Raw genomic sequence first — 144,179 nt, 5'->3', positions numbered from 1 at the left:
CACTCTCTGCATATACAATTCGGCCACTCAAGCCGGAAAATATTATGTTGCTCATATTATTCAGAACCTGGTAATCCTTTTACGCACATAAAAGTCTGTAGCGCTTTAATGTGACAGACTTGAAGCAGTAGCTCGACAGCAACAATGTTCCAATCTTCCTCGCTTCCTGATGCTACTCGTCAGTTGCACTGCTCAAATTATTCAGCAGTGCTCTTTTTTCTGTGGATCTCGGATACTTACAATTAGCGTGCAACATACTGCGGCTCATATCTCGCAGTGAAACTCGCAATTCTATGAACTCGCTGCTCGTACCCCTTTCGCGCTGTCGGCCTGAGTGGACGAGCGTTTCTAGGCGCTACAATCTGGAACCGCGAGACGGCTACGGTCGCAGATTCGAATCGTGCCTCGGGCATGGAGGTGTGTGATGTCCTTAGGTTAGTTAGGTTTAAGTAGTTCTAAGTTCTAGGGGACTGATGACCTCAGAAGTGAAGTCCCATAGTGCTCAGTGTCATTTGAACCTTTCGCGCCACCACTAACACTATTTCAAGATTTTTATATAATAATAAGACCTAGGCACTGTCATTATATCCACTACATCGTGTGTCTGCTTTATCGTGTATTCACTACATCGTTTTACAAATTACTTATCGTTTCCCATAAAATATTTCAGTTACAACAAAGACACTGTTCAACATTACTAAAAAAATGTTAAACTTTTTCAGTCATAGTTAAAAACAAATCTTATCACATACATGAAATTAAAGGAAAAAATTAGTATTTCAGCAGCTAAAACTGTGTTGCAGTATCACAGAAATATGTGATGTCTAGCTGACGAAGAAATTCCTTCGTATTAATTTACTGCGTACTTTTTGGTAGTTGGTGCATGAGGGTTCTGTATTACCTTATGATCATAGCGTAGCCTCGTATTAGCTGGATGTGGTGGCTGTGGATGGTGAGTGTAAATAAAACTGTCTGAAGTGATATCTTGTCAGTTCAGTAATTGTGACATGCAAGAATACAGCCAAGTGCCAAATTAACTGATTTATAGATAATTAACAAAACTTGTATGACAATTACACAAAAGCAGTATAAAAAACTATACACATTTCATGTCATATAGGTGTTTTTATTCTACACCAATAGGTTTAAGGACAAAATGATACACAATTTGAAGAAAATGAAACGTTATGGAATGATTGTAACGTAAATGATGATACAAGTGCCATCATGGCCATTTTCAGTCATTTAACAAGGTTCTAGTAGAACCACTTACTCTTCTCGTTTACAAACAGAATCATTTTAGCTAAATTCCTTCTCTTTCCTTCAGACAAGCTAGTTTCACAGTTTAGTGTTTTCAGCTGCACCTGTTGAACGTAAGTTCCTCTTCATTACGTAATACTTTTTGAATTCTTCAGCTGGACTGATAGCTGACCAAAATTGTAGTACCCCTAGCCATTCAGCAGTCAGTCTGATCCACTGTGCTTTTGAAACAAGTACTTTAGTGTAATTCATATTTTTTCAGCAGCTGACTTGAAGTCAAATAAATCTCTTTCTCGCATAACAGTCACTATGAATGGAATTGTGTAGATTCAATGATAAGATTAACTAAGTCTTTCGGTACTTCACACTCTGTTAGCCATTTCCATTTCTCAATATGAGCAAGATCACGATCATGAGACAAACAAGAGCGTCCTTTCACCAAAAACTTGTGTTTTGTTTCCGTAAAGTTTCTGTTTTCTGTTAGCTAAGTAAATGATTCCATACATATAGTTAATTACAACACAGTAATCAGGGCAATGATTTTTCTCGATACGAAATTCCTTCCAATAATAAATTAAACGCATTAAAATACTCTAACATCGCTCACGTTGATTCCAAGCCTTATAATACACGTAAATATGATAGTCAACGGCTAACTGGTGCTTACAAGACTCTTTTTCTGGAACGACAGTGTTGTCTTTCCCAGTACGTTGCTTTCTTCTCTTCACCGCCTAGTTTTTTCCTTTCAGACTGAGCACTACCTTCACATCTCGGCCTCTGTTTTGGCAATAATTACTTGAGCGATGCTCTGTTGTTGTAAACAAACGACAGAGCTACTTCAATTGTCAGCACTTCACGCAAGTGCGTGCCCAGGCACTAACAATGTTGGTACATGACAGACATAAGTTCCACCTTTAGGTACCTGTAAAGACTTTTCTCGCGTTCTGACGCTCGTGTCAGAATATAATTATGTTATTCGCCTTGATATTTACAGTGGAATTTCACCAGTAAATCTAATTTCCCTTTTTTGGTGCTTGACCCATTATTTACTTACAGGCCACAGTTATGCCTTAATATTCCTCTATTGTGAAGCATTCAAGGATGCTCAAAATAAGTTCTTCGTTTAATCTGATTCAGTGCAGTGGAGGACTCTATTCAACATAACAGTTAATTTTGTGCCTTTACCTTGTAAGCTTCAGCGAAAGACCATTTGATCACTGTACGAGTTTTAGAAGGATGGCAGTTCAAATCCCCTCCCGAATCGAGATTTATGTTTTGGATGGTTAAGGCAAGCGCCAGGTCTGTTCCCTTGAAAAGGAAACGGACTTTCTTTCCCATATTTTCCCAATCCAAACTTGCGGTCCATATATGAAGACCTCGTCGGTGATGGAATGTTGCATGCTATTCTCCATTGATAAAACGTATATAGTCTCTTACATGAATTTCATATTATGCTGAAAGTAATAGTGAATTTAATTTGCAGTTATTCTCAGGTATTTCACCCAGTGATACTTGATGGGATGTTGTAAGTGAATGCTACTATCAATTCAGTCCAGACACCCACGGTAGGAGAAAAAGAAATTCCTATGACTGTTCCCTACAATGTGGCAGTATATGCATGATAACAAATTTCTAAACATACTCTGCTGTTACACGGTGGCAGTAAAACATAAATGCGCAACAAAGTTTAAAAATATGAAAATTTATTAACACTGAAAATCTACAATTTACCAGGTGGCCCACGCAAGCCGTCCTCTGTAGTTTTATGTATCTCGCATACGTTAGTGCAAGAAGGGTTGCCTCGTCGCTGCTACTCAAAGAGGAAGTGCACGTACGACCCAACGTCATCCGAGCTTGCCGCCATCTACATGTTTTCCTCCTGATTCTGCTCTCGAAAGGTCACGTGGCCGCCTGCAGTTCGAGTCAGGTCTTACAGGCAAACAGATAGCAACTACAATTTACGCCATCGAACACTATACCGATATGATACTAATCTATGGCGAGACGCACCGAAATGCAAAAAATGGTTCAAATGGCTCTGAGCACTACGGGACTCAACATATGAGGTCATCAGTCCCCTAGAACTTAGAACTACTTAAACCTAACCAACCGTAGGACGTCACACACGTCCATGCCCGAGGCAGGATTCGAACTAGCGACCGTAGCGGTCGCGCGGTTCCAGGCTGAAGCGTCTAGAAGTGATCGGCCACAGCGGCCGGCACCGAAATGCAGCTGAGGCCCGAAGGCTGTATTCACAACGTTTTCCATTGCGACGTCTATCTTCTGCGCACGTTTTTAGACGTACAGAGATGCGTTTAAGAACAGAGGGAGCTTTCCAGGTACTACCTGTTGTGAAAAGACCAATCCGCGCTGCACCGGAGGTTGCCCGGCACGTTACTGAGTATTTTGCAACCTATAATAATAATAATAATGTGGCCTTTATTACTAATATTATGAAAGGCATTAGGTCTCGCCCAGTAATACCTATTTCTCATCCTAATTACGACAAAGAAGAGCTGCAGCGGACCTGGGGTGTTAACGTATGGTGCTGCATTCTGGGAGACCATATCATTGAATCCGTTTATTTGCTTCCCAGATTACCTGATCGGCTGTATTTGCAGTTTCTACAGAATGAGCTGATTCTTGGGTGTCCCCGACATCCCACTTGATTTAGCTGTGACGCACTGGATTAAGCACGATGGTGCACGACCGCATTATTGAAGTGGGGTCAGCGAATATCTCAAAAGTGTGTACCCCCAACCGTGAATAGATCGTGGTATTTGCGTTCGATGGCCAACGAGATCACATGATTTAACATCTTTCGATTTTTTCTTAAGGGGTCATATCAAAGCCAGGATTTACGAAACGGAACCATAAAATCCCATGTGTTACAATAACGAATACGTCATGTTTGCGCTTCAGTAGCAGCAGAAATATTAAGAGGTGTCCATGCTAATACCGACAGGCGCTTACATCAATGCATCCAACAAGGCGGATATGCATTTGAAGATTTTGCGGTCTATAACATACGTTTAAAGGAATATCAGTTACGATATTCAAAAATGGTTCAAATGGCTCGGAGCACTATGGGACTCAACTGCTGAGGTCATTAGTCCCCTAGAACTTAGAACTAGTTAAACCTAACTAACCTAAGGACATCACAAACATCCATGCCCGAGGCAGGATTCGAACCTGCGACCGTAGCGGTCTTGCCGTTCCAGACTGCAGCGCCTTTAACCGCACGGCCACTTCGGCCGGCAGTTACGATATTCATTATATTCATTGTTGTTTATTGCATTCAAAGATATGATAGCATTTATGTAATATTGCTTATTTTGAAGCACGAACTGATGCATTGTGTGTCATTAATAAATTAGCTATCATATGTCGATATGCCTTGAAGCAGATGATTATTGTGATTTGGCCCTTGTATGTATTGTTTTGGTCAGGAGAGACAATGATTCTTCTAGACAGACATCTTTCTCGAGCCCAGGAATCGAACACGAGCTGTAAGCTGTAAACTGTTTGTTTTCAAGCGCTGGTCTTACTTTTATCAGGGCCTCCTCTCTGTTGGTGTGGAGGCCCTGAACTGCTGTGCTTAGGCAAAACATTCGGCGTTTGTTGTATCTGGAGTTAAGTAACGTCAATGGAGGACGGCGTGCATGGGACACGTGGTATGTACTTATCATTCTTAATACACTCTTGGAAATTGAAATAAGAACACCGTGAATTCATTGTCCCAGGAAGGGGAAACTTTATTGACACATTCCTGGGGTCAGATACATCACATGATCACACTGACAGAACCACAGGCACATAGACACAGGCAACAGGGCATGCACAATGTCGGCACTAGTACAGTGTATATCCACCTTTCGCAGCAATGCAGGCTGCTATTCTCCCATGGAGACAATCGTAGAGATGCTGGATGTAGTCCTGTGGAACGGCTTGCCATGCCATTTCCACCTGGCGCCTCAGTTGGACCAGCGTTCGTGCTGGACGTGCAGACCGCGTGAGACGACGTTTCATCCAGTCCCAAACATGCTCAATGGGGGACAGATCCGGAGATCTTGCTGGCCAGGGTAGTTGACTTACACCTTCTAGTGCACGTTGGGTGGCACGGGATACATGCGGACGTGCATTGTCCTGTTGGAACAGCAAGTTCCCTTGCCGGTCTAGGAATGGTAGAACGATGGGTTCGATGACGGTTTGGATGTACCGTGCACTATTCAGTGTCCCCTCGACGATCACCAGTGGTGTACGGCCAGTGTAGGAGATCGCTCCCCACACCATGATGCCGGGTGTTGGCCCTGTGTGCCTCGGTCGTATGCAGTCCTGATTGTGGCGCTCACCTGCACGGCGCCAAACACGCATACGACCATCATTGGCACCAAGGCAGAAGCGACTCTCATCGCTGAAGACGACACGTCTCCATTCGTCCCTCCATTTACGCCTGTCGCGACACCACTGGAGGCGGGCTGCACGATGTTGGGGCGTGAGCGGAAGACGGTCTAACGGTGTGCGGGACCGTAGCCCAGCTTCATGGAAACGGTTGCGAATGGTCCTCGCCGATACCCCAGGAGCAACAGTGTCCCTAATTTGCTGGGAAGTGGCGGTGCGGTCCCCTACGGCACTGCGTAGGATCCTACGGTCTTGGCGTGCATCCGTGCGTCGCTGCGGTCCGGTCCCAGGTCGACGGGCACGTGCACCTTCCACCGACCACTGGGGACAACATCGATGTGCTGTGGAGACCTCTCGCCCCACGTGTTGAGCAATTCGGCGGTACGTTCACCCGGCCTCCCGCATGCCCACTATACGCCCTCGCTCAAAGTCCGTCAACTGCACATACGGTTCACGTCCACGCTGTCGCGGCATGCTACCAGTGTTAAAGACTGCGATGGAGCTCCGTATGCCACGGCAAACTGGCTGACACTGACGGCGGCGGTGCACAAATGCTGCGCAGCTAGCGCCATTCGACGGCCAACACCGCGGTTCCTGGTGTGTCCGCTGTGCCGTGCGTGTGATCATTGCTTGTACAGCCCTCTCGCAGTGTCCGGAGCAAGTATGGTGGGTCTGACACACCGGTGTCAATGTGTTCTTTTTTCCATTTCCAGGAGTGTAGTTACCTGCATGGCATTGGAGACTTATATCTAATATAAATGAATCGAAGTAGCTTGGCGGTTGTTGATTTAATCACTATTGGTGAAAGTACTTTGCATACTATTGTAGTTCACTGTTCCTATAGCTACGCAAGAGCAACTGCTGTGTCGCCGATATAGTCACTACTGAACTTCCTAACTGTGTGTAGAAGAGATGGAACTGTAGTAGCCTCAGAACAAAACCGCCGGAGTCGTGCTCCGTAGCGCAACCGTAAAAGTTGTGCTGGAGCTGTGACGGAACTGAGCGAGTGTTGGCGGTGCATTGACTTTTGTCCGTGTTGGTGGAAGGATCTCCATGTGCACCAGTATTTCACGGATATGATAAAAGATAAAAAATTCAAAAATATCCACTTGCGAAAATGTGAATACACAAATTACTCGTCCTACAAAATCAGCTGCTGGTCACTACTCAGCCGGAAGGACCTGCGTCTGGTCGAGTACTCTATCGTTCCAACGAAAATAAGAAACAACACATAAAATATAGCCTTTACAAGAGAGTCTCGAGTTGCCGGCATACACTGATTTGACGATCAGCAGCTCTATGAAATTTTATTCCAAATTATTCGCCGGATGCGAAAATCATGACATGAGCTGCATGGATGTAGATGCATTACTCGGTTGTGACATGAAAATACATGTCGGACCGTGACTCGAATCCGGATTTTCAGCTTATCGTAAGCGTTCTCCTTAACCAATTCGGCTATCTCTTGCAGGTATGACTGCTATATAAGGATGTGGACAGAGACATGTGGAACTTTGGATTGGGCAGGAGACCGTGTACAGGAAGAGGATGCGGTTTAAGGTGAGGACTTGCGCAAAGCGGGGAATCCAGCCTCGATTCCTGGTGCAGCAGGAATATTCACATGTCGCAACTGGGTGGTACATCTATGCTCCTTGAAGCTGACGTCGCGAAATTCTCTTTCACTGAATAATTTGGAATAATACACTGACCAGCCAAAACATAATGACTACCTGCTTCGTAGTGTTGGTCCACCTTCCGAAAGCAGTACGGCATTGATTCTGTGAGTCATTGATTCAATAGATCCTGTGGTAGGTTTCCGGAGGCATAGATCACCATATGTCTATGTACAACTGACGCAATTCCCGTACATTACGAACTGGCTGTTGTGGGGGTATAGCTGACGCCCGATAGCGTCTCAGATGAGTTCCATAGAGTTCAGATATGCCACATTTGGTGAACAAGACGTCAACGTGAATACACGACCATGCTCCTCAAACCACTGTAGCACGATTGTGTCATTTTGACACGGACAGTTATCCTGTTGGAAATTGCTGCCTCAGTTCGCGCAAGACATTAAACATGAAAAATTGCCGAAGGTCCGCAATATACACTCCTGGAAATTGAAATAAGAACACCGTGAATTCATTGTCCCAGGAAGGGGAAACTTTATTGACACGTTCCTGGGGTCAGATACATCACATGATCACACTGACAGAACCACAGGCACATAGACACAGGCAACAGGGCATGCACAATGTCGGCACTAGTACAGTGTATATCCACCTTTCGCAGCAATGCAGGCTGCTATTCTCCCATGGAGACGATCGTAGAGATGCTGGATGTAGTCCTGTGGAACGGCTTGCCATGCCATTTCCACCTGGCGCCTCAGTTGGACCAGCGTTCGTGCTGGACGTGCAGACCGCGTGAGACGACGCTTCATCCACTCCCAAACATGCTCAATGGGGGACAGATCCGGAGATCTTGCTGGCCAGGGTAGTTGACTTACACCTTCTAGTGCACGTTGGGTGGCACGGGATACATGCGGACGTGCATTGTCCTGTTGGAACAGCAAGTTCCCTTGCCGGTCTAGGAATGGTAGAACGATGGGTTCGATGACGGTTTGGATGTACCGTGCACTATTCAGTGTCCCCTCGACGATCACCAGTGGTGTACGGCCAGTGTAGGAGATCGCTCCCCACACCATGATGCCGGGTGTTGGCCCTGTGTGCCTCGGTCGTATGCAGTCCTGATTGTGGCGCTCACCTGCACGGCGCCAAACACGCATACGACCTTCATTGGCACCAAGGCAGAAGCGACTCTCATCGCTGAAGACGACACGTCTCCATTCGTCCCTCCATTCACGCCTGTCGCGACACCACTGGAGGCGGGCTGCACGATGTTGGGGCATGAGCGGAAGACGGCCTAACGGTGTGCGGGACCGTAGCCCAGCTTCATGGAGACGGTTGCGAATGGTCCTCGCCGATACCCCAGGAGCAACAGTGTCCCTAATTTGCTGGGAAGTGGCGGTGCGGTCCCCTACGGCACTGCGTAGGATCCTACGGTCTTGGCGTGCATCCGTGCGTCGCTGCGGTCCGGTCCCAGGTCGACGGGCACGTGCACCTTCCGCCGACCACTGGCGACAACATCGATGTACTGTGGAGACCTCACGCCCCACGTGTTGAGCAATTCTGCGGTACCTCCACCCGGCCTCCCGCATGCCCACTATATGCCCTCGCTCAAAGTCCGTCAACTGCACATATGGTTCACGTCCACGCTGTCGCGGCATGCTACCAGTGTTAAAGACTGCGATGGAGCTCCGTATGCCACGGCAAACTGGCTGACACTGACGGCGGCGGTGCACAAATGCTGCGCAGCTAGCGCCATTCGACGGCCAACAACGCGGTTCCTGGTGTGTCCGCTGTGCCGTGCGTGTGATCATTGCTTGTACAGCCCTCTCGCAGTGTCCGGAGCAAGTATGGTGGGTCTGACACACCGGTGTCAATGTGTTCTTTTTTCCATTTCCAGGAGTGTAGTTCACGTAGTACACAGGTGTCTTGCTACCTTAGATTACTACAGAAAACAGGTGGTTTAATAGCCGCGTTAGACAAGCGCTACGTAAATAAAGAGCACTTCATCTCAGATTCAAGAGAAGTAAAAACCTAGATGACAAACAAAAGCTGTGAAAGTGAAAATGAGCGTGAGGAGAGCAACGAGAGAAGTCTTCAATGATTTCGAAAGTAAGAGGTTGTCAACCGACCTGAGTAAAAACCGTAAGAGATATTGGTTGTATGTAAAATCAGTAAATGGTCAAAATAATCTATCCATTCTCTCAGGGACCACACCGGCACCGAAACGGAGGAGAAGGCCAAAATCCTGAATTCGATCTTCCGAAGTTGTTTCACCACGGAAGATCTAACACTGCCCTCCTTTCAATTGTCGTGCGAACGTCGAAATGGCAGATACTGACATAACCGATCGCGGAACTAAAAAGCAGCTACAATCGCTTAGTAATGGAAAGGCTTCAGGACCAAATGAGATACCTACAAGATTCTATAAAAACTATACGAAAGAACTTGCTCCTCTTCTAGCAGTAATTTACCGTAGATCGTTTGAGCTACGAAAGGTGCCTAACGACTAGAAAAAAGCACAGGTCATCCACGTTTTAAAGAAAGGCTGTAAGACAGATCGACACAATTGTAGACCTATATCGTTGACGTCAATCTGTTGTAGAATTATGAAACATGTTTTATGCTCAAGACTTATGACGTTTTTGGAAGCTGAACATCTCCTCTATAAAAATCAACATTGATTCCGCAAACAGAGATCCTGCGAAACTCAGCTCGCTCTGTTCCTCCTTGAGATCTACAGCGCAGTGGACAACGGTGCTCAGGCTGATGCCGTGTTCCTTGACTTCAGTAAGGCATTTGACACCGTCCCGCACTGCCGTTTAATGAAAAAAATACGAAGTATCGGAGCAGACCTGCGATTGTATTCAAGTCTTTCTTGCAGACAGAACTCAACACGTCGCTCTTAACGGAACTAAACCGACAGTTGTAAAGATAATATCCCTAGTACCACAGGGAAGTGTGATAGTACCTTTGCTGTTCACAATATATATATAAATACTCTAGTAGAAAGTGTCGGATGCTCTGTAAGGCAACTCGCAGATGATGCAGTTGTTTCTACCAAAGTAGCAACGCCAGAAGATAGTAAGAATTTGCAGAACGACCTGCCGTGAATTTATGAATGGTTCAGACTCTGGCAGTTGATCCTGAACGTAAATAAATGTAACCTATTGATCAGACATAGGAAAAGAAATCCACTACTGTGCAGCTACACTATTGATGACAAACAGCTGGAGACAGCGTTTACCGTAAAATATCTAGGCGTAACTACCCAGAACGACCTTAAGTGGAGCCACCATATAAAGCAGATAGTGGGAAAAACAGACACAAGTCTCAGATTTGTCAAAAGAATCTTGAGGAAATGTTACTCATCCACGAAAGAAGTGGCTTATAAGGCACTTGTTCACCAGATTCTTGAGTATTTTTCATCTATCTGAGATCCCTATCAGGTTGAACTGATAGAGGAAATTGAGAAGATCCAACGAAGAGCGGCGCGTTTCGTCACGGCATCGATAAGTACGGGCGAGAGAGCGTTACGGAGACGCTAATCAAACTCCATTGACAGAGGTGTTGAGCATCACGGGGAGATTTACTATTGAAATTTCGGGACAGCACTTTTCAGGAGGATGTTGTTGTTGTTGTGGTCTTCAGTCCTGAGACTGGTTTGATGCAGTTCTCCATGCTACTCTATCCTGTGCAAGCTTCTTCATCTCCCAGTACCTACTGCAACCTACATCCTTCTGAATCTGCTTAGTGTATTGATCTCTTGGTCTCCCTCTACGATTTTTACCCTCCACGCTGCCCTCCAATGCTAAATTTGTGATCTCTTGATGCCTCAAAACATGTCCTACCAACCGATCCCTTCTTCCAGTCAAGTTGTGCCACAAACTTTTCTTCTCCCCAATCCTATTCAGTACCTCTTCATTAGTTACGTGATCTACCCACCTTATCTTCAGCATTCTTCTGTAGCACCACATTTCGAAAGCTTCTATTCTCTTCTTGTCCAAACTGGTTATCGTCCATGTTTCACTTCCATACATGGCTACACTCCATACAAATACTTTCAGGAACGACTTCCTGACACTTAAATCTATACTCGACGTTAACAAATTTCACTTCTTCAGAAACGCTTTCCTTGCCATTGCCAGTCTACAGTTTATATCCTCTCTACTTCGACCATCATAAGTTATTTTGCTCCCCAAATAGCAAAACTCCTTTACTACTTTAAGTGTCTCATTTCCTAATCTAATTCCCTCAGCATCACCCGACTTAATTCGACTACATTCCATTATCCTCGTTTTGCTTTTGTTGATGTTCATCTTATATCCTCCTTTCAAGACACTGTCCATTCCGTTCAACTGCTCTTCCAAGTCCTTTGCTGTCTCTGACAGAATTACAATGTCATCGACGAACCTCAAAATTTTTATTTCTTCTCCATGGATTTTAATACCTACTCCGAATTTTTCTTTTGTTTCCTTTACTGCTTGCTCAATATACAGATTGAATAACATCGGGGAGAGGCTACAACCCTGTCTCACTCCTTTCCCAACTACTGCTTCCCTTTCATGCCCCTCGACTCTCATAACTGCCATCTGGTTTCTGTACAAATTGTAAATAGCCCTTCGCCCCCTGTATTTCACCCCTGCCACCTTCAGAATTTGAAAGAGAGTATTCCAGTTAACGTTGTCAAAAGCTTTCTCTAAGTCTACAAATGCTAGAAACGTAGGTTTGCCTTTTCTTAATCTTTCTTCTAAGATAAGTCGTAAGGTTAGTATTGCCTCACGTGTTCCAACATTTCTACGAAATCCAAACTGATCTTCCCCGAGGTCCGCTTCTACCCGTTTTTCCATTCGTCTGTAAAGAATTCGCGTTAGTATTTTGCAGCTGTGACTTATTAAACTGATAGTTCGGTAATTTTCACATTTGTCAACACCTGCTTTTATTTGGGATTGGAATTATTATATTCTTCTTGAAGTCTGTGGGTATTTCGCCTGTCTCATACATCTTGCTCACCAGATGGTAGAGTTTTGTCATGACTGGCTCTCCCAAGGCCATCAGTAGTTCTAATGGAATGTTGTCTACTCCCGGGGCCTTGTTTCGACTCAGGTCTTTCAGTGCTCTGTCAAACTCTTCACACAGTATCTTATCTCCCATTTCATGTTCATCTACATCCTCTTCCATTTCAGGAGGATCAGACAACATATTACTTCCCCCGACATACGTCTCGAGTACTGACCACGAGGAGAAAATTCGAGAAATTAGTCAATACAGAGGCTTACCGACAGTCATTCTTCCCACGCACTATTTGCAAGTGGAACTGGGTTTGAGGGAACAGATAGTGGTACCGAAAGTACCCTCCGCCATACACCATTAGGTGTCTTGCGGAGTATGATGTAGATGTAGGTGCCAAGGAAGCACCGATGGATCTATTCTGTAACATAATACTGCCCCTAGCGCACTGCGTCCGTGATTCAGTGCTTGTTTCCAGTAGGTGATCGCCTGGATGACGGCATATCTGGACACGGCCGTCGACATTGAGTAACAAGAAACGTGATGCGTCCCACCATGTGACAGTGTTCCATAGCTCCACAGTCAACTCCGGTGATCCAGTGCCCATAACAGTTTTGACTGATGATGTCGTTGGATCCACAAGGAAACAATACGGCTCGTCTACCGTGAAACCCAATTTTCAACAGTGTGCGCTGAATAGCGTGCATACTTGTGTGAGAACCAGCATTGCAGTCTGTCGTTAGATCAGCCACAGGTCGCCGCCTACCGTACCTTACAGAGCAAACACTCCTACGATCTCAAGTTCTATGATGAGGCGTGAATGTCCAACAACACCGTGCGGCAGCCAATTTCCAAACATACTCACGACAGAAACCCGCGAACAGTCGATCAGCTTCGACGTTTTAGAGATCTTAGTTGCCAGGTGCCGGACCACAGCAATCTGCCTTTTCTCAAAGAGGCTTACGTCAGGCGATTGCCACATTTGCGGCTCGTACTGTCACTAGAATGATCCCCCATTCGTCTCCATTCCGCTAGTACAGATTGATTCGAACTGAAGCATCTGGTTGATGAGTACATATGTAACAAGTTTGGAATAGGACATTATGGTCTTGTAAGTAATCCTGTAGCAGTGAGAGGAATGGAATGTCAGGAACAGCAAGAGCAACAACACACTGGCGACGTGAGTTCAACAAGAATAATGTACTCTTCCCGTGTAGCGACAAATGCTTCTCCTTCATGGGCGTCCAGTCCGTCGTTATGCCACTGAGGCCAAGTGCATCAGTTGTGCACATACACCCGCTTTTCGTTCTTGTGATCGCAGGCAAGTAGGTTGTTTGCGTTGCAGTACTGCTGTCTATTAATAGTGTACACTGCAGCGGTACCGAAGGTACACTCCTGGAAACTGAAATAAGAACACCGTGAATTCATTGTCCCAGGAAGGGGAAACTTTATTGACACATTCCTGGGGTCAGATACATCACATGATCACACTGACAGAACCACAGGCACATAGACACAGGCAACAGAGCATGCACAATGTCGGCACTAGTACAGTGTATATCCACCTTTCGCAGCAATGCAGGCTGCTATTCTCCCATGGAGACGATCGTAGAGATGCTGGATGTAGTCTGTGGAACGGCTTGCCATGCCATTTCCACCTGGCGCCTCAACTGGACCAGCGTTCGTGCTGGACGTGCAGACCGCGTGAGACGACGCTTCATCCAGTCCCAAACATGCTCAATGGGGGACAGATCCGGAGATCTTGCTGGCCAGGGTAGTTGACTTACACCTTCTAGAGCACGTTGGGTGGCACGGGATACATGCGGACGTGCATTGTCCTGTTGGAACAGCAAGTTCCCTTGCCGGTCTAGGAATGGTAGAACGATGGGTTCGATGACGGTTTGGATGTACCGTGCACTATTCAGTGTCCCCTCGACGATCACCAGTGGTGTACGGCCAGTGTAGGAGATCGCTCCCCACACCATGATGCCGGGTGTTGGCCCTGTGTGCCTCGGTCGTATGCAGTCCTGATTGTGGCGCTCACCTGCACGGTGCCAAACACGCATACGACCATCATTGGCACCAAGGCAGAAGCGACTCTCATCGCTGAAGACGACACGTCTCCATTCGTCCCTCCATTCACGCCTGTCGCGACACCACTGGAGGCGGGCTGCACGATGTTGGGGCGTGAGCGGAAGACGGCCTAACGGTGTGCGGGACCGTAGCCCAGCTTCATGGAGACGGTTGCGAATGGTCCTCGCCGATACCCCAGGAGCAACAGTGTCCCTAATTTGCTGGGAAGTGGCGGTGCGGTCCCCTACGGCACTGCGTAGGATCCTACGGTCTTGGCGTGCATCCGTGCGTCGCTGCGGTCCGGTCCCAGGTCGACGGGCACGTGCACCTTCCGCCGACCACTGGCGACAACATCGATGTACTGTGGAGACCTCACGCCCCACGTGTTGAGCAATTCGGCGGTACGTCCACCCGGCCTCCCGCATGCCCACTATATGCCCTCGCTCAAAGTCCGTCAACTGCACATACGGTTCACGTCCACGCTGTCGCGGCATGCTACCAGTGTTAAAGACTGCGATGGAGCTCCGTATGCCACGGCAAACTGGCTGACACTGACGGCGGCGGTGCACAAATGCTGCGCAGCTAGCGCCATTTGACGGCCAACACCGCGGTTCCTGGTGTGTCCGCTGTGCCGTGCGTGTGATCATTGCTTGTACAGCCCTCTCACAGTGTCCGGAGCAAGTATGGTGGGTCTGACACACCGGTGTCAATGTGTTCTTTTTTCCATTTCCAGGAGTGTAGTTTGCGATACGTACTTTAATTTGCGAAATGGAATGGTACATGTTTGCAGAGCTGCGACACATGCATTTCGTATATGGAAGAGCAACTGGCAATGTCCACGAAATTCAACGCTTGTAGCTCGCACGGTAGCTGAACAGACGTTAAGCACAATCTTGTACGTTACAAGCCGTTCACCACCGATTCGCAGATAGGTACCTTAACATCCAGCTAGGCTGCCCATACCGGGGGCCCTCTCTAAGGGAAAGGAAAAGAAAAGGAGTCAGGAGTTTTTCTTTCAGGCAAATGATGAAAAATCAGGTTCTGAACAAGTTCGGAATTGGAACATTTTTTTGGCTACTTACAGCTCTCCATTCGTCTTCCAATATATCAGAAATACTCCCTATACCCATGTCTAGACAGCCCCTCCCCCTGTCCCCCTACCGTCCAGTGCATCATGCGCGCGGCCTATGGAATACGCAAACATTCGATACGCAAAAGGAAGTACTTCCACATACAGAAGAATAGCCATCAATGAACATGAGTACCGTCGCTCATAGCAGTGGTATGTCTCAAAGTCGTGTGTGGCGTTTTCTGGATGGCAATCAGTTGCACCCCTGTCACCAACAGCAACTCTTGGGTTTGAACGTACATGGTTACCAACAAAGAATTCGAGGTAAATGAACTCAATTTTTGTAAGCAATGTGTTGTTCACAGGTGAGGGATGGTTCACCAGAAACAGCTTCTTTAATTGTCTTAACGGCCGCATCTAGTCTTGAACGAACACGTTCTTCTAGGGCTGTTAGAGGATATACCGCTTAACACTTGTCGTCAAATGTGGAAGCAACTTTACGGAATACCTTTTCTGTGCAAATATGTGACGTATTCAGTGCAACATATCGCAGGCTTGGGATCGGAAACTGACGTCTGAATGAATGGCCACTTCTTTCCATATATCTAAATATTTGATGCTCTTGGCAATTTTTTCCGTGGGGATATCGAAAGCCTCACGTACGTGACACCACTTCCCTGTGAAGAAGTACAACTTGTCAGGATGCAGTGTCTGATAGATGTGTGCTATGACTGGTGCAACCGGGACAATGCACCAGAATTTTGTACGAAATTGTTACGCCAGTATTGAATATGGAAGTCGCCATTACGAGCTCTCTCCATAATGTATTACGTTGTTGATTAAATAGTACGTTACCTTCGTTGAGATTATGGTGCTTTTAGAATGACTGTCGTTCTTCTTGCTGACATTCCAAAGCTTTCGTTGGCACAGAATTACTTCCTACATCACAAGATTCTGCTCCAGAGTTGTTAATTTTAACTGCTCTATTAGCTCGTTCAGTTGGTGCACAAGTAGATGACGGCGCTTGAGTACCGAAGATGAGTCTCATGGTGTGTCGATGCTCGTGGATGTCTTCCTCCCTTACACTACACGGCCCTGATCCGTTCCAGTTAACGCTCTAAAGTCTGATTTTACAGATCTTAGGAAATTCCGTTTTACAAATTTTGTATCTTCAGTTTATTCTCTGTCTCTTTCTACCTTCTATACATATACAGGGTCTATCAGAGCTTTTGGGTCAAATCTGAGTAGGTGTTCGTGGTCCCTAGTTACTATGTAATGCACTGAAAACAAAATTAGCTCTCTGAGTTAGACTTGTAAGTCCACAGAGGTTTTAGGCTCTGTACATTGGTTGATGCAAATGCCATAAAAACCTGAAATGAACTTCATTCCCCATATGCCACGCTACCCTAGGTGATAATTGCTGGAAGAAATGGCCACAGCTCGCTTCTCAGTGGCAAATGACTTTTTGTCAAAAACATCAGAGCTCCTGTACACCGATGATCTAGTTGCCGTGGTTTTAGACAGATAACAATTTATCGAGCTACAATTCGAGCGTGAAAAATTTCAAGATTGTTAAAGGAGGGAAGATTAAATAGATTCCTTCCGGTGGATAATAATGTTCCTATTACTGCCCCACAAGGGATACCGAATGTAATCATTCCATTATTTCCCTGTGAGATACGACACATGTAAGCTAGCGACCGTCGCTGACCTATCTGGGAACTTGCCACCAAAGTGGTTTCTAATTAACATAGAACCCTCAGGCACATTCTTATGAAGTTGTTGGGTCCATCAGTCTCTTATGACATAAACCTTGGTGTCCATTCCACTGCTCTACTGTATGATAAAAGCAAACACAAGAATAGATGGTTTCGACTGGATTATATTTAATCTACTGTAAAAATGACATGCACTCTGTTTAGAACACTGCGTTTATTCAGTAGTGCATCCAGTGGAACTATGGAGCAAGATTCTGAGTATTCCGAATTACATCCACGAAAGTAGGGGAATAAAAACATGTTCTGATGTCATCCGATACCTTTTATAACTCTTTAAGAACATAACATAAATTACGGGGATAACCATTTCGCATTGCTCATCTTGTTATGATCGAGCAGCGCACAAGTGTGAGCGATATGCTGGTGCGTGAGTAAAGGCTCCCCGTCGGTTCGACAGCCAATTCAGCTCTTTCGATTTTTAACTTACGTTAGTACAGTCTTGTAGAACTTCGTGATACATTATTTGGCAGTGCGATTGCCACATTTTTCTATTAACCTTGATGTTTTGGTATTACTGAACAACAGCGGCACGTTTAATCACCTGAGAACTTACCTGAGCCACTCATTAATTGGTGTAAGCTTATCAGGTTACAATATTAACTGCAAAACATTTGGTTTAGTGACTACAGAGACTGCATTGCATGTCCTAGCACGTGCCAATTGCAGCATTTGCTCTCACGCAAAATAAACTCTGTCCTGACATGGCACGTCAACATTGCCTAACAATCAACCACACTATTACCAGTAGCACATCTTCATATCTCTTGCAAACAAAGCTTGTCTAGTGCGTGGAAGGCGGCTGATGCCAACGCAAAACAAATAAAGATCAGGAAAAAAAACTGTGGGTTTCAGAAAGAAGCGTCACAGCGGCTAATTAAGTGTTTTTCTTTATCTTTGAATCACTTTGTTCTAAACAGAGGCCATTCGTTTGTTATAGAGGCAGAAGAACTCTGGTCTGCAAGGAAATCTACTCCCCTATTTGCATTCATTTCTAATCATCTCGTTGCACTCTTCTCCTTTACCCTATTGTCGTTTAGCTTCAGAACTCCTGTGTTAGCGAACTGGACCGACACGAGGCGCTGTCGCAGCGGCCGTCGAGTGTGTCAAGTCCGCCCTCGGAAGGCACACACCCCGGTTCTCCCAGTGCGTGAATTCTCCATAGCCTCGGGTCCCCGCGACCGTTCACCGCGGGTAAACAAACTTGTTGACGATCGCACAGCCCGATCCGCCCTGTGAAGGAGAGCGCCTCCGCTAGAATTGAACCTACCGCCAGGATATTGCGTTTCTGTTGAATGACACAAAATAAAACCCATTCAAGACGACACGTTTAAATATTATTTGTGAATCATGTATAAAGACGCAGAGTAACGTTTCCAACTCCTGTCGTATGTTGGCTCATACCAAAGCGTTACTGCAGTCAAGTGTGACATCCGAAATATTTCGTTACGTCGCAGTAACGGTCCTTCGTTCTTGGTCATTACAGCTCTACTTGCCGAGTACGCGATAGCAGAAGTGTTCAGGGAAGATCGAATTTGACAATCCAACTATACTGGTTGTCCATATGCCTTTTTTCTTCGTCTGACTAAGTACTATGTTGTTTATAACTTCGTTTTACATGTTGGTATTCCGTGAGACCTGGTACTTAGGGAAAGGCAGAATTCGGTGTGGACGGGGCCATAATCAGTTCCCGTTGGTTGATCAGTATTTTTTAAAAAAAACACGTACATTTTATATGGAAACAATTGCAAATAAGGTTGACAATAGGGAACAATTATTCAGTTTGACTGTTAAGACACAATGTCTAATTAAAAAAATCTTAAGCAAGTTGCACTCACGGCTGAAGGCCTTACTGACAAGAAATTCAAATTGTCAGCTGAAGGCCCCAATAGTAATAACTCGAAAAACAGCTGGACGGCTGAAGGCCTGGATAGGAAATTTTTGAGAAGCAGTTAAACTTCTTGAAGAGAGATTCAAAGAACAATCATCAACATTTCAGTGATAAGATACTTTGTCTAATTAAAATTTCTTAAGACAAGTTAAATTCACGGCTGAAGGCCTTATTAATAAGATATTCAAACGCTTTGTCGACTGAAGGCCCAAACAATAATGATTTAGAATTAAAATATTTAAAAAAACAATCATCACAATCTGACCAAATCAGGAGACAAGTGGGCCTTAGACAGTGCTCCAAGGATCGACCTGGGAAAGTCGCTCAACTTCGTGAATGATGAGACAGGCAGCCAAGAGTTGTATTAACTTAACCGAATGGCAACTCAAACTAGTGACAGTTTAAACGTAGACCAACACTCTTGCAACATCTACCTAACGTCTGGTAACCAACACAACGATGGAATAACCCGCTGCTGCTGCCACTTGCGGACAGACAACGCTAGCAAACGCAGTGGCGCCAGTAAACACAATGCCAACCTACCAACGGCATCAACGCGAGCCGCAACACGGTTCATTCCAGTTAATGTGGGTTTATTTATCAATTATCACTTTTTCTTGTAGTTCACTGTTACTATTTGACTCTACATATTGATATTTTGTGATTTGGAGATAGTTAGTGGAGATGGTGACGCAAGGAATTGGAGTACCAGTTGGAGAAATCGAACATTTCGGACATATTCTTCTGTTTGCGTTGAGCAGAGTGGTGGCAGCAGCGTTTGCAGCCAGAAGCATTTGCGCCATGTATGGGGATACTGCCAACGGACAGAACACGGCAAGAAATAGATTTTGTCGTTTGAAGGAGGATTGTTCTGATGTTAGTGACTCTCAACCTTGAGGAAGACCTTAGTTGTTTGATAAACATCGTTTAAAGGTATTATCCAAGTCAGCGTACTCGAGAAATGGCAAAAGTGATGATCTGTGCTCATTCCACCACCGTGAAACGTTTGCATGCAGTGGGGAAGGTTAAAAATTCGGATGATTGGGTACCGCATGGTCTGAGCCAAAATCATAAAAATCAGCAGGTGGCCATATGTGCATCTCTGTGCTTGTTCGTCATCAATTGGCTCACGAACAACATCGACCATCCTTGTCCTGTATCGTTACTGGTGATGAGAAATGGTATCCTTGTTCTAACGTAAAGAAAAGAATGGAATGAACCAAAACAAAGCAGCAGCTCCCCCTAAAAAGACATGCGCATACCCACAAAAGATAATGTTCAAAAAATGTTCAAATGTGTGTGAAATCTTATGGGACTTAACTCCTAAGGTCATCAGTCCCTAAGCTCACACACTACTTAACCTAAATTATCCTAAGGACAAACACACACACCCATGCCTGAGGGAGGACTCGAACCTCCGCCGGGACCAGCAGCACAGTCCACGACAAAAGATAATGTTATGCATCTGGTGGAACAGCGAAGGTGTGATGTACTACGAATTGCTGTCCAGGGGTGTAATCATCACCGCTGACACGTACTGTCAACAACTGATACATCCCAGGAACAGTGTCAGGAAGACTGTGTGAAGTGACGCTACTTCGGAATAACGGCCGCCCCCTTTCTCCAAGACTGACAAATAACTGTATACCCGAGTTGGGTTGGCAAATCATTCCGCACGCACCTTATTCACATCTTCTTTCACTTTTTCCGCTCTCTATCGAACAACCTTGAAGGAACTTTTTTTCCGAATGGAGGTGCGCTGCGAACATGCATCGACGAGTTCTTCGCCTCAAAACCACGTGACTTCTATAGTCACGGATTCGAAAAGTTACCCCAGCGTTGGCAGACAGTTATAAAAAGTGAAGGAAAATATATTATTGATGACTAAAGTCTCTCTTACATGTATGCGCTGTGTTTATTAAACTTACGAAAAAATGTTACTAACTCATGCACCAACTCAATAACAACGCTAGGGCGGCTTGGAAAAGTATTGCTGGGCGACAGAATTATGCTATATGTCAGGGATAAATCTGGCAAAAATCTTCCTGTTAAATATCCTGGAAAAAATAGCACTCCGCCATGCAGTAATTCGAGTAGGTGGAATAACAGTATCTAGCGGTACTAGCGCGCGCCGGCCGAAGTGGCCGCGCGGTTCTGGCGCTGCAGTCTGGAACCCCGAGACCGCTACGGTCGCAGGTTCGAATCCTGCCTCGGGCATGGATGTGTGTGATGTCCTTAGGTTAGTTAGGTTTAAGTAGTTCTAAGTTCTAGGGGACTGATGACCTCAGCAGTTGAGTCCCATAGTGCTCAGAGCCATTTGAACCATTTTACTAGTGCGCGCGGCGACCTACTCCAGAGCTTGGTTGAGAAGAGATTTGTTACAAACAGTGCAAACTTTTATTTCATGATTTGAAGAATATTACGAGAACTCATGGCAGGTGTTATTTATTATGAAGAACGTATAAATTTTCCATGCGTCTGATAGGTTTACGCAGCGAAGAACATTATACATAATTCAGTCAGATGTGTAATTTTTTGTTGTTGTTGTTGTGGTCTTCAGTCCAGAGACTTGTTTGATGCAGCTGTCAATGCTACTCTATCCTGTGCAACGCTCTTCACCTCCGAGTGACTACTGCGACCTACAGCCTTCTGAAAATGCTTACTGTACTGATCTCCTGGTCTCCCTCTATGATTTTTACTCCCCTACGCTTCCCTTCAGTACTAAATTAGGATCCATTGATGCCGCATAGTGTGTCCTACTTATCTTCTGTAAGAATTCGTAGGGACAATATTGCCTCACGTGGTCCTACATTTCTCCAGAATCCAAACTGATCTTCCCCGAGGTCGGCTCCTAACAGTTTTTCCATTCTTCTGTAAAGGATTTATGTTAGTATTTTGCAGCCGTGACTTATTAAACTGGTAATTTGGTATAGATGTTTAATTAGGGGAACTTATAGATAGTTTTAACCATTATTTTGTGTTTTCGGCTTCAACCGAAGAAAGTTTCACCTATGTCGAAACTAAATTATTCTCTGAGTGCTCAGGAACGGAATGTGGACGCAGAGAGCAGTTATTATTCCAAACTAAAGTAGCACAAGCGCCACCAGAAGGATAAATTTATTAATTGTTAAAAGTACTTTAGTAAGAAGGTGAAAAGTTATGAAGCAGATGTTGTCAGAGTACTTATATATGGAGTAACAAATAACATTTGTAACTACAGGGTGTTTCAAAAATGACCGGTATATTTGAAACGGCAATAAAAACTAAACGAGCAGCGATAGAAATACACCGTTTGTTGCAATATCCTTGGGACAACAGTACATTTTCAGGCAGACAAACTTTCGAAATTACAGTAGCTACAATTTTCAACAACAGATGGCGCTGCGGTCTGGGAAACTCTATAGTACGATATTTTCCACATATCCACCATGCGTAGCAATAATATGGCGTAGTCTCTGAATGAAATTACCCGAAACCTTTGACAACGTGTCTGGCGGAATGGCTTCACATGCAGATGAGATGTACTGCTTCAGCTGTTCAATTGTTTCTGGATTCTGGCGGTACACCTGGTCTTTCAAGTGTCCCCACAGAAAGAAGACACAGGGATTCATGTCTGGCGAATAGGGAGGCCAATCCACGCCGCCTCCTGTATGTTTCGGATAGCCCAAAGCAATCACACGATCATCGAAATATTCATTCAGGAAATTAAAGACGTCGGCCGTGCGATGTGGCCGGGCACCATCTTGCATAAACCACGAGGTGTTCGCAGTGTCGTCTAAGGCAGTTTCTACCGCCACAAATTCACGAAGAATGTCCAGATAGCGTGATGCAGTAATCGTTTCGGATCTGAAAAATGGGCCAATGATTCCTTTGGAAGAAATGGCGGCCCAGACCAGTACTTTTTGAGGTTGCAGGGGCGATGGGACCTCAACATGGGGCTTTTCGGTGCCCCATATGCGCTAGTTCTGTTTATTGATGAAGCCGTCCAGGTAAAAATAAGCTTCGTCAGTAAACCAAATGCTGCCCACATGCATATCATCAATCCTGTGCACTATATCGTTAGCGAATGTCTGTCGTGCAGCAATGGTAGCGGCGCTGAGGGGTTGCCGCGTTTGAATTTTGTATGGATAGAGGTGTAAACTCTGGTGCATGAGCCGATACGTGGACGTTGGCGTCATTTGGACCGCAGCTGCAACACGGCGAACGGAAACCCGAGGCCGCTGTTGGATCACCTGCTGCACTAGCTGCGCGTTGCCCTCTGTGGTTGCCGTACGCGGTCGCCCTACCTTTCCAGCACGTTCATCCGTCACGTTCCCAGTCCGTTGAAATTTTTCAAACAGATCCTTTATTGTATCGCTTTTCGGTCCTTTGGTTACATTAAACCTCCGTTGAAAACTTCGTCTTGTTGCAACAACACTGTGTTCTAGGCGGTGGAATTCCAACACCAGAAAAATCCTCTGTTCTAAGGAATAAACCATGTTGTCCGCAGCACTCTTGCACGTTGTGAACAGCACACGCTTACAGCAGAAAGACGACGTACAGAATGGCGCACCCACAGACTGCGTTGTCTTCTATATCTTTCACATCACTTGCAGCGCCATCTGTTGTTGAAAATTGTAACTACTGTAATTTCGAAAGTTTGTCCGCCAGAAAATGTACTGTTGTCCCAAGCATATTGCAACAAACGGTGTATTTCTATCGCTGCTCGTTTAGTTTTTATTGCCGTTTCAAATATACCGGTCATTTTTGAAACACCCTGTAAATTGGCAATTTCTTCGCGGTGAGGACGTAGTACCTAATCCCGAAAGGAGATTCATATTCAGAAGAAGCAGTAAATTCCGGTGTGTACCAGGGACACGCTTTGAGATCTTTGTTATTCCCGTTCTACATTAATGACCTGACAGACATTATTATTAGTAACTTCAGGATTTTCGCAAGTGATAAACTTAGCTACAGTGAATCACAAAAAGTTTACAAAGTTATTGAACCAGGTCTTTATAATGTTTCAAAGTGGTGCAAAGATAGGTAAATCGCTTTCAAAGTACATAAATGTAAAATTAAGCGTTTCACAAAACTAAAGAACTGAAAAAAGAAAAAAAGAAATCCTATGACAACAATTACAGTCAGTCAACTCATAGAAATACCTACGTGTAACAGTTTGTAGCTGCTAAGGGAACTGTTTACAAATCGTTTGTGCATGCCGTCGTAGAATATTGTTCAAATGTTTGGAACTGTACAAAACAGGACTAACGGGAATCTTGTATGCATATAAGGAAGAGCGGCTCGCATAGTTTCAAATTTTGTATGATCTGCGGAACAGCGTCGTGGAAATGCTAAAAAATCTGAATTGGCAGAATTGAAAATAGATGAAAATCATCTATCGAAAGCCTACCTAGAAATTTCTAAAACCAGTTTTATATGAATAGGCAGAGATAAACTTCAACACCTTGCGTACCGCGACAGTTGAAATTGTGAATACGAGAATAGACGAATTACAACACACACATAGCACTTTAAGCAGTCATTCTTTTCGTGCTCCAAACGCGACTTAAACGAGATAAACCTTAAAATGTCGTAACACGCTAAGTACACTTTGCCACGAATTCCACAGAGTGAGATTACATCATTAAATAAATTGGTTTATTATGTACGTAGTCGCAAACATTTTATGATAGGCAAGCCTGGCGAAGATGTAGACATACATCGCGATGGATCGGGACAGGAAACATCATTAATGCACTGCAGGGGACGAGGTGTGTCCACCGACATCATTAGTTCTAACGTGAAAATCTATGAGAGTACTGTCTGTGTTTACATGCTGAATGGTACAGACGATCAGCCCTAGTGAAACGGCTTTAAGAGCCTGATTCCCATATGTAGACGTGGATGTGGCAACTGTAAGAAGGCTGAAGGGTCGTATAGGGATAAACACCCATATAGGAGACAACGAATGCACAAAACGTTTTAAAGATTGCAAATACAATTGCGGAAAATAGGGCAAGTAGTACTAGAACATAAAAATCCAAGTTGACAAACTGCACGGGCGTCCCCGATTAGAAAGAATCACTTCTGGCTAGCGTGTAAGTGCAGCCTTCAGTCAGAAGTTGAGTGCTTTCACTTCGAACATATATGGAAAACTTGTCAAAGAGTAAAAAATCTTTCTTAAAAAATCTTTTAATTGCCTAGACCGCGCACATATATAAAAGGTAAAATATGATGAGTAGACCAGCTTCAATCGTGCATGCAACCATCCTCAGATCTGTGAAGAAGCACAAATAATGAATGACTAAATAAATACTTAGAACAACAGTACTTTTACAAAGTAAAACTTTAAGCTTAAAAAGTTTGAAGTAACACAAATTCAAAGGTAATAAAATAGTACTCATGGTAAAAAAGACAACATCTAACGTGCGGAAAGAAGATTAATGGTAAACACTATACGAGCATAAATCACTGCCAACTGTACAACCTTACATCGCAAAAAAATTACTTAACTACATTGTCTTGTGTTAGACGCAAGTTGAACAAAAATTAGATGTACCTGTAACAAGCATTTAAAGCACAAACACGGACTGATATAAGAGGCAAGTTGAATAAGAAATAGCGGTAATAGCAACAGCAAACATGAAACTGGTTCTATACCTGCAGGAATACACAACAACATACGAGCGTAATCGACTTCTAGAATTGTTTTTGCAACATAAGAGACCATTTTAAAATGTCTAAAGGGAAAACGAATTACTCGTGGAAAAATGGCACCAAATGTTGTATGGACGATCACCATATGTAAATACTATCCAAAACCGAGCTACATGCTAGTTTAAAGTGTATCAGAGCGGGAAAATCTTTCAACAAACCATGATCGTATGAGACGCAGATTGAACAAAAACTAGATGTCTCAGAAAACCCACATCATGCAGTAACTTGCACCTGTAAAAGAGGTGTAGTTCAGAAAAGAAAGTAAAACAAGAACGCCTCTAACCTATAGGAATACATCAGTCAGAGAAATATATAGTAAATGGTACAACATGAGATATAAAGTTAAAAGCTGTGACAAAATTAAAAGAAAACGTATACCATGGATAATAAAATCTTAGTCAAACGTAAAATATAAATAGGCTATCGTTACACCATTTAACTCTTCGACAGTAAAATGAAATGTTTGCGTGTTCAGTCGGACTAACTAGACTACCAGCCATGCAAACCCACAGAAAAACTTACCTCTGTGTACACTCGCGCAGGCTGGAGAAAATGTTTGCAGAAGAAATGGCAGGTGGCGCGCAAGTGCATATAGTTATGTAGATTCGACAAATAGAAAGTAATAAGAGGTAACATAGTTACGATTGTGTGTAGGAAGGACACAGCTTTATTTAAATTAGCTTGACAACGGAAGCTAACTACAGAAAAAGAAGGCATAAACTCGAGTCAGTATTAAATACAAGCAGAGAGTGAAATAGCCAGTTACAAGTAGTAGGGCGTATTGCCACAGCTTATCAAGGTTTTACAATCGTTACATTGCGAACATATCGAATTACAAAATCAGATTATCACCCACGGAAAGAAGACAGCTGATGAAAAGGGGACGCCACTTCCCGTGGAGTAAATGCGATCCACTCTGCAGACAACACGCAGGCGCCTCTAGATGGCGGAAGATAACGGAAGACGACAGGGTCTTCCCTGGGAGGACCATAAAATCTATAGCACGTCGTAAAAAATACTAAAAAATTAATTCTGGTTAAACTCCTTCTGCTCATTTAACACTCGAAAAAGGGCTCTCCTCATTCAACTGTATATCTCCAGTTCCTGGAGTAAATGTAGATTTCTTCCTTTAGCTTATTGTGCGCTCGAGACCCTGAATCGCGTGTTTCTCCGTAGCTATGTGCAAGCTCATTCGATAGAGCGGGCCAAGATCAGTCAAGTGCGATATTTGTTTTATCGATACTTATTAACAGGGACATTAAAGCAGGCAGAATAGTAGCACTCCACCAGCGACAGCATCGACCTGGCTCTCGCTGACTGCTACCGCCAAATATACAGCACTACTCAGTCGCTGCTGGACAGCAGATATTCTTCGTGTTTTACCGTCCCCGTTAATAAATAAATTTCTGGTCGCTCTATCGAATGGACACGCAAAATTCCTGTTAAAAATAATTTTCTTCCTAACTGGCAACAAACCGAGGCTTTCTTTTGACATTAGTCATCTCGTGAAACGTGTTATGAGCAGTATTTTTTGGGGCCTGATGTGCACACTGCAAAAACAAAATTGCAGGTATCTACCGATACAGTAGAAAAAGTAAGCCTGACACGCTTAGGGGAGACACCCTGTGTAGAACCAGTCTCACGTCGGTTGTTGCCGTTACCACTAAATTTCTTGTTTAACTTGCCTCTTACGGAAGTTGCAAGTTGTTGAATGATATGGTTGTTACTAGTATATCTATTTTTTTTTCAGACTACGTCTAACACCAGATTCTGAGTTCGAAAGAAATTCCAGTGATTTTAACACTGTTAAACAGCCTGTGATCCACGCTCATATAATATTTACTTTTGATGCTCGTTCCGTAAGTTAAATGCTGTCATTTTTACTGTGAGTATCCCGAGAATGTCATTACCCTTGTATTTATGTTTGCTTGAAATATTTTTAGTTTGAGCTTTACTTTATTAAAAGAAAAATGACTTTCCTAACGCATTTTTCTGATTTTTATGTTTGTTCACGGAACTGAGGATGGTTGCACTAACAACTGAAACTAGTCTAGTCATTATGTTTTAACTTTTATGTATGACTATGTATGCGATACAGGCAATAAAATGATTTATGAGAAAAGGTTTTTACATTTTAAAAAATTACGTAACATCGGTTTCTCATTCTCTAACATTGTGAGGCATTAGTAATATGTGCAGTCGATCACATAAATAGCAGCTATAGCTCTGCCATTTACAGAAAGTGATACATTCAGCCCCTACTAGCTCCGAACTTAAGACAGCGGTATTTCACAACTTTATAGTTGATCGTCACTATCCTGCTTACGTGCCTATGTTAGACGTGCCCATGTCACCACAGACAATAGAGACAATATTCATGTACTGGCTTTTGAGAAACCACACACGAGTGTTGCTTAGTCATCAATACAGATTTTCGGTGAACTTCTGGGCGAAATGACGAATAATTATACTGTATTTTTCAGAGTCTTCATACCACCTACGTTATCAGAATATGTCGGACTTCATGACCATCTTTGTATGTGGTTCCAACCTGATGGAACTCCAGCAGCCATTAGACTTTTTGTCGTCATGTTCTTTGTCAATCGTTCCGAGGCAAATCGACAGGAAACGGAGATCCTCTTTCACTGCCAGTACGTTCACCTGGTGTAATTCTAGCCACTTCCTTCTTGTGGATTCATCAGAGAGGTTCTGATTATAAGGCATCTGATTATAAGGCAACCTAGTTTAGAACTTCATTGCTAAATTGTCACATAAAATTTCTTATCCGTTTCTCTTAATTTTTGCTCGGATGCTGTGTACTTACGAAATTCATAAACAACAACAATTGAATCGAAACCACTGCCTGAAAGTATTAATGGTTCGACTGCTATAGTTGAATTTCTCTATGTGTCCTTTGTTAAAATGTATTAACAGGAGAGACTGAGTAAGAGAAATATTTATAACTTTAGGAAAAAAATTGTTTTAGGGCTTGTTTCACACGTAACCGACCTGAGTGCTTTATCTGTATTTTGATCGGTACCCAAGTGGGAGCACATACCATCGCATCAGATGCTGGGCCGATGGGAATAAGACAATCTGTCGAAGTTCTTTCACTTCGGAGTCTCCACACATAAATAGTCCAAGGTGATGCTGTAGACAGAATCGTGACTCGTCTGAAAAGTGGACGTGGTGCCATTCCTGTGCTCCGTGTTGTTGGCAACATCACTGTCGCAGCCTTCTCTGTTGCCACTACATTGGAATCATTTTCAACACATATCGTAACTGTGGCTGAATGGTACAGCACGTATGTTTGAATAAATGGTGCCTGGCATGAAAAACATGCATTTCAGGACGTAGCTTCATTAGACATTTTTATCCGCATCCTCTCATTGATGAATCCCTAGAGTTTGTACAAGGTGGAAAAAATCACCCTGTACATTACTGAGAAGAAGGATCAGCAGTCTATAACAGAAACAAGTGGTCGCTGTAATGATCAGCTTTAATTTCGTGAAACATCAACATCTGAATTACTCACTGAGGTAAATGACTGAACATTTAGCAAACGGGCAAGGGATTCCAACCGGTAAATCTAAGCTTGGCGCAGGTGGGTGAGCATGATAAAAGCATAATCAAGAGAATAATTCGTGGACACGCCAATGACAGCAAGACTGATTAATGAATAAAGAAATAACAAAGAAAAATAAACACGATGACCAGTAAGCTTGCTGAAGTGCATGATGAAAACATCTACCTGGCTGTGAAATGTTAAAACTGTACAACATCACGTCCCAACCGAATCGATGATTGCAATGCTCGGCCATTCTTACCACACTCCTGCGGAAGGCGGCGGTGGTAACGAAGCTAATCCTCTTGATTCAATAGTAGTATGGGGTCATCCCTCTTTACGACAGCAATGCTCGTCTGACAACCAATCTCTATTCTTCCATTCTCTTTCTTGACGCTCCGAAACTTAACTGTTTTTGCCAGAGTAGAAATCACGCGTGCTAATAGTGGCAGACGTTGCGAGCTCTGTCCAGTAGTAATTTTGTGATAAGGTTAAACGGACTCCTCCTCCTGCGGATTTCATTGGTACTAACCAATAGTCCAGTGGCACGAGAAGAAGGCTAGGAACATCTTCCACGCAGTCGTACGATTGTATTGCTGACAAACAGGATGCCTTACACACAGACACACATGAGAAAGCACGCGGTCTGCAGGAAATAACACAATGAACCAATGAGAGAGCCTGTTCCAGAAGTTTAAACCGAACATTCTTCTGTAGAGTGGCTGTTGATACAAATGGCGTTTGTCACGCTGCAGCATCTCTGAAACACTACATATGCCTTAGATTTGTGTCCTTCCAAAAGGATTATTCGGACAATATTGCTTTTTTGGCAGGTTGCAGGCCCTGTCTACCGCAAGGAGTGCGGTGGTGGACGAAGTGAATTTCACTCCCGGCTACCTACGCCGGGAGACAGCCTCTAAGTAAATTTCTATCGTGTCCCATCCGGCTTGCAATATTTCAGCTCTGTAGAAAAATAATAAGCCCCTACCCTAATGAAACCAGGGAAGAAAACAAGCAATTAGCTGAGCTGTCACTGGTAGTGCTGGATATTTTCTGCTTTATGGCACTGCATAACAGAGCGACCACATTGACCGAAGATGATGAGCATGTGATATGAAATGTGTTGTGCGACAGATTTGGCGGGAAACGTGCTAGTAACAACTCCATGCCAATTTGACGCCTGTCACAAGCCGCTTCTGTTGTGGTTCGACTTTAATGAACAGCAGCTGCTCTATACAAAAAAAAACGTAAAAGTAGGTACTTACACTTTTGCGGGCAGGAAGAAAGATTGAGAGCTTAATGTCCCATCCACAAGCGCACGATGGTCGGGGTAGGAAAGTATGGGGACGGAAATCGTGAGTTTTAGAAAGTAAACATGCCGTCGTTTCCTCCGGCGATTAAAGAAAAAACCTCGGGCGTCCTTGATACAGAAAGCCGGACGAAGATATGAACCGTTCGTTATCTTCCAGAATGCAAGTTCTGCGTTCGACGTTTAACCTTAACATTTCGTCACCGACGTCTTAAGAACATTTTCTGCTAAGAATTGTAGTTTTTATGATATTCTAAAAACAATGGTATAGTTTTAAGGCGTACAACACAAATTTAGCGGACGTCAGTTGGAATAAATGTCGTGGAAGTAACAAGCTGTGGAAGTTTTCGTATAAAAAACAATATTACAAAGAAAACATATTTAGTTTGATCTTTACTGCTGTCAGAATACGGTAATACCGAAACGAGCTTTTTAATTTCTTCTTATTAATTTTTGCAATAAGTTGCAATTACGTATTTCATATACGTTCAATAGTTGAAAAGTAACTACGGACATTAATATCTCAAACATGAAGAATTTTCTCTTATGACTTATAGCTGTGGACTCAGCGTTTTCTGTACCAAGTTTACTATTCCTTATCAAGCATTCTCCACCAACCCTGAAGGTTTGCTATATCTTCACGGATATATAAAACTCGCTTTTCACCGGAGAAACAGTTTGCTGCTATAGACGCGGCATGATGTATAATCACTGACAGTGGTAAACAATAGGATAAAAAAGCGTTTTCCGTATCTAGATTTCTTCTATCTTTACGGAAATCTGTAACGTCATCATCGCCTTACACCTGAGAAACAGTTTGCTTTTATAGACATGATGCTTGCCGTCTAATCACTGACAGTAATGAACCATAGGACCGAATCGTCACTGGCGGAAAAGAAAGTTGTAACTCAGTGACAAACTTGTCTTCTTTTTCTAAAATGCACTGTCATATGGTATTCGACAACGATGCAGTTGTCATTCAGACCCACGGATTTTGAATTCAGTAACCTCTTTGGAAGTGGAACTCAAAACTGTAGGTTCTGTGTTGTTAAAGCAGCCACTAAATACTCTGCGAGCACATAGTATGACGTAGCTATATCAACACTTGTAAAATGTTGTCGTCGTTTGAACAGCCATCCACACTGAAGCGCCAAAGAAACTGCTATAGGCATTCATATTCAAATAGAGAGATATGTAAACAGGCAGAATACGGCGCTGTTGTCGCTAACATCTACACAAAACAAGTGTCTCGCGCAGTTGTTAGACCGGTTATTGCTGCTACAAAGGCAGCTTATCAAGATTTAAGTGAGTTTGAACGTAGTGTTATAGACTGCGCACCAGCGATTAGACTCAGCATCTCTGAAGTTGCGATGAAGTGAGGAGTTTCCGTACGACCATTCCACGAATGTATCGTGAATATAAGGAATCCGGTAAAACATCAAATCTCCGACGTTTCTGCGGCCGGAAACAGATCCTGCAAAAACGGGACCAACGACGACTGAAGAGAATCGTTCAATGTCACGGAAGTGCAACCCTTCAGCAAATTGCTGCTGATTTCAATGCTGGGCCATCAACAAGTGTCAGCGTGCGAAGCATTCAACGAACCATCATCGATATAAACATTCGGAGCCGAAGACCCACTCATGTCCCTAGAGGAATGCACGAAACGAAGCGTGACGCCTCGCCTGGGCTCGTCAACACCTACATTGGTCTGTTGATGACTGGAGACATGTTACGTGGTCGGACGAGTCTCGTTTCAAATTGTAACGATCGGATGGACGTGTACGGATATGGAGACAACCTCATGGATCCATGGACACTGCGTGTCGGCAGGGGACTCTTCAAGCTGGTGGAGGTTCTGTAATGGCGTGGGGCGTATGCAGTTGGAGTGGTATGGGACCCCTGATACGTCTAAATACGACTCTAATACGTAACACGTACGTAAGCATCCTGTCTTATCATCTGCATCCATTCATACCCATAGTGTCAGTTCCCTCAAGCACTTCTTCAGACGTCAGTCGAGTCCATATAACGTCGTGTTGCGGCACTTCCGCGTGCCCACGGGAGCCCTACACGATATTAGGCAGGTGTACCAGTTTCTTTGGCTTTTCATGTGTTTCGGAAATGCGCCTGAACGCAAATACTATACAGTTCGTATATTGTCTCTGGTTCCAGGGCCACATCAGGCCTTAAACGCGTTATATGAAACTTAACCTGCCATTTTTTGTCCAAGTAGCTCATGTGAATATGAAGATGGTATTTGTTCCTTCGGACATGCAGCTCTTTAGAAGACCTTACAGGCGTTGATAAATATCAACAATAACAGTTGAAAATGTGTGCCTCGACCTGGACTCGTACTTAGGGTCACCTGCTTATATGGCAGACGGTCTATCCGACTGAGCCACCGAGGACACAGAGGATAGTGCGACTATAAGATCTCTGGCACGCTCACCTTGAGACCCACTCTGTCATGTTTTTTATGTAAATGCTACAGAGCTACGTTCTGATACTTCTGTAAGGATTCTCTGTCCATCTTTGTCTCTCTGTCTCTCTCTAACCCTCACTCCCTCCTTCCCTCCTACTCCTCCTCCTCCTCCTCCTCCTCCTCCTCCTCCACCACCGCCCCAAACGGCTCCTCTACTACTACTACTACCACTACTTTCCCACCTCTTTCTTTCTCACGCGAGTGATGAGGTATTTGACATAAGAAGCTGCTGCCCCTTTGGTGCAACAAAGAACCAAGTCGAGCTACCTAGCTAATGTAAATACCTACTTTCCCATAAGAAGATACTAATTACGTATTTTTTTATTTTCTGATAGTGATTCCACATTGCATATTTCACCCACTTACTTTTCCACCATTAGAGACTTAATTCAGGGGTCCCTAAACAGATTAACACAGTACAGAGTGCGCCAGAATTGTAACAACAAAAACCGAGGGGTTGTTGAGGGTGCGTTGTGGTACAAATCGGGGGTAGGAGCCCGTGTCCAGTCACATCATTCAACGATACTACAAAACTTCAAAGCTAGAGGCGACGTCACCTGCCACTAGACCAACCCTTCGTCAGTAATCGTGACTTTGTTTGCTGCGGGCAGTAGCTGGAGCGTCTCGCAATGTCGTTTGCTTTTGATGGGTCCACTTGCACGTGGAGCCCAGTTTTGTAATACAATTAATGAAAAATGACCTGAAACCGTTGTCATATGTTGAAGAGGTTGTGTCTTTGACACCACTGAACTGAAGATGTTACCTGAGAGGCAGAATCGATTGTAAGTAGGAGCGCATGGAGCACAGTGGCAGTTGCCGTTGCACTCTGTTAAAGGTAGGATGTAAGACTTAAAGCCACTGGCTAGCCGTGAGAATTTAGTTTTTGGTCTATGGACGCAGCATAATACAGTTTTTTATACAATGAAGTGATGAATGATATTGTTTATGCTCACACACAGCCATTAAATGTTAGGTCGTAGTTATTTCTGTAAAAGTGTAAAGAGTGTATTAATATTCTGAGAAGGAAAGTTGCTACTCAGCATTTAGCGGAAACGCTGAGTCGCAGATAGGCACACAAAGAGACTCTCGCAATTAAAGTTTTCGGCCATCAGTATCTTCGTCAACAATAGACACACACGCACACACACACACACACAAACACTCTCTCACTCACTCACGCTAACACAACTCACTCACACGACTGCAGCCTAAGGCAACTGAAACCACAGCGGCAGTGTGGTTTCATTTGCTTGAGACTGCAGTCGTGTCTGTGAGTTGCGTTAGCTTGATTGTGTGTGTGTGTTTGTGTGTGGTCGTGTGTGTGAGTTGCCTTTGTTTGAGTGTGTGTGTGTGTGTGTGTGTGTGTGTGTGTGTATTGTTAACGAAGGCCTTAATGACCGAAAGAGTCTTTTTGTTGTGCCTCTCTGCGACTCATCATCTCTGCTCATAATACTGTTACATTCCATCCTGGATTTTCTAAAGAGTGTATTAATAATTTGTGAGTCTATAAGATCATCAAGAATTGAAGTGATACTGATCGTTAAAAAATATTGACCGTTGTCCATTATAGAAGAGTAATTTTTTATACTATAGCTCAAAGGGAAAGCAGCTGGAACAAATTTATAAGGTAATGAAATTTTGTATATTTACTTTTATATACGCAGCAACGAGATACATGGATTTGGCTGAATTTTACAGTACTGACCCTTGAATGTAGGAACCAAGTATTTTACATCAGATTTAATATATAGGTTGATTAGGTAGGCCTATATCGGATTTGTATCATTTTGTGTGCTTTGTAATCTTGATACAGATAAGTTAAATTTTGGAATCCATTTTATCAAACGATGTCAGACATTTTCTCCTGTAACAATCCAAATGTTTTTAATTACGACAGTAAATGAGCATTGCTGAACAGTTGAGAAGTTCACTAAGATTTTCAAGTTAATGTGAAATGTTTTTGTAAAGTGAGTCTTTCTTTTGAATACAGTTTTCAAACTGAAACATTCGCTTGTAGAATATTGACTCGTCCTCTTCCACGTCGTGTTTATTTAAATCCAATAAATATTTTTCTAAAATAAGTTATTTTTCAACCAGAATCACAAAAATATTACTGTGCCAGAATCGGGAAAATATTAATGTTTGTAACAGTTTCAACGCGGGCAGCGTTGCACAGCGCTCAGAAAATATCCAGTATTTTCATTGAATATTTGCAATTTTACACATTTATCAGCCAATCTACTGATTTTGTTTGTACGGAGGTATTTTACGGCCGGCATTGCACTTCCCTGTGCCAAGATTGAATAGTTTCTGTGCCTACTGTGGAGAGAATAGGACATCAAGATTACATCCGTTGCGACTGTAGACTTAAAGGAAAATTTATTACATTGTTTATTTGCACAGGGAATTCTGTGAACTTATTGTACAGGACCATAGAACTCGGTGTTCACTAGACTTGGTAAATTTCAGAGGAACTGATTTCATCATGGGCATTGCGTATTGGTATTCCAAATTCAGTTGTTTAACTTTTTGTTTGGATTACAGTAAAACTGATTAACACACGATTTTCTCAACAACACATCACACAGTAAATTTGCGTAACACATACATTACGCATTTCATATTCATTTTCAAACAAACACATGTATTTTTTAAAGAACGTTACGCTTTTATGAAGAACGTTACACTTGGCGACAGCTCTGCCAGTCTTTCACTTTGAGAATATTCTTTGATATTAAAATAGTCAGATATATACATTCTGTCCTCTCAAGCACTCTCTCCCGACGCGATTTTTGGCACAACGCAATTTACGAAATAGTACAAAATTTATTCCATGTTACATCGGCGTTCTTATGCTCCGCCTTGTTTGTCATTGATTTGGTTGTTGACTATTGTTTGTCTTTGGTTTGCATTCTGTATGTGATTTGCGATGCCGCTGAAAAGAGTTATGGTTCCGGCGCGCACATTGACCGTTAAAGATACCGAAATGGAATATTCTCCGATTATTGACGACAATGTTGAGAATGATAGTACGCACTCTGTGGTGCAATATTTGCAAAGCACCTTAGAATATGAAGTTGCGTTTCCCAATATACAGTTTACTGACAATAAGATTTCACCTAGTTTACCATGTGCTCAAACTGTCAGTTCCGGCATGGATGAGGCAGAGTTAGATGTTGCTAACACGCAAGTGTCAGAACACGATCTTTTACCGCATCAGAACTTTCAAATTCTTTTGCAGTCAATGAGAATGCTAATAGTGTGTCAGAGGACACAGGAGTGCAAAGTACTAAGTCTGTTTTTAGAAATCCGTCAGATTCCATTAGCCATAATTATGCAGATAATGCAACAAACGAGACGTCCATAGTTGTAGATGATGTCTCCACACTACAAAGCACAACACAGGTGACACCCGACGCATCAATTAAAAAGTATATGGAAGCGATGCTTCGAAATCTCTGCAAATGATGGTTAAACAGAAAAGCAAAACTAATTAACAGTTCGCCAGCATACGAGAAAAATAAGATGTCAGCACTACTCAGTTCAATGATCGGTTTACTCAGTTCAATGAAAAGTATTCCAGCATACGTGAGAGGCTTAAATCGTACTCAGAACTGATAACCGTTTCAAACAGGTGGATACAGATATTAAGGTCAGCGAAAACCGTCTTTGCGATAAAATTGAAGCCATAGTCAGATAATACGCAGACAACACCAAGCCATTGAGAGATCACATTAATGCTAGACGTCAATGTGCTGAAACGTGTAAAAAGCTTACAGATGAAATCAAATTAGTTAACGAAAGAATAGATCATCAAAACACTCGGTTAGATGCACTTCTTGAAGTTCACACTCAGACCTCAATAAATCGATACAAATACTTTGTCCATAAACACGCAGAGCAGACAGAGGAGAACAAACAATTTTTACAGTCAATTATAGTAAAAAGACAGGAAGTAGAACAGCAGATGTTCACTAGTCTTACTCCCCATGTTGACGTTAGTATAAATTCTGTTACAGACGAGGTTAACACAGTAAAACAATCACAGAACCAAATACAGACAGACGTAACTTATTTGAAAACCACTGTTGACACACGATTCCAGAAAACATAAGAAAAGTGCACAGATGGCACTGAGTTGTTAGGCTCCCGTCTTGAACAAATAGAGCTGGTGCAGGACCAATATTTGAAAATGATGAACAAAACTACACGCAAACTACACAAGTAAGTCTACGGTTTAGATTCAAACAATTCCACACACATTCCTACGATCTCGGAAAGATGTGATGAGCTATCAGCAAGGTTAGGAATACTTGGAAATCAAACCGAAAATAAATTAGAGGACACAGCTCCCATTCCATTTACTGAGTCTCAGGAATATCAGTCCTTGCAGAAAATATTAAACCAGCTTGATGCACATAACAGTTCGCTAAATAGGAAGGTTAATAGTTTATATCAGGAAGTGGCCAGTAACAGAAATTTTTCTCTTTGTTATTAGTTTCAAGCTAACATGCCTAACGCGCAACGGCAACAGTCACATAATTTTCAGCCCCACAATAATATGAGCAGACTACAAAGAGCGCGTGACAATGATTCAAACCAGTCGTCAGATATCAGATTTTTCACAACGCCGAACCTTCTCAAAATTTCAAACACGAAGAATTCGACTATAAACATATTCCATTTGTAAAGAAATCCAACGTATTTAGAAGGAACCGTACATACCTGCATCGCCTTGATTGTGTGCAACAGTTTCCAGTTTCGCTACCATCAAACTGGCCAGTGACATATAAGCTTGAATTATCTGTAGCTTCTTACAGGGCGAACCTTCGATGCGTATGAGACCCATAGCAAGGGAGTGTTACTTCGCCGAGGAGTTCCAGAATGCATTTCTTTCGGCGTATTGGTCGGAAACGCCTCAGCGATGCATTAAAGACCAGCTAATCAGTTTACCCAATTTTTAACACTCCTATGTCCCACGATCACCCAGATTTTTGAGTATATGGTTCAACAAAACCAGCACCTGACCGAACCGTATAGCCGATCTGCACTCATACAGTTATACATCTCATATATTCCGCCCTCATTACGAGTTTCCCTTCTCACTGGACAGAAAAAGGAAAGTATTTCATCATTCAGGAACTTATTGTGACTATTAGAAATTCTGTTATCGAACTACTCATTTGTCAACAAGAACTTTGATAGCAGCAATCAAGGTAACAGCTCATTCGGTTACAACGAGCAATCCAGCCCATTCCATAACAAGAGCAATAAAAGATTAGGCTCCGCTAACGATTTTTATGGACATTTTACGAAAAGACAACATTTTGATGAGCAGAATATTCAGCAGCAGAAACAATATCAAAATTTCGACACCAACAGTCACAGTTTCTAGCCGCAGCCACTTTAGTCCGGAAATATTCAACGTCAATACGGTCTACAAGCTCAACCGAAGGTCAATGTGCCACCACCCAGCTTTGCTAGTACAGCCCAGTCTAATAATTTTACGCAACCGCAAGGGAATAATATCTCCCACAAAAGCCAATGGTCTCCGTCACATCGAAACGATCAACAACACAATAGTTTTCACTGCAAACATAAGGGGAATAACCAACAATTCAAGCGCAACTTGAGCAACAGCAACTTTCATCAGGTTCAGCCTCAGCAGTCTCAGTTCATCCTTAATGAACCTGATGTTCGTTTGCATACACCGCAGCATTTTTCAGACCAAAACAACCGTACAGTACGTATAATTGAACCACCACAGCAATCTTCTAACACCAACCGGCCCACTAGTAATGCATGACTAGAAACTACCGACGTTGTTCAATGGGACAACGTACAACGCAGTTCTGCTACTCATCATACCGTTCAGGAACACGTCATAACTTTCGACGAAATTAGGGACACACTATTACAAAAGAACACCAAACTCAAAATAATGTTTCTCTTCCCATAGTTGACATTAAATTTGGCTTGTATTTATTTTCTCCAGAGATCGACTCTGGTCCACTCGTAACGGTGATAAATGAAACAGCGTATAAAGAATGTAACGCCTACAATAACTGTCCTACTTTTCCACTTCGTAAAACGAAAGTTCGAGGTCCAATCTGCAACAAGGGAGTACATGTGAAACTGCAAACCCAACTATCTTTTATACTTGCTGATCACACATTTAATGCTAATTTATGGACCGTTTCCCTCTTTACAACCGACGTCATCCTCTCGATGGATTTTCTCGTTGAACATGACGCTGTTATCAACTTTAAGAAGTCATTGCTTATATTTAAATTTGATACGCAACAACTAGTTGTTACTTTTGAGAATACTTTGTCAGCTCAGAAGCAAAACAGCAGAGGTCGTTTCAGCAGCTAAGAATACCAATTGGCAGACAACAATTTTCACAGGCACGTATTTCCATAGTAACAATATCCCTGATGATTTTATGACTTTGTGCAGACCGTCAGCAGTAACGTAAGTGAATGTAAAGCTTCGACCAACGATGAGCGCCAACAGATGCAGAATATTCCTTTACATAACTCTGAAGTATTTAGCATTGTAACAAGAACCGTGTCCAGTTTTCTTCACGAATTACAAGTAAAACGGCATGATGCGTTTAAGGCAAAACATTATTCCATTCCTTTAATCTACAGCGATCAAATCAAGCGAGAGTTTCAGGCTATGTTAGGCCAAGGTATCATTAAACCAGCCATCAGCCAACATATTAACCCTCCTCACATTGTTAACAAGAAATATGGATCACTTCGTCTTGTGCTTGATTCACGTCAGATCAACGAAAACGTCATTACTGAAACCGATCGACCGCAAACGCTGGAAGAGCACTTGTACAAATTTCATAGAACGTCAATCGGTACTACTTTGGACCTAAAATTTGGCTTCTGGCAAATTCATCTGCATCCGAATTGCAGAAAATACACTGCTTTCCTAGATTTCGGTAATTGCTACCAATTTTGGAAATTGCCTTTTGGTTTAACAATTAGCTCAGCTGCAGTCATCCGTGCGATTAATACAATTCTTGCAAATGAATTATAAGACAGAATCACCACATTCATTGACAACTTTCTAAATGCAGAAACTTCTTGGTCGAAACATAATTCTGTTCTTCTCATGCCATTTCAAACTTTTCTTGCAAAAGTTATCAAGATGAACCTCAGTAAATCTCATTTTGGCAATGATTCCATTAAATTTCTAGGTCACTTAATCTCGGCAGACGTCATTGTGCCCGATCCCGACAAACTACATGCCATCCGTGACACTAAAATTCCGTCTACCAAAAAACTACTTCGCTGCTTCCTCGGTTTGATCAACTTTTTTTGTTGTTTCGTATACCAATCAGCATTAGATACCCCTAGATTGTGTCATCTTACTGGTAAAAGTATTATCTGGTCGTGGGATAACCAAGCATAGCCACAGTTTCTCAATATACAAAATGCTTTACCTAATGCTCCACTTCCATCACACCCTGACGTGACAAAGAATTTTTAGACTGCTATAGATAGCTCCAAGACTGCTCTAGGTTTCCATGTATTTCAGGAAACAAAATAGTACAACTATTAAGAGAAACATCGCCTTTACTAGCCGCATCCTCACATCGGCTGAAAGAAGTTATTCTAACTCGAAATATTAGGTGTTCTTTGGGCTTTCACTAAGTTCCGTCACTTTCTCTGAGGCAGACACAGAACAGTTTACAAGATCACAGAGCTGTTCCATTTCTTTTATCGGCTAAATTCACACATGACAGACTTAGTAACTGGAAACTTTATTTGCGGGACCCTGTGCAGTAACCAGCAGGAAATCGCAGCTAATTTCTGTCAAACCGATTTCAGCTTTCTTTACGTTAAGCAGGTAGATTCTGAAAATTTTGTTTCAGAATCATCAAAAGACATCGGCAGAGAACAGGCCAAAGATGACGTCTGGAAAGCAGTCTAACCTCTGTGGCGTGACACAAACAGATAACAATCAGAACTTATTACAAAGTGCACAAGAAAATTGTGTTTAGCTGAACTCACCGTGACAGCGATAACTAGACTCTCTGCATACCTGAAGAACTTGCTAATAAATTAATCTGGTATACACACTTGAGTTACGCCCATTATGGTGCCTCAAATGCTTTTTGATACTACGACAGAACTGTTATTTCACAAATATGGAAAAGCGTATTCGACGAATCTTGGCGACTTGCAAAATTTGGCAAAAAGCTAAATGTTCTACAGTATATCACTTTGCCCCTTTGTACCCCATTGTACCCCTGAAATTAAGACTTATGGCAGATCCATTTCAAGAACTAATAAAAGTTTCTGTTACATATTCGATGCTGTAGAACCAACTTCAAAATTTTTATCTTACAGTTCATTACGAAAAAACACTGCTAGAACTGTTTCTAACGCTTTTACTAAACATTCTTTGCCTCATATTGGAAATGTTAAGATGATAATCTCCAATAAGTCCGCAGCTCGTGGATTCGCGGTCGCGTTCTCGCTTCCAGAGCACGGGGTCCCGGGTTCGATTCCCGGTGGAGTCAGGGATTTTCACCTATCTCGAGATGACTGGGTGTTTGTGTTGTCCTCATAATTTCATCGTCATTCATGTAAGTGGCGAAATGGGACTGAGCAAAGGTTGGGAATTCGTATGGGCGCTGATATCTGCGCAGTTGAACGCCCTACAAACCAAACATCATCATCATCATCATCAGTCTCCGACAATGGATCGCAATTTCGATCAGTAATATGAAAACACACACTACTAGCTTGAAATATTACACCCATTTTTATCTCCAGCTACCATGCTTCTTCCAACCCATCAGGGCGAATCATGAAAGAGTTTGGAAAACACAGTCACAAAAGACATATTGATTGAGACAAGCTCATTTCAGATTTGCAGTGTGCCTTCAGTTCCATACCAAACAACTTCACCATGCTTTCGCCGTATATCGTGTTGAAAAATATAGATCCACCTAACAAAATTCGGGAGATTGATTCATTTCCGCTACAAGAAGATGACGTCACCATGGAATTATAGACATCGCAGTTAACAATATAAAAAGCGTGCAGCACAGTGCCACAGAAGTCCACAAAAACAGGTGAGTAACATCCAGGAATTTCCCTTAGGACAGAAAGTGTTGGTACGCACTCACTACCTATCCAACAGAGGAAAACGTCGTTGCAGTAAATTTGAACTTTTATATTCTGGACCTTTTAGGATGTGCAATATTGCCTATCCCAATGTGGTTCATATTGAAACTTTACGAACGAGAAAAATTCAAGCAAACCATCACATCAGCAACGTTGAGAACTTTACAGAATAGCTTTTTCTTTAGTTCATTTCACTTCGCTAGACAGGATTTTGATGATCACATATCACAACAATTTACTTTTCCACCTTTCAGCCTGATATATGAAATATTTTGGCACTTTTCAGGAAATGTGATACTTGGCATTTGTCTTGCAGAACTCGTTACTTGCATTACCAGTAAATCTCAACTTATGCTTATTCTGGTTCTGCATGTGAGCCCACAAACCTATAAAACTCACAGACATTTTACGTGACACATTTTCGATGCTCATACATATTCCATTCGAACTATGTTTTGATGCATACTTGATTATTCAGCATTTTATTAGGTGGCGACAGGCGCAGTAAGGGGTATTGTATGTCGGTTCTCTTGCTGTACAATTAAGCCTTGCACATTTTTTTGTTTTCATAAGAATCTGTATGAAAACCCAACTCAGGGAGATGTTTAATTTTCTACATATGCACAGCAGGTCACACACTTTGGGTAGTCTGACAGCTGCACAATGTAAGCCAAACCATTTTTATATCATAACAATTTGTACACAACCTGTATACACCATTTGTTCACTTATCTTTGATGCCATGTTGTATACATCAAGTTCATTGATATATGATTTTATTTTGCCTTTACCGTTGCCATGTATATATGCAAGTTTCCTGATGTTATATTATGTCAATTTACTAGCACTGTACTCTGAGAAAAGGTGCTGTCAATACTGACATTTGTGCTGAAACTTATGCTAACATCTGATATTTTCACTATTCTTTTTCTAGACTTGCTATTATTTGTATTTTATAACGTAGCTGTGTTCCATTTGTGCTCTACTTCGTGCTCTGTTGTGTTATGTAATTATATATTTGATGATGTCACTACTTTACCGTTTTTTCTTTCACCTGTGTTGACTTAGGAGACTATTCTAGCTTGTACATAATTTCATTACACATGTTCATCCAGTTCATATTTTGCAGAACTAAATACACAAAAAAGCTTCCGCTGTATCAAAACTAATCAAAAGGCTCATGAATAGCCACTATAATGACCTTCATTTAGACACATGACAGAATGAATGATGCCGCATTCGAAGGAGTATAGAAAACGCCTCATATAAAAGCATGATATATGCAGACTATGCAGAGGAAACACATCACTTACACTTACATCACTGTTTATGGCAGCGATTTATATTCATATTTTTTCAGCATTAAGAATAGGTAAGGCGGATTGCCTGCAAAGTTTAATATTAACTATTTTCTTTGATATGCGTATTAGTTTCAAGAATCATTTTGATGTGTGTAGAATGTGTCAGACTTTGCTCTGCACGAATTTATGATATAATGAAACGGGGATTAAATTGTGTTCATGCCCCGAGCTGCACAGGGATAAAGTGAATTATTATGACATTATGAATAAATTTTACAATTCTTTGCTATAATGTTATATATATATTATGTATGCCATGTCCTTTCTAGTCTAATTTGCCTTCCCTGCACTTCGCGAATTTCTGTGTTTGTGATGAAACTACCACTGAAGCTTTATATTTAAAACTTCGTATTTTTCCTTGTATTACTGCAGATGTCATTGTCGTGTTATGTGATGTTATATAACTGCATCTCCTTTCAGCCTAATAACATCATTTCCAGGTTTCAGATCTTGCAACACTCTCATTTTCACCCGCCTATCACATGTATTTGCTGTTATATGCTACCTTCTTTAGTCAGTAAGCTATCGTATACTTAGCAATAATTTTTTTTGTGTAGCTATAGTGCGATCACACTCAATATATATTTTAACTGTACCATTATGTGACACTCTATGACTGACGAATGACTGCCAATCGTCTATTTTCAGTGATCAAGTGCGCTTTTCCTACAACTTAGCTCCATTTCGTTTCCTACAGCTATGCGTATTTATAGACTTAGATCATTACTCAACTAGCAATACATACAGCTCTGAGTGTGCTATTCAGCTTACAAATACAAAACCTCTACTTCAACTGCTATTATGGTACACTTTATTCATGAAACTACTTACGTACTTGTTTTTATAATAAGCATTATCTTGTGTTACACATGCAGATGTAGATAAATGAATTTACGCTGTTTCCTAGGCTGTAATTCATTCTATGTCAATGGGCCACTGAGACAATTTCATGACATTTTATGAGGGGTTTGTGTAAACATTTATGTCATATGAGCATTTAGAGCCAGGAACTGTAAATTTACACAACAATTTTAGGTATCTATTTACTCACGCAAACTCTATAATGAACACTTGTAGCCGGCCTATGAACTTCCATTAACATGTATACTTTCTATAATGGCCACATGCAGCCACACCATGAGTATTTCTTATTACTTGTACTATGTAAAATGAACTTGGAGCAATCACACTATTTTTCTAATATGTCTAAGGACTGCTGAGTGCGTTACGATAGGTATATAGGCCATTGTAGTCACTATGTAGGATTATGCGTTACCAATAACCTTGTCTTGCCTTGTTTGCTGAAACCTTAATATCTTGTTTATTTAGCATATATGGTAGTATTGATTTACTCGCAGACAGAATGATGCCATATTTCTTGAGAATTATTATACTTACAGGCAGACTGTTGCCACACTTCTCATTGTATTCTATAGAATTGAGATACAATGATGTACAGCAGTATAACTTAGTCCAGTTTACGTTATTAGGATATTGTATCTTTGCTGTTCATTTGTCATACATATGCTAGAAGTTGTCATGTTGCAACACTCAGTATAGGCTGATTTAGAACTTACATTGACATTTTGGTACGTTTATTAAGATATGTTCCACTACTGTATCTGTCTTACTGCTTCCCACCTTCCATCGTCCAATTTCTTCCCTTTGCTCACGGTAGTGGAGCTATTGGATATCAGCATTCATACTTCAATCAATTTGGCTCTGCACACTATGGATGGACGAAGAATCTTCAATTTCAAATGTAGTGATGAGGATCATCATTACAATACTGATGCACTGAGATTAACCAACTTTTTGTGTTGGTAAATACGATGCCAGGTACCAACTATACCTCTGTACTGGAAAGAGACTATTACGATGTGTTTAGCAGTTCTTCGATGCTGGACCAACATACTATGGCTAATGAATAGATGTGAGACTGCAAAGAAGTGGACTTTATAATGCAACCACTTTTACATGGTTATAAGTTTCAGCCATGCGCCAGCCTTTCCTTAACCATTTTCCCACTATTTTCTTGGGATATACTTTACTCTTACTTTCACTAATGTTATGCATCTTCTAGATACATGAATTTAGAACATTTTCTGTATGACATGACCAGATTTTAAATGTAACACTTATGCATCAAAACACCAGTTCGCTCAAGAGCTCCATAATTTGTACTGTTATAATTGGTCACATGATGGCATATCTCTTTCTATGATCTTTAGGATTATATTTTAATGATTATTTAATACTTGCTATTCATATGATAAATACTGACCTAAAAATTTTCCATACATTTGATGACCAGTGCACATTCAAACTGTATGGCAAATTTAACAAACTCCAGTGACGGGCTTTGTCAGGAGACCACTAGTACGTGGAGCCTGATTTCGTAATATAATTCATGAAAAATAACCTGAAGACGTTGTTATATGTAGAAGAGATTGTATCTTTGATGCCACTGCCTGAGAGGCAGAAACGACTGTAAGTCGGAGCGCACGGAGTGCAGTGGGAGTTGCCATTCCATTCTGTCATAGTTAGGGTGTAAGACTTAAAGCTACTGGCTAGCTATGAGAATTTAGTTGTTGGTCGATGGACGCAGCATAATACAGTTTTTATAAAATTAAGGTATGAATGATATTGTTCACGTTCAGACAGAGCCAGGTAGGTCATAGTTACACTGCTGGCCACCGTAAATGCAACACCAAGAAAGACAAGAGGTAGCACAACAAAATTTATTTTGTAGATAACATGTTGACCAACTATCAAACGATTACGTTTACAGACGTCTGTGACATGTGGTTCCTGCCAGAATCAGTAGCCAGAGTAGCCGCCATTGTTGGAGATCACCGCTGCCACACGTCTCGGCATTGAGTCAAAGAGACGTTGGATGTGTTCCTGGGGTACAGCAGCCCAAGCAGCTTCCACACGTTGCCAAAGATCATCTGGTGTGGCAGCTGGGGATGTAATCTGTGTCACTCGTTGAGCAACCATGGACCACATGTTTTCTATCGGCGAAAGATCCGGAGAGCGAGCCGGCCAGGGAAGCAATTCAATCTGGTTATTGACGAAGAACCTTTGGACAATGCGTGCCACGTGTGGTCGCGCATTATCCTGTTGAAATATGGCTGTGGCCGAGCCCTGAAGGTAAGGAAGGACAACTGGCTCCAGCACCTCGGATATATAGCTCCGGCTATTTAAAGTACCGGCAATGCGTACTAGAGGCGTGCGAGAGTAATATCCAATACCGCCCCATACCATAATACCCGGTGAAAGACCAGTGTGGCGGTGCATAATGCAGCTGTCCAGCATCCTCTCTCCACGGTGTCTCCACTTTCGAATCCAACCATCGTGGTGCTGCAGACAGAAGCGTGCCTCGTCAGTAAAGACAACGTCATTCCACTCTGTCGTCCACATCTGTCTGTCATCACACCATTGGCGACGGAGACGTCTGTGGTTCTGCGTCAATGGTAGACGAAGCAATGGACGTCTTGCGGACAGACCACTCTGCTGTAAACGGCGTCGAATGGTACGCGCAGACACTGTATGATGCGTTACAGACGCAATGTGCTGTGCTATGGTTCGGGATGTCACTGAGCCATCCGTCACTGCCGTGCGCAATTTGCCTATCAGCACGTGCAGTGGTGCACCGAGGTGAATGCGATCGACCACGTCGGTCCGTCGTACCCTCCTGCATCCAACGGTCACATATCCGCATTAGAGTTGTTTGGTTTTGTCCAACACGACTAGCGATTTCTCTATATGATAATCTACAATCTCGGTAAGCCACTATCCTTCCTCTGTCGAACTCGGATGCTTGATCAAAAGATGTTCGCTGTTGTCTACGAGGCATAACTGATCGTCTTGTGAAACAACCACAAGGTAAACACACGTGCCCAACGTACACTCGTCGAAATCGCCAAGCCTTAAATGGCGCTATGAGGTGGTGCCACAGGCGCGCGTGATGTGCGTCTGCGCTGAAATTCTAATCAGTTGCATATCTCATCGCTGCAAACCCATGGTGTAAATTTCACTTGATTCGGATGCTTCCTTCAGGGTGTTGCATTTACGGTGGCCAGCAGTGTATTTCTATGAGAATGTAAAGTGTGTATTATTAATTTGTGAAGCTATAAGACCTTCAAGAATTGAAGTGATACTGATTGGGCTTCGTCGCTAAAGTAAACCATATTCACATCAAAATTCCCATAATACCCGTGGCGAACTGTGCACATTGAACGTCTTAACGCAAACCGTTCAAAAGTTATGACTATTTTATTTCGTATATTTCAATAATTGCGTGAGAAACAGTGTGCTCTGAGTTTCTAATCGCAAAAAACGTGACTCCAATTGAAATCCAGCGAACAATGAAAGCTGTGTACCGAGTCCCGTCATTTGTAGTGCGCAACGTTGGGTTGTTCGTGCCTGTAGTGAAGGAAACCGTGGTGCTAACCTTAACGGATGTGACGTAGATCGGCCTGGTCGACTGCGTACACTGTATTCAGTAATTTTTGACAGGCCACTGCTTAGTTGCATGTGTCCGCAAGCACATACATTGAGTAGCCACCGAGCGAGGTGGCGCAGTGGTTAACACACTGGCCTCGTATTCGCGATGACGACCGTTCAGTCACACATCTGGCCATCCTGATTTGGGGTTTTCCGTGATTTCCCAAAATCGCTCCAGGCAGATGGCGGGATGGCTGCTTTGGAAGGGCATGGCCGACTTCCTTCCCCGTCCTTCCCTAATCCGATGAGACCGATGACTTCACTGCTTGGTCTCCTCCCCCAAACAACCAACCAATGAGTTGCTGTGCAACTTAAGTATCGCAGCGCAGTGAACTGAATATTTGTGTGTCACTAATTTGTTTGCACAGTTATTCCGTCCACCGCGGAACACCTAAACCTAATACGACGTGTACCAGCCGTTCCACCCAGACGATTTGTACACATCAGCCATCTTGGATTTTTACATTTCCTACCGTCAACCAAGTTGATGGTGCCATGCATTCAAGGTCACTCATGCCTTCATTGCCTGTGGGACGTAGACAGCCGGCCGGTGTGGCCGAGCGGTTCTAGGCGCTACAGTCTGGAACCGCGCGACCGCTACGGTCGCAGGTTCGAATCCTGCCTCGGGCATGGATGTGTGTGATGTCCTTCGGTTAGTTAGGTTTACGTAGTTCTAAGTTATAGGAGACTGATGACCTCAGATGTTGTCCCATAGTGCTCCGAGCCATTTGAACCATTTTTGGACGTAGACACCACAATTTGACACTTGCACTGTTCATGGTTATTTAAATGGAAAGTGGATTTACTACTCATTCAACCAAAGTACGTTCCTTGCACGTAGCGGTATTGTTGAGAGAGCAGGCCGTGGCAGGTGGGGACGGGCAGGTGCGTGTGCCGGCAGCTTTTGTCCGCGGTTTCGTTAGCGGGAGCGGCCCTCGTGCGCCGCCATGCCTCGCGGCAGCGCGGCACCGTAATTAGCGAGCCGGACCCTCCCCCGCTCTTAGGGAGCCGAGCGGTGGCTCTCGGCGCCGGCCTGGTGAGGAGCACGCCCGCCGGCCACCCACGCTGAGGACCGACGTCTGTCCCGGGCCGCGACCCTGCGCCTCCTCTCGCACCGCGTCCGCCACAGTAGTTCACTGTCCACAAGCCACGGACGCTCACATCTCACACGATTTGCTCCATACCGAACGAGAGCGGGTCTGAGGTCCCGTAGAGCCCGTAATGTCAGCTACAAAACGTGACAAAAAAGTGACTCACCCAGAAGTGGAGGAAGAGACCAAATGAAACTACAGTTATTATACACTGTGCTGTGACCACTTGTCAAAAGGCTGAATAACCAAACTGTGCAGCGCGGATCACTGTGGTACAGAAATAAGGTACACAAAAGTACTGACAGGGATGCCGAGCAATGCCAACTAGGGCAGCTAGGATTTTCAGATGGGATTCCATGTTGCGTGATGAGCATGATCTAGGTGGTCCCACAGATTCTCGATTGGGTTTAAACCCTTGTAGCTTGGTGTTCAGGGGCTTAAGGTCAGCTTATCCTGGTGTACTTCGAATCATGCACATACACTGTTAGCTTTGCGGTATGTTACATTGTCTTCATGGTAGATGTCATCATGCCAAGGTAAAACAAATAACTACTGGCCATTAAAATTGCTACACCAAGAAGAAATGCAGATGATAAACGGGTATTCAGGGGACAAATATATAATACTAGAACTGACATGTGATTACATTTTCACGCAATCTGGGTGCATAGATCCTGAGAAATCAGTACCCAGAACAACCACCTCTGGCCATAACAACAGCCTTGATACGCCTGGGCATTGAGTCAAACAGAGCTTGGATGGCGTGCACAGGTACAGCTGCCCACGCAGCTTCAACACGATACCACATTTCATCAAAAGTAGTGACTGGGATATTGTGACATGCCAGTTGCTTAGCAAACATTAACCAGACGTTTTCAATTGGTGACAGATCTGGAGAATGTGCTGGCCAGGGCAACAGTCGAACATTTTCTGTATCCAGAAAGGCTCGTACAGGACCTGCAACATGAGGTCGTACATATCCTGCCGAAATGTAGGGTTTCGCAGGGATCGAATGAAGGGTAGAGCCACGGGCCGTAACTCTTCTGACATGTAACGTCCACTGTTCGAAGTACCGTCAGTGCGAATAAGAGGTGACCGAGACGTATAACCAATGGCACCCCATACCATCACGCCGGGTGATACGCCAGTATGGCGATGACACATATACGCTTCCAATGTGCGTTCGCCGCGATGTCGCCAAACAGGGATGAGACCATCATCATGTTGTAAACAGAACCTGGAATCATCCGAAAAAATGACATTTTGCCATTCGTGCACCTAGGATTCTTGTTGAGTACACCATCGCAGGCGCTCCTGTCTGTGATGCAGCGTTAAGGGTAACCGCAGCCATGGTCTCCGATCTGATAGTCCATGCTGCTGCAAACGTCGGCGAACTATTCGTGCTGATGTTTGTTGTCTTGCAAACGTCCCCATCCCCGTCTGTTGACTCAAGGATCGAGACGTGGCTGCACGATCCGTTACAGCCATGCGGATAAGATGCCTGTCGTCTCGACTGCTAGTGATACGAGGCCGTTGGGATCCAACACGGCGTTCCGCATTACCCTCCTGAACCCACCGATCGATATTCTGCCAACAGTCAATGGATCTCGACCAACGCGAGCAGCAATGTCGCGATACTATAGACCGCAGTCGCGATAGGCTACAATCCGACCTTTATCAAAGTCGGAAACGCAATGGTACGCATCTCTCCTCCTTACACGAGGCGTCACAACGTTTCACCAAGCAACGCTGGTCAACTGCTTTTTGTGTATGAGAAATCGGTTGGAAACTTTCCTCATGTCAGCACGTTGTAGGTGGCACCACTGGCGCCAACCTTGTGTGAATGCTCTGAAAAGCTAATCATTTGCATATCACAGGATCTTCTTCTTGTCGGTTAAATTTCGTGGCTGTAGCGCGTCGTCTTTGGGGTTGAGCAATTGTAATGGGCAGTAGTGTAGCATATAGCGGGGATCATCGTTTCCAAGGATAGATCCATACTTGTGTGGATCATTTATGTTATCCAGAATGACGTGATCGCTCAGGGAATGCACCCCGGCGTGGACATTTCCAAAGATGTTTTCAGTGTGTTTTCTTTCAGACGTTTCACACCGTACACACAAACGACCATCTGTCTTATGGAGCATCAAACATGGTTCATCTGGAAAGGGCAACTGTCGCCACTCTCTGGACGCCCAATTGCAGTATTGGTGTGTAAATTTCAGCCTTCATCGCCGATGAACAGCAGTCAGCATGGGTGCATAAACTAGGCACCTGCTGTAGAGGTCATAAGCAGCAACTTTCACTGAACAGTCATTGAGAAGACACTGTTGGTAAGCCGGCCGCGGTGGTCTAGCGGTTCAGGCGCTCAGTTCGGAACCGCGCGACTGCTACGGTCGCAGGTTCGAATCCTGCCTCGGGCATGGATGTGTGTGACGTCCTCAGGTTAGTTGGGTTTAAGTAGTTCTAAGTTCTAGGGGACTGATGACCACAGCTGTTAAGTCCCATAGTGCTCAGAGCCATTTGAACCAACACTGTTGGTAACATCTTGGATCATATGTGTGGTCAGCTGGTCAAGAGTTGCATGTCTGTTCGTCGGTACACATCTCCACAGCTGTTGGTCCCACCTTTCATCTATGGGCTAGAGTGCACACAGTGCAATCAACGCCGCTTTTTGATAGCACCATTTTGCCTTCGACGGTATACTTTAACCTCTGTGGCACGTGAGCATTTAGAAATTTAGCCGTTTCGGAAATGCTACCATCTTTGGTCCAAAAGCCAATGTTGGTGCCCTTCTGAACGTCAGGGAAAGTAAACCGTTTCTGATTAAGCGTATCCATATTTTTAGATCCCGTGACTGTTAATTGAATGTAAATACATAAAACTGCAACCAGTCATTTTTTTAAATAGTTATTTATTATTCCATGGACCAGTTTCCGAACCTTTACTGGTTCATCTTCAGATAGTTTCCGAGAAGTTACATACCCATTTCTAGCATAATGCTAGATGCTGGCTTGCGACAGTATGGGCGGCCTTTTTGTGTTAGTGTCTGCTTCTGTCTGCTTCCATTGTGGTGGCCAGTTCATATCCAACTTCAAACACTGTCACACAATCTGCATGGATTTGCATGGTGGTAGCGAAGCTTTGCCAGCATCCAGCATGTGCTACACAACTGCACCGCTAGTGCTGCCACTTGCTGTCTTTGTGTGGTTACATGTTGCCAGCGAACATAGACCGTGGTCACATTAATGTGACTAGACTGTGTGACACTGAGTCAAAATTGCGAAGTACTTGACAGTATGAGTCCACTAACTAATATGATGTTGCATCCCCTCTGGCCTGGATGCATGAAGTGAGTCGTTTGGGAAGTGTATCATAAAGCCATTGTACTCTCTTCCGAGACATCCGCCGCTCACGGTGCAGTGGCTAAGGTTGCTGCCTATCGATCACGGGGTCCCGAGTTCTATTCCCGGCCGGGTTGGGGATTCTTCCCTGCCCGATGACTGGGTGTTTGTGTTTTCCTCATCATTTCATCATCATCATCATCATTCGTGACAGTGGCAAAAGTGGAACGCGAAATAATTGGGACTCTGTATGGGCGCTGAAGACCATGCACTTGAACCCCCCACAAACCAAACATCATCATCATCTCCCCAGGCAAGCTGATGCACAACTGTTGTAACTGATCTTTGATAATCTTGATACAAACACTGAGATGATGTTCATATATCAGGTGAACCGACAGGTGTTCTATCAGGGAACTTGCTGTCCATGGGGGTACCCAACACCATGCAGACCATTTGCAAACATGTATGTCATGTGTGGACGAGTATAGTTCTACTGAAAAATGGCACTACGACACTTATCACATGAAAGGTAATACATTTGGATGTAGGATGTCTACGATGTACCGTTTTGCCTTCAGAGTTTCCACAGTCATTACCAGCCATGACCTGAAGTCATACCCATGGGACCCGGTCCTTTACAGCTGCTGTGACACTGCTGTGCGCTGTCCAAACACTGGAAGAACGAGGCCTCTTCCCAGGTTTCTGCCAACTGCATGGAATATGGTGGTTTAGAACAGTGATTGACCGCTGAATTCGTCAGTAGTCCTTGCGTCCTAGTCACGGCACAACTGCAAACACAGCCATTTGTGTTGTGGTACTAACGGCAGGCTACATATGGAACAGTAACTTCTTAGTCTATTTACTGCTAGTATCTGACCATTGGTGCGAGATGAGATGACACACAACGTTGGAGGAATGCCATCATATTTCCTCGGAAGGCATATACACATATGAAGGAGATACAACGTGCATGGTGCACAATATGACGATCCTCCTCCCTTGTGGTGATCTGATGTGGTCCAGTAGAACCTTCATGTCGAGTATGCCCGTCCTAATGTTGCCAAAATAGTGCTCTTTCACATCCACATGCCTCACAAAAGTGGATGTCGCACGATTTGGCTAGTCAAATGGATACCCGTAAACAAGCCGCTTTAAAACTCAGATTCAGATAACGCTGTCTCACATCTGTACGCGACATCTCTGCGCCCTTCACTGTGATCGCTCAACATCCAATATTGTTCACACCCCTTACATACCCCACCATGCCTGATAACAACAGTAAACACCAGCAATGCTAACGCAGTCGTGCAGCTGTTTTACCTATCACATATGATCGCTACTTCAATCATTTGCATACCAACCAATAATTGTGTACGTGAATGTAGTGACATTGATATTTAACCAAGTTTTATGAGTGCTTCACTTTTTCTGTGAAGCAATCAATGTGAATAACCCGCCTCTGTGCGTCTACTTCAACTATCAGGTATCTTCTATTGCCACACAGACTATAGTGAGAAACTCAGCTAATGGCAAAAGTTCAGCTAGCCCAAAAATGCTAAGAACCACAGCCCAGGCACTGTGCTTCTCCACAACATGGTATGTTTGCTCGGTGTGGTTGTAAGGAGTGCTGCTAGCTTTCCTGTTATGACAAAGTAATATTATATTTCTTACATATCGATGGCTTCTGGGAATTTCAAAGCTGAATGCGCCTTTTCTCTGGTGGGGGCAATGTCTTGCTATTTTCGTCAACGATGTCCAAATGTTGCTAGTCACGCGCAATTTTGGTGAGGGGAGTAGTCGTTTTTGGGGATATGTATGAATCGGTCTCGTGAAGCCACTCCATCTATAAATGATCTGAAGAAATTACTAAAGAGTTTTGTGATAAACTGAATGTATATCACGTGATCATAGTGTAAAAATATTTTAGTGATTCAGTTTATTCCCGGAAAGGCACGTGAAATTATCTACGCAAATTTTGGTTAAAACATCATCATGGCTGTTAGTCTGTAACTACCGCTGGAGGAACAGTTGAGCATTAAATGAAAACAACTTCTGTGTGTAATGCACAAGTGTTAAATTAACGTGGAAATGCGATGCCACAATGGTTACCTAAGCATAAATGTGAACTGAGCTTAACGGCTGATGCGAAGCTTACTGTTACACAGAAGCTGAAGCAGACTGCCGCAAAACGAAAACAAGACGCATAAGAAAAATGTTAGAGTTTCTTAGATCGTAAGAAGGAACTTGAAGATACGTTGTTTCTGAAACAAGAAAAAGAAAGCTTTTGGTTTGTAGAATTTGAGACGATGTTCCTCATGAAATATTGGAATTAAAGTACGAAAGATGAGAATTTAAATTTTGCTTTGCACCAGTCCCATACATCAAAATACACGGTGAAAGATACTCCGAATTTTTGGAAACAGAACTTAAAAAAAAAGTCAGTACTTGGAGGTACACTTAGAAGCAGGCCACATTGTATGGTGGGTGACACTACAACTTGTGGCGAAACAAGAACTGCATCGCCCGCATCTCGTGGTCGTGCGGTAGCGTTCTCGCTTCCCACGCCCGGGTTCCCGGGTTCGATTCCCGGCGGGGTCAGGGATTTTCTCTGCATCGTGATGGCTGGGTGTTGTGTGCTGTCCTTAGGTTAGTTAGGTTTAAGTAGTTCTAAGTTCTAGGGGACTTATGACCACAGCAGTTGAGTCCCATAGTGCTCAGAGCCATTTGAACCATTTTGAATCAAGAACTGCATCGTTTGAGAGATACACAGGCGAGCGAGTGTGCCGGGGCTTACCTAAGTTCACTGCTACTAGCGCACGTCATCACAACACGTCTGTGCATAGCTCGCAAGTACTGCACCATAATTTAAAGATAAAATTAAAAGTTAAAGTTGCTTTTCCAAACTTTGTCGGCATGAGCTCTAGTATATTGATGTTTAAACTGTCAAGTCTCAGATTGATCAGATGACAATCTTTGCCTAAATAACATGGTTTTAAGAAAAAATAAGTGGCGCTAAATAATAAAGCTAGGAAGCCAAAAATTGGTCATAATGTGTAGATGTGTGTCAAAATTTATTGGTACAAGTCTCAACGTTCTTAAAGCAATATTTTGGACAGAATCAACGTATTTAAGAAAAAATGAAGGTGCTAAATATTATACTCAGAAAGTCAAACAATTTTATGAAGCTTCAGTTCAAGATAAAATAGTAATTACGTGACCCCGCTGAGCTACCTCTAATAGTTTTCGAGTAATTTACTGAAAACTAAATTTGGAAGAAAAAGGTCCTTATTTGTAGTAGATTAAGTAAGTATCTGTTATATCAGTGCTAGAAAGTTCTGATTACAGAACGTGATGAAACATATTAAATAATAGTGCTATAACAACTTTCAAGACCTTGTGTTAATGGTTCAAATGGCTCTGAGCACTATGGGACTTAACAGCTGTGGTCATCAGTCCCCTAGAACTTAGAACTAATTAAACCTAACTAACCTCAGGACATCACACACATCCATGCCCGAGGCAGGATTCGAACCTGCGACCGTAGCAGTCGCGCGGTTCCGGACTGCGCGCCTAGAACCGCGAGACCACCACGGCCGGCCCTTGTGTTAATAACAAAGAAAACAAGGTCTCTTATACTTGTAGTTCAGAGGTGATATTCTACTCTCAGTTCCGTTCTAAAAATTCTATACGGCAAAGTTTAAACGCAGGCGAGCTAAAACTTTTTCTGTGATTTTAGCCAATTTAACTACATTCATACAAAAACCGCGACAATTCAAAATTAACACACGACAGTGTTACAAAAAACTATGTGTCCGGAAAAGCATGTCAGCAGCTCGTTGTCTCGCGGTGGCGTTCTCGTTTCCCAAGCACGGGGTCCCGGGTTCGATTCCCGGCGGGGTCAGGGATTTTCAGCTGCCTCGAGATGACTGGGTGCTTGTGTTGTTCTCATCATTTCATTATAATTCATAAAAAATGGCGAGATTGCGCTGAGCGAAGGTTGGGAATCTGCACGGGCGCTGATAACCGCGCAGTTGAGTGCCCCACAAACCAAACATCAACATCGTCCGAGAAAGCGGCCATTTAGAGGCTACTACCATGGGCATAGAGCGGATAACAGCAGATGTTCCCTTGGCCGTCCGCTGCGCCCGTATATAAATACGGCCTGAGAGGCAGTGACTTCACTTGACTTTGCACCCAGCTACCGTACCGTCCACATCAGTCAAACGCCGGAGTACGCGCTGCCTCGGATGACGTCACAGCCAGAACTCAACTAAATTCAGGTTTTCGGTGCAAATAGGAAGTGGAATCGCGAGGACTGTACGCTGTCGTGGACCGCTTAGATTTCGTGGAAGTAACTGTTATTGTGCCGCCCGTAATTTTAACAAATCCGCGTGGCAAGTGGTGATAATTATTTTTCACTTTTGTGACGAGCAATTATTTTGATTATCAGAAGTTAGGGCGAAGGAGTATTTAATGGGAACTTACCGTAGAGGTCACCTCTGAACTGCTGATGGTGCTGTTTAGCTAAGAGGGATTTACTATTAGTAGTAACATCATGAATATTACGATTTTATGCGTGTGGAAATTTATCAAATATATCTATCAATTAGAATTCAAAATCTTCATTTGTATTCATAGATCTTGACCCCAATGAGTAAATCGAGAATGGAAACATTTCTATCAGTGAGCTGTACAAGAATGTGGATTTGCAGACTGGAAACTATGGTCAGTATGTTCTTCGTCGCTTTCTCGCTGAAAGCAAAACAGTTTCCAGGCTCTTGTAAAAGACGGCGAACAATTTTCCAACATTTCCAATTACTTATGAACTTATCCCGCCGCCCCACAAACTAACGTACGAAGGAAAGTAGAGCGCTCGCCCAAGGTCAGCCACGAAACATTGAGAGGCAGAGTGCTGTCGCATGCAGCCGCGACACGCGTAAATGGATGGAAGAATTTGCAAGAGTTTGATTATGAGTTGAAAGTAATGCGTCGGATCGTAGGGTAAAAGTATTATAGTGACTCGGTTTATGCTTGGGAAGGCCTGTGGAATTATCTGCGAAAATTGTGGCTGACATAGCATCATAGTTGTTAGGCAGTAATCTCCGTTGGAGGAACACATCGACAGTAGAACATGAAAACGGGTTCTGCGGACAGAGATAACCCGTTAAATTATTCTGGAAATGCTGTGCAGTATTGGTTGCTTTAGCATGAATGTGAAATGTGCTTAACTGTAAATTTAAGAATGGATGAGTTATTGAAACAATCAGCAACCAGTTCCACAATAGAAATCTATCCCATTAATTGCGAGTGTGAAGAGTAATATGTTTGCACCAAATTTCTGTCGTCATGTGGTTCATAGTGCCTGTACAAAAATAGTATAAGGAAAGCAAACAACAAAAGCAGGCATCATGCCAGAAATTCAAACTTTTCCGTTCCATCTGTTTGCGGTTAGGTTAATTACTTACAATGGGGATGGAACAAACATGTTTTGGCAGAGTTCTGCTGGAGAATTGAACAAGATCCCTCTGAAGTTGTCCAAAAACGGAGGAACTTGGAACAAATTTGACTCTCTCTCCAGACATGCAGCTGAAGCTTTAGCCTCTAAATTAAAAGAAAAAAAGTGTACTGAATGATATTGTATGAGTGTTACGTTACCGAAAGCGGCAAAAGGTCTTTCTTTTATATTTTACCAAGGCAAATAATTTTTTATTTTCCACAGTATCTCATGTCTTCAGTATTAGGGCTCCCCATGCATATTTCGGGCACTACAGGTAGGCCGCTGCCTCATCAAGGAGGTTACTTGAAAACGGAAGAGGCAAGGCACTGTGTACAGTCAAGCCCCCAGCAGTGGCCACAGCGTCCCAGTACGCCAGTCTCGCCACTACGTGGCGTGCAAATCACAGCACACAGCGCTGCATTTGCGGGCACTAGCTTACGTCTGCACGGTCACGTGTTCATGTGATATCGCGCACATGTAACCTTCCACTGGCGCTCCACCCACAGAGAGCCACTTACGCCCCGAGCTCCAAGCAACGAACAGACTCCTCCCGACTCCGTTACGGACATCGTCCGCTGCTCCTACTTCGCTGGTCGCCGAGGTGCCGTGCCGCCCTCACCCTGAGCCCGTTCAACGCTGTGCTTCCACCAGCCGCTCCGAGGGCACCGCTTTGCAATATTTGTTGAGACTGCCCACGTGCTCATCCCCTTGAAGGACCGTGTCGTTATTATTAGACTGCCTCCGAGCTCTCAGCCTTATAGAACCGTGTCGTCATAGCACCTGCTGGTCATCGGGAGACGCCCACGAGTTACCAGCCTCGTGGGACTGTGTCGTTGTTAATTTTCCCTGCTCCTCAGTACACTGCTGTTCTCAAATTTCGTAGACATTATTCTCAGACGTTGTATTTAGCTCAGTTTTTGTAATCAACAGTAGTTTTGCAAAGTGTATGTCTCACTTCAGCAAGTCTCACTGCTCTAGGAGAAGGTAGAAGACAGTCCAGATGACTGGCGTTTATTTGTAGACAGTTCAAAATGCAGTCTGAAGAGTGTTCTAGTAAGTAAGAGAAATATGGATGCACCGGTTCCAGTTGGTAATTCTGTGTATTTACGACGGGAGTATAACGGCATGAAGACTGATGTTAACGTACTAAAACACCGACACGACAGGTGGATACCATGCGTGGACCTTAAAATGGTCAATTTGCTGCTAGGCCAGCAAAGAGGATTCATAAAGTATCGCTGAATTATTTGCGTGTGTGACATCCGAGCACAAGACATGCACTGGACCCAGATGGTGTGGTCCACATGGGATGACAAGCCAGTATGCCAAATTTTGTCCACAATCCAGTTGTCACTCGACAAAGAAATTATTTTCCCTCCCTTCTGTGTCAACTGGGTTTGATTGAACAGTTTGTTAAAGGGTTGGAAGAGATGTTAAATGCTTCCAACTTACAGAAAGTGCTCTCTCTGATTGGTCCCTTCAGAAGTGTTTAATGGTTTCCAGATTCAGGCACCTGGACGTGATAAAGAATTTAAGACAAAGATGAACATCAAGGACGGGGCTGCATGAGTGTCATTCGTGTCGGTAATGGAAAACTTTCTTAATAATAAAAGAGTTGCTAAGTACGAAAGTCTCATGGCTGATATGTGGTCACTGTTTCATGTCCCTGGACGTAAATTGAGTGTCTAACTCTACTTACTATGCAGTCATCTTGATAAATTCCGAGACAAAAAGACATCGGTAACGAGCAAGGCGAACAGTTCCATCAGAACCTCAAAACTATGGAGCACCGCTATCGAGGGAGATGGGACAAACTTATGACGGTAGACTAAAGCGGAAGTATTAAACGATATCTCCCTGAAGTAACACGGAAGTGGAAGAGCTTGAAAATAAAATTCCTTCCTCAATGGGATGTGTTAGTTCGTCATGTCACTTTTATGTAATTGTAACGTTCTGCATATCGGTATGTTTTTGTTTGTAGCAGTGAATAGGTTTACATAATTTTTATTTAATTTATATTGACCAGATAAGTTCAAGAGACTTAAATCAAATATGCACCGACATCATTATTTAATGATATGATCATGAAATATTGAAATTTGGCGATTGAAGAAAAAACTGGAGCTTTAGAAAAAAGACGACCTCAGATCTGAGATCAGCACTCTTAAATTAGGTAAGAACAACTGCGGGTAGCAAAGCAACAAAAATTTTGTTGACCAGTGTTATCACATTTGTGTGGAGTGATGTTCCTTGCGGGTATTCTCAACTTGGTGTAGCTTGTTGCGTCAAAGTCTAAGGGAATTGACATCGTAGTAGCACCGTGGACGGCATAGCCGAGAGAAACAGAAGCTGGCGTGGCTCCCGGCCCTGGCTCATGAATACGCTAGTAGCCTCACAGAGGAGCCCGTCATGCTGCAGGGGATCCGTCCGTGGAGTTCTTCACCCCCCAGAGGCCGCTGTATCCGTATACTTACTGGTGCTCTGCAACTCATATCCCTGTGGTACAAAAGTGATGTGTGTAACTTTAACATGCACAAGATATTGCTGTGTAGCTCAATTCCAAAATAGTAAATTTGTGCGGGGAATTACTACTCTGAATTACGAAATGTGCGCGTATTCACTTTGGCGCGAAACTGTGTCAACGGTCGCTAATAGGAAGGTGGGCCAGATAAATTGATATAAGGTACAAGTAAATAACTATACGGCGGTGCGATAGTGGAAAATACGACAGAAATAATCTTGTGTGTCAAAATTTTTGTGTTTCTGTTGGCTACCCCAACTTGGCCACGTGTGTGAGCTAGTATCAAGTTCTCGTGCCCTCCATAGCTATTTGATTCGCTTATAATGAAGTGTATTACACAAAACACGCTGGTTAAACTATTTTATCTATGAAAAGTTCCGATTTTAATGTCTTTTGATTAAATGGGGCCTTGCATAATTTTTCCCACCATTTGATAGTCAGTGCTTCTTGTAAGCCCTTAACTACTTTGATTTAAATACAATGAAGTGTGCTACCAAATATTCGGAGTAGACGGTTGTATCGCAGATGATTGCGATTTTATTGACAGTTATGCTGTTGGGATGGAGACTTGCAAAATTTTCTCACCACATGATAATAAATGTTCTTGCGCCCCATTGCAGGGTAGCATGGTGAGGTTTCGGAACGCAGGGTTAAATCAAAACTGCCATTCCGAGTCAAGTGGTCCATTTGCTACCCCCTCTTTGGCGCACGTTTTAATGAAGTTTGGAATAATTAGGCAGATATTCTTCCACCCTGAGCGAGCTCACTTGTAGTGTCTTTTGCCCAACTTGTTCTGCGTGAAGTAAAGCAGTTAAATTTAATATCAGCAGAAGACAAAGGGTTTACGTGCAATTGTGTGCCTGTATAAAATTCCACTGAAGCCAGGACTGCACTCCCCTCTCCCTTTCCACAATTACGTGGTGAAAGTAAATTCTGTTTATTAGAGAGACCATTGGTCATAACGTATAATATGAGAGCCCCTGATGTTGCATTAGAATAGGCATTCACTAGTTCCAATAGATACATGGCTAATGGTTAACATGCTACAGGTAGTCAATAAATATCAATTAATCGAGATCCTTACTGACTTTTTCCTCCATTTATCATTAACATCTTAAACCTCAGTCTCATACTGGGTCAACAAATAAAAGTACAAGGTGTACAACTCTGCTTCCACTGTTTTTTCCCCAACATTTGAGACTTTAATGAAACAAATTAGTTACACATGTATCATTAAAAGTATTTTACATAGCTGCCCGCTACTTTCTCCCATCTTTCGGCCAGTGTACGAATTCCGCGTTAAAGAAATTGTTCATCTTTTGAAGCGATCCACGATCGATCCAATTTGTGACTACTTCATGAGATCGGAAGTGTTGGTCAGCCAGGCCATGCGCCATTGATCTAAACAGGTGATAGTCAGAGGGAGCAATGCCTGAAGAATACGGTGGATGGGGTGGGACTTCCCATTTTAACGTTTCTAAGTACGTTTAAACCTCTTTTGCGAGCGTTGTCGTGCTGCAAAATCAATTGATTGTGCCTCTCGCTGTATTGCGGCCATTTGTCTTTTAATGCTCTGCTCAAACGCATTAATTGCGTACGATAACAAGCACCTGTGATTGGTTCACTTGGTTTTAACACCTCACAGTACACGACGCCGAACTGGTCCCGCCAAATGCAGAGCATGATCTTGGAGCCGTGAATATTCGGTTTGGCTGTCGACGTGGAAGCATGGCCGGGAAATCCCCGTGATTTTTTACGTTTAGGGTTATCGTAATGAACCCATTTTTCGTCCTCGGTCACAATACGATGCAGAAATCCCTTCCGTTTTCGCCTCTGAAGCAACTGTTCACAAACACACAAATGCCATTCAACGTCTCTTGGTTTCAGCTCACACAGGACCCAAGTTCCTTCTTTCTGAATCATGCCCAAGCCTTGAGACGTTTCGAAATAGCTTGCTGTGTCACTCCTACTAATCGTGACAATTCTTCTTGAGTTTGACGCGAGCCTTCACTCAGCAATATCTCCAGTTCTGCGTCTTTGAAAACATTCCCTCTTGCACCTCTATGTAGTTCTTCAAGCGTTGAAACCACTCACGACACGTTCTTTCACTAATAGCGTCCTTACCATACATATTTGAGAGAATTCGATGAGACTCTGCAGCTATTTGCTTCATATTGAAACAAAACAGTAACACCTCCCTCAAATGACGATAATTAGGCTCGTAAACTGACATTTTCAATCAAGAACAACTTTATGATGCAGGCACAAATATTTTAATGTTTGAATGAGGTTATGTTGACCAAGGTCCAAACTAACTACTTGACGTCTGTGATCTGTTTCTTTCGACCGCTACTTACCGTTGTCGCCACCTATCGGCAAACGGCGGAAGCGAAGTTGTACACCTTGTAATTAAAGCTCTGTGCTCCCTATTAAGCCCTGTATAGGTGCCTTATGTAGTAGTTACAAATGTTGCGTTATCAATTGCCTTCAAATTTTTACGGGTAAGTTAAACCCAACCGCTAAAGATTACTAATACCCCAGCAGAAACTCGCAGGGGCCTGTAATTTCGTGGAGCACACGAGTTTTGTAAACCAGTACTACAGAGGGTAACTTGCAGAAGCATTAGGACACGATAAGCGACTGTAAACATCCTACCCGATAGAATTTTATCTGTACCATCGATAGGCGTGTTCCGTTGCAACCTGTGATCGCCAGTAGGCACAGTGAAAGATGATTCAGAATTGGTTATTTATTTCCATGAAAATACTGGTAGCGTCTTGCTTCGTGGTTGGCATCGTCTGTCAATGATCGCTGAGAAATAGCGTAGTAATCATCTTTCAGCCGTCTCAACGCAGCTGACATGGCACACTTCGTTCCAGTCGGATGCTGCACTGGCAGGTCGCTGCTTGCGGTGGCTGTACCGCGATGCCGGGTTAGTGAGTGACGGCAGCGCGTGTACTGAACTGACACACGCCGACTTAGGAGGCACGCTGACTCCTTCCGCTTACCACCGCTCTTCATCATCCGTCACACCGCGTTAACGGTTGTCATGTAACTGTGAAGTTTGACGATAGTGGTCTGCAGCCAAGGTGGTCCGTAATGTGTCCGCCGGAAAAACAGGAACGCTGGTGACCTGATCCTCTTGGGAAGGAATGACATCCAAGTCCTCCCATCTGCGACAGAGACAGACTGTGGTGTTGAACTCTGGGGCTGCTGATTACGGCGAGGTATCTATCTCTCTCAATAACAACTGTTGTTGTCTGTAGCGTGCAGGAGATCTGTAACAGACTTGTACTAGACGTCGCTTCCCCGCAATCACGCAATCGAGTGATGTACGCTATCGATTCGTCTGACAGGCTGCCTTAAGAGCTAAGCTGCTGGGGTGTTTATGGAGCAAAGTAATGGCTGATGTTTACCCGACGTCATTCGCCATGACCGCATAGGGTGTGCTATTACGAAGGAACAGCGGTCTTCCTACTGCCGTGCTTGCTTAACGGGTTTGTTATAGGATAAAACTGGTTCGTAAAAGTTCTTGGTACCATTTGTTGCATTCACCTTAGCCTTTCTTTCGTAACATAACGAAGACGACGTGACCTTGTCTGGCTACTCTGGCCCCCTACATTCTGCTGAAATTTGCTGCCTGGCTTGCCAGAAACGTCGATGTTGTGTTTTGCAGTGACCCTGCCTCGAACGCAAAATGTTTTCATTACGGCAGTCTAGTGTCGACATTGTCGTAATGTAGCGAGAGAGCTTCGTTCTGGGACTTCTAAAATGTTACGTATTTTATTTCCCCATACAAGGATGGTACGCAACACCCACTTACCGTTTCGAGCCAGTAAGTAGTACATGTAGAAAGTTCGGTTGACCGATCCAGGGACTTAGTAGGAGTTTTTACCCATGGCTTTGCCAGTGTACGAACATGCCAATCTCTCTCACCCAAATTTTATGGGTTTCATATTTATTTGTACACATAGTTCACCTGTGTCTCTAGTGAATTACTTCCTGCCATTTCGTTTTCACGCAGCTGAATGTTTGACACCACATCCTCTGAACTGTGTGCCGTATAATGATATAATTTTGTAGCTACATTCAGCGGCATGTATCGACACTGTATGTGAAATGTGTTTCGAACAGACTTAGTAGCAAAAAAGTAATAAATTTAACCGTCATGCACGATGCGGCAGTTCTTCAAACATATCGTATTTATAATGTCATATCTCCTGAGCTACACGACGTAAAATAACATAATTCTGCAGGCACATTCACTGGTGTAAGTGAATACTGACTGAAAAATGTCACTGATAGAGCAATAGTAAAGAAGGAACAGAAGTAACCAATTGAAACAGCATGCCTGATGCGGCTCTTTTTACCGCATAAACAGCGAAAATCTAGTAATCGATAGAGTCTTTCCTTTCATTATGTTGTGATTATTTCAATGTGAAAGAGTTTCCTAAGAGTTTCACATTACGTGTAAAGTTTGTTGTAAGTCACTATGTGGTCTCACTCTCAAATGGTGGCTGAACAGATTGTGGATATTCGCGCATCCTGAGCTACACCCTTTCTTCATCCCTGTTCCCACCACTTTGCTTGGCAGGTCGTTTTCCCCCACAGCGATTCTTTCCATATAGTAAGCGATATGTGTAAAAAGTTTCTTTGAAATCGGACCAGCGGTTTAGCATAAGATGGGAACATACATACATACATATGTACGTATATCCATTTTTATACTACACTGAAGCACCAAAGAAACTGGTATAGGACTGCGTATTCAAATACATAGATATGTAAACAGATAGAATACGGCGCTGCGGTCGGCAACACCTAGTTAAGATAACAAGTGTATGGCGCGGTTGTTACATCGGTTATTGGTGCCGGTTATCAAGAATTAAGTGAGTTTGGACGTGGTGTTATAGTCGTAGCACGAGAGTTGGGACACAGCATCGCCGAGGTAGCAACAAAGTGAGGATTTTCCCGTACGACCATTTCACGACTGTACCATGAATAGTAGGAATCCGATAAAACATCAAATCTCCCACATCGCTGCGGCCGGAAAGTGATCCTGCGAGAAAGGGACCAACGACGACTGAAGAGAATCGTTCAACGTGACAAAGTGCAAACCTCCCGCAGACTGCTACGGATTTCAACGCTGGGCCGCAACGAGTGTCAGCGTGCATTCAATGAAAATTCATCGATGTGGGCTTTCGGAGCCGAAGGTACACAAGAGTACCCTACGACACAAAGCTTTACGCCTCGCCTGGGCCCATCAGCACCGACATTGGACTTTTGATGACTGGAAACACATTGCCTGGTCGGACGAGTGTCGTTTCAAATTGTATCAAATGGTTCAAATGGCTCTGAGCACTATGGGACTTAACAGCTATGGTCATCAGTCCCCTAGAACGTAGAACTACTTAAACCTAACTAACCTAAGGACAGCACACAACACCCAGTCATCACGAGGCAGAGAAAATCCCTGACCCCGCCGGGAATCGAACCCGGGAACCCGGGCGTGGGAAGCGAGAACGCTACCGCACGACCACGAGCTGCGGACTCAAATTGTATCGAGCGAATGGACGGGTACGGGTATAACCTCATGAATCCATAACCCTGCATGACATAAGGAGACTCTTCAACCTGGTGGAGCCTCTGTAATGGTGAGGCGAGTGTTCAGTTGGAATGATATGGGACCCCTTACACGTCTAAATACGATTCTGACAGGTTACACATACGTAAGCATCCAGTCTGATCACCTGCATCTATTCATGTCTACTGTGCATTCCGACGGACTTGGGCAATTCCAGCAAGACAATGCAACACCCCACATGTCCAGAATGATTCCAGGAACACAGTTTAAACACTTCAGCTGGCCACCAAACTCCTCAGACGTGAACATTATTCAGCATATCTGGGATGCCTTGGAACGTGCTGTTCAGAATAAATCTCTCCCCCCTCGTAGTCTTACTGATTTATGGACAGCTCTGCAGTATTCATGTTTCAATTTCCTCCAGCACTACAACAAACATTAGTCGAGTCCATGCCACGTCGTATTGCTGCACTCCTGCGTGCACGCGGGGGTCCTACACGATGTTAGGCAGTTGTACCGGTTTCTTTGGCTCTTCAGTGTATCTATGGCTTTCTGTAGTTTTACAAATGCTGTTTATTTTCGTGTAAGGAATTCCCTATTTTTAAGCCGTTTGTGCAGAGTGATTCAAATACTTCACTAATTTTCTGCCGCTCTTGTGACTTCGTTTTCTAGATTCTGCAAGATCTGCAAACAGTCGATATTCAGTAGAGCTCCAGCTGGAGAGCTGGGCGGACATCAGCCGCAGTTGCTTTTACTTTGCTTGCAGTTTCTGCGCATTGTTTAGTTTAGTAGTATTCATATGTGCTTCTTAGTAGACGTGAACAGCAGCTGTTTATTTCTAATTTTAGTAACCCTATTTATTATGTTGGATGGATTGCGTATTTCTCGATCCTTTGTCTCCTTTGTTTTCCATCGCCGTAGTCGCTAGTTTCAATTTATTTACTTTATTTATACGACCTTCGCCTCAGCTTCTTTATTATCAAGTAGTCCGTGACATTCTTTGTCAGACTTATCCTTTATTTTATATAGTCGTTTACAAATCAGGGAATGGTTGGAGACAGAAGTAGAATATGCTGCTATGCTGAAACAGGTAGGAGCTCCCTTCTCTACTTTTGACGGGCTTCGGGTTGCTGCCCTATGCTGTGGCGATCTTGAGCTACCAGTGGGGAAAGCTGCGACACCGCTGGTAACGTTGGAATCCCCCGGCGACGCCATGCTACGGCGTCTTTCGATGTGCATCAGCTGAACAGTTTAACGTCACTCGATTGTGACTGGCTGACTGTGGTGGGTTCATGTCTCTCTGGGCAGAAAGTGGAAATGGAAACTGGCTGCACGACTGGGGGTAGGGTTTTTTGGTCACTGGCACCTCCAAATGTTAGACGGGTAATGGAGCTTCTCAGGGAAATAACAAGCATTTCAAAAAATGGTTCAAATGGGTCTGAGCACTATGGGACTTAACTTCTGAGGTCATCAGTCCCCTAGAACTTAGATCTACTTAAACCTAACTAAACTAAGGAGAGCACACACATCCATGCCCGAGGCAGGATTCGAACCTGCGACTGTAGCGCCTAGAACCGCTCGGCCACCCCGGCCGGCGCAAGCATTTCAGGCAATAATTCCAGTACGCACTAGATGTACAGGATGTTTCAAAATGGACTTTACAACTTTGAAAATTCATATAAATTAATTCATAGTACCTACAGAGATGATTGTAGTGTCAATTTTTAGGGAAATACATCAAGCTTTGTATCGCGTAGTTCGCTAGTGCCGAATCGCACCGTAAGGAGCGTTAGCGGCATTTGCGTTAAAGATGGCTGCCTTCACTCGACCATAGCGTGCTAACTGTGTTTTTGTTTGAAGAACCGTAAACGGCCGTAACAGTTAAGCGTAATTTCCGTACCAAGTACGCTAAAGATCCTCCTAGTAAGCCTACAATTTATGAGTGGCATAAATGTTTTGTAGAAACAGTGTGCTGGGTAAGACGTGGGAAGTTGTCAGGTCGTCCAAGCACTTATGATGATGTCGTTGAGCGAAAGAGACAACGTTTTGTCAACATCCCTAACAAATTTACGTGGCATGTATCTCGCGAACTGCAAATCCCTCGTACGTCTGTTTAGCGTGTGTTGAGAAGCCGTTCGCATTTAAAACGGTACAGATTGACGATCGTTCAAGCAATAAAAGACACTGATAAAATTGCTCGCAAAATCGTCTGTGCCTATATGTTAAATCGATTACATAAGGATGAACATTTCTTGAACAAAATCATCTTTTCTGACGAGTCGACTGTTTGCTTAAGTGGCAAGATTAACACACATAATTGTAGGATTTGGGACCGTGAAAATCCACATCAAGAATTGTAATATGTTCGTGTCAGCCCTAAACTGGGCGTGTTTTGTGCATTGAGCAAGAACAAAGTATGCAGCTCCTTCTTTCTGTGAGAGAACCATCAAAGGGATAGTGAACCTGGATATGTTACTACAATTTTTGATACCACAGATCGATAAGGACGACCAAGAACTAAATGTGAACTTCATGCAAGATGTTGCACCCTCCCCCCCCCCCCCCCCCCCCTATCTGGCTGATCTTCTCAGTGACCGCTTTCTAGGTCAATAGACTGTCCGTGATGCACCAATTGGACGGCCGCCACTTTCCCAGATCTGACACAACTCAATTTTTTGTGGGAATTCATCAAATGGCTCAAATGGCTCTAAGCACTGTGGGAGTTAACATCTGAGGTCATCAGTCCCCTAGACTTAGAACTACTTAAACCCAACTAACCTAAGGACATCACACAAATCCATGGCCGAGGCAGGATTCGAACCTGCGACCGTACAGCAGCTCGGTTCCGGACTTAAGCGCCTAGAACCGCTCGGCCACACTGGCCGGCGGAATTCATCAAGGATATCGTGTTTGTACCTCCTGTGCCGTCTTCTCTTCCTGAACGTAGAGCTAGAATTTACGCTGCCCCTCAGCAAATTACACCTGCAGTGCTACAGCGAGTTTGGAAAGAAATTGCTACCGATGCGATGTGTGCTGGATAACCAACGGAAACTACGTACAACATCTTTAACATAAATAAACTCGATGTGCTTCCCTACAAAATAACACCAAATCCAGCTCTATATCTTCCTTCAAAAAAATTATATGAATTTTTAAAGTTGCAAAGTCCTTTTTGAAACACCCTGTATTTGCCGCGAGGTCTCGTGTGAGATGTGTAGGTTGAGCCTGCGGCTGTTGAACTTATTGGGCGCTACCGACTGTGAATAGTGGTTCATCTTGGAACAATCGGAACCTCACGCTTAGGTTCTGAGACAATCCTCGGTACCCTTCAGCGTTGGGCTGAATTGATGAAGACAACTAGGGTCATCGTACTCGCAGTATGAGTGCAGCACCTTATTTGTCGAATTTCACAGCCTCCCATACAGACTGAAGAATTGTAGTGCCCCTCTTACAAGGTAAGGCGTGCACTACACGCAGAAAGAGGATCCTGAGGTAGCACGATACATTTAGCTTGTGCGTGGTGTTTTCTAGGTTAGCAAAAAATGGCTCTGAGCACTATGGGACTTAACATCTGAGGTCATCAGTCCCCTAGAACTTAGAACTCCTTAAACCTAACGAACCTAAGGACATCACACACATCCATACCCGAGGCAGGATTCGAACCTGCGACCGTATCGGTCGCGCGGTTCCAGACTGAAGCGCCTAGAACCGCTCGGCCACACTGGCCGGCGATCTAGGTTAGCAGAACACCTTCTTGGGATCAGATGGTTCTCAGATAACGTTATCCTCCAAGATTGTAAATAGAAAAGGTTAATATGATATTAATCAACTTTAGGAACATCGATGCTTAGGTCCCAGAATTAACAGTTACTGAAGGTCATAATAACAAGATTGTAATAGCATCAGAAATTTAGTTTTAACTGGAATCCTAAATTCAGATGGGAATATACATCATAAGGATAGCTTAAAGACGTCAATAATTCCCGTTTCATAAATGTCAAGTGCAGTTTGTGCCTTGACGTGCTTCTAGTGCTTTTGTTTTGTTTTGTTTTGTTTGCATTTACGCAGTGACATCAACACATAGCCCCTGTCGAAAGAAAGTGCGTCTGTATCTATTTTTTTTTCTTACTCAGCATGTTTTCCTTCTAACCTTTTCCATGTCTCTCTCTCTCTCTCTCTCTCTCTCTCTCTCTCTGTGTGTGTGTGTGTGTGTGTGTGTGTGTGTGTGTGTGTGTATGTGTGTGTTTGTGTGTAATTGTGTGTGTGTGTGTGTGTGTGTGTGTGTGTGTGGCTCAAATGGCTCTGAGCACTATGGAACTTAACATCTACGGTCATCAGTCCCCGTGTGTGTGTGTGTAATTTGAAACTCGCTAAAGTGCATTCACGGATTTTGTAGAGGTGTAGCTTCGTTATGCCAACCCAAACTTTAGACAGGTTGCGGTGAAACCACAGATGATGGTCAGTAACACGTGGCGATGGTCCCATTTCGTCAGGTACAGGTGCCCACCACCAGCACTTAGAGACCGCGACTCCGAACACGGAAGTGAGTCCCCTTTCGGTGAGACCTCGAAAGTGAAAAACATGCTTTTGCGAGCACTGTTCTAGCAATACATATAATGAATTTGTGGTTAATTTGATACAGCTATTATGGGAGACAATGCAACGATTTCGTGGTTCTAGTATATTCTACTTCTTTCTGGGCAAGTTCCGGTGTTTTATGTAGTTCCGTGGGCCTTAGAGTAGGTGCATTAAATACGTGAGCTCAGAATGGGGGGTTGACAAAATCGCACCAAATTTCGTTTAAGAGTGCAGAAGGGGGCAACGAAAATCGCACGTCAACTTTTTAACTCACGGAATATTTATTATTACAACGGATTATACTGAAGCGCCCACCAATCTTTATGACTTCTTTAAACTAAAATGATTGCTTTATACTTGAGAATTCACAGATTTCTCCGATATGTAAGAAGTATCGCACAATGTCAGATTTCATTCGGGGAGTTCTCTGCCGCGCCGACCGAAATCATTGCATGTCAGCCATTGAATTAGTTGTGATATTCCGCAACGCATATAAAGCCGATGGTATTGTGTTCAACATGTGTTTTTGCCAAAAATCTTTCAATGCATATGCCAAGCGTCCTGCCGACAAGTCGAAACTCAGGTGCGAGCAAGATGTTAATAACTTGTGGCAAGAAGCTGAGCTACGGTTAACCGTTAAAATTGTTTTCAAATTTAGTCTATCCTCCAATGTAACCACGTGGACATCAAATTTCCCACGCACTGCAGCAGAACAGATGAGTTCACAGACTCCTACGGTCAACAACGGGTACTTCTTTTTCTGGGTATTCGATTTTCAAGACCAAAGTCACAGCCACATGGTAAGAACGAGCGACTGCGGACTAGAAAGCGATAAACAACTTTGTCAAATTTCCTGGTCTCTGAGGGCTAGTAAGAATTTTATCATTCAGTGGCGCGTTTTTCCCGCTACAGGAATCGCTAAAGAGATGAAGTTCTCTGATGTTTGGGTAAGCATATTCAGTCAAATGTACGAAAGGGAACGAACTTCTTTCATTTTTGCCCTATTTGCCTTGGTATCCATAGTACAAAAGGAAATCAGCTATTTCAGTGCCGGGATTATATACTGCAAATGGGAAAACTGCAAATGGGAAAGCTGCTTGTAATGACACATCTCTTTAATAGGAATGCATGGCAGGGAGAAGTTCTGCATGTAATCAGCCGTGAGACCCGTAATGCTGTAATAGTTCTTAGACAGCTGTTTGTTCTTTTGTACATTGCTGTATAGATTTTTTGCGTTTCTTTCATGTACTGCTAATTCGGCAGCTACCTCATGTTTTGCAGTGCCTTTCAAAGTAGTGAATCAACTCTGAGCAGTTCAAGAGTACTACAAGTATCATCGTATGGTTTACCAAAACATACATCAGTGTATTCTTTGAACAGCTTGAGACAAACTGAACACCTGTGAATCCGGAAATTTTACCTGGCACATCATATTACTAGGCGGACATGTCCCACTTCAGCAACCCTGGCCGACAGTGGCTTGTAGGTGGCTGGCTTCCACCACAGCAAAGAAATGCATGTGTGGCTACATTGCATTGTTAACGTTGGGGTGCCTGACGGCCTTGACGTCAGTGGCTTTCTCTACTTCAGCTGAGACGTCATTCCTCTGTGCAATGACCGCACTTGCCGACTCAAGCCCCGTTCACGTCCAATGCAGAGGCGGGAGGGGACTGCTGTGGGAAATGCCCCGCTAACCCCTGGCAAAAGTCTGGCGATAGCAAGTGTGGCTGACGGGTCAGCGGCGCTTTGGCACCAAGTCTCACAAGGAGACACAGGACAGATGTCTTCTAGCTTCAATGGGTCTCGAGCCCATGGCTCCAGCTGGTGGTGCCCAGTCGTCTCGTCATGTTGCGTGGATCTGGCATCGTCATGGTTCTGCTGGACTTCAGATGAAACTGCTTCAGTTCATACTTATATGTATGGTTTTCTTTTGGAGTCATCACTCTTCTGACTCGTTTGATGCGGCCAGCCACAAATGCCTCTCCCGTGCCAACCTCTTCATCTCAGGGTAGTACTTGCAACCTACATCCTTAATTATTTGCTGGATGTATTCCAATCTCTATCTTCCCCTACACCTTTTGCTCTCTACAATTACCTCATGTCTTAACAGATGTCCTATCATTCTGTCCATTCTCCTTATCAATGTTTTCCACATATTCCTTTCCTCTCCGATTCTGTGCAGAACCTCCTCATTCCCTACCTTATCAGTCCACCTAATTTTCAACATTCGTCTGTAGCACCACATCTCAAATGCTTCGATTCTCCTCTGTTCTGGTTTTCCCACAGTCCAAGTTTCATTACCATGTAATGTTGAACTCCAGATGTACATTCTCAGAAATTTCTTCCCCAATTTAAGGCCTATTTTTGACACTAATAAACTTCTATTGGCCACGAACGCCCTTTTTTCCATTCCTAGTTAGCTTTTCATGTCCTCCTTGCTCCGTCTGTCATTGGTTAATTTACTGCGCAGGTAGCGCAATTGCTTAACTTCATTTACTTCGTGAACACCAATCCTGATGTTAAGTTTCTCGCTGTTCTCGTTTCTGCTGCTTCTCATTACTTCCGTCTTTCTTCGTTTACTCTCAATCCATATTTTGCACTCATTAGATTGTTCATTTCATTCAGCAGATCATGTAATTCTTCTTCACTTTCACTCAGGATATATTATCAGTCTCTCCCTATATCTTACCCCCATTTGTTTCAGAATTTCTAACATATTGCACTACATTATCGAACGCTTCTTACAGGTTGACAAATCCTATGAACATTCTATTATAAACCGCAGCTTCAGAATTGCCTCTCTCGTGAATTTTTACCTTTTTTGAAGCCAAACTGATCGTCATCTAGCACATCATCAGTTTTCTTTTCGTTCTTCTGTATATTATTCTTACCAGCATCTGGGTTCCATGAGTTGTTAAGCTGACTGTGCGATACTTCCCGCACCTGTCATCTCTTTCAGTTTTCGGAATTGTGTGGATGACATTTTTCCGGAAGTGGGATGGTTTATTGCCAGACTCACACATTCTACACACCAACGCGAATAGTCGTTTTGTTGCCACTTCCCCCAATGATATTAGAAATTATGATGGAATGTTATCTATCCTTTCTGCCTTATTGAGTCTTAAGTTCTCCAAAGCTCTTTTAAATTCTGATTCTAATACTGGATCCCCTATCTCTTCTGTACCAACTCGTGTTTATTCTTCTATCACGTCATCAGAAATGTCTTTCGCCTCATAGAGGCCTTCACTGTACTTTTTCCGCCTATCGGCTCTCTCCTCCGCATTTAACAGTGGATTTCCCGTTGCACTCTTAATGCTGCCAACTCGCTTTTAATTTCACCGTAGGTGGTTTTGACTTTCCTGTATGCTGAGTCAGTCCTACCAACAATCATTTCTTTTTCGATTTCTTCATGTTTCTAATGCAACCATTTCGTCTTATCTTCCCTGCACTTCCTATTTATTTCATTCCTCAGCGACTTGTATTTCTGTATTCCTGAGTTTCCCAGACCATTTTTGTACTTCCTCCTCCCGTCAATCAACTGAAGTATTTCCTCGGCCACCCACAGTTTCTTGGCAGTTACCTTCTTTGTACCTATGTTTTTCTTTCTAACTTCTGTGATTGCCCTTTTTAGACATGTCCATTACTCTTCAACTGTACTGCCTACTGAGCTATTCCTTATTGCTGTATCTATAGCCTTAGAGAACTTCAAGCCTATCTCGTCGTTCCTTAGTACTTCTGTATTCCCCTCCTTTGCGTACTGATTCTTCCTGGCTAATGTCTTAAACTACAGCCTACTCGTCATCACTACTCTAGTGTGATCTGAGTCTAAATCTGCTACTGGGTACGCCTTACAATCCTGTATCTGATTTCGGAATCTCTGTCTGACGAAGATGTAATCTAACAAATCTTCCCGTTCACCCGGCCTTTTCCAAGTATAACTTCGCGTGATTTTTCAACAGAGTATCCGCTATTACTATCTGAAATCTATTACAGAACCCAAGTAGTCTATCTCCTCTCTCATTCCTTGTCCCAAACCCATACTCTCCTGTAATCTTTTCTTCTACTCCTTCCCATACAACTACATTCCAGTCCCCCATGGCTATTAATTTTTCATTTGTATTACCCATTCAATATCCTCATATACTTTCTCTATCTTTTCATCTTCAACTTGCGACGACGGCATGTACACTTGAGCTGTCGTTGTCGGTGTTGGTTTCCTGTCTATTCTGATAAGAGTAACCCTATCACTGAACTGTTCGTAGTAACACATTTTCTTCTCACTTTCCTATTCATAACGAATCCTACTCCAGTTATACCATTTTATGCTGCTGTTGATATTACCCTATACTCATCTGACCAGAAATTCTTGTCCTCATTCCATTTCACTTCATTAACTCCTACTATATCTAGACTGAGATTTGTATTATCGTTTTCATATTTTCTAGTTTCTGACACTCCACGCCCCGACTCTTAGAACATTATCGTTTCGTTGATTATTCATTCTTTTTCTCATGGTCACCCCCGCCCCCCCCCCCCCTTGGCAGTCCCCTCCCGGAGATCCGAATGTGGGATTATTCTGGAATCTTTCGCCAATGGAGAGATCATCATGACACTTTTTCAGTTACAAGCCACATGTCCTGTGGATATGCGTTATGTATCTTTGATGCAGTGATTTCAGTTGCCTTCTACATCCTCATACCGTTGATCATTGCTGATTCTTCCGCCTTTAAGGGCAGTTTCCCACCCCTAGGACAAGAGAGTGCTCTGAACCTCTATCTACTTCTCCGCCCTCTTTCAAATGGCTCTAAGCACTATGGGACATAACATGTGAGGCCATCAGTCCCCTTGACTTAGAACTACTTAAAGCTAACTAACCTAAGGATATCACACACATCCATGCCCGAGGCAGGATTCGAACCTGCGACCGTAATAGCAGCGCGGCTCCGGACTGAAGCGCCTAGAACCGCTTGGCCACAGCGGCCGGCCTCTCCACCCTCTTTGGAAAAGCCGTTGGCCGAATAAGGTTGGCTTCTCATGCGAAAAGTATTTGGCCGCCAATGCTGACTATTGATCAAAATTTAAGCAGTGGCAGGTTTCGAATCTGGGACCGAGGACGTATTGATTACTAATCAAAGACGCTACTCCCCTAGACCACGGGTACAAACTCATTTGCATGATTATGTGGCGATTCTGTTGCACTGTTATACAGTCGCTGCTTATACAGCTCACAACATGGATCTCTCTCTGATGTAGTGACATAGCTCTGCCTACTTCAGCTATTACTGATGTAATGTGAGAGTTACACCAAACATAGCTGACCTCTTTTGCAAAATATTTGTGTGTGTGTTATTCTGACTCATATGTCACTGCACTGCGTTTATTGGCTAATGGTTGCTATGGCAACACTCTACAGTGGCAACATCCCCGATTTCTCTAAAAACTGGCTAGTAACACTACACCGATATCCTCCAGGCCCTCAGTTCTTGCTCAGGACTGGCTCTGCACTTTGACTACATCCACCCTTGATCCATAAAATAAGTACACACGCTCAAAACTATACTGAACTGGCAATTTTAAACGTAATTTCAAACACTACATTAAATTTTACAACTCCTCCCATTCCCCTAATCTCTACAAATTCATTCTCCATCCCTCACTCAGTGTATCCAATCAACTGGAACCTGGACTGTCCACGAATCGGATTTCTGAATGGCTTGTCATCTCAGATACGTAAAAGCTGTGCAGAGCAAAATTAGAGCGCTAGGAGTCGTGAAACTCCAGGTCACAGTTACTCGGTGTCTCCAGTCTCGATACTGTTCAACGTGCTGCATTGCTTGCTGTGCCGTGATCTGCACCTCCTCTGAGGCTATCGTCTGACTTGATGGCTGAATAACGATTGATTTCCAGGTATCGTTTAGAAAGGAAAGTTTCTGTTTAGGCGGCATCTCTAAGGCTTCTTCATCCCAATACAGCCGTGTTTGTATTACTGTTGAAAGAGTAACTCCTGTTGTTGCAGCTAGTACATTGAAGGTAGTGTTGGTTCCATAATATCACATATTGTTACATTAATTAGCAACCTACTACCTCTTAACTCCAGAAGTCTTTCTCCCATGAGCTTCCCTTATTCATAGCAACTTGCAAACAACTATTATGCTGGCGTTAACAGAGTACACCCAACGTAGACCAATGTATCATGACCGCACTGCTGTAGTTCAATCTCGGCAGTTGCCACATGCTGCTGCTCGTTTTTCATCACAAGTAACGCACCATCCTCTTTTACTTGCACAAACTTCGAAAAGCATGAAGGCAGTAGGATAGTCTCTTTTCATTCCGTGATACGTTATTATTCAAACTAGCCAAATTTGATTTGGAAGTTGGAAGTCTGATATGTAAAAAAGTTACATTTCAATCAGAATCCATTCGAAGTCATGGAAGCTGGCCGTTGTGGCCAAGCAGTTCTAGGCGCTTCAGTCCGGAACCGCGCGACCGCTACTGTCGCAGGTTCAAATCCTGCCTCAGGCATGGATGTGTGTGATGTCCTTAGGTTAGTTAGGTTTAAGTAGATCTAAGTTCTAGGGGACTGATGACCCCAGATCTTAAGTCTCATAGTGCTCAGAGCCATATGAACCATTTGAAGTAACGGAGACTGCAGAAACAGGCGTTAACTTTCAATAGCAGTACAAAAATTGTGACTGCGTCATAGATTTCTCCCTCTTCTTCCATCTGCGTCATAGATTTCTAGATATCATCTAGACACTTGCAGATACTTCATTGCATGTGGTGTGTAAAGGCTAAGAAGATTTCCGTATGCTGTGCCGGCCATAAAGGAACAAGTACAGTTCAACAGAAAAGCCATCCCAGCCCTCGGTGGTTTCGCAGGAGAAGTGAGCGTCAGCATTTGATGCTGGGGAGGATGGATGCTGGAGACGATCATTCCTTGTGCTCTGTCCGCTATCTGGACAGTCTTCATCAGCCAAGTATATTCCGTAAAATTTTTCCGCTGAGTACAATCTGTGAAATGTTTCTCCAGCGGAAAGAGGTACTTGTAAATAACACGATTCTTTAAACCGTTCTGAAAGTAGATCTTCCTAGGGAAGATACTGATGTTGAAATCTTTCTTACATACACGTTCGCTCTCTGGATATGCCGGTCACACGGTTGAGCCACCTGCTCGGCGTCTAGGCCAATATGTTTCACTTGCCTTTTTTCCCTTCTTATGCTGTCTTGCTAGAAATCAGTGTCCAAAAGGTGCCATATTTAAGCCATCTGGAGTGGCTGGAGTACCGTGACATAAATTTTTTAGACACAAGTTTCTGGAAGAGGGGTTTTAGTACACTTTATTGGGAGGGCCAGGTTTCTCCTACGGTGATGGGATTACAGCGGCCTCTAGTCCATTTCCTTACTGGCAGTAAAAAATGTGACTGCCTGACTGGAAACTGGCGCTTGAGGTTCCGGAAGTCTCCACAAAACAGACACACTGATCTTTTCTGACACTTCACTTTGAAGTCTTGAAGTCATAGCGAATTCAATGCTGTTACAACAATGAAGAAAGCGTTAACAAACCGCAAGTATGGATCAGTTCCAACAAAGGTACCTCCATAAATAGAATATAGTGTTCTTCTGACTTATTTAAAAGGACGCCTTCAGCTTCATGACAAAGAAAATCACAGCATATGCTGAATGTTACTGTCACTATCTCGTCGGAAAGCTAGTGCTTTCAGCGTGTGGGTAATTTCTTACTGATATGGTTTACGGGGCCAGTCAAATGTCGTGCAGGGTCTTTAGCATGGATGAAGTGCGGGCCCCTTATTCATCAACACGTACTCCATTTTTATAAACTGGTTAGTTTACTTCATGTAAAATTTGAAGCAACGAGTAGTAAGATTTTATTTCACTAATTTAAGCACGTACAGATGCTAGGCATATTGATTTTTGAACATTTATCCGTGCAACATAATTAACATTAGTCAAGACACTGAAATTAACCGACGAATTCTTATTAGCTTCATCGCACAGCAGGAAAAATCAACTGTTGATGAATAATGTCTCTTCACCGTAAAACCGGAAGAAAGTAATTGGACCGCTATCTACTTCATCTGTGTGTACACTGAAACTACGTGATACTACTTTTGATTTCTCCGGGAAAGTAAGGCTGTTACACGTACTGACACTCGCTCAAATTTCCATTAACCAGAACTAAGAGTTGATTCCAGTAGCAGGCGCTGGATTGTGTAACTGTCTTGAAATTGATTAACAGTTACGCGCCACTTGTCACAATTTCTTTTATTTAACAGGACCTTCTAGCGGAGGTTGGAGTCCTCCCTCGGGCACAGCGTGTGTGTGTGTTGTTCTTAGCGTGAGTTAGTTTAAGTTAGTTTGAGTAGTGTGTAAGTCTAGGGACCGATGACCTAAGCAGCTTGGTCCCTTAGGAATTCACATACATTTGAACATTTTTATTTAACACATTTCGACACTACAATATCCCGTCAAAAAGTATATAGAGAATGAAATACAAATCATTACTGCAAATAATTACACACAGTAATATGAATGTAAGATAAATCTATCCGTGGACTGGTATTACATAACTGAAACTTAATATGCCGTTAGGCACAGAAAAAAGCAAGAAGCAAATATGTACAGAGTGTTTAAAAAGAATGACCTGATTTCTAAATTCCATATTTATTGATAAAAACATACTACGAAGATGGAGCGAATTGCAAAATACTCACAAAATCTCAAAGTTTTAGTTATGCTGTTACAGATGCTCTATGTGTCTTTCGTACTGATGGGCACGTAGAGCATTTGTAATAGCATAGCTGAAACTTTAAGAATTTTTGAGTATTTTGATATACAACCCATGTTTTCAGCATGTTTCTATCAATAAATATGAAATTTTAAAATCAGACCATTCTTTTGAAACACACTGTAATATGAAACATATAAGACTCTTCCTTGTACATCTCATCGTGGCGCATAAGAAGAGCTGTGTTTATTTGCTAAAGTCAGCTGTCAATCACATTATCAAAGGCTGCACCTTTTGTTACGTATATATCATAGCCCTCAATGATTATGCTGTCGACAGCAATATCTATGTGTGTTTATGTACAATGTTGTAGCAAATCCTAAAAATAATCTTACACCCATGTTACATCTGTCGAGAATTACCAAAAGAATCGTTGCAACTTACTGAATAGGGTTATTGTTTGCTTTTCACGAGAACACCGCTCAAGTGGGGCCAGAAATGCCCACTGGACAATTCTGTCGTATCATTTAACATGATGACTCGTGCATCCTCAAGTGCAAAAGACCCTATTTCCTCTAAATGAAATGAACTATAACAGTTCTGATTGAAAAGCAAAACACGTCTTGTTGTTGTTGTGGTCTTCAGTCCTGAGACTGGTTTGATGCAGTTCTCCATGCTACTCTATCATGTGCAAGCTTCTTCATCTCCCAGTACCAACTGAAACCTACATCCTTCTGAATCTGCTTAGTGTATTAATCTCTTGGTCTCCCTCTACGTTTTTTACCCTCCACGCTGCCCTCCAATACTAAATTGGTGATCCCTTGATGCCCCAGAACATGTCCTACCAACCGATCCCTTCCTCTAGTCAACTTGTGCCACAAACTCCTCTTCTCCCCAATCCTATTCAATACCTCCTCATTAATTATGTGATCTACCCATCTAATCTTCAGCATTCTTCTGTAGCACCACATTTCGAAAGCTTCTATTCTCTTCTTGTCCAAACTATTTATCGTCCATGTTTCACTTCCATACACGGCTACACTCAATACAGATACTTTCCGAAACGACTTCCTGACACTTAAATCAATACTCGATGTTAACAAATTTCTCTTCTTCAGAAACGCTTTCCTTGCCATTGCCAGTCTACATTTTATAACCTCTCTACTTCGACCATCATCTCCCCAAATAGCAAAACTCCTTTACTACTTTAAGTGTCTCATTTCCTAATCTAATTCCCTCATCATCACCTGACTTGTCTTATGATACGCGTATAAATGTTTGAAGCACATAGTTCGTGAATCCATAGGTCTGTGCCAAGCAGCAGAACGTCGCGACGCACCGACGGGGAAGCCTGATTTACGCTGCGCTTAGTTATGGCGGCGCAGTCCTAAGATTGCGACAGCGGCAGAGGATGAACTCACTGGCCTATCTGAAAGGGTTTAACATTGAAGCATGCTTGGAAAGTTCCTAGAAATGCGTTCAAACTCCTTACACAAACATATTATAAAAGCACACTGTGGTTGTTCTTATAATTAGTGGCGTTTACATAAAAGTGGGTTACAAAATCAAGATTAAGTGAGCTAGATCCCCAGTTAGCTTAAATCAGAGGAATAGTGTCGGACACTAGAAGTATTGTGGTTGGCCGACTTTGTACCCTACGTCGTTTGTTACGTATGTATACCGACGAGCAACTTCTAGACGAACTTCAGACCATTGTAAAACAAGTACTCTGTCGACAATAATGTGGTGATAGTTACCAACAACTGACAACACACCGTAGTGGAGCAGAATAAGTAAGCAAAATTCAACACCTGTTACATCTTTCAAAAATACACACATGTTTTTTATCATCGATCTGTTATTTCGAGAGCTTCAAAAATACTTCAAAACCTTGCTCGCATAATCTACACAGTACAACTATTTTCAATGAAAAATGGTGAAAATTCCATCCCCTCCCCCTTCTCCACTCCCCACTCTGCCGCCCACCTCGCCCACGTCCCCCGATTAAACATCAGCTGTGTAGCAATCTGGCGTGGGGCCTGTGAGCAGCTAGACACACTCACGTATGTTGTTCATAGGAGTGTGCACGAGGATCGCTCTGACCCTGAGTTTTTTGTTTTTTACTGCGCATACGCCACTGCACATGCACAGCACGCTGCCACCAATTTACGTTCAGCATTGAGTGAGATCTAGTAGAGGACTGTCGTTCGAAGTTGTGAGACATTGTTGTTGAATTAACGTGAAATATTTTTTGAGGAGTCACTGTGATCCTGGAGTACACATTGCGTAACTATTCCGTCACTGAGTGTGACGTTCATTTAGGCGAAAATAGCTTGTATAAATTACATTTTGCTAACGGAAGATGCTATGCAGGAAGCATTGTTAGAAGAACTCAGTTGTGGAAGTGACTTAATTGACTTTCGTGAAGAAAGTGTTTCTGAAACTGATACTCTTGCAGCAGCTGTGGACAATAGAGAAATTGATCAGTCTTCAGAAACTCAAGACAGTTATGAGGAAAATAGTCGTTCACCGTAAGAATGGTTGTTATTGGAACACAGCTGTGTCTAAGTGAGCAGGTCTGCTAGCTGCCGATAACGCTGTAGTAAGTATTCCAAGAGCGTCAAAATAATGAATGAACCAATTTATAAATAACTTCGCTTGCGAAGACTATGTGGTCTACACAGGATTTGTTTTTCTTTGATATAATTTTTATGTTGTTCACAAATTGCAAAAATTCTAAACTTTTCAGCTAATTAAGGCCAGAGAAGCATGGTCTTCTGCGAGTGTATTTCTGACAAAAAAGTGATTCCGGCGGCTGTAGACCAAGGTTCATGATAATCATGCGCTCTTCTGGTGATATCTCCATGGAAACTTTCGTCCCCTATGACATATTTTTTTATGTACATCCGAGAATCCAAATACCAATTCTCGTAAGTCTAGCTTCAAAATTGCCTTAATGGCGACATATTTGGTAAAAGCCTTTCATCCAGTATTTCATCCCGTTAGAGGCGGAATTTCGAAGATCTTCTTAAACGAGGCCCACAGTGTGATACTAATACCCTCTCCAAACGTCAAGTTTCTGTGCTCGGTGGTGTGAGCTGTGATTTGGTGTGGCCCTATTTCGCCTCTTAGGGGGCGAATGTTCGAAAACAGTGAAACAGGCATTTTATATTTCTAATCCAGAAGCCAAATACCAATTTTCGCAGATTTCAATTTAAAAATGCCTTCACAATGAAATATTTTTGTAAACATTTCATCGTTCATTCCACCCCTTAGGGGCTGATCTCCACAAACAGTGAAATGCATATTTTTTTTTTAATTTGTAACACAGGTGCCAAATACAAATTTTCATAGATTTAGCTTCAAAAATACTTGCATAGTGAAATCACCCCCGCAGTCGTCGAATTTCCAAAATCAGTGAAACACGTATTTTTTTATTCTTAACCAAAAAGCCAGTTTCTCTTTTTCATAGATTTGACTTTAAAATGCTTCCATAATGAAATATTTCATAAAGCATTTCATCCCCTATTTCTCCCCCTTACGGGCTGAATATCTAAAGCACTGAAACACGTATTTTTTTTATTTGTAACCAAGAAATAAACTACCAATTGTCGCAGATGCAGCTATAAAAATACTTGAGTAATCCTTTAACTGTGTGTTACTTTCAAAAAGTTTTTCATCGAATATTTCACCCTCATAGGGTGTTAAATTTCCAAAGATGTTCAAAAACATATTTCTTTATTTCCAATAGAAAATCCAAATACTAATTTTCGTAAATCTAGCTTCAAAATTGCCTTAACAGCGACATATTTTAAAAAATCAGTTCATTCACTTCTTTCACTCCCTTAGGTGTGGAATTTCAAAACGTCCCTTCTTAAAAGACACATACACTATAAGATCAACACTCCCTATAAATTTCAAGTTTTTATCCACAGTGATTTGGGCTGGGCGATGAAGAGTCGTTGAGCGAATCAGTCACTCCAGACATTGCCTTTTAGTATGCAGAGATTGAGAGCACCTCAAAATATTAGTGTAATATGTGCGTTTCATTAAATGACTAGCAACTTAATCTAATAAAGCTGCGAATAAGTTCTTTAGAACAGGATCTCTGTCAAGATTCTTCGTTGAAGAGTTTCCACGTTAGTTTTGACTTAGTCTCGAATTTTGGATGCATTAATACACTGTTGATGGAAAAAGTACATGGAAGAGGAGAAATAAAATGAGCTTAGTACAAGAGAGTCCACTTTTTCCAGAACATTCTAGTCTCAGGCAATTTACCCTGCATATAATTGAACGTCAGTGTGACCATGGTGGATATTTCGTGCGACAATTACGAACGTATACGCTGCTAGGACTGTTATTGTTGACGGAAGCAAAGTTTTGATACTTACCCACCTTGCGTGGTTGTACTTCGCAGCGTACAGATGAAAGGCAGGTAACTTGTGAAGCGAATAAGTCAGTCAGAAATTGCCTGTAAGTGTAATCCGTGCGTTGCAGACGTATCCTTAATTATTCGGAACCCCGGCCTGCAGCGAGTCGATCACTGTCGACCGATCTGGTGAGGTTTCAAACTGTCGCTACGGACTTACGGGCGAGCAAAGTTTCCAGTCACCAGCGGTACGCTAAATTTATTCTCATATAATTACTTTCCCGCTAAAGCCCAATTAAGAAGTTCATAAAATAAAACTCGGTGGTGAAATTTTCTTCGATGCCGTGCCGCGAGAAAATACGATGAAGACCTGACACGAACGACCAATTAATGGCCCAATTAAGCATACTGCCACTGCGAGAAGCGGTTAACGTTCATCATCTAGGAGCGTTTTCTCTTCCTGGTCTGTCTGTATCGACGGCAGCTTCCACAAAAACGAGGCCTCACAAGAATGGCCTGCTTTAGTCTTCTGCTCGGACGAGATTTGAATGCCCTCATAGATTTGTTTTTCGTGGTTTCTCTGAAACAGCGAGGCGAATTCTGTAACGCTTATTTCAGTTTTGCCTCAGCTGATTCCTTTACCTATTGGTATTCACATAAACTCAGGGGATCTGTCTTATTCAGCTCGACAATGACGGGAAGATAGACTATGCAATGCACCATTTTAGACACCAACCAGCAGAAGATAAAGAACTGAATGTCATCATAAAGAGATTATCAGCACAGTTAGAGTTTATTGCATTTCAAAATGTATCCATGAATTACCTCTTCTCGATAAAAAAATCTCATACTGATAACGATATTTATGAGAAAAACCGCCCAACCTTACACAACCATATTAATCAGTTTGTTCTACATTATTATATAATGACTAAGTTAAGGAAGAAGAGTCCACAGACTGCAAATGTTTATTTCAACGAAGACAATCACATTTTCGTCTTCCCCGATGTGCGCTCCATCATCTTTTACATCTCCTGTGAGGTCACAGACAGTAGCACTCCCTCCTTCAGAAACGATTGCTAAAGGTTTGGTATAATCCATTCCCTGGACCGTCGCGTTGAAATCATGACAGGCTGCAAATTTCCTCTGCGCCCTTCGTATTATTTAAGCGACCTTGTTCTTATAACGATTTCACGTGACACTGCACCCATTGGAATCAGGATATAGCTTTGCGTGCCCTTAACAGTAAAAAAAAAAGGAAAAGTGGACGCCTTTTAATATATCATAAAGATGATTGGTGTTAGTAGAAAATGGCTATAATGAACGATAACACGCACATCTACCTGTCCAAAACGAATTTTTATAAACAGTTACAAACTGCACTACTGTCCATTAAAATTGCTACACCAAGAAGAAATGCAGATGATAAACGGCTATTCATTGGACAAATATGTTATACTAGAACTGACATGTGATTACATTTTTTCGCAATTTGGGTGTATAGATCCTGAAAAACCAGTACCTAGAACAACCACCTCTGGCAATAATAGCGGCCTTGATATGCCTGGGCATTGAGTCAAACAGAGCTTGGATGGCGTGTACTGGTACAGGTGCCCATGCAGTTTCAACACGATACCACAGTTCATCAAGAGTAGTGACTGGCGTTTTGTGACGAGCCAGTTGCTTGGCCACCATTGACAAGACGTTTTCAATTGGTGAGTGATCTGGACAATGTGCTGGCCAGGGCAGCAGTCGAACATTTTCTGTATCCAGAAAGGACCGTACAGGACCTGCAACAAGCGGTCGTGCATTATCCTGCTGAAATGTAGGGTTTTGCAGGGATCGAATGAAGCGTAGAGCCACGGGTCGTCTGAAATGTAATGTCCACTGTTCAAAGTGCCGTCAATGCGAACAAAAGGTGACCGAAACGTGTAACCAATGGCACCCCATACCATCACGCTCGGTGATACGCCAGTATGGCGATGACGAATACACGCTTCCAACGTGCGTCCACAGCGATGTCGCCAAACACGGATGCGGCCATCATGATGCTGTAAACAGAACCTGGATTCATCCGAAAAAAATGACGTTTTGCCATTTGTGCACCCAGGTTCGTCGTTGAGTACACCATCGCAGGCGCTCCTGTCTGTGCTGCAGCGTCAAGGGTAACCGCAGCCATGGTCTACGAGCTGCTAGCCCGTGCTACTGCAAGCGTCGTCGAACTGTTCGTGCAGACGGTTGTTGTCTTGCAAACGTCCCCATCTGTTGATTCACGATCCGTTACAGCCACGCGGATAAGATGCCTGTCATCTCGACTGTTAGTGATAGGAGGCCGTTGGGATCAGCACGACGTTCCGTATTACCCTCGTGAACCCACCGATTCCTTATTCTGATAACAATCATTGGATCTCGACTAACGCGAGCAGCAACGTCGCTATAGGATAAACCGCAATCGTGATAGGCTACAATCCGACCTAATAGCCGCATTTCTCCTCCTTACACGAGGCATCACAATAACGTTTCACCAGGCAACGCCAGTCAACTGCTGTTTGTGTATGAGAAATCTTTGCATATCACAGCATCTTCTTCCTGTCGGTTAAATTTCGCGTCTGTAGCACGTCATCTTCGTGGTGTAGCAATTTTAATGGCCAGTAGTGTACTTCCAAACCCTTATTGAAAATGTCAGTTGTTAATCAAGAACTACAAATAAAATGAAGTACATTGATCAGACAGAGCGTTATGACCACCGACCTAATAGCCGGTATTTCTCTTTTTGGCACCGATAACAGCGGCGACTCCTCTTTGCATGGAAGCAATGAAGCCTTCTTAGGTCGCTGGATGGAGTTGGCACCATCTGTACAAACACAAGTCACCTAATTCCCCCGGGGAGCGGGGTGATGACCTCTGACGTCACATTCAGTCATATCTTAGATGTCGGGTTCAGTTCAAGCTAGTTGTGTGTGGAAGGGGGGTGGGGGACGGGGATCAGTGCATCAATTGTAACTCTCCACTGTGTTCCTTAAGCCACTCCTTTGCACTCTTGGGCTTGAGACATGGCGAATTATCTTGTTGAAAAATGTCAGTGTCGTCGGAAGACATGATCGTTATGGAGGGGTGTAAGTGGTCTGCAACCGGAGTGCGATACTTTCTGGCCCTCATGGTGCCTTGGACGAGCTCCACTCGACCCATGGATGCCCACGTGAATGTTCCCCAGAGCATAAAGGAGCCACCGCCAACTTATCTCCGTCCCGCAATACGGGAGTCAAGGAGGTGTTCTCCTGAAAGACGACGGATTTACGCCTTCCCATCGGCATAATGAAGAAGATGTTGCGATTCATCAGACCATGCAACACTCTGCCACCACGCCAAAGTCCAATGCCGATACTAACGCGCCCATTTCAGTCGTAGTTGTCTATGTTGTGGTGTTAATATTGGCACACGCATGGGTCGTCAGCTGCTGAGGCCCATCGTTAGGAGCGTTCGGTTTAGACACACTGGCACTCTGCCCAACATTAAAGTTTGATGTTAGCTCCGCCACAGTTCGCTGCCTGTCGTGTTTTATCAGTCTTCTCAGCATACTACATCTGACCTCTGTAATAAGGGGTTGTCGCCCAACCCCTCTGCGGCTGAACGTGGTTTCACCTTGGTGTCGCTATGTGTTGAAGACGCTTAACACAGCACTCCTTGAAAAACGGACAAGTAGTGCAGTTTCCGAAATGGTAGTGCCGAGCCTCCAGCCATCATAATTGCTTTCAGTCAGACTAGCGCCTTCCCAATTCTATACAAAGGCAGCACCTTCACTGATTCTACATGCACCGTACATGTGTATGACTGGCAGTCATTCCTTGCCAACTGATGTTACTATTGCCTGAACGGGTTAACATCCGTAGTAGGTCGGTAGTCGTAGTATTCTGGCTGATCAGTGTATTTATGGAAGAAGTCCATCAAGTAAAAATATGAAATCGAAATTGTAGTTATCTGTGACAGTCATTTGTTAATAAAAACTTAACGAAAGAAAAACTTTTCTATTGAAAACCGTATAATATACAGCCATTCTCAATTTGACGTCTTACTCTTTCCAAATTTAGTCATCTGGAGACCATTCTCCAACCACCAACTAACATTTCCGCAGTTTATTTCCATATTGTTCATACTGAGGGTTTCACAATAGCTAACTCAAGTTTAGGCACATTTATACGTATTGCCTTTTTTGCGAATTATCCATTATGTCCTTCTTCTTTTACGTACTGTAAGGGGCGATCAAAGAGTTTCCTTTTGAGAGCGTTGCTGCAGCGTATATGCAACGTAGCGTGATTCGGATCCGTATATGTGAGCACCAACATATAGGCAAAGGATTGATGTAGTATTCGTTTCTTTACGATGTGCGTGTGGTAAATTCGGTAACTTGAACTAAGACGACAGTACTACCAAATGGGTCTAAAACAAGACGAAAGTGCTGTTATCCTTTCCTTGGCCGTTGAAGGACAAGCATCGGTACACATACATCGGAGAATGAAGAATAGCATGTCTGTCGAAAACCATCGTTGTGGAATTGTGCTACAAGTGATGCTGATACTTCGTGGTAGCGTACGTCACCATATCGCAAGTGTCGTATCACAGAAGTTACACCAAGTCAAGAGGGGGCACTCGAACACCCGCCTTGTAGTTTTGATCTCTCCCCATGCTATTATCACGCCTTCGATTCCTTAAGAAAGTCCTTCGAGAATATACGATTACTGACGGACAGGGATGTGCAGCAGGCAGTTACAGACGTCTTCACGCAGCAGGAAACGGTTTTTTACCGTACAGGTACCTTCAACTTGGTGCGTCGGTGGGACAATTGCGTCATTGATCACTCCGTTTTTGCCTAGCTGACATACCGATTCTGGGCTATACGACCTCTGAACGGAAACTTCTTGATCGTCCCTTACACATACACCCAACGGAGATGCATTAGAAAAGCCTATCTAGTAACTGGAGTCTGAGAAAATCGGATAAGATTCGAAGCATTTCAGATCTGTTACAGAAGGATACCGAGAGTTAAAAGGACTCATATAAGAAATGAGTAAGTTCTTTGCAGAATCGTTGAGGAAAGGAGCGTGTGGGAACGCTAACTTCAAGAAAAGACAGAAAGGTAGAACATGTGTTTGGGCGTCGGGGAATAACTTGACAGTACCTGAAGGAGCTGCAGAGGTTAAAGCTACAGGAGGTGACAGAGACTAGAATATGTCGAACAAATAACTAAGGAAGTTGACTGCAAGTGCTACTGTCAGACTAATGAGAATTACGCCAAATCACCACAGAAAAAAACTAGTAACTAGCAGACTCTCTAGGCGACGGCCGCCACGAAACGAGACATGGACGCTACGAAACCTCGAAAGTGTTGGCAAGTCATTATGAGTCTTAGTCTACCAACCTTTGCCCACACCTCAAGTACAGTTATGTGATACAGCTTCCTGTAGGAACTATTGCTTGTTTGGTACATGGACAAGTGACAATTTCGGGTGTAGTACCCCAGAAGGCCTCACTAAGATGGAGATCAGGCAACCTGAGTGGCCCGCGAACACTGTCAGCTCAGCACAAAGCCCTGAAGAAGGCCATCTGCAATAGCGGCCGAAACGTCAGGCAATTTTGTATACTGACAATGCGGTCACCAGCCCTGAAGAACTTTATTGATACTGTCATGTCAGTTACGTGTGCCACAAACTATCCAGAGCCATGCGGAGTGACCGTGCGGTTTGAGGCGCCATGTCACGGATTGCGCGGCCCCTCGCGCCGGAGCTTCCAGTCCTCTTTCGGGCATGGCTGTGTGTGTTGTTCTTACCATAAGTTACTCTAAGTAGTGTGTAAGTCTAGGGACCAGTGACCTCAGCAGTTTGGTCCCTTAGGAATTCACACACATTTGAACATTTTTTGAAACTATCCAGATATAGCTCCAGAGCGGTTTAGTCATATGTGAGCTTGATGAAGCTATAGCTCGCTGATAGTTGCTACAGGCAAACACATGGATGGACATAACCGAACAGTAAGTTCCAGCATAAGTTCGCCGATGAGAGGCACAGGCGCAGGCATGTCATGATTTCTAAAGGATCAATAGACTGACTTTTCGAGAAAACGTCAGAGAATATGACCATGTATCTGAATAAAAAAATCGATATTTTCGATATATTCAGTTCTTGATATATCAAAAATAGTTATTCTTGTTTAGGAAAAGGTTGGTAGTTTTGAAGCAGGAATATGTTATATTCAACACTGTCTTATTCTGTTAGGATAATTTAGGTTAAGTAGTGTGTAGGCTTAGGGACTGATGACCTAAGCAGTTAAGTCCCATAAGATTACACACATTTTTTTCTTATTCTGGGTCAGTAATTGTTTATACACAGCCGCATATTTCCTAGAGATCTGTTTGATTCAGCATGTTCATTCTTTAAAACTAAATAAAATTTGTAGACCTGCTCAATTACATTAAACTCACGTTATTCGTACATTATCCTTCTATTGTCACCACTGCCCACCATAAGATTAAACGTCGCCTTGTGGCGTTGCCAACACAGTATGAAAAGTACATAAGAGGAGCAGAAACGAATGGAAAATTATTCTAGCAACGTCATGGGTCTGAAATGGGGAAATCCACTGACATTAGTGGCCTTGACGAAGGGCGGATTCGAATCGTCCGGTACCAGGGAACGAGCATCTTGGGAACAGCGAAGACGGTAGGCTGCTCGCGAGCTGCTGTCACGAGCATGTATGCAAAGTCGTTGAAGGATGATGGAGGTGAAACCATGAGTTGACGACAACGCATGGGACGTTCACGCTTCATCACAGTTGTTGGGGTAGTACGCTCGCCGGGTCTCTGGTTGATCTGACGACAGAGGACAGTACTTGTGCAGGCGTAAATGTTTGGGAGCATGTCGATCAGTGCACATTGTTGAACATGGAGCTGCGCAGTAGGTATCTTAAGCTTCCAGCTTCAGTTTAGGCTATAATGTATGACTGGTACATGTCTTATAATGTATGACTGGTACATGTCAACAGGAATACATCTTGCTTCTGTGCGTATGTGACACAAAAACAGATGTCTTTATAATAATAAAGAAAATAAGTGCAGTGAAATTGCGATACAAAAATTAATTGAATGCTACACTTTAACAATTTCCTTCATGTAAATAAAAGCCATTGGAAATGTGAAACAAACTTCTGTTACATTTAAATTTATTGATTTTTCTGGAAACCTTCAAGGCCCATATTTTAGTTGCATGGCTCGCAGAATCTTTTTTTTTTTTTTTTCATTTTTGTGAACCTAACCAACATTCTACTGTTGGGTCTCCTTTGTAGCATGGGCTCCATCTTTCCCTGTGAACCATCTTCTGCCAATCATAGTCACTGAAGAAGTGTGTAGGCTTGCAGGTGGAAGATCTTGGAAAGTTTGAACCCAACGCAGGGTACACGAATGATTCGACAAGATTTTCTTAGAAATCATTATTGCCCATTTCCTTTTTGTTTACTTTATTACACAAATGTAGAGCATTTACGCTATATTTAGAAGAGAGGACCACAGAGGCCTTACTTGTTTCCTTTATTTGTGTAGCTTGGAATATAGAGTCGTCATGTTTCGTACTAAGGATTAGAATATCTCATTTATCATTACACTTAAATACTAGAGTTTTTTCTTAATTCCGTAGAGCTATAACATCCCCTTTTTTCAGTTTTGCCTTAACCACTTCCAGGTGGATTACTCTTTCGATTTGCACGTAACACACCTACCAAGTGTGTCTCTCGCTGTTGTAGCTTTTTAGCTAGTGAAACATTAGTGTAACAGTTGCCCGTGTACTGTGCTCTTCAATTATCTAATAGTCCATCCATTTATTCTGTCACCACCTTATCAGCAACAGGTACACTATTGGGTCTCTCTTTTCCAGTGTATTCTGTGATTGCCCAAGCAGAACCTCCATTAACAAAGCTTCAAAACCTTAATCCCACATTTATGTCTTTTATTAGGGCTGTATACTCGAAAGTAAATACGTCCACGAAATGGTTTTTTCTTTCATCTATAGAAATTAATTCTTCTGAAATACAGGATTCCTTGAATTTTTTCCCGAAAATATTCTGTCTTGTGGGTCTCTTTCTCGTCCATTATTAGGTAAATGCAACCTGGAAAGTAGCAACTCAGATCTGTTACGACTCATAATTTTAGGAATCACATTCTCACACATTCTTTCTGTGGACTAGTATTGCCTCGATTAAGAAAGCTGCATAAAATAATCCTTACAAACTTGGCATTTCGTATCAAACCATTTTGATAGCCTTTGCTTTGGAGCTCCGGTTGCAGCAATATTTTGCAGTATAAGTGATCGTCGATGAAGTGTTCAAAGTGAGAAGAAAGAGGTAGTCCTTGAAGCTTTTTGAGTACGTCTAGATGGACATCACTGTTTGGAGAGAGAAAGTAAAAAATAGTTTTGTCCCCCACTAGAGGTTCCATTCCTTACGGTTTGAAGATCCTCAAGAGGACAGTCACCATTAGGTTCAGAATCGGTTGATCCTGCGTTACGATCATCATCAACATCCTCAGAACTCAAACAGGAGCCGTCATCATATGAAACATTCTCGTCTTCAACGGAGTCATTGGAAAAGCATGTGGCACAATCTTCAGAAAGATTACCTAGCGTTTCAGCGATTTCTGAATCTGAGAGACCTCTGTTAGCCATTTTAGTTCAAAATCTAAAATGAAATAAAGGTGTTAAACTACCAAACAAATTTCACGCTGGTGGTCATTTGGTTCAAATGATTCAAATGGCTCTGAGCACTATGGGACTGATGTCATCAGACCCCTAGAACTTAGAACTACTTAAACCTAACTAACTTAAGGACATCACACACATCCATGCCCGAGGCAGGATTCGAACCTATGACCGTAGAGGTCGGGCGGTTCCAGACTGAAGCACCTAGAACCGCTTGGCCACACCGGCCAGCGGTCATTTGGTTCCACGATGCAAAATTATTTCCGTCGACCACATGACAACAGGTGGACATATATGTGGCTTTTCTGCAGTCATGTTGGATTGTGAGCGCAAACTGTTGTCAGATGCAGCAGGCTGAACGGGACGGAAACCCAAGCTGGCCTGCCTTAACCACTGTGTTTTAGTACACGTGTAATTTTGTGTCTCCGTTGTGGCAGGTTGAGCAGCTTTAATACGTAAAAAAAAATGAAATAGAAATGTGAGAATAACAACGGACATCACACACCATAAAAAATAATTGGTTCAAATGAACAAGGATTATTAAATGTTTGGTACCCCATATCCAATAACCGAATGCAGAAAGGTGTTTGACGTGTTAACCAAGTGTTAGTTTCTTACTAACTGTGGTAGTATGATATTCTTACTCGAAGTCTACCCAAATAAAAATCACAACGAGAATTTTCTAAGATGCTGTGTCAGCCTTCGTCGTAATGAGCTTATTTGTGTTCCCCAATATACAATGTCTTTACTTTACATAAGTATTTCACTACAAAACTGACATCTAGGTAGTTACTGGCCTTCAGACATATGCTCTTATGTCAAGATAACGCAATTAACTTCCTGAAGTCAGTTTGTTGGTTAAATATTCAAGTCATAAAGCAGCCAAAAACCTAATGTTTTCTTGTGTTCCATAGATACTCAAGACTTAACCTTCTTGACCTAAGTCGAAACAAGGCCCCGGGAGTAGACAACATTTCATTGAACTACTAACAGCCTTGGGGGAGCCAGTCCTGACAAAACTATACCATCTGGTGAGCAAGATGTATGAGAAAGGCGAAATACCCTCAGACTTCAAGAAGAATATAATAATTCCAATCTCAAAGAAAGCAGGTGTTGACAGATGTAAAATTACCAAAGTATCAGTTTAATAAGTCACAGCTGCAAAATACTAATGCGAATTCACTACAGACGAATGGAAAAACTGGTAGAAGCTGACCTCGGGGAAGATCAGTTTGGATTCCGTAGAAATACTGGAACACGTGAGGCAATACTGCCCCTACGATTTACCTTAGGAAATACATTAAGGTAAGGCAAACCTACGTTTCTAGCATTTGCAGACTTAGAGAAAACGCCGGCCAGAGTGTCCGAGCGGTTCTGGGCGCTACAGTCTGGAACCGAGCGACCGCTACGGTCGCAGGTTCGAATCCTGCCTCGGGCGTGGATGTGTGTGATGTCCTCAGGTTAGTTAGGTTTCATTAGTTCTAAGTTCTAGGCGACTGATGACCTCAGAAGTTAAGTCGCATAGTGCTCAGAGCCCTTTGAACCATTTTTTAGAGAAAACTTTTGACAATGTTGACTGGAATACTGTTTCAAGTTCTGAAGGTGACAGAGGTAAACTGTAGGGAGCGAAAGGATATTTATAATTTGTACAGAAACCGGATGGCAGTTACAAGAGTCGAGGGACATGAAAGGGAAGCAGTGATTGGGAAGGGAGTGGGACAGGGTTGTAGCCTCTCCACAATGTTATTCAGTCTGTATATTGAGCAAGCAGTAAAGGAAACAAAAGAAAAAATCGGAGTAGGTATTAAAATCCATGGAGAAGAAATAAAAACTTTGAGGTTCGCCGATGACATTGTAATTCCCTTCAGACAGCAAAGGACTTGGAAGAGCAGTTGAACGGAGTGGACAGTGTCTTGAAAGGAGGATGTAAGATGAACATCAACAAAATCAAAACAAGTACAATGGAATGTAGTCGAATTAAGTCGGGTGACGCAGAGGGAATTAGATTAGGAAATGAGACACTTAAAGTAGGAAAGGAGTTTTGCTATTTGGGGAGCAAAATAAGTGATGATGGTCGAAGTAGAGAGGATATAAAATTTAGACTGGCAATGGTAAGGAAAGCGTTTCTGAAGAAGAAAAATTTGTTAACATCGAGTATATATTTAAGTGTCAGGAAGTCGTTTCTGAAAGTATTTGTGTGGAGTGTAGCCATGTATGGAAGTGAAACATGGACGATAAATAGTTTGGACAAGAAGAGAATAGTATAGAAGCTTTCGAAATGTGGTGTCACAGAAGAATGCTGAAGATTAGGTGGGTAGATCACATAATTTAGTAGGTATTGAATAGAATTGGGGAGAAGAGGAGTTTGTGTCACAACTTGACTAGAAGAAGGGATCGGTTGGTAGGACATGTTCTGAATCATCAAGGGATCAACAATTTAGTACTGGAGGGCAGCGAGATGAATACACTAAGCATATTCAGAAGGACGTAGGTTGCAGTAGGTACTGGGAGATGAAGAGGCTTGCACAGGATAGAGTAGCATCGAGAGCAGTGTCAAACCAGTCTCTGGACTGAACACAACAACAACAACGAAGGCGTTCAGCTGTGGAACACTTCTTAATTGTCACCTTCTATCTTTTGTTGTTCCAAAAAAAAGTGTACGTGATTGAAAAATAAACTAACCAACAGCAATTGATTATGGCCGCGTCCACAATCGTAATCCAATACTGCGTTCCTTGGTACCAGATCTCAGTCAGCCAACCTATCTAAACTAAGGCGCTGGCAAAAACAAAAATCATAATTGTTTAAATATTCACCTTATTTGCCTGAAGACTTCTTCTTCCATGTTCAACAATATGGACATACCAACATTAACTCTTGGTGACTTCACACAGCACAGCACAGAAACAACCTATTCCATCGTCTTTCCCTCACAGACAGCTACTGCAACTGTGTACCAAGCACTCTCTTACTCCAACGCTAGCAGTACAGTATCCTTGGCTCCGCGGTCGCGCAGAGTCAGCGATCTGCATTATCGCGTCTATCAGAGGCATTCATCGCTTATAGTATACTAGTTTCGTTTTAGTTTATTAATATTCTTATTCTGGTGCCACAGCAGGTGTGCCCCAGTACACTCCCTTCAACGGTGCCATCAACACAGAAACCGCACAGTAGCAGATCGGTCGCATGTCGTGTAGTCCACCGAGTGCTAATTATGTCACGTTTCAAATCATGTGTGGGGTCGGGGAATAGATGATACAAACAAGAATGAGAGTAGTGAATGAAAACACGGTCCAAGTAAGCTGTATTATTTTTTAATATCTGTACTATCTGCCAATTTCGACTTTCGGTCATTCTCAGTCAGGTATCTTAAGCTTCCAGCTTCAGTTTACGTTATTCTGTGTGACTGGCACATGTCTTATAACGTATGACTGGTACATGTCGACAGGAATACATCTTGGCCGGCCGGCCGCGGTGGTCTAGCGGTTCTATGCGCGCAGTCCGGAACCGCGCGACTGCTACGGTCGCAGGTTCGAATCCTGCCTCGGGCATGGATGTGTATGATGTCTTTAGGTTAGTTAGGTTTAACTAGTTCTAGGTTCTAGGGGACTAATGACCTCAGCAGTTGAGTCCCATAGTGCTCAGAGCCATTTGAACCATTTTCAACATCTTGGCCGGCCGGAGTGGCCGTGCGGTTCTAGGCGCTACAGTCTGGAACCGAGCGACCGCTACAGTCGCAGGTTCGAATCCTGCCTCGGACATGGATGTGTGTGATGTTCTTAGGTTAGTTAGGTTTAATTAGTTCTAAGTTATAGGCGACTGATTACCTCAGAAGTTAAGTCGCATAGTGCTCAGAGTCAATACATCTTGCTTCTGTGCGTATATGACGCAAAAACAGATGCCTTTATAATAATAAAGAAAATAAGTGCAGTGAAATTGCGAAACAAAAATTAAATTAATTCTACACATTAACAATTCCCTTGATGAAAATAAAAGCCATTGGAAATGTGAAACAAACTTCTGTTGCATTTACATTTATTTATGTTTTTGGAATCATTCAAGGCCCATTTTTTAGTTGTATGGCTCAAAGAATCTGTTAATTCTTTTGCGTTTTTGTGAACCTAACCGGCATTCTACTGTTGGGTCTCCATTGTAGCATGGGCTGTATCTTTCCCTGTTAACCATCTTCAGCCTCTCATAATCATTCGAGAAGTGTGTAGACTTGCAGGTGGAAGGTCTTGGAAAGTTTGTGTACAACGTAGGATACACAAATGAGACTACAAGAGTTTCTTTGAAATCATGAATGCCGATTTTCTTTTTGTTTACTTTATTGTACAAATGTAGAGCATTCACACTATATGTAGAAGTGATGAAATGGAAGGCAAGTCCCTTGTACCATTTTATATTCCTTCTTACGGATGGGGCATATCAGACCACTTGATCGGAAAGGTCGATAAAGATTTTTTTTTTTATGTAGTCGATGACCATAGTGGGCTTCTTGTTTCTTTTCTTTGTGTAGCTTGGACCATAGAGTCATCATGTTTCGTACTAAGGAACAGCATGTCTCATTTGTCCTTCCACTTCAGGACCAGAGTTTTGTCTTAATTCCGTAGAGCTATAGGCTCCCCTTTTTTCAATTTTGCCTTGACCACTTCCAGGTGGTTTATTCTGTCGATTTGAACGTAACACACCTACCAAGCGGGTCTCTCGCTGTTTTAGCCTTTTAGATAGTGATTCACTAGTGTAACAGTTGTCTGTGTACTGCGCTCTTCAAATATCTAGTAAGCCATCCATTGATTCTGTCACCACCTTATCAGCAACAGGTATACCGTCGGCTCTCTCTTTGCAGTGTAGATTGTGATTGCCCAAGCAGAACCTCCACTAACAAAGCTTGAAAACCTTAATCCCACATTTGTATTTTATTAGGGCTGTATACTCGAAAGTAAATACGTCCACGAAATGGTACGTTCTTTCGTCTACAGAAATTAATTCTTCTAAAGTATAGGATTCCTTGAATTTCTTCCCTAAAATATTCTGTCTCGTAGATCTCTTTCTTGCTCATTATTTGATAAATGCAACATGGAATGTAGCAACTCAGATCTGTAACGACTCATAATTTTTGGAATCCCATTCTCACACATTGGCCTAGTATTGGCTCAATGAAGAAAGCTCCATAAAATAATCCTCACAAAGTAGGCACTTCGTCAGTATTAATGTCAAACCATTTTGATAGCCTTTGCTTTGGAGTTCCGGTTGCAGCATTATTTTTCAGTGTAATGTGATCATCGATGAAGTGTTCAGAATGAGAGGTAGGAGGTAGTCCCTGAAGCTTTTGACTACCTCTGGATGAACACCAGTGTTTGGAGAGAAGAAAGTAAAAATAGTTTTGTCCCCTGCTACAGGTTCCCATTCCTTACGGTTTGAAGATCCGCAAGAGGACAGTTATCATTAGGCTCAGAATCGGTTGATCCTGCGATATGATCATCATCATCATCCTCAGAACTCAAACGGGAGCCGTCATCATGAGAAACATTCTCGTCTTCGACGAAGTCATTGGAAAAGCCTGTGGCATCATTTTGAGAAAGATAAGCTGGCATTTCAGTGATTTCTGCATCTGACATACCTCTGATAGCCATTTTAGTTAGAAATTTGAAATGAAATATATGTGTTAATCTAACAAACAAAATGCCCACTGATGGTGATTTGGTTCCACGATGCAAAATTACTTCCATGGACCCCACAACAACAGGTAGACATGTACCTGGCTATTCTGTAACCACGCTGGACTGACAGAGGGAACTGTTATCAGGTGCAGCAGGCTGAACGGGACGGAAACCCAAGCTGGCCTGCCTTAGCCACTGTGCTTTAGTACACATGTAATTTTTTGCCTCCGCTGCGGCAGGTTGAGCTGCTTTAATACGTAAAAGAAATATGAAATAACAAAGTCAGAATAACGAAGGATATCACACACCATAAAAAATAAATAATCGATTCAAATTAAAAAAGGGTATTTAAGTATTTTTTTTCCTGTCAACGGCCTTGACGCAGTGATAACACCGGTTCCCGTCAGATTACCGAAGTTAAGCGCTGTCGGGCTGGGCTAGCACTTGGATGGGTGACCATCAGGTCTGCTGAGCGTTGTGGCAAGCGGGATGCACTCAGCTCTTGTGAGGCAAACTTGACTGAGAAGTAGCGGCTCCGGTCTCGGAAATTGACATATGGCCGGGAGAGCGGTGTGCTAACCACATGACCCTCCACATCCGCATCCAGTGACGCCTATGGGTCAGGATGACAAGGCGGTCGGTCGGTACCGTTGAGCCTTCACGGCTTGTTCGGAAGGAGTTTAGTTTTTAAGTATTTGGTCCTACATATCCAATAACCGAATGCAACAAGGTGTTCAACGAATTAACCCAGTGAATATCTTACTGGCTGTGCTGGTGTGATATTCGTACTCGAAGTCCCTGCAAGCAGAGATCACAACAAGAAATTTTGTAAAAAACTGTGACAGCCTTGGTCGTAATGACCTTATTTGTGTTCTTCAACTATAAAGTAAGGCTTTACTTCTCGTAAGTGTTTCATCACAAAATTCTCGCCAAATTAGTTACTGTCCTTCAGCCATGTGCTCACGTCAAGATAACACAACTAAGTTCCTGAAATCAGTTTGTTCGTTAAATATTCAAGTCTTAAAACAGTCAAAGTCACAATGATTTCTTGTGTTCCATAAATATTCAAAACTTAACATTCTTGAAGGCTGTGGGTTTAACATTTCCTCCTGTCCGAACCTTCTGTGTGAGTGCAATAAGCTGTTTAAACACACTCTACCTGTGTTTGTTTTCTTTTTGCCGCATTCGGCGGGTTCATTTACGCGCACACACTGAGGTTACAGTGAACATAGTCTGCGACCTTCATTTCGACATTGTCTTGGCTGTATATCTCCATTATGAGTATGCTGTGGATGCTCCTGCGTGCCAAGGTGATAACAGCCGGTTGTACACATACATTCCTGGTTTGACGAAGACTCTTGCATCGTGTCCACATCGAGTGGACCGCTATGTCACTCGCTCTTAATACCATAGAAAATTTCCGCGGCTCTTTGGAACGAGAAAAAAAACGGGCAATACGGTAGATCTATCACCAATGAGTACGGCACACACCAAGAGACTCGTGCACTTCCTTCCTCGCCGAAATGAGGTCATTATGGCGGCATTATTGCAAGGTGTCAAGTTTCCTGGGGATGACGAACTTTTCGTCCCTTGTGGCTAAGTAAGTAGTTTCGTACTAGTGGCCGGAAGTTAGTGCCAAGATAGCGCAGCTAGTTGATGACGTCAATGCGCAGAGGTCGCTTTTTCTTTTCCTCATTACGGGCACCTAAAAGCAGTTCAATTAACGGGCTATCGTGGAAAACCAGTAATGGTTTTCATTATCGTAGCTCGCCGGCAGAGTGCGCATTTTCCCGGAATCGCTGCGCGATAGCCATCGTTGCGTGCAGACCGGCGCGTCACGTGACACGGGCGCTGCCAGTGCGCACGCGACCGCCCCATCACCCCAGGCTGTGACCATTTCCCTCAGCGGCGGCCAGCCGACCAGCTCCGTCAACGGCGGGCTCATCAGCAACAGAGCACTCACACCTTGACAGCTTGTCGCAATCGCTGTCACTATTTGTCTTTCGAGATGCCGTGTCTGCACAGACAGTCGCAAGCGGTTTTAACAGCTTTCATTTGCTATATAAACGACGGTAAACTAACACTCCGAAAAACAAGTTAACGACTACGAAATTTGGTGATCATATTTTACATGCACTGTCTGATCAAAAGACAGGACACTTGCTCATGGCCACTAATACGCGGTATGTCTATGCTTTGCCTTTACGACGGTATTGTTGTATCGTGGGACTACGCCTACTCTTCTAGCAACACAAGGTACACGGGCAGTCAACTACCTACCAGCTGACGCACGATGACTGCCATGCTACAAACGAACACCAGAAGGCGACCTAAGCGCCGACAAAGATCAGACCACTTTCTTCCACAGCCCACATGTCCTCCTGTGTACACATCCAACAAGCATTCAAATAACTTCCGGGAATTCAGCCAGGTAACACTTTCAGCGACCGCCGATATTTCGGCGGGAGAACACCACGACATTTTCAAGGCAAACTGCAACGGACAGGCGACGTACATGAAAATTTAAAACCTCGGTTCTCGGACTGAAGCAGGAAAGATAACACACACACTGAACACTAGTGCCACCAAAGATGACCAAAGTCAGAGCTATCGATAGACTATGAATTCGCAGGTGAGATAGCATTGACTCTGTCCCTCTGTTTTTTGACAAGTGAGAGAGCCGGATTCCAAACAGAGTTTAAACAGAAGCCTCCATCCCTGTTACCGAGGTTGCTCGCTAATTTAATTTCAACTGCCTTCCTAATAACACTGTCCCAATAGCTGGACGTGCATGCCAATATCTCGGTGTTATTATATAACATGGGGTGACCAGTATCCAAGCAATGTCCGGCAATAGCAGATCTACTTGGCTGCTGTAATCGTGTGTGCCGTTTACGCTCAGTACATCGGTCCTCCACGGTCCTTATAGTTTGACCAATATATGCCACGCCGCAGCTACAAGGAATGCGATATACACCCGCCTTACGCAGTCCAAGATCATCCTTAACGGAAATGAAAAGTGCTCTAATTTTTGGATGGAGGTCGGAAAACGCGTTTACGGAAATACGATGTGAAATGTGTTTTCCGACCTCCGTCTAAAATTAGAGCACTTTTTAGTTCCGTTAAGGATGATCTCGGACTGCGTAAGGTGGGTGTATATCGTATTCCTTGTATCTGCGGTGTGGCATATATTGGTCAAACTATCAGGACCGTGGAGGACCGATGTACTGATGATAAACGACACACACGATTACAGCAGCCAAGTAGATCTGCTATTGCCGAACATTGCTTGGATACTGGTCACCCCATGTTATATAATAACACATAGATATTGGCATGCACGTCCAGCTATTGGGACAGTGTTATTATCGAGCAACCTCGTTAACAGGGATGGAGGTTTCTGTTTAAAATGTTTGGAATCCGGCTCTCTCCCTTGTCAAAAAACAGAGGGACAGAGTGAATGCTACCTAACCTGCGAATTCATAGTCTCACTATCGATAGCTCTGACTTTGGTCATCTTTGGTGGCACTAGTGTTCAGTGTGTGTGTTATCTTTCCTGCTTCAGTCCGAGAACCGAGGTTTTAAATTTGCATGTGCGCCGCCTGTCCGTTGCAGTTTGCCTTGAAAATGGCGGGGTGTTCTCCCGCCGAAATATCGGCGGTCGCTGAAAGTGTTACCTGGCTGAATTCCTGGAAGTTATTTGAAAGTTGTATACGCCAGGAGAAACTCAGGTCTCACATTCATTAAAGTTGAATCCACATACACTGAACAGCCATAGAAACTGGTACGCCTGTCTAAGATCGTGTAGGGCCCCCGCGGGCAGGCACAAGTGGCGCAACACATCGTAGCATGAACTCAACTAATGTCTGAAGTAGTGCTGGAGGAAACTGACACCATGAATCCTGCAGGCCTGCCATAAATCCGAAAGAGTACGAGGGGGGAGAGATCTCTTGCGAACAGGGCGTTGCAAGGCATCCCAGATATGCTCAATAATGTTCGTGTCTAGGGAGTTTGGTGGCCAGTGAAAGTATTTAAACTCATAAGGGTGTTCCTACAATCACTTTGTAGCAATTCTGGACATGTGGGGTGTCGCACTGTCTTGCTGGAATTGCCCAAACCGTCGCACCTGTCAGAGTCGTACCTTGTCGTATCAGGAGTCCCATATCACAATAACTGCACACGACTCACACCATTATAGAGCCTCCATCAGCTTGAACAGTCCCCTGCTGACATGCAGGGTCCATAGATTCATGAGATTAACTCCATACCCGTACAAGTCCATCAGCTCAATACAATTTGAAGTGAGACTCGTCCGACTAGGCACCTTATTTCCAGTCATCAACAATCCAATGTCGGTGTGATGGGTCCAGGCGAGGCGTAAAGCTTGTGTCGCGCAGTCATCAAGGGTACACGAGTAGATCTTCGTCTCCAAAAGCCCATATCGATGATGTTGTGTCTCATCACTTGGGTGCCAAATGTAACACTACGTTGAAACTCACTTAAATCTTGATAAACCGCCATTGTACGAGCAGTAACCAATATAAGAACTGCTCCAGACACTTGCTGTCTTATATAGGCATTGCCGATCTCCGCGTCGTCTTCTGCTTGTTCACAAATCTGTGTATTTGAATACGCTTGCCTATACCAGTGTCCTTGGCGCTTCCGTATGTTTCGTCATTTGTTGTTTCATGGAATACGCTTTACGGTTCTAGGCGCGCAGTCCGGAACCGCGCGACTGCTACGGGCGCAGGTTCGAATCCTGCCTCGGGCATGGATGTGTGTGATGTCCTTAGGTTAGTTAGGTTTAAGTAGTTCTAAGTTCTAGGGGACTGATGACCACAGCTGTTAAGTCCCATAGTGCTCAGAGCCATTTGAACCATTTTTGAATACGCTTTCATGCTTGAAACAATCAAACGTTGTGAACAAATGAATAACAACGGTCAAAATAATTTAAAGAGCGTGAACAGGATTAATCCATGAATAAAAAACCTTAACAATTTATGTCACTAAGAACAAGGCTCGAAATCTGGAATGTACATAAGTCCCTAAATACGAGTAAGAAGTCACGCCAATCAGGGGTCGTTAAGCTGGTTCAACAAACTGAGTTTTACCAGTAAAATGAATTACAAATGACTGCCACTAAAAGTATTAAGAATTCTCAAGAATCAAATTTTACATAAATAGACAAGACCACCCAGAATACAGAAAGGATAACTAGTCACGCCAATGACTCTGGCTGTTAGAAAGCCCATAACAATTTATAAACCTTAATAAAGTCACTTAAAAATAAAATATACAATCCACCAAAATACAAGTAAAGCTGGGGATGCATACAATTTAAACGTGACTCCTGGATGGTACTCACCAGCAGAAACATTAATAATCACCCTGAAACAAATATACAATACCTAAAAATATAAGAAAAGTGACAAATTATATCAACTAGTTATCGCAGTAAACTGGCAGCAACCACGCATATTTGACACGTAACGGAGTTAGCTAAGGACTGCGTATAAAAAACTTCAGCAGTTCATACTCATAAGTGAAAGCCTTTAAAAACTAACAGGGTCCAAAACAAGCAAAATGGGGCTTGCAAGATTTAAACAAGTTGTTAGAGGGCATATATAGTGAACTTCGGACTTGCAGAACACGCCTTAAGGCTTGTGTGCTTGCTCAACTCTCAGTATTTGAATAGATCAACGGTTCCGGAATTAATTAGGCGACACTCCGCCGGCGCTTACGAAAACGATCAAATTTATTTGAGCTGAGGCAGCTCATAGAGGCGCCTGGCTGCGGGCAAACGCAGATGTCGTGCGACGACGGAACTATCGCCACAGCAGGAAGAAAACATGTCTCTGATCTTTTCCCAGGAAACAGGAACGTGTCGTCTCTGCCAACATGCATCAGAAAGGAAAGAGTAATCTGCCTAAATAAAGCTACAAGCGACAGCGTCTAAGATGTATGGAATATTAACTTACTGCGGAACTGGCTACACATACAAGTTACGAGCTTGAAGTTCCTTAATATTACATGAAAATTAAAAACGTGACCTACAACCTCCTGCAATCACATCCGTTTTTCGCAGTGCATTGCGTTCGACACAGACTATATTGCAGTCTCAACTATATCAATTCAGTTTACAACAGAGAGTATTCATACACTTCCAATGATTATGACTTGGAACAACAGATTAAAATCACTCTGACCGATGACCATTCATACAATCACTGGTAGACGTAGTGAACATAACGAGTCTGATTGAACATTAACACAGACATGGGCTTACGATAACAAGTACCACTGAAAGATGAACACTTAAATCCATTCAGGTGTGAAGGAACCATGACTTCCAGGATTCCACGCAGGCGTGTTATAGCCACCGATCCGTGCAGGTGACGTATAGGTGCCTCCAGGGTTGGCCCGGTGCTCGCTGCTTCAGCTGCCCTTCCCGCAACTCGCCGCTATCAATACTTAATCCAGCCGTAAAACTTTGGTTGCAACTAACTCAACAACTCGTGGCTTCAGGAGCTCCACGCCCGGGCAGCAGGAGTGCAGCAAAAACAAACTCGCCAGCCACGTGGCAGCCCGCTAACTGCCGGTACCATGGGCCGCCAAAGCCAACAACACACTCCTCGACCAAAGACAATAGGCCTCATATGACCAGAGTCGATATCAGTTGTACAAGTAGTTAGTGGCGCCTGTGGAGTGGCATACCCGGAAAATGGCTGACATCGAAATAAGTGTCCAAGGAATAGAAAAGCAACTGGAAGCACTCAACAGAGGAAAGTCCACTGGACCTGACGGGATACCAATTCGATTCTACACAGAGTACGCGAAAGAACTTACCCCCCTTCTAACAGCCGTGTACCGCAAGTCTCTAGATGAACGGAAGGTTCCAAATGATTGGAAAAGAGCACAGGTAGTCCCAGTCTTCAAGAAGGGTCGTCGAGCAGATGCGCAAAACTATAGACCTATATCTCTGACGTCGATCTGTTGTAGAATTTTAGAACATGTTTTTTGCTCGAGTATCACGTCGTTTTTGAAACCCAGAAACTACTATGTAGGAATCAACATCGATTCCGGAAACAGCGATCGTGTGAGACCCAACTCGCTTTATTTGTTCATGAGACCCAGAAAATATTAGATACAGGCTCCCAGGTAGATGCTATTTTTCTTGACTTCCGGAAGGCGTTCGATACAGTTCCGCACTGTCGCCTGATAAACAAAGTAAGAGGCTACGGAATATCAGACCAGCTGTGTGGCTGGATTGAAGAGTTTTTAGCAAACAGAACACAGCATGTTGTTATCAATGGAGAGACGTCTACAGACGTTAAAGTAACCTCTGGCGTGTCACAGGGGAGTGTTATGGGACCATTGCTTTTCACAATATATATAAATGACCTAGTAGATAGTGTTGGAAGTCCCATGCGGCTTTTCGCGGATGATGCTGTAGTATACAGAGAAGTTGCAGCATTAGAAAATTGTAGCGAAATGCAGAAAGATCTGCAGCGGATAGGCACTTGGTGCAGGGAGTGGCAACTGACCCTTAACATAGGCAAATGTAATATATTGCGAATACATAGAAAGAAGGATCCTTTATTGTATGATTATATGATAGCGGAACAAACACTGGTAGCAGTTACTTCTGTAAAATATCTGGGTTGTATGCGTGCGGAACGATTTGAAGTGGAACGATCATGTAAAATTAATTGTTGGTAAAGCGGGTACCAGGTTGAGATTCATTGGGAGAGTCCTTAGAAAATGTAGTTCATCAACAAAGGAGGTGGCTTACAAAACACTCGTTCGACCTACACTTGAGTATTGCTCATCAGTGTGGGATCCGTACCAGATCGGGTTGACGGAGGAGATAGAGAAGATCCAAAGAAGAGCGGCGCGTTTCGTCACAGGGTTATTTGGTAACCGTGACAGCGTTACGGAGATGTTTAGCAAACTCAAGTGGCAGACTCTGCAACAGAGGCGCTCTGCATCGCGGTGTAGCTTGCTCGCCAGGTTTCGAGAGGGTGCGTTTCTGGATGAGGTATCGAATATATTGCTTCCCCCTACTTATACCTCCCGAGGAGATCACGAATGTAAAATTAGAGAGATTCGAGCGCGCACGGAGGCTTTCAGACAGTCGTTCTTCCCGCGAACCATACGCGACTGGAACAGGAAAGGGAGGTAATGACAGTGGCACGTAAAGTGCCCTCCGCCACACACCGTTGGGTGGCTTGCGGAGTATAAATGTAGATGTAGATGTAAAATTAAAGCCGTCATGGCTCAAGAGGGCTGTCTCATGTATTTAACTTGAGCAAAGTTAATGTTCTAACTCATAAGGAAAATGATCAATTCGTTCAGGTCGGAATTCGGGGCAGTCCAATCCATTTCAGGAACGTTATTGTCCACAAGCGGTTGCCTCACAGATGCTGCTCTATGAGAGGGCGTATTATCATACAAACTATCATTGTATCCGAACTGTTCTTTTAATGTAAACAGTACACAACGCTGTATAATGTATTCATATCCTTCAGAATTTAGCATTTTGCTGAGCACAATAAGGGGACCAGACCGTAACTACGTGAAACATCCCCGAACCGTAACACTACCTCATCCGTGTTTCCCTGTTTGTACTACACATGATGCCAGGTAACATTCTCCAGGCATTTGACAAACCCAAATTTTTCCATTAAGCAGCCAACGGGTACAGCTTGATCCATGGCTCCACACCAATCGTATCCAATCAACATTGTGCACTGGCTTCGCCCTTTGTACCATCTCGGGCGCCGTTTACTGTTGACTACGGAAATGGTGAGGCGCTGCACAAAACGTACCACCTTCGGTAGGACCATGTTTAGTGAGGCACATCGACACACACAGACACGTACACACACACACACACACACACACACACACACACACACACACACACACACACACACGCCCAACACACACACACACACACACACACACACACACACACACACATATTTCTTCACTAGAGATGTGAGTTTTGGTGCATCTCGACCATCAATAAAGGCAGAGCAGGAACTGTTTTGTCGAATATGTGCACTCACTGCTTTCCATATAATTTTATCGCTCTAAATGTCTGTTAATATGAATGAGTACAGTTCTACGAACTTGGAGGATTCATCAAAAAGTTCAAAAGTAGTTCTCACAAGAAATAGACACAACAGTAAAGAACTAAATACAGCATTACATTCTGAATGATCTGGTGCTCCTAGCGACAAACAATTTAAAGGAGATATTTTCCTAACATCGGCAAAAGCTTTTACCCAACAAAATTTAAAGAGAAACTGTACATAAAGAGAAGACAAAGCGAATTTTTTGGTAAAATTAGTTCTATTGTTTTCCACTTGAATAAAATATGCAGCCTTGATGTCGATTCACTTTGTCGAGATTTCTTTCCCCGTTGAATTAATTAAATGTACGCTATTCAAAAAAGTGTCGAATACTTTGAGAGGAGGTAGTACTCGTCGAAACAAGAAAAATGAGTCCAATATACAACATTCGGGATATGCCTACTTTCTGAGATAACCCCAATACACATGGGCACAGGAATGCATACTTTCTGTGATAAACACGTGTTTACAGGAGGTGTTCAACGTGCCGTCCATTCATGACAAGTACCCCACTGCCCTCAGGCGTAATGAATGATGCACCCTATGAAGTACACTTGGTTGTTGTTGTACGTGCTGGCACGCACTGAAGAAGTAACCCTGTGGTGTCCGTACATCGTTGATTGGTGTGACGCAGATCAATTCCAGTAAGTGTTCCCATAGCCAAAAGTCTATGGGATTGAGGTCTGGGGAACGAACAGGACAAGTTGTAAGGTTCCCCGACCAATCCAGCGGTCCTGAAATGTCAGAATCAGATGTTCGCGCACATTGTGACGAAAGTGTGCAGGTGCGCCATCAGGCATGAACTACATTTGTATACCTTGCTGCAATGGTGCAGCATCCAGCACGGTAGACAATGCATGAAAGGAAAAGTCCAGATAATGCGCCCCAGTTTATCTTATGGGTAACACGTAAGGCCCTATTAGTCTACGGCCAAGTACGCCTGCCTATAGGTTGATTGAGAATCGGGGTTGATGTACTCTTTCCTTAATTGCTTGAAGATTTACATCTGCCCATACATGCTGGTTATGGAAATTCACAACACGATTTCTTATGAACCCTGCCTCTTCGGTAAATAAAACGCTGGATGTGAACAGTGGATCTATGACACACTTCCCGCAACAGTCATTGACTGTACCTCCGACTGTGGCCTTAGGGCCTGAAAGCGCTGTAGCTGATATGGGTACAGAAACTGTTCGTGAAGTATACCCCAGATAAGAGAGCGAGACACGCCTTCTGTTGCTGCTAATCGTCGCACACCGGTCCCAGGGGCTTCTTCCACCGAACGTAGCACGCTCTTCCACGTCAGGGATGCAGACTGTGTGGGCCCTTTCACTCTCAGTCTTCCGAGGTGCAAGAGTACCTGTGTCCCTCAGACGCTGAAAAAGTCTGCCGAACAGATTATCAGAGGGAACTTGTTTAGTTTTTCAGCGTAGAGGGCACGGGCTCGCTGGCTACGTCCATTGGCGAAACCATACCAGAATATCATTTCCGCCATTTCACTTATCGAATTGTAAGCTTGCATTGCTAATAAGTAGTGGGAAAGAGAAAATGTAAATGTGCTACACCGTTTGTACACACAAACAGCGCAATAATAGTAAACACATTAGTGAATGCGCGTTTGGAAGAAGGTAAAACTTTTATAATACGTAGCCAGAATTGGGTTGACAGTTCTGTACAATAAGGGGTACAAAGTAGACCAAAACTAACGTAGCCTACTACACGACTCGAACCACACAACTGATTGCAGTACACCTAACGGCATGTAGAGTAATGTGAGAGAGACGCCATAATACCCTGCCGATACATTTGACGGAGCGCCAATGTGCTAATATCCGCAACGAAGCATCGCGCAGTATTTCCTATAAACACGTGTATATCTCGGAAAGTATGCGCTACCGGTCCCACATTTAGTGGACTTATTTTTCTTGTTCCTGTGAGTACTAGCACTTCTCAAAGTATTCGATACTTTTTTTGAACACCCTGTTTAATTCCTGTCAAGAAATAGGCGGAGATCCTGTTTTAATGCCTCGTCGTCGAAGGGGTCATTAGAGATGGAACAAAGGCTTGGAAATGATCATAAGGGAAAACAAGTCATGTCTTTTTCAAGTAAACACACTTGCGACTTGCCTTCAGTGACTTAAAAATCTCTCAGAACAACTAAATCAGGATCGGCAAACGGACATTTGGACATTTCTGCTCCTCAATGCGAGTCCTGTATGGTGGCCAGTTTGCCATCAAGCTCGGTATCACCAATATATACAGCTGGAGTATACAGTTTAGTATCTTTATTTTACAACTAGGCAACTGAAAAGTGTCGATTTACTTGTTGTCGCTGCGATTTCACAAGTAATCGCTAATGTACCGTCTGATAGAAAGTATCCTGATAGCTGTTAGTGGACATTAATATGTGGAGTCTCCATCATTCGCCTTTGGGACAGCTTGGGACTCTTTCAATGAGAGGACTGAATTTCTCTGAGGGAATACCATGCTATTCTTCCTCAGTTCGGTGGCAGCTCTCATCTCTGCAGCGTCACGTCAGAGAACACCGTTTCGTTTGAGAGTTGCAACGAATTTCTATAAGGTTGGTGCACAAGTTCGTGGCGTTTTTGGTTTGTGCGTTGGTAATCCGGTTACTAGGTGTTTATTTATTGAATTGTCATATTTTATGTGTAGTCCACTACTTCTATTTGAGTTTGTCATTTTGTCGTTTGGAGATGGTGAGTGGGGCTGTGGGCGCTAGAAAATGGAGTTTCAAGTGGAAAAATTGAAACTTCTCCAACATATTCTTCATTTTGAGATCAGCAGATGGGTAAGAGCAGCGGAGGCATCCAGAAACACTTGTCCCGTATATGGGTTACTGCCATTGGACACAGCACGGTAAGAAAATGAATTTCCCCTTTTAAGGAGGACCTTTTTGACATTAATGATTCTCCACTTTCGGGAAGACATTCGGGGTTTGATGACGAGCGTTTAAACACATTAATCCACAATGATTTAGCTCATTATACTCGAGAACTGTCAAATGCGATGAACTACGATCATTCCACAACCGTGTGACATTTGTACGCCAGGGGGAAGGTTCAAAAATCTGGTGGAAAGGAACCTCATTCTCTAAGGCAAAATCACATAAATCAGCAATGGCCACCTATGTATCTCTGCTTGCACATCGATTGGTTCGTGAACAATACCGACGATCTGTAACCTGTATCGTTGCTGATGACGATAAATGGTGTCTTTATGCTAACGTAAGGAAAAGAAAGGAATGCTTGAACCCAAACAAAGCAGCAGCTGTCCGTACAAAGACCTGGACACATACACAAAAGGTAATGTTATGCATGAAGAGCGACTCTCTGCTGAACTACGAATTGCTTCCCCGAGGTGTGACCATCACAGCTGACATTTATATCAAAAGCTGAGACGTCTTGCAGAGACCACCCAAGAACAACGATGTGATGCTAGTTCACGGTAATGTCCGCCCCCATTCTCCTAGGCTGACGAAAAACACTATACAGGAGTTGGGTTGGGGAATAATTCCGCACCTGTCTTATTCATTTTCACCTTTTCCGCTGTGTATCGAACCACCTTCAAGGACCTTAGGACCTTCCTTTTCGGTTGAAAATGCGCTCCGAACATGGCTGGACGAATTGTTTGCCTTAAAACCACGTGATTTATACACACGCGAAACCGAAAAAATTTCCCAGTGATGGCGATTGTTGCAAATACTGAAGGAGAATTTATTATTGATGACTACAGTGTTTGTGTATCTTTTGTGTTTATTAAACTTGTGGAAAAACGCACCAGCCCAATAACAACTAGAAGCGATTTATTTAGATTTTCTATTTGCATTTTAGTGTAAATTCTTAAATTTCTTTCGTGTTTCTGTATCTGTTTGCCACTATTGCCCATTTTAATAACTGCATATCGTATATCGATTCCCGGAGGGGTCAGAGATTTTTCCTGCCTCGAGATGACTGGGTGTTGTTGCGTCCTCTTCATCATCATCACCATCCCCATTACGGTCGGAGGAAGGCAATGGCAAGTCATCTCCACTAGGACCTTGCCTAGTACGGCGGTGCGGGTCTCCCGCATCGTCCCCTACGCTCCTCGGAGTATAGGACCTGATCATCATCATCATCGTATAGTTACGACGTTTTTACAGCGATAGGCGTTTGTTTTTTCTTGTGGACAGCCACTTACCGTTGTAGAACTCATTAGATCCCATCTCTGTAGCAGAGCCTGTTTGTAACCTTCCGCGCCTCAGTAATATCAAGAATGTAGTTCTGTCGTCTTTAATGTGGAAGGACTGTATTAGCTGCGTTCAGACACGAGCTGAATTGACAACCCCTCGCTTGTAGCTCCATACGGAGCTGGCTCTAGTCACGCAGGCAAAGGGCATCACTGTGCGCGGTAAGGGCGGTGGTGGTGGGGGGCTCGACGCGTGGATACAAGGGACGTCCAGCACGTCACACGCGTCCTCCTATTGGTCCACGAATATGACTGCCTCGTTACAGCCCCCATTGAGGGTGAATCCTAATCTGTGGTTGAGTGGGAGGTTGTTTCATGGTGCGGCAGGCAGCGAAATGTTTTTCGGGTGACCGATCGAATAGCCTCTCCTGTTCACCTGACGAACAGGTTTCGGGCGCTGTCTGTGGCTGATAAAGATCGTGAGATAGATGGAATGTCTCACCCTGTTCCAAATGGAGACTCCCGGCCCTCAAGATCAGAACAATTTCCGGGGGCACCTCAGGGGGTTTGGTGATTTGGAGGAAGAGACCAAACTGCAAGGCCATCTGTCTCATCGGATTAGGGAAGGAAGTCGGTCGTGCCCTTTCAAAGGAACCATTCCGGCATTTGCCTGAAGGGATTTAGGGAAATCACCGATAACCTAAATCAGGATGGCCGTAAGCGTGATTGAACGGTCGTCCTCCAGAATGCGAGTCCAGTGCGCTAACCACTGCGCCACCTCGCTCGGTAGGCACCTTAGGGCTGTGGCTGCCAAGGAGGGGAAGAAATCCAGTGTGCACTCTGTGTGTACACCAGGAGAAGTTATTCCGGATGTAGAACGGGTGTTTCCGCATTGCAGTAGGAGCGCAGGGTGCAGCCAGCGTCACGCTTTGACTCATGTCGGTACTAATTATGTGTGTCGCCTTGGATTGGAAGAGATTCTCTCTGGTTTCGGGCGACCAGTGAACTGATAAAGACTGCCTCTTCCTTGCGAGATGCAGGCAGAGATCACCATGTGAAGCAGCGTCGACAGGGGCGATTGCAAAACTGTCGTACGGAGCGGATTTGAAAATCTGAATCAGAGGCTCTGATGGTTCCTGACAGTGTAGACTTCAAATCTCTCGATTTGCGCCGTGGGGTGATGGGATTTCGGGTTTCGTAAGAGGTGCACCACACACGGGAGGCGTTATGCAGGTAGCAGGATCTGTGTGGAATTGTCAGTTTTTTAGGTTAGAGGTTTTATGGAATGTAAGGAGGGCGTTCAAATAGTCTAGTAACCGAAGGAAAATTAGGGGAAAAATTCCTGTAGTGGTAAATTTTTGTCCAGTGGTGGAAGGGATTTTCGAGAACGACATACTAAAAATTTTTACCAGTAAAGTGTGAGCGTGACGGTGTGGGGTTGTGGGTGAGGGTGGCCTTTAAGGTCACTTTTTTATGTTTTTCTTGAATGACTCGAAAATGATTCGCTGTACAAAAATAAACTACATTAAAATACCTGCGAAAAATATCCTATTCATTTTTCCTCTAGGACTAAAAGCTGGCACTGTAGGGAGCGCAAAACTCGCTGATTATTAAAGCAAGTGTTTAAATGCTGCTCAGTGTTAAATGAATTGCTTTAAGAGCAAATATTAAATGTGTATGCCTCGTTTAAGTGCAGCAAAGCCGTATTAAGCGATAAACTGCCTTTTCATTTGAAAGAACGTGGTGAGGGCGGGGGAGGGTAGGTCGCCCGGTTGTGGTCAGAGGGGTATAAATTCTCCTTTTAGCCTGCCTGCCTCCAGCTCTGCCATAACCATTAAAACAGCTCAAACAGCCTCAATGTAGACACAAGAGTACATGTGTATTGAAACACAGTGGTTTAAGCGGGACAGCCTGGACTTCTGTTAGCCTGGAAAGCTTCACGGGACTCACTCAGCCTGCTGCACCGGACGACAGGATGAGCTACAGAACAGCCAGGTATACAGGGTGTTACAAAAAGGTACGGCCAAACTTTCAGGAAACATTCCTCACACACAAAGAAAGAAAGTATATTATGTGGACATGTGTCCGGAAACGCTTACTTTCCATGTTAAAGCTCATTTTATTCTCTTCAAATCACATTAATCATGGAATGGAAACACACAGCAACAGAACGTACCAGCGAGACTTCAAACACTTTGTTACAGGAAATGTTCAAAATGTCCTCCGTTAGCGAGGATACATGCATCCACCCTCCGTCGCATGGAATCCCTGATGCGCTGATGCAGCCCTGGAGAATGGCGTATTGTATCACAGCCGTCCACAATACGAGCACGAAGAGTCTCTACATTTGTTACCGGGGTTGCGTAGGCAAGAGCTTTCAAATGCCCCCATAAATGAAAGTCAACAGGGTTGAGGTCAGGAGAGCGTGCAGGCCATGGAATTGGTCCGCCTCTACCAATCCATCGGTCACCGAATCTGTTGTTGAGAAGCGTACGAACACTTCGACTGAAATGTGCAGGAGCTCCATCATGCATGAACCACATGTTGTGTCGTACTTGTAAAGGCACATGTTCTAGCAGCACAGGTAGAGTATCGCGTATGAAATCATGATAACGTGCTCCATTGAGCGCAGGAGGAAGAACATACTGACGAAACTAAAATGAGCTCTAACATGGAAATTAAGCGTTTCCGGACACATGTCCACATAACATCTTTTCTTTATTTGTGTGTGAGAAATGTTTCCTGAACGTTTGGCCGTACCTTTTCCTAACACCCTGTGTGTTTGCGTAGCTGGTTTCACCGCAACGCATTTATCATGACGGTGGGTGCAGCAAAATAAATAAAGGAGGCTAAGAGTAAGAATTCGGGAATTCATACTAGCCATGGAACAGAACCCAAGACCATCAGGGGGAAATTTTCGTCTGTTTATGAGACAGCTTTAGAAAAATAGGTATATATATGGCAAAGCAAACTGAATAAAAAGTTATTAAAAATAGATTCGGGAACCTCGAGTGTATTACGGGATGTTTGTAAATTTGATCCACGGTTTCCTCAGTCCATAACTATTTGAACGAGGACAAAAACTTAGTGGCTGACAAGTGCGTGGAAATGTGTGATTCCGATTTGAGGCCATTTAGCAGTATATAGGATTTCTAAATATAGCGTAAACATTTATCGAAATAAGAAGAAATGGCTCAGTGGATATTAAAAGCGACAACCTGGTGGTACTGTAACGTAATGCGAAGAAAGATTAACATGAAAGAAAAGATTCGTCTTTCAGTCATGTACATTACTGGATTAATATCATAGGAAAGCCGGCCGCGGTGGTCTCGCGGTTCTAGGCGCGCAGTCCGGAACCGTGCGACTGCTACGGTCGCAGGTTCGAATCCTGCCTCGGGCATGGATGTGTGTGATGTCCTTAGGTTAGTTAGGTTTAAGTAGTTCTAAGTTCTAGAGGACTGATGACCACAGCAGTTGAGTCCCATAGTGCTCAGAGCCATCATAGGAAAAACAAACTTCGTGTTTGCTACAACGCATCTGGAGAATTTAGAATGAACGTTAATACACCGTTCAAAAAAAACTTAAGTATCACATCTAAAAGGTATCCCACTCATACAATTATATTCGAGTCCGGCTTCAGTCTACCCTCGATATGTTGGTGAAAAATATATTCAGAGCTGGTGGTAGGTGTAAAATATCGCCAAGCTGTATTAAATGATTTCTCCAAAAAATATTTTGAGCCAATAGTTCTGGACCTAAACGAAGTGTAGAGGGTTGCGAAGACATACTTGACCTCTAAGCAACGAACAATCCTGAGCAAATGGGAAACATCATTACGGATACAGGGATTTGTGACCACAGGGTCGTTGTAGTGATACTGCCTACCACAACATCTAAATCCACCAAAAGTAATAGCAAAGTATATATATTTAAAAAGGAAGATAAAAATTAGCTTGATCCCTTCCTAAGAGAAAGTCTCCAGTCTTCCAAAAGGAACTATGTGAGTTTAGACCAGTATGGAGTAAATTCCAAGGAGAAAAGAACTGAGAGCTTTAACATCCAATAAATTAATAAAAGATGGTACTGATATCCCATGACGTACCAAACAGGTCAGAAGACTGCAACGAAAAAAGCATGCCAAATTTAAAAGAACACAAAATTTCCTAGATTATCGATGTTTTACTGACGTTCGAAACTTAAATTAGAGATGCTTTAAAAAGCTTCCACAACGAAACTTTGTCTCGAAATCCGGCGAAAAGCCCAAGGAGATTCTGGTCGTAAGTAAAGTACATTTGCCGCAAGTCACAATAAACACCTTCATTGCGCGGTATCAATCGCGATATTACAAATATCGTTTTATGTATACAAACTGAAGCGGCGACTGAAAATTTGTACTAAGGCCGGGAATCGAACCCGGGTTTTCCGAAATTGCTTAACCAAAGAAGACGAAGCAAATATTCCAGAATTCGAATAATAAACAACTGCCAACATCAGTACCTTACAAGCAGATATACTCGATGTAGTGAAGCAATGTCAATCATTTAATGAACGAGTCTTCCAGTTTAAATAAAATACCAGTTAGTTTCCTTTCGGAATATGCTGACACAACAGCCCCATACTCAGTAGCCATATACAATCCCTCTCTCTACGAAAAATCCATACCGAAAACTGGACAGTTGCACAGGCCACATTAAAACTCCAGAAAGGAAACAGAAATATCCGATGAATTATAGCCCCATGTCACTGATGTCAATTTGTAGTAGGATTTAGGAACACATACTGGGTTCGAATATTATGAATTACTTCCAAGTTACACATCTATTGACAAATAGACAGGACAGATTCAGAAAATATCCTTCTTGTGAAATACAACGTGTCCTTTATTCGCACGAAGTAATGAATGCTATCGAATGGGGATCTCAAATTGATTCCATATTTCTAGATTTCCAGAAGGCTTTCGACAGCGTTCTTAAGAGTCTTCTAATTAAATTGCGTACCTATCATCTCAGTTGTGCGTGTGGGTTCGTGATATAGTTAAGATACCTGTATGTTGTGAAAAGTGGCAGTTGTCTCTGAATAAGGAAAGAATAAGTCGTCCACATGAGTACAAAACGAAATCGGTTAAATTTCTATTAAATCATAAATCACACAAATCTAAATGCTCAATTCAACAAAATACCTAGGAATTATAATTACGGTCAACTTAAAATGGAACGATCACATAACAGAATATTGTGGGGAAGGCGAACCAAAAACTGCATTTTTTTTGGAAGAATACTCACAAGGTGCTTCCTGCACTACGCTTGTCCGTACTCTGCTAGAGTACTGCTGTGAGCTAAGGGATCCTTAACAGACAGGACTGATGGAGGGCATGAAAAGTCCAAAGAAGGGCAGCTCATTTTGTGTTATTGTGAAATAAGGGAGAGTGTTTCACGGATATGACTAGCGAGTGGGGATAGCCATCATTAAAAAAGGGCCTTTTTCGTTGCGGCTAGTTTACCAACATTCTCCTCAGAATGACAAAAATTTCTGTTGTGGTCAGCCTATACAACAAGAAATAATCATCGCAAGAAAATGGGACGAATCAGAGCTCATACGGAAAGATAGATTAGAGGCCACAAGAGGATGAGTGTTCACTGGAATGACAAAAATATTGTCTCTTTTGAGGTCGAAATTGAATGTGACACTGAAGTTATCTGGTCGCGTGACAGTTGCACATCCATTCAAAGAACGTCTACGGCCAGTAGCGCGTAAATATAAATACCCATATCATGTAATACTAGTTGGAGGCGACTTTAACCTGCGAAGTATATACTGTGATGTCTACAGATTCATTGCTGGAGGTACAGATAGTCAGTAAAGCGAAATACTTTTGAACACGTTTCCTGAAAACTATCTTTAGCAGCTAGTTCGGCAGCCCACACGCAGTAGAAATATCTTAGCCCTTGTACCTACAAACAGGCCGGACCTTATCGACGATGCCAGTATAGGGACGGGGGTTAATGATCATTATGTCATTATAGCAAATACGATTGCGAAAGTTAGTAAACAGTCAAGCAGGCAGATAATTAGTTGTTAATATCTCACTCAGACAATGAACTGACATCACTTATTTCCAGTAATGAGGATGTAGAGGAATTATGACCAAAGTTCAAGCAGATTGTAAATGGTGGTTTGGATAGTTATGTCCCTAGTAAGTGGATAAAGGATGGAAAAGATCCACCATGGTTTAACAACGAAATTGGGAAGACGCTGAGGAAGCAGAGGCAGTTGCACTCTCGGTTCAAAACAGAAGGCACAAATGACGGCAAGAGAAGGTTATTAGAGATTTGTGCATCAGTATGCGAAGCATAAAACCACTACCATCATACCATAGCAAAAGGATTGGCCAATGACCCGAGGATATTCTGGCCCTATTTAAAATAGCTACCCAGGCTTAAGGCTTACATCCAGTCACTCGTTAAAGAAATTGTTCACATAGGAGAATCTTTTGAACATAACATTGTTTGACCATTACACAGGCTCCTGTAAGGACGATATAGCAATAAACATCCCTGGCGTAGACAAACAGCTAAGAGATGAAAAGAAGTAAGTCGGTAAGTCCGGACGGGATCCCAGTTCGATTTTACAAAGATTACTCTACGGCACTGGCCACTTACCTCGGTTACATTGATCGTGAATCTCTCAGAGCAAAGTACCAAGCGACTGAAAAAAAGCGCAGGAGACACCACTAAATAAGAAGGGTAAATGAACCCGTAAAATTACAGACCAATATCCCTAATATTGCTGAAGAATCTTTGAACATATTGTCAATCGGAATATAATAAACTTTCTTGAGACTGAGAAGCTTATGTGCAAGAATCAGCATGATTTTAGACAGCATCTCTCGTACGAAACTCAGCTTGCCTTTTTCTCACATTATACACTGAAAACAATGGCTGAAGGGCAACAGGTAGACTCTATATTTCTAGACTTACGGAAAGCATTTCACACGATGCCCCATGCAGGCTGTTAACGATGGTACGAGCATATGGAATAAGTTCACGAATATGTGAGTGGCTCGAAGACTTCTTAAGTAATAGAACCCATATGTTGCCCTAGACGGCGAGTGTATACGAGACAAGTATATGGTCAGGAGTGCGCCAGGGAAGTGCGACAGGACCGCTGATGTTCTCCATATACATCAATGATTCGGTGGACAGGTTGGGCAGCAACCTGCAGTTTTTTTGCAGATGATGCCGTGGTGTATGGCAAGGTGTCGATGTTGAGTGACTGTAGGAAGATACAAGACGACTTAGACAAAATTTCCGGTTGGTGTGATGAATGCCAGCTAGCTCTAAATGTGGACAAATTGAGGTTAATGTGGATGAATAGAAAGAACAAACCTGTAATGTGCTGACGGAGTATTACTAGTGATCAAGTCATTTAAATACTTAGGCGTTACGTTGAAAAGCTGTACGACATGGATCGGGCATATAAGAATTGCATTATGGTAGGCGAATGGACGTTTACGGTTAATTGAGAGAATTTTAGGAAAGAGTGATTTACCTGTAAAGAAGGACGTATATAGGACGCAGGTGCGACCTATTCTTGAGTACTGCTCGAGTATTTGGGATCCGTACCAGGCCGCATTGAAGGAACTCATCGAAGCAATTCAGAGGCGGGCTTCTAGGAATTGTTACTGGTACGTTGGAACAATACGTAAGTGTTACGGAGATGCTTCGGGAACTCAGATATTAAATTCTTGGAGGGAAGACGACGATCTTTTCGAGATACACTACTGAGAAAATTTAAGGAACCGGCATTTGAGGCTGACTGCCATACGATTCTATTGTCGCCAACGTAAATTACGCGTAAGGACCACGAAGATAGGATACGAAAAATTCGGGCTCACACAGATGCAAACAGACAGTCGTTTTTCCATCGTTCTATTTGCCAATGGAACAATAAAGGAAATGGCTAATAGTGGTACAGTCTACCCTCCGCCACGCACCGTGTGGTGGCTTGCGCAGTATCTATGAAGATGTAGATCGTTTTTCCCATGTGCAGTTAAGAAATGGAACCGTATAGGAATACCCTGAAGGTGGTTCGAAGAACACTCTACCACGCATCCTAGGTGCGAATTCTGGAGTGGCCATGTAAACGTATAAGAAGAATACCCAATGTAAGTGGAAGTAGTGTTGTTGGACGCTGGCATGTGGAGCAAAGTCTACTCAAAGGTGTTTCATTGAGTTCAGATCGAGACTCTGGGTAGACTGGTCCATTTCTGGAAGAATCCATTGCCACACAGTTGAAACTTTATGTCAGGTTTCGTTATGATGCTGATGCAGGCACCGTCTCCAAACGGTTCGTCAGCTGTAGCAATTCACAAGACTGTAAAATATGTTTACTTCCTTCAGCATTTACACTACTGGCCATTAAAATTACTACACCAAGAAGAAATGCAGATGATAAACGGGTGTTCATTGGACAAATATATTATACTAGAACTGACATGTGATTACATTTTCACGCAATTTGGGTGCATAGATCCTGAGAAATCAGTACCCAGAACAACCACCTCTGGCCGTAATAACGGCCTTGATACGCCTGGGCAGTGAATCAAACAGAGCTTGGATGGCGTGTACAGGTACAGCTGCCCATGCAGCTTCAACACGATACCACAGCTCATCAAGAGTAGTGACTGGAGTATTGTGACGAGCCAGTTGCTCGGCACCATTGACCAGACGTTTTCAATTGGTGAGAGATCTGGAGAATGTGCTAGCCAGGGCAGCAGTCGAACATTTTCTGTATCCAGAAAGGCCCGTACAGCACCTGCAACATGCGGTCGTGCATTATCCTGCTGAAATGTAGGGTTTCGCAGGGATCGAATGAAGGGTAGAGCCACGGGTCGTAACACATCTGAAATGTAACGTCCACTGTTCAAAGTGCCGTCAATGTGAACAAGAGGTGACCGAGACGTGTAACCAGTGGCACCCACACCATCACGCCGGGTGATACGCCAGTATGGCGATGACGAATACACGCTTCCAATGTGCGTTCACTGCGATGTCGCCAAACACGGATGCGACCATCATGATGCTGTAAAGAGAACCTGGATCCATCCGATAAAATGACATTTTGCCATTCGTGCACCCAGGTTCGTCGTTGAGTACACCATCGCAGGCGCTTGTGTCTGTGATGCAGCGTCAAGGGTAACCACAGCCATGGTCTCTGAGCTGATAGTGCATGCTGCTGCAAACGTCATCGAGCTGTACGTGCAGATGGTTGTTGTCTTGCAAACGCCCCCATCTGTTGACTCAGGGATCGAGACGTGGCTGCACGATCCGTTACAGCCATGCGGATAAGATGCCTGTCATCTCGACTGCTAGTGATACGACGCCGTTGGGATCCAGCACGGCGTTCCGTATTACCCTCCTGAACCCACCTATTCCACGTTGTGCTAACAACCATTGGATCTCCACCAACGCGAGCAGCAATGTCGCGATACGATAAACCGCAATCGCGATAGGATAAAATCTGACCTTTATCAAAGTCGGAAACGTGATGGCACGCATTTCTCCTCCTTACACGAGGCACCACAACAACGTTTCACCAGGCAACGCCGATCAACTGCTGTTTATGTATGAGAAATCGGTTGGAAACTTTTCTCATGTCAGCACGTTGTAGATATCGCCACCAGCTCCAAACTTGTGTGAATGCTGTGAGAAGCTAATCATTTGCATATCACAGCATATTCTTCCTGTCGGTTAAATTTCGCGTCTGTAGTAGGTCATCTTCGTGGTGTAGCAGTTTTAATGGCCAGTAGTGTAAATACACTCCATGAAATCAAATAATGAAGTAACCGAAAACTGAGTGAGTGGATATGGCAATGAGCCATGAACCTTGCTACACATGGGTGTCTGGAATGTTTCAGCGATACAGATAGCAATGCTGTGGGACAAATCCCATCAGATGGGTGCCTGTGGCGCAAGCAGGCCACCATAAGGTTCCCTAATAGAGGTAGAAGACTTTTCAGCACTTACGGTACCAGCAGTCTGAACGATTGATCTAGCATTGTAATGGTCATACAGTGCTATGTTGGAACGTCGATCCGATGATAAGTGGGAAAGACTTATTTTTTTACTGACCAGATAGGTTTGATTCGGTTCAACACGACTTCACCGTCTATGCTAACCTTTTCACCTAAGAGCAGCATTTCCATCTAACGTCTTGGTTATTTATAGTATATATCCCAAGCTCTCCCTCTCTCTTACCGTACAGTTTTTACCGTCTATAGCTCTCTCTAGTTATTCCCTAATGTGTTAGCCTATGTACCATCGTCGTAACCCTTCCTGTAATTAGTGTTTTAGACATATTCTTTCCTCGCCGATTATGGACACCATCTCCACGTTTCCTATCTTATCACTGCATTGAATGTTCAGCTTGTTTCTGCAGCACCACAGCTTTAACCTTGATTATTTTCTTACCAGATTTTCCCACAGTCGACGGATCACTTTCATACAGTTGGTGCTTCAGGCGTTTGTTCTCAGAGATATTTTTCCTAAAATTAATGCCTGTGTTCTGTTGTAGTAAACTTGTTTTAGTCCAGGAATGCTCTCTTTGTGTAAACTACAGCCGTTACATTTCCCAACGACATGTAGCTGTCAAAAGAAGTACGAAATATGCGAATATTTTTATGCCTACATTGCACTAATACCATATGATTATTAATAAGCAAGTATCACAATAAAAATGAGGAGACCTCTTCATTGTGTCAAGAGAACTCTTTACCTTTCGTTTTCCTTTTATTCTCTCTCTCTCTTTTTTATAAATTTCTAGGTGGCTCAGTAGCTCTCCTGCACAACACACCTGTCGATGGATGTGTGCAGCTCCGTTGGCTGAACTGAACTTCCTTTTGAGCATATAGAAAGCGGCGGTGATGTGCTGGTGGTTTGCTGGTTATTGGTGCTTAACGACGACGTTATCAGATCTGCACCCACATGAAACCAGCAGAAGCGAACTTGGTTAAAGTGCAGAAAGTACGAGAAAACAAAGTAAAAGCACTGTGACATAAAATTCCATTCATTCTCTCCTAATCTTACCCGTAATCACTCACACAACCATATTAGCACACATCATGTAAGATAGAGGTAAAATTGGTTGGATGTTCGCAAATATTAAAGTAAAACTCAAGTAAGGCAGGATGAAAACTAAACTGATTCACAGGAATCTGCAAGTGATTGATAGTTTACAGAAAATGCGGATAAACTAGCCACCTTAGGCACATATTAAATACCATTAATATTATATTCTGCAGGAAGAAGTTTGAGGAAAAGGCCTTAGATTGGAATATGACCAGTTCCTTGCTAACACTACTCAGTTGCGAAAGTATTTGCAAACTCTTGGCTTTCTGTATTCCTCTTGCTGCTACATATACACCAGAGGCAAAAATGTGCGATTTCATGTACATCTACACACACGGCAAGCCACCGTACGGTGCATAGCGGAGGGTACCCTGTACCACCAGTGCACATTCTGCAATACAAAGTTATCGTGCACTTTCATTACGCTCACGTTTGGCAGCGCATTTGTTTACTGACAAATTTGTTACGCTTTACTAGCTAGGAAATAATTAACGTTAATTGCATTTATTAATTACTTATAATTCACTTACATGTGGATAATTACAATTTTACAGACTGATTAAATAATGCATGTGCATATGATATCTGTAGTCAACAAAAGCAAGTGCATTAGTTGCGCTAGCAAGAGGAGAGTAATAAAATTACATGATAAATGCTTTTATTTGAACAATGTTGTTGATGGTAGTTACCATATACATTATTACCGTAATCTGATGTATTTAATATTAAGGAACTATCATATTTACTTTACAAAAGAGATTTAAAAATAATAACAAATTCCGCTAACAATATTTGAGATTCACTTTCCTTTGCACTGGTTATAACAGTATAACTTTAAGACAAATGAGATCCTGGCAGATGGTCTTTGTCTGGAATAACTTAATGCACGGTAGGATGTTTTATGGTCGAGGCGTCGACTGGTTCTCACGCTGCTCACTAGAGAATGCAGCATCAGCAAGCGACAGCTTTTGTGCGCAAGATAGCTGGACTGCGCCAGTAATGACGAACTGATAGCTATTGATTACGTCCACGAGGCCTAATGAACCAAATACGACCGAACGGCATATCAACTAGCTTTCTAATTAAACTGCAGCGTTACTAGCAAATACATCACACTATTTCACTCTTTACGGAGATAAATTTCCAGATATAAATCAGCTTCAGACATGCCATAAGGGAGTGTGGTAGCTCCATTACTGTTTACAATATAAACTTCAACGAAATCTGTTGTGATAAAAACAAAGATTATTGCCATAAGTAGTGACAATCAAATCCTGAAACTTACAATCTGTACAAAATGAACAATTCTCGTACCGCAGAAAACCTATGTGGAAACGCTATCCAACTAGTGAAGCTGAACAGAAATTGTCAGACATACTTACATTCTCATTTTAACACGACGGACAAGGAATGGTCTTGTATAGCAAATACGAGTCTATTATGTAGTGAGTACTGATTCGTAAAGCACAGTGGATTATCGTATTGGACTTCTGAGTTCATTTCCCATGATTGCAGAAAATAATAATGGATTAAGGATGGTTCTGCCTTTTTGTAAGTACACAGTTATTGTTTTGCTTTAATACCCAAACGTATTTCACCACAGATGTGGCACCTTGAGTGGTTTTTTTTTCTTAAATACATACATACAGAGTATATATTGGACTTAGAAAATATGTTTCATTGCATTATATTGGATTCAGGAGATATGTTACATAAGATTTCATTGGTATTTATTACATATGTACATTTCCTTTTATTTTATAATGTGTGTGTCAAGTGGCTATCAAACGAAATCAGCCGCAAGTCTAAATATTAGTACAGCATATCATCTGCATACACACAGAATTTTAGGATATCATCTACACTGAATTATCGTTTACAATCCAATGTTTCAGATATCTGTCCAGGTAAAAATATTCTAAAGGTAAAATGATCCCTCATTCGGATCTCTGGATGGGAAATACTCAGGAGGATGTCATCATTAGGAGAAACAAAACTGGCATTCTGCAGATCGGAGCATGGAACGTTAGATCTCTTCATAGGGCAGGTAGGAGAGAAAATTTAAAAAGGGAAATGGATAGGTTGAAGTAAGATGTACTGGGAATTAGTGTAGTTCCGTGGCAGGGGACAAATTCAAATAGGGGTATAGCAGTAGTAGGTTTAATAATGAATCAGAAAATAGAAATGTGGGTAAGCTACGATGGACAGCGTAGTGAATGCGTTATTATAGCCAAGACCGTGTCGTCGCAACTGCCGTCTGCTTCACATCTCCCGTGTAGCAAGCTACGTAAATTTTTCTTCCCTGTCACTTCTTTTCCCGTGTGTTTTTGCTTTTAGGAAGCTTTAATTTTCGTGTACTAGTAATAGTGTTCCTTAGATTTCGTGTTTATTTTGAATCAGTCCAGAGACAGTTAGTGCTTATTTTCATCGTTTCCAACAAGAAGAGTCTAGTAACCACAGTCTTGTCAGGTGTCAGCCGCATTAGTAAATTAGTAGTCTAGTTAAAAGTTGATTACTTAACTCTCTGCAGTAAATTGATTCCTTAGGATGGATAGGATGTGTGACTGCTGTGTACGGACGCAGGAGGAGCTGGCCACTGTTCGCGAACAGCTGAACGTGCTGACGGCTACGGTCAGCCGTCTTCAGGCTGCTGCCTCGGAGTGTAGCGGCAGTGGGGAGTCTGGTGCGTCGCATGGTACACCCCAGGTGTTACATGCTTCACCCACGGTCCCTGCTGTCGAGACATCTTCGCGGGTACCTGGCGCGGTTGGGCCACCCTCTCTCCAAGGGGAGTGGCGGGTTCAGCGGCGTTCGCGTAACACGAGGCGGAGGGTCAATGTGCAGGCTTGACATGTGGCGTCGCCCGCTCTGCCTGTGAGTGGACATGTGGCCGCTCTTTCAGCAAGGTCCGAGCAGGCACACGGGGGGAGGGGTTTATTAGTGATTGGGAGCTCCAATGTTAGGCAGCTGATGGAGCCTCTTAGGGAAATAGCGGAAACGTCGAGGAGAAGGCTAGTGTTTATTCTGTCTGCTTGCCGGGGGGTCTCATCCGAGATGTGGCGGAGGCCCTGCCGGTGGCGATAGAGAGCACTGGGTGCACCCGACTGCAAATTGTTGCTCATATCGGCACCAATGGCTCCTGCCGTCTGGGTTCAGAGGTCATCCTCATTTCATGTAGGCGGTTGGCGGAGTTGGTGAAGGTGGAAAGCCTCGGTCGCGGGGTGAAATCTGAGCTAACTATTTGTAGTGTCGTTCCCAGAACCGATCGCCGTCCTCTGTTTTGGAGCCGAATGAAAGGCTTAAACCAGAGGCCGAGACGATTCTGTGGAGATCCAGAGTTCAAATTTCTCGACCTCCGCTATCGGGTGGAGGACGGCGCTTGAGTCGTGCTTGGGTAGCTCAGTTGGTAGAGCACTTGTCCGCGAAAGGCAAAGGTCCCGATTTCGAGTCTCTGTCCGGCACACAGTTTTAATCTGCCAGGAAGTTTCAATGAATAAGTTTATGATTCTAGATGCTAAATGTGATAATGAGAGGGTGATAGTATTAGTTTTCACTTAAGAGCATATGTCTAGCGCATACTACAAATGTTGACCACTGAAGCATCAAACAGCACTTTGGGACAAATTATGGCAAAATAAATCACAATAGGAAAACTGGAAGACTATGGATTCGATAAGACAGATATTGTTGATGGATATTACCTGTTAAGTGAATTAAACCTATAAATGTCTAGCAGGTGATACTTAAAAATTATAAAAATGTTATGGAAGAGTACTAGAATCTAAACACAATTGGCTGCTATTTGTTTCCTAGACAACTGTTGTCAGTTTTATGTAACATTACACACAGACCTTAGATGTTATCACCTCTGCTTCTGAGTGATGAATTTATTTCTAAGTACGACTGTTGTGATAAACATTTTCTCTCAGGTGGAGAATGTCAGCCTGATGGACCACCTCCTATTAAACTGCACTGTGAAGGCTGTAAAGCGGAACATATAAAATCAATGAATTTTATGCATGTTCTTCTGCTTTTTTCTTTCAGAAATAATGGCCATCATAGCGCAGCCCTTTGGTAACACTGTTTCTTTAAGTAAAAGTATGTAACAGTCTCAGCCACAGTGACATCACATCTTCACATGCCATGAGCAGTGTCCACATCATGGGAGCCAGCAGCGGCGGCAGAGACACCTGTCCATGGACAGGCATCTGTTTACCCAAGTAACAAGGTACATGCACATGACCCCAAGGTTGTCCACTTCAGTCTGTCACAGCACCAGCGGCGGTGTGGATGGATGGAGCAGAGCTGGCCCCACCTTGGCTATGTGTAATGCTGGTATGGAAGACATTGGTTTTTAGTAAAGTCCATAGCTCTCCTATCCCATTGTAGTAATGTTCCAACCATTATGTAATATAATCTTATAGTGTCACTGTAGAAAACGTTTCTTCAACTCAAGTGTAGCGACAAAGTAGCAGGGGGCTATTTGTTGGAATGTGTGAATTGTTAAACGATTGCGACGCACTGTGGTCCTACTTGTTAAAAGCGTACATGTTTCTTTGGAACTGTAGATATCACATTACTCTGATAGTGTTGATCGACAAATGTAGAGAGCAATCAATGACAAGTCTATATACTGATGCTGGATGATAAGAGGGGTGGCGGGGGATGCCTGATGATGAGGGACCAATAGGAAAACACTACAGGAGTGGCGGACGGATGGTCGTCATTTTTAGGGCACAGATCGTGGGAATTAAGATTAAATATGCATAAACATAATTTCGGTCATAAATTATGGTCATAAAGATTGCAATTATGAGATAAGGTTAAATAAAGTTGACCATTAAGTCACATCTGTGTAAAAAAGAGTGTAAGTGGAATACTTTGCAGCCAAATATGCACACAAATTATGATAATTAAGATGGCAGTTATGGCTGATTAACTGCATCCTAAATAAATACAACTATGAGCCCAAATGAACAACTCGCCTACACTAGAGACATAAATCACATGGGTTGTTTGCATAATGATCATAGGCGAAGCGGCCAATTTGCTTAGATAAGGAGAACAATGCTTCCCAATTTGACTTCTACGACCACAGCCCCATTACCTGCATTTATGTCCGGATCTCACTGTAAACTTTTCCATGGTATTCAGTACTCTTTCCAACACAAACAAGTTCCACATGTTCGTTAACCATGTTCAGTCTTTCAGAAAATTTGTTCGTTACATCCTTTGTTATTTGCGGTAGTATTAACGAGCAATATAGTATTAGCATCTGTCATCATCTGTGTGGCTTTGCTACCAGCTTCCAGTGCTCACGATTAGCTCCAGTCGACTCAGTTTTCACCAGCTGACCATCACCTAAGTTAAACATTCCACTGAGCAAACCAATGCTGAGATTAAAAGAATGGCTTGATTATTTTTCGCTCAAAAATTAGGTTTCCGAAGAAGCGTCTTCTTTTCTTCTCATCAAGGTCTCTCAATATGCACGTACATGGAATTTCTTAATTCGTGCACTGTCTCAGGAAGTGTAAGCTCTGCTGTCATAAATAAACCAACAACACCTGGATGGCAATTTCTTGTATTAAGGAGTACCAATTTCGATCTGCCTCGCAGATATCCTTCAGACCTGGCGCTACAAGATTCAGTTTGTCCTCAGTGGTGTGAATAACATAGAACATAATCGTGGACTATCCAACGTACATAAAAGGAATGGCGTAACACTGGCGGTTGTGTGACACGATGTAGGAATGTGTTTTTTTTTTTTAAATTGTGTTCCGTCTGAAGACTGGTTTGATTCAGCTTTCCATGCTACTCCATCTTGTGCAAACATCTTCATATCCGAATAACTACTGCAACCTACATTCTTCTGAATCTGCTTACTATGGTTTGTCTTGGTCTCCCTCTACGAGTTTTACTCCCTGCATTCGCATCCAGTGCTAGAGTGGTGATCCGTTGATGTCTCGGAATGTGTCCTACCAGTCGATCCCGTCTTCTAGTCAGATTGTGCCATAAATTTCTTTCCTCTCTTGTCCTATTCAATACCTTCTCGTAAGGTACGTGATCTACCGATGTAATCTTCATCGTCCTTCTGCAGCACCACATTTCGAAAGCTTCGATTCTTTTCTTGTCTAATCTGCTTATGATCTATCTTTAACTTTCATACACGGCTGCTCTCCGAACAAATATCTTCAGAAAAGACTCCCTAACACTCAAACATATATTCGATGTTCCCAAATTACTATCTTTCAGAAATGCCTTTCTTGTCTGTCGGTCTACATTTTATATCGTGTATCCGTTGGCCATCGTCAGTTACTTTACTGCCCAAATATCGAAACACATCTACTACTTTGTCTCGTTTCCTAATCTGATTCCCTCAGCATCGCCTGATTTAATTCGACTAAGTTCCGTTGTCCTTCTTTTGCTTTTGTTGGTGATCGTCTTATATCCAACTTTCAAGGCGCTGTCTGTTCCTTTCAACTATTCTTCCATGGCCTTTACTGTCTTTGACAGAATTATGATTTCACTGGCAAACCTCAGAGTGTTTATTTCTTCTCTCTGAAGTTTGATTCCTTCGTCAAATTTCTTTAGTTTCCTTTACTCCTGGCTCAATGCGTAGAGTGAATGACATAGGCTACAAACCTGTTTCACTCGCATTTCAATCCCTTCTACCTTTTCATGACCGTAGACTCTTATAGCTCCCGCCCGCTTTCTGTACAAGTTGTACATAGACTTTCGCGCAATGTATGTTATCCCTGCTGCCTTCAGAATTCCAAAGAGAGCGTTCCAGTCAACACTGTCAAAATCTTTATCTAAGTCTACAAACGCACAAAAGTAGATTTGCCTTTGCTGAAACTATGTTCTAAGATAAGTCTTGGGATCGGCATTGCTTCGCATGTGCTCACATTTCTGCAGAATCAAACTGGTCCTATCCGAGGTCGCCTTTTGGCAGTTTTTTCATTCTTTCGTAAACAATTCGTATTAGTACTTTGCAACCATGAGTTATTAAACTGACAGTTCTGTAAGAATAGTGATCATAGAAAGATCCTCACTGATCTGGAGCAGAGACGAGTGTCACGCCTCTGCAGTGTCGAACGGCTTCAAATCCGAAAGGAATTGCTGCTGTAAATACAGGTTTATCTGCACCAGTTTCTGAGTGAGTGCTGTGCGGGAACGGCATGTAATGGGCATTTGGAAAAGGCCAATCGGAAAAGGCTCTTCCCCACAACAGCTCATACACTGTCAAGCCAAAACATTATGACCAATGCCCACTGCGAGGTTGGATGCCGCCTGGTGACTTCGCGGGCATGTGACGAGCTATGAAATGTATGTAAGCCCAGTAGAGACGGATGGTTATCACCCTAGCGAAATGCAAATGGGGAAATCCACTGAAATAAGCACTGATTATTATTACGCAAAGTCTGTGAACGACTATCTCAATAACGGCCAAGTTGGTCGAATGTTCACGTGTTATTGTCGTGAGCACTTACGGAAAAACGTAGAAGGACAGTGAAACTACCACTAGGCGCAAATTAGTTGGACGTCCACAACTCTTGACAGAAGGTGGGGTTCGGAAGGTTGTCTGCTCTGTAAAGTAGGACAGATGGTGATCCGTGGCATTTCTGCCGAAAGAACACAACGCTCGTGCACGCACTAGTGATCCGCAGCATACTGTTCGTCGTAGATTGATGCACATGGAACTGCGCAGCAGATCACCCTTACTTGTCCGACGCAACGATATCGTCAGTTACGATTCAGTGAGCACGGTACTATCGGGATTCGACAGTCGATCAATGGAAACGTGCCGACTCTTCGGGTGAATCACGGGTTTGATACACTAGGTCACAGCGCGCCACGGATGTAAGTTGATGGGAGCAGTATTACGCTCTTGGAGACATTCTCCTGCGCTTATATGGGACCAGTGGTAGTAATCGAGGATACCCTGACATTACTGATATCGATACAATCATACCGTACACAACATTCATTCTTCTGTGGATTTAATGTGGAAGAACGTTTTCTGAGGTTAGAAACTCGTTTAGAGCAGGCTGCTTCTCACGCATCGACATAGTAACGTTACACACCGCCCTGTTACACGCTACAATTCGAAGCCATCTAGCGGCAGATGGTTGCAACTTGCGTCAGCGAATCAAGAAGGTCGACTGAGTAAAGAGCATCACATGTGATACCCCAACAAAAATTGATAACTGAGTAAAAAATTCGGAGGCATCACTTTTCAGCATACTTTATTAGTTTGTCGTGCCATGTCTTCTATAAACCTAATGCTTATACCATTGCTCCCTGTCTATGTATGCCTACGTATCTTCCGCGTCTGCCTCAGCTAATATGAATTGTCTATACGTTTCCAACAGGTCGTGGAAGTGTCAGAGCATCAGTTTTTCTCTTCAAATTTCACAAACCTGAAACTTGATTTCAAGTAACATTCCTTCTGCTACACAACAAATGTAATTTTTCTGGTTTGCTTGTTGGAGTAATATGTAGCCAACTGAAAAATATAACCATGGGCCACTTAGCAGTTGATCTACGAAGGTCCTACAGAGTAGATAAGAGTAAAAAGCTGTCACACGTAATAAATGAGCAATTTTTCAGTGCCTTCTCTGTTTCACACTTGCATAATAAATGTGTTATTGGAATTGGAAGGGACACTGAATAGACGGTTTTCCTTTCGACAGTATGTGCCAGTACAAAACTTCGTTAATGCTACAGTTTGTTTGCATTTAGTACAGCACCAGAACATTTAAAAAATAATAAATGCCATAGAAATCATCGACAGCGAAACTTAAAAAGGACTGATGGCTTCATAAGTAGGAGCACTCAAGAGAAGTTAAGTAATCCAAACATTACGCACGCCAGCAATTCACGTTATTACAGAAACTTTGATAGCGCAGTCTGAAAGAAACATTGCCAGTCTGAGAACAGGAAATTAAATTTTTACCCGTTATCCTTTCCCACTGCTTCTAAGGTGGATCAATAGTAGAACTGTTAAGGGTAGAGCGGCGTTCACATACCAGGTTTCTAAAGACGGACGTTAACTACGTACTGAGGACTAATAAGCTACCAATGACAGGCGGTATCTGCTCAATTCACAATTAGCTTGTAGCAAAACCTTAAAAATATTTGTCAGTGGTGAAACATAATTATGGCTTTAACGTTGTATGATATTGCGCCATAAGAGCTTTATTCAACTTCGTTGAATTGTCTTTGTAGTTTTTGTGACTGCCTCTGAAATATGTTTGAACGTATTGAAGCATAGGTGTTGTTGGAGTGAGAAGGATAGTTTTACTACCGTAAGAGACGCTCTACCAGTTGGCTTCCGACAGCTGGGTGTTTGGACTACTCTCTGGCGATACGTCACTTGGAGCTGTACTGCCGTCGTCTCCCGCTACTGTGCAAAGTATTGTGCCTGCCAGTTCTCAAGCAAGAAACTTTTCGGTATGGGACAAATTGTTCTGCTCCCAAATTTAAATTAAGAAGATAGCCTTTTAGACAGGGAGAGGAGGAGGAGGGAGGGAAGGAGAGAGACTACCGATGCAAATTTTCGTGGAAAGATACGTGGCTAAGCGAGGTAGTTCTTTACTTTGGTGCTTCTTTTAACGCAGCCGTCCAGGGTAGCCCATGCTGTGCACGTCTGCTGATATACTGAAGTTTTCATCCTTCTGAATCTGACTACTGTGCTCATGCCCAGGTATCCCGCTACAACTTTTACGCTACACATTCCTCTCCAAATTAAAGAATCCTATTTCCCTCAGTCCTATGAGCAGCTAATCGCTCACTGAAGACTAGCTGTGCGTCCAGCATTGCCTATGTATGTATTTATTTCAGCCTTTTGCTAGTCAATCTCCTCCTATCCTCTCTCTGTCCATCTTCTCCACCTCCGCCCCTGCCGCAATCTCTGTCCACCTCCTCTTTCCCCTCTTCCTGTTCATCTCCTCCTTCACCTCCTCTCTATCCATCTCCACCTCACCCCTCCCTTTCTGTCCGTCTCCTTTGGCCCCTCAACTTTAACAACCGCTCCTCTTCCCTTTCTCTGTGCATTTCCTCCTCCTCCCCCACTTTCTCTGTTTACTCCTCCTCAGCAATCTCTCTATCTGATCACCTTTTCCTCTTTCCCTTCACTGGAGTGTCCCCCTCTCATGTATATATGTCCATTTTCCCCTCCCTCTCCCTCTTTCCATCTTCTCCTCCTTCTATCTATCTCCTCCTTTCCCTTGTCTGTCTACCTCCTGTGCCTCTTTCCCCTTCTCTCGTCCTTTTCAGATCTTAACTAAACTGTGTACCAAATTTGGCTGAAATCGTTCCAGGAGGTTAGGATGAGCTAAGTACCTACGGCTTTGCCCGAGTAAGCTCACTTCAGATATATTTCACACATGTTTAATGTATTTCATACATATCTCTACACATATTTCACTTGCATCTCCACCGAATTTCGCCCTGCAGTTTCATTTTCACATAGCTCAATGTTTATGACGTTGTGTCTTCTGAACTATGTGCTGTACAGTGGTAGATCCGGTAGTATATATAGCTACCGTTTACCTTATGTTTTCTAACTAGAGTTAAGAGTAAAATACCAATAAATGAAAACGTCATGTACACTGGAGCAGTTTTCCACGCATCTCATTGTTTCTGATGTCATATCTTCAGAACTATGCATCCTACAATGATATATTATCCCAGGTACACTCAGTGGTCTATGTGAATATTACCGGCAAAATATGTCGGTAATACAATGAGTAGCAGGATAGTAATAAATTAAAACATTGTGCTACATGCCGGCGTTTCACCACATGAACAGTGAAAATGTAGTAAGATATGAACATTTACCTTTCATCATTTTGTGGAGGTTATCAGAGAGAAAAGGTTTGGTAACGGTTTGAGATTACATGTAAAGTTTTTTGTTATTCATTATGTGCTCTAATTCACAAATACTGGATGAATGAAATCTGAGTATTCGCATGTCGTGGGCTACGCTGCTTTTTCACCCTCACCCCTCTGATAGCTAAATGGTTCTTACCTTACGATGATTTAGACAGTAAGTCATATGTGCAGTAAATTTGTCTGAAATCTATACAATGGTTTAGGACAAGATGTCGACCATACTTACATACATACATACGTACATCCATTTGTATAGTATGTATAAATCTGCCAAAATTTATTTTCTGCCCACTTCAATTCAGTGCTGCCTCATGTGTTATCTTGTTTATGCAACTAATTTCAACTTTTTTTTCTGTAGCAGCACATTTATAAAGCGTCTGTCCTCTTCTTGTCTGAACTGTTTACCAATGATGGTTCAATTACGTGAAAGCCTGCACTACAGGTAAATACGGGGTGTTCAAGAAGTCTCTCCGCAGTGCCGTATGATTCTTAGCCTCGCGTGCCGTATGATTGTTCGCCTGCCTGGGTTACTTCCCTTCAGGTGGACTCTCCCAACATTCCACTGTATCTCAGCCAGCATCAGTAGTATCGTTGGTGTGTGTCGTTACGTGTTGACGTGAACGTTTAAGTTTAGTTGCTTTGTTCGTTTGTTTCGCTTTTGTCACTGTTAAAATGCTAAACATTGAAGAACGTGTGTTTTTTAGTCGAAAAAGTGTTAAAAGTTGGCGGCAAATACACAGTTTCAGTTCGTCAAACATTTAATTCAGTTTTCCCGGAGGCAACACTCCCACATCGCGATACTGTGCGAGATTTGATTAACAAATTTCGGAGTACGATTTCAGTAACAGATGCACCGAGAATTCGTCGTCCTAGCGTTTTGTCTGAGGATAAGCTACTCGATATTTCCGATGAAATATCCATGAATCCGAACAAGTCAATAAGAAAACTCGCCCAGGAAATCGATGTTAGTGTCGGAACGGCCCTCACAGTTGTAAGGAAAAAATTAGAACTTTTCCCATACAAAGTGAAAGTCGTGCAAAAGACTGCATAATTGTCAATGGTTCAAAAAGTTCGTTGAACAAAATGGAAGGGATAATCTTAATTAAACGTCTTTCACTGATGAAGCGTGGTTTCATTTATTCGGGTACATGAAATCGCAAAATTCTCGTATGTGGAGTGCACAAATACATTGTGTATTCATGAGGAACCACCTCATTCTATGAAAATAGGCTTTTGGATTGCAATTTCTAGACGTCGGATTGTGGGTCCCATATTTTTAAACGCAGAACCATATTGCAATGATACTCTGTACCCATTCATGGGAGAACTTGTGTTAAGTGAAATACTGAGCGGTTATTTTCAACAAGATTGTGCAATCGCGCATACAGCTCGCGTTTCAATCTCACTGCTTGCTGATATTTTTGGGGATCGCAAAATTTCACAGGGACTTTGACCTCCACGATCGCCTGACCTAACACCACCTGACTTTTTCTTCTGGGGTGCAGCGAAAGCAACTGTCTATAAAAACCGTCCAAAATCCATCGATGAATTGAAAACTACAATATCAACTTTCACTGCTTCTGTTACAGAAGAAATGTCACTGCTTATGTTTGGAAACATGATTAGACGGATTGAAATGTGTGTTCAACAACAGGCGGGACACTTTCAACATTTAATGTGAAAATTTCTAAGTCAAAATAAATATTCAATAAATTAATAACTTGCATTTCACTGAGTTTCATTTCTGTATATTCACTGCGGCATACGGCACACGTGGCCAACAATCATACGGCACTGCGGAGAAACTTTTTGAACACCCCGACACCCAGTAGCTTGAGAAAATGCTTCCAAACCTTTAAATTTATATTCGAAGTTAATAAATTTCTTGTTTTTCCAGAAACCCATTTCTTGTAATTGCCAATTAGGAGTTTCTAGTTAGGCCACCGCCAGTTATTTTGTACTCTAACAGCGAAACGCTTCTACTGGTATTAGTGTTTCTTTTCGTAATGAAATTCCCGATTGTTGTTTTTTAGAAGCTCTATGCCATACGTCGGTTTCAGATTTCTTACGCGGTTATTGTAGCAGAGACATTAAAATGCGCTTAGGGGGTGGCCTGCAGAAAGTACTTGCGACAACCTCGCAATTCAAGACCTTAAACGTCAGGTGACTAACTTAAGTCAGACTACAATGAGGTCAGAGTGGCGTTGTCAGAAGAATTCTGCGTGTCAGTCGATGCTGAAACCAGCAGTCGAAAGGGCAGGTCGAATACTTTTCACTGCCTATCAGTAAAGTATAATGGGTGTACGGAAATAATGTGGGGAGGCATACTCTGATGGGGCACCAGGACAGGCTTGCCGCTATCCAAGTGTCGTAACAGAGATGGAAAAGAACCAATGAAACTGAATTCAGTTCATGACGTTCTCGAAAAATTTACACGAGAAGTAGTAAGAGCTGAATAATGGCAATTTTTGGAATCTCTGATTGGGTGAATCTGAAGACGTTTCGTGCGTCAGATGCCGAATTGCACGAGAAGTGCACTCAGCTGGGCTATATCACTAAAGGGCTAAAACAGACGCCCAGTCTCAGTTGCGGGTAGCCTACCGAAAGGTTTCCAGTAGCAACAAAATTTTGATTTTCAGTACTTCAGATAATTATCAATCACATTTAAAAATTGAAAATGCTATCATAATATAGTCGTTTAGGGGTATAATCTTACATTACAGATTTTAGATTTTACACATTTGATGACCTTGCTGTTTGGTTCCCTCCCCCGAATGAACCAACCAACCAACTCAATAAGCCAAATATTACAATTAGAAACTCTGTGTCTTGAGGCGGCGTAAATTATTAAAATTATCAAATTATACACTTATAGTATTTGATAATGAGAGCACTTACTGGCTTCCAACAAACTTGAAAGATAATTTGAAGCTACTTGACTCACGTGGGCTCAGAATGGCTCTGAGCACTATAGGACTTAACATCTGTGGTCATCAGTCTCCTAGAACTTAGAACTACTTAAACCTAACTAACCTAAGGATATCACACACATCCATGCCCGAGGCAGGATTCGAACCTGCGACCATAGCATTCGCGCGGTTCCGGACGGAGCGCCTGAACCGCTATGACTCACGTGGGTTCTATTCTTTAAAGACTTGGTATTGGGTTTGGTGGCGATGGTGGGGCGGGGCGACGGGGTAAAGTACATCCCCTCATATTGTGTACACAATAATGATGTCATCTTTTTTGAATTATTATATCATTCTGAATGTCAGGTAGTCCAAGATTGCTTGTAATTTTTTTTTATTGATCACCGGTTTCGGCAAATCTCTGCCGTCATCATTGGACTGGAAAGTGTAATAAACAAACTTTCCAAGCCAAGGTGACTAATAGTATATGATTCCATTTGAACAACGTATACGTTACTGAAGCATTAGAAACACCATATAACACATTAATAGAAGTTCATGATCTTTACAAAGCTGCAAGTTACATAATGATGTTGCGTGGTTTTACAATAAGAAGGACATCAACATGTCAAACACAGAATACTATAGGGTCGTGTTTATTGCCATATCGTACTTATATTTCATTCATGGTTAGGGATGTAACCTTAGGTAGATATCTGGTACCATATCGAATTATACCACATGCTCCACACTATCTTGTGTTCAGTATATCAATGACTGTGGCGTATATTGTTTTGTATACACTCAATATGTTGACATATTTTCGTCCATTGCTGTCGATACATACACTACCGGTCATTAAAATTGCTACACGAAGAAGAAATGCAGATGATAAGCGGGTATTCCTTGGACAAATATATTATATTAGAGCTGACATGTGATTACATTTTCACGCAATTTGGGAGCATAGATCCAGAGAAACCAGTACCCAGAACAACCACATCTGGCCGTAATAGGCGGCCGTTTTGACCGAGCGGCTCTAGACGCTTCAGTCCTGAACCGCGCTGCTGCTACGGTCGCAGTTTCTAATCCTGCCTCGGGCATGGATGTGTGTGATGTCCTTAGGTTAGTTAGGTTTAAGTAGTTCTAAGTCTAGGGGACTGATGACCTCAGATGTTAAGTCCCATAGCGCTCAGAGCCATTTTTTTTGGACGTAATAACGGCCTTGATACGCCTGAGCATTAAGTCAAACAGAGCTTGGATGGCGTGTACAGGTACAGCTACCCGTGCAGCTTCAACACAATACCACATTTCATCAAGAGTAGTGACTGGCGTATTGTGACGAGCCAGTTGGCCACCATTGACCAGACGTTTTCAGTTGGTGAGAGATCTGGAGAATGTGCTAGCCAGGGCAGCAGTCGAACATATCCTGTATCCAGAAAGGCCCGTACAGGACCTACAACATTCGGTCGTGCATTATCCTGCTGAAATGTAAGGTTTCGCAGGGATCGATTGAAGGGTAGAGCTACGGGTCTTAACACATCTGAAATGTAACGTCCACTGTTCAAAGTGTCGTCAATGCGAACAAGAGGTGACCGAGACGTGTAACCAATGGCACCCCATACCATCACGCCGGGTGATACACCAGTATGGCGATGACGAATACAGGCTTCCAATGTGCGTTCACCGCGATGTCGCCAAACACGTATGCGACCATCATGATGCTGTAAACAGAACTTGGATTCGTCCGAAAAAATGACGTTTTGCCATTCGTGGAGCCAGGTTTGTCGTTGAGTACACCATCGCAGACGCTCCTGTCTGTGATGCAGCGTCAAGGGTAACCGCAGCCATGGTCTCCGAGCTGATAGACCATGCTGCTGCAAACGTCGCCGAACTGTTCGTGCAGATGTTTGTTGTCTTGCAAACGCCCCCATCTGTTGGCTCAAGGATCGAGACGTGGCTGCACGATCCGTCACAGCCATGCAGATGAGATGCCTGTCCTCTCGACTGCTAGTGATACGAAGCCGTAGGGATCCAGCACGGCGTTCCGTATTACCCTCCTCAACCCACCGATTCCATATTCTGCTAACAGTCATTGGATCTCGACCAACGCGAGCAGCAATGTCGCGATACGGTAAACAGCAATCGCGATAGGCTACAATCCGACCTTTATCAAAGTCGGAAACGTGATGGTACGCATTTCTCCTCCTTACACGAGGCATCACAACAACGTTTCACCAGGCAACGCCGGTCAAATGCTGTTTGTGTATGAGAGATCGGTTGGAAACTTTCCTCATATCAGCACGTTGTAGGTGTCGCCACCGGCGCCAATCTTGTGTGAATGCTCTGAAAAGCTAATCATTTGCATATCACTGCATCTTCTTTCCGTCGGTTAAATTTCGCGTCTGTAGCACGCCATCTTCGTGGTGTAGCAATTTTAATGTCCAGTAGTTCAAATGGCCAGGCACTATGGGACTCAACTGCTGAAGTCAGGTCTAGCGGTTCTAGGCGCTCAGTCCGGAACTGCGCGACTGCTACGGTCGCAGGTTCGAATCCTGCCTCGGGCATGGATGTGTGTGATGTTCTTAGGTTAGTTAGGTTTAAGTAGTTCTAAGTTCTTGGGGACTGATGACCACAGATGTTAAGTCCCATAGTGCTCAGAGCCATTTGAACCATTTTTTGCTGAAGTCATTAGTCCCCTAGAACTTAGAACTAGTTAAACCTAACTAACCTAAGGACATCACAAACATCCATGCCCGAGGCAGGATTCGATCCTGCGACCGTAGCGGTCTTGCGGTTCCAGACTGCAGCGCCTTTAACCGCACGGCCACTTCGGCCGGCAATGGCCAGTAGTGTACATTGGGTGTAGATAAATAATCTGAACAATATTCCTATCGTAAACTAACATGGCGATCTATTTATCTCAGTTACAGTCGGTGCATATACTTTGTGTACATAAATAATACAAACTATAACTTTATCGTAAAGGTACATTTAAAAAAGTGATATTGTATATTTTATAATTGTATTTTATCGTAGATTAGTAATTTTAAAAATATTACCTAATTCTGTGAAAAGTAATTTCTAATTTATCGTAGATTTAGAATTTTAAAAATATTGGCTTATCCTGTCGAAATTAATTCTAATGAAATTGGGGTGGTGAAAGAAATTGTATAGTTGCTTATGGAGTTTCAGATTCATGCGATTAGCCCGTGTATCTACTGTCGAGTACCGCACTGTATCTGTGCAAATACTGTACAAGATCAGACGCCATTGTGCTATTAAGTGAACAAGCGCAATAAGACGTCAACACTACATGTTGTTTGTTATACATTTGAGGTGTTTTATGATTGACATGATGATGTTCCTTGTTACCTGTTATTACAAAACGACGCAACTTCGCTACGTGATTTACAAGTTTGTAGTGAACTTCTGTTAACGTGTTACGACGTGAATTCTAATGTTTCACTAATGCATACAGTGTAGAAAGACGCGCACTTCATTTTCATTCAATATACACTCCTGGAAATTGAAATAAGAACACCGTGAATTCAATGTCCCAGGAAGGGGAAACTTTATTGACACATTCCTGGGGTCAGATACATCACATGATCACACTGACAGAACCACAGGCACATACACACAGGCAACAGAGCATGCACAATGTCGGCACTAGTACAGTGTATATCCACCTTTCGCAGCAATGCAGGCTGCTATTCTCCCATGGAGACGATCGTAGAGATGCTGGATGTAGTCCTGCGGAACGGTTTGCCATGCCATTTCCACCTGGCGCCTCAGTTGGACCAGCGTTCGTGCTGGACGTGCAGACCGCGTGAGACGACGTTTCATCCAGTCCCAAACATGCTCAATGGGGGACAGATCCGGAGATCTTGCTGGCCAGGGTAGTTGACTTACACCTTCTAGAGCACGTTGGGTGGCACGGGATACATGCGGACGTGCATTGTCCTGTTGGAACAGCAAGTTCCCTTGCCGGTCTAGGAATGGTAGAACGATGGGTTCGATGACGGTTTGGATGTACCGTGCACTATTCAGTGTCCCCTCGACGATCACCAGTGGTGTACGGCCAGTGTAGGAGATCGCTCCCCACACCATGATGCCGGGTGTTGGCCCTGAGTGCCTCGGTCGTATGCAGTCCTGATTGTGGCGCTCACCTGCACGGCGCCAAACACGCATACGACCATCATTGGCACCAAGGCAGAAGCGACTCTCATCGCTGAAGACGACACGTCTCCATTCGTCCCTCCATTCACGCCTGTCGCGACACCACTGGAGGCGGGCTGCACGATGTTGGGGCGTGAGCGGAAGACGGCCTAACGGTGTGCGGGACCGTAGCCCAGCTTCATGGAGACGGTTGCGAATGGTCCTCGCCGATACCCCAGGAGTAACAGTGTCCCTAATTTGCTGGGAAGTGGCGGTGCGGTCCCCTACGGCACTGCGTAGGATCCTACGGTCTTGGCGTGCATCCGCGCGTCGCTGCGGTCCGGTGCCAGGTCGTCGGGCACGTGCACCTTCCGCCGACCACTGGCGACAACATCGATGTACTGTGGAGACCTCACGCCCCACGTGTTGAGCAATTCGGCGGTACGTCCACCCGGGCTCCCGCATGCCCACTATACGCCCTCGCTCAAAGTCCGTCAACTGCACATACGGTTCACGTCCACGCTGTCGCGGCATGCTACCAGTGTTAAAGACTGCGATGGAGCTCCGTATGCCACGGCAAACTGGCTGACACTGACGGCGGCGGTGCACAAATGCTGCGCAGCTAGCGCCATTCGACGGCCAACACCGCGGTTCCTGGTGTGTCCGCTGTGCCGTGCGTGTGATCATTGCTTGTACAGCCCTCTCGCAGTGTCCGGAGCAAGTATGGTGGGTCTGACACACCGGTGTCAATGTGTTCTTTTTTCCATTTCCAGGAGTGTACATACGTGTCATATTTTATTCTTCCTGGCACCAAAGAATTTTCCATTACTCTCTCCTAATTGCAGTCGAATGCTTAAATGGCAAGACACGTTTTTACGTTAATATCACACTGATTAGTGAGAGAGGAAATGGTACTGGATATTTTTCTTTATTTGTGCAGTCAATTCAGCAGCTTCCCCGTAGCCATGATTGCTCCACCTTTCCCGCCTTGATCGTTGTTCCAGGCCTCAAGGGGTAGCAATTGGGACCAATTTGAATGCTAGGTGGTGGCCAAAGTTGTCCCTCTTCTTAGTCTCTCAAGCTGTCGCACCAAATTTGAAATTTCACCTCCCACTCTCTTTTAACGCAGCAAAAGTAGGTTCTCAGGAAACTCCTGGCCCGCTGATTCGCCAGTGTAGGAGCGTGCAAGTTTCTGATACATAGTGCCCCAGCTCCGTTCTGGAGGCACAGAATCTTCGGTAAGTGCTAGTTTGTTACTGCTCGTGGCTGGAGGCGCGACGTCGAAGTCCCATATTGGAAAGCATGTGTTCTTTGTGAACTCCAGCTTCGTTTCGTACAATATCGTGAGTTAGTTAAGAAGTTCTAAATTTATATAGCGTTCGTGGTTTTCGTTTCTTTGTTTTCGCGCTGTTTATCACATAAATCTAAGAACTTGTCATGCTGGATTTGGTATCCGACCTCTGGCCGTTAGAAGCGGCAACTAGGTTGTAGTTCATATTATGGTGAAGATCATCACTCTCAAAGCTACAGCTGCGATTCCTACATTCTCTCTCCGTTTCTTCTTTGTGATATTAAGATTCTTTAAATTGGAACCTTTGTGAAATGGGCTTCGTCTGTTGTGCTAGACCATGTGACACGTAGTGGGCGACTGGCCTTACGTTATGATCATTTCATAACAAGGACTCATATCCGCGGCAGTTTGAACCTCTTTGCTCAGTCGAAAGCTATTATCATGGACATCGATGCGTGTTACTTGATTCCACGGCCGGAGGCCACTTTGGCGTCTTCTTACCCTAATGCTCTGCACCTGTTCTGTTTAGTTTACAGCAGTGGCGGCTGCATGCTGATAACTTCATTCTCTTTTTTAAGGAGTAACGTAATTTTTAGTCACAGAGATCAGATCCCTCGTTTCTTGTGTGCCATTCTTTCTTTTCCACGTCACTGTGGAACAGGCAGGCTGCTTGAAAAATCGCCCTCACTCCCTCCCCCACCGATCACTATTAGAGGAGGTTCATTTTTTGTATTTATGAATAATCCAGTAACTCCTCTTTTGTTAATACGGATTCAATATTAATGTCACTGTCTTTTTCCATCCACTAAAGATTCACCCCCTCACGTGAGAATAATTGCCAAGTCCCCTATGATATCATCTTGATAAGCAAAGTAATTAATTAATAAATGCACTATGTGGAAGGTCTCCATTAGTTCGGGTGGATACTGTGCCTCTTCATGTTAGGGTCAAGATGGTTTACGCAGATCCTTGGAGCCATTGCACTTATACCGCTAATAGCCAAATCAAAATTCTTCCCCTTAGAGCAAGAGAGAAGTCATGGCTCACTGCAAGTCATGAATAAAATTTTACTCTATGCGGTGAAAGCAAGATGTCTTATTCTGAATGGGTAGTGATTAGTGTTAGGGTTACTATGTTGGGAACATTATTATAAACGCATATGACCAAAATGCTAAACTGAAAAAGCTTTATCATAAAATGTAGCCTTGCACGGCTGATATTGTCCTCACTTAAAACTTCCGGGCTGATAGGCCGTGGTCGAGCATAAATCTCTTCCCCGACGTTTCGTCTCCAAGTGCGGCAGACATACTCCGAGGTAAAGCGGCCAGCTGCAAAGAGATCTCCAGGCGGCGCCACTGTCCATCACGTGGTGTCGGTCATGAGACTGTGTCTGGCAATGCCAGCGTTCTCGATTCAAAGTAATCGATCGTCACGCTTCCGGTGCAGCGCTGACATCCAAATTTTATCCAGTTTAACACCTTCGTCTTTCCTGTCAAAATTATTACGGTGTTTGTCAATCTCGATAGCCTCTCTATACATGCGCTCATAAGAATGCGAGGGTTTAGATATGATGCTCGTCTCGCTGAATTTTATGTCATGATCACCTTCCTGTTAAGCATGATCTGCTACGGCCGATTTATCTGTGTGACCGAGGTGGCAATTCCTCTTATGTTCAACAAGACGGGTGTACCCACTTCTGTTTGTGGTACCGATATAAGCCTGTCCACAACTACAAAGAATTTTATATACCCCCGGTGTAGCCAAAGGGTGTCGTGCATCTTCTGCCGATCTTATACATTCTTTTATGTTCCTGGTGTGTCTGAAAATAGTTTCCACCCCTCACTTGCTTAACACTTTCCCAGTGCGATCTGTGACCCTATTAATGAACGGAAGAAAAACCTTGCCGTTGGGCGACTGTTGTTCGTCGTTGCTCCTGATTCTCTGCCTAGAGCAAAGTACTTGATCTATATCCTTGCTGGAATAGCCATTTCTCACTAAAGTTTCCCGTAGATGTTCAATCTCATCTTTTAAATAACGGGGTTCACAAATTTAGTGCGCTTTGTCTACCAAGGCTTTTATTACACCTCTTTTTTGTCTAGGGCGGTGCTTTGAATCTTTATGCAGATAACAATCAGTATGTGTGGCCTTTCTGTACACCT

The sequence above is a fragment of the Schistocerca americana genome, chromosome 1, assembly GCF_021461395.2.
Source record: "Schistocerca americana isolate TAMUIC-IGC-003095 chromosome 1, iqSchAmer2.1, whole genome shotgun sequence".
NCBI lineage: Eukaryota > Metazoa > Arthropoda > Insecta > Orthoptera > Acrididae > Schistocerca > Schistocerca americana.
Note: the sequence above shows the minus strand (reverse complement) of the source record.